At 36.3% G+C, this 132,500-nt stretch overlaps 3 protein-coding genes and 1 long non-coding RNA gene across 18 annotated transcripts; 1 reads left to right on the forward strand and 3 right to left on the reverse strand.

Moving 5' to 3' along the window:
- Positions 1 to 9,092: 9,092 nt before the first annotated feature.
- Positions 9,093 to 10,623, forward strand: LOC128221757 (gastrula zinc finger protein XlCGF26.1-like). The gene is made up of 2 exons (XM_052930359.1): positions 9,093 to 9,326; positions 9,529 to 10,623. The coding sequence occupies exons 1-2, from the start codon at positions 9,093 to 9,095 to the stop codon at positions 10,621 to 10,623; spliced, it is 1,329 nt and encodes a 442-aa protein (XP_052786319.1).
- A 7,343-nt stretch (positions 10,624 to 17,966) lies between these two features.
- On the reverse strand, positions 17,967 to 80,587 carry LOC128221065 (uncharacterized). Of its 14 annotated transcripts, XM_052929491.1 has the most exons (6): positions 80,262 to 80,587; positions 60,430 to 60,533; positions 54,868 to 54,960; positions 38,220 to 38,612; positions 21,327 to 21,966; positions 17,967 to 19,633 (listed from the first exon to the last, which is right to left on the reverse strand). In XM_052929491.1, the coding sequence occupies exons 5-6, from the start codon at positions 21,633 to 21,635 to the stop codon at positions 18,404 to 18,406; spliced, it is 1,539 nt and encodes a 512-aa protein (XP_052785451.1). In that variant the 5' UTR covers positions 21,636 to 21,966; positions 38,220 to 38,612; positions 54,868 to 54,960; positions 60,430 to 60,533; positions 80,262 to 80,587; the 3' UTR covers positions 17,967 to 18,403. The 14 variants fall into 14 exon arrangements, with proteins under 14 accessions (XP_052785451.1, XP_052785448.1, XP_052785453.1 ...); XM_052929488.1 differs by lacking the exon at positions 54,868 to 54,960; XM_052929493.1 differs by lacking the exons at positions 54,868 to 54,960; positions 80,262 to 80,587 and adding an exon at positions 62,756 to 62,770.
- A 5,995-nt stretch (positions 80,588 to 86,582) lies between these two features.
- Positions 86,583 to 114,711, reverse strand: LOC128222436 (mucin-5AC-like). 2 transcript variants are annotated; one of them, XM_052931432.1, is made up of 11 exons: positions 114,645 to 114,711; positions 112,631 to 112,764; positions 111,361 to 111,432; positions 110,267 to 110,411; positions 107,296 to 107,384; positions 106,278 to 106,355; positions 93,144 to 93,234; positions 91,033 to 91,361; positions 88,220 to 88,367; positions 87,597 to 87,712; positions 86,583 to 86,795 (listed from the first exon to the last, which is right to left on the reverse strand). In XM_052931432.1, exons 1-11 carry the CDS (start codon positions 114,664 to 114,666, stop codon positions 86,631 to 86,633), a joined length of 1,389 nt encoding a protein of 462 aa, XP_052787392.1. In that variant the 5' UTR covers positions 114,667 to 114,711; the 3' UTR covers positions 86,583 to 86,630. The 2 variants fall into 2 exon arrangements, with proteins under 2 accessions (XP_052787392.1, XP_052787393.1); XM_052931433.1 differs by lacking the exon at positions 114,645 to 114,711 and adding an exon at positions 113,534 to 113,624.
- Positions 114,712 to 121,211: 6,500 nt separating this feature from the next.
- LOC128222602 (uncharacterized) lies at positions 121,212 to 123,314 on the reverse strand. The gene is made up of 4 exons (XR_008259172.1): positions 123,178 to 123,314; positions 122,422 to 122,534; positions 122,140 to 122,198; positions 121,212 to 121,777 (listed from the first exon to the last, which is right to left on the reverse strand). It is a non-coding gene; the product is annotated as an uncharacterized LOC128222602 (long non-coding RNA).
- Between the last annotated feature and the right edge of the window lie 9,186 nt (positions 123,315 to 132,500).

A 132,500-nucleotide genomic window follows, 5' to 3' on the forward strand; every position in this document is an offset into this window, starting at 1 on the left:
TCCTCGCACCCCTATTGCCATTTTTTATAGCCTATTTTGGGGTAGTCCTGGGGAATGATTCTCGCACCCCTTGTGCCATTTTAAAGCCAATTTTGGGGGAATTCTGGGGGATGATCCCCGAACCCCTTTTGCCATTTCTATAGCCTATTTTGGGGTAATCCTAAGGAATGATCCTCGCACCCCTATTGCCATTTTTATAGCCTATTTTGGGGAAGTCCTGGGGAATGCTTCTCGCACCCCAAGTGCCATTTTTATAGCCTATTTTGGTGAAATTCTGGGGAATATTCCTCACACCCCTATCGCCATGTTTGTAGCCTATTTTAGGGGATTCCTTCGAAAGGATTCCCGAACCCCTATTGCAACAGCCTATGTGGGTGGATATTTAAGGAATGATACCCAAACCACTACTGTTTTGTTTATGGCATATTGGGGGGGGGGGGGGTCCTGAGGACTATTTTGGTGATTCCGGGAGAAGGTTCCCAAGCCCCCATTGCCATGTTGAGGTAAAATCCCCGAACAATTTTTGCTATGTTTAAAGCCTATTTAGGGGGACTCCTGGGGAAAAATCCCATGTTTATAGCCTATTTTGGGGGACTCCTGGGGAAAAATCCCATGTTTAAAGCCTATTTAGGGGGACTCCTGGGGAAAAATCCCATGTTTATAGCCTATTTTGGGGGATCCTGGAGAAGAATCCTTAACCATTATTGCCATGTGTATAGCCTAATTTGGGGGCTTTCTTGGGAAGGATCCCATGTTTATAAGCTATTTTTTGAGAATGCTGGGTTAGGATCTCCGTGCCACTATTGCCCGGCTTGTAGCCTATGTTGCCAGCTGAATGATCAAATTTAAATAAGTCGTCTGTAAGATTAATAAACCTTACAATTTCTAAAAATACGAACTTAGTTCACCCAAAATAATCCAAAGAAAATAACATTTTAAAACAAATAAACCTTGAGGCACACTTGCTCGGCATGACACAATGACATCTACTAGTATAAAAAGATTAATACCATGAACAATTCTTTAAAAAAGTTATTCTTCATTTATCTTTAATGCGGAAATCAATAAAATTGCCTTCTGAAACAATGTTGTTTCAAAAAAGACGATTATTTATTTCTGAATATGGGACTATTTGGTGCAGAGCAATGAAATATAAGGACGGTTTGGGCATCAAGGGCGATAACAGCTATTTCTGAAAGCGGACGCACTGAAAGTATAACTTCCCTTTCGCTTGACGATTCTATTAGAAAATGTGAATACAATTCATAAGGTTTAAGTAAATAAACGAGTTGATGAAAAAAAACGGCATGTTTTAAAAAATATTGAGATTATATTTGAGAGGTATGTGATGCTTGTATTTAAGCGAGGAAATTACCATGAAACGCTAGTGCGATTAATGGAATTTCCTGCCCTACTGCGTTCATAGACAGTGGCGGATCCAGGTTTCTCAGTTAGGGGGGGGCGTAACTTCTAAAATTGACTTCTGTTGGCCGCTAAGGCCCCCATGTGTTTTCATGGTAATTCAGGGGGTCGGAGGCCTTCGCGACGGCCTCAAGCTCTTAAACTATTGCACGTGTTTACTATGGAACGCCTGGGGCTCAATGCTTCTTGTGAAATGCGTTATGCAAATGCTATATATAGAACAATAGTTTCATTTTCGGCCAATCGAATGGCCTGGTACGGAATTACGAAAGCTCGTGCTATGTGAAATCTAAATATAGCAACACTATATTAATCGATTTTAATTTAATCGATAAGAGCGTTTTGGCCGTATTTTATTACAATACATTATTTTAATTTTAAGACATTTTTTTGGGGGAGGGGGGAGGTGGCACGCGCCAGGGCCCCTTGTGTGGATAAGAAGAATCCTGTTTTGAACATACTTACGAGCTTTCCTACTTCTGAACTGTATTTAATTTGACCATGGGTGTGTGAGATATTCATTTTCCAAAGCAATCATTCATCGTTATTCGGTTTCGGAGATTTTGTCAATCTTCGATGAAACACAAAATCATTCGTCTGACACATTACAACTGAGAGCAAGAAAGCAGCCAATAAGTACATCAGCATCAGTTAACAAGTACTGCAGCCAATAAGAAACTTAGCAGCCAATAAGTACATATACCACGAAACAAGAAATATAGAATTATTTAACTATTATCAAGCACCCAATAAGAAAACCTGCTACACACAAAAAAGTAATAATGAAACATTTTATTAATGCCAATGGTTAAAATAAATAAAAAAAACCTCCAACATAAATGACGCAACGCCATTTGTCCAGGACAGGTCACGTGGTGACCCCATATTTTTCCACACCAAATTTATATCGTACTTAAATGGCGTCTATTTTCCGATTCCGATGAATAAATGAAACAGTTAATCATGTACACAGGTTGTCAGGTTGTCGACGTGATATATACGTTACGGGGTAAGAGGTAACCCGATAAGGAATATACGGGGTGCAGAAAATCATATTCGGGTTCGAGCTTCGCTCTCATTCGATATGGTTTCTTTTGCCTCGTATATCCCATATCGGGTCACCTACTAACCCCGTAACTTATAATATTTGGTCTCTGTTTGTTAATCCAAAATACTCGATACGAAGTAAAATTATGTATACTATGTACAGCGTTCTCGTAAGAATTAATACCAACAGCACCAGTGATCAAAGTAGCACATGTTGTAGGCATTGGGACCAAGTTCAACATTACCAATATTGTCAGGATCTCTATAGTCGAACATTCGGGTGCCGAAAGGTGGCTTTACAGCAGCTTATATCAATTTTCGAGCTCTATTTTCGGCTAATCATGACCTAAGCTCTAGCGATCGAAATAGCTCATATTATTGGTCTCGTGGCCAAGTTCAAACCTGTAGCCCTTCCTAGTATTAAGGCGTAGTATCGCCATCTTCTGCTTCTTTTACATAATAGGGGGTTCTAGATGTTGGGATCCATTTATTTTCAAGCTGACCCCAAGATGGAAGTTATTGAGCAGTGCGAGATGATAGCCATGGATGTCCCTTACATGTCAGTACCCGGTCTTGGGCGTCCTTCTGGTCGTAACAGCCACCCAAAGTAGGTCAATGTGCTTGATTTACCCAAATAGGAGGTCTCTGACATTGGGGTGAATTTTGGTTAAGCTAACCGCAAGATGGAAGTTATTAGGCGATTCTTGGTGAAGACTATGGATGTCCCATGCATGTCAGTACGCGGGCTTTGGGCGTCATGTCGCCTTCTTCTGTTCTTAAAAGCCACCCAAAGTAGTTTAATGTGTTTGTTTTACCCAAATAGGAGGTCCTAGACATTGGGATCAATTTCGGTTAAGCTGACCGCAAGATGGAAGTAATTGGGCAGTGCTTGGTGATAGTAATGGCGATCAACTTAATGTCAATACCCGGTTAATGGGCGTCACATCGCCTCCTTCTGGTCGTAACAGCCATCCAAAGTAATTCAATTTGCTTGTTTTACCAAAATAGGGTGTCTTAGACGTTGGCGGTCCATTTTGGTCAATCTGACCCCAATATGGAAGTTATTGGGCGGTGCTATGTGATTTCCCCGGATGTCCCCTATATGCCAGTAGCCGGTTTTGGGGTGTAACATCGCCTCTTTTTGATCGTAACAGCCACCCAAAGTAGGTCAATGTGCTTGTTTTACACCTAGACGTTGGAAGCAATTTTGGTCAAGCTGACCCCAAGATGAAAGTTGGGTGGTGTTAGATGATAGCCCCGGATGTCCTCTTCATGCTAGTACCCTGTCCTAGACGTTGGGAGCAAGTTCGGTCAAGCTGACACCAAGATGGGAGTTGGGTGGTGTTAGATGATAGCCCTGGTCGTCCCCTACATGCGAGTACCCTGTCCTAGACGTTGGAGGGCAATTTCGGTCAAGCTGATCCCGTATGTTTTGTTTCGCTTGCTTGATCTGGAGACCAGAATCTGGTCAATGTCAAGCCGTTTCATTACAAAATGTATTACGACTCAATCGGAACTCCTCGGCTAGTATCAAGATATGGCCTCGGATATAATACGGGTCGTAAGAAAATAGTCCATCATGGCCGACCGAGAAGATGTTCAAACAACCAAGAGATATGTTAGACCAAAGACGGAATGAGGAGCGTAACTTTTACCACTTTAATATTTGTGTGTAAGTGTTATTTTTATACTAATTGTATTTTATTAAAATATAAAAATGGTTTTAAAAGAGCCCTAATGAGAAACTAAATGGAAATGTCATTAATTCTTAGTGGGTGGGGTAAAGTCTTCTTCCATTTGGCAGATTCTAACATATACATTTCATTTCATTAACTTGCTTTTTTTATAATTAAAATTTACATTCTTTTAACCAAGGATGTATGGCTTAAATGTCCGTTAGTGTTGGTATCGAACAGCTTAATATAATGGCACAATTGATGCCTGTTCACTAATATAGCTCCCTAAATAAATTAGATCTTCATTCAAGTGGTTTAGCAAAATGTGTTTGAACGCATAAACCAGCACACATTTCTTTCAATCAGTAAGATTACTATTAATGGTCCCAGTTTCAACTTCATGGTTAAATTCTGTGATATCCACCGGTGGTGGTGATGCAGAAACATTGAAAAATGCTTACATTTTTACTGTGCCAATGAAATGCAGACATTTAAATTTTAATCTTATTGTCATTTTCAGAGAGCAGTATGGTACCAGTGGTGCGGCCGACTCTGAATTCCTGGCTTGTTCTAATTTAATTTGTTGAATGTTGAAAGATAAATATTAAGTTCACCCTCCATTTTTTACACATAGTAAATGATAGTATGTTGCTTTGTTACACATAGTATGTTGTGTTATATAAAACAAAAACGTATTTACCATTACATGTTGTATATACACGTTGACATGTTTTATGAAAATATATATGTTTATGTAGATGATGTACATTGTACACGTCTAAATAAAAATGTCTGTCTGTCTGTCTGTCTGTCTAAGGAAAAAAGGCGGATGAGGTAATGGTTGTGCTATTTTCGAAATTGGAACAATAATTTACCAATCAAGTATCCTATACGTTCAAGCCCAAATATACTTGCATGTTTGTACAATTAATCAACAAGGATTGATAGTATTATTATTAAAATATCAACATTGTAGTGGAATTTAAACATGATAACAATTTCATTTCATATTCTTAAATTTACCAGTAGTCCAGAGCTAAAAGCTGCTCTCTCACAGATTGACAGTTCTTCTTGGTCATTCTTCAAAAGCCCTCAATTGATATCAAAGGAGTAATAAAATTAAATGTACACAAATATATGGCTTAAAGCAATAGCAACATATTATTTTCCAAACAATTGAAATCTGTTCTATTATGTGTGACCTTATATGACTAAGTAGAAAGCATTTATACCAAATTTTCAATCTTGAATATGAAAGACTGTGATCTGATATTATGTCACCAGTCTAATATAACTGGTTTCCATACACTTGCACAATAATTGCCAATTGGCTCGTTAAAAGTCAAAAATAAAAAGGTGTCAGAACAGTAAAACTGTGAGGATGCAGCTTTAAATTGGTGTTGCACTTAATATTTTGTGAATACTTTTCTGTTGTTGTACAGGCTTTTAAAATAATTGATCTGAACAATATAATTCCTATTATTTCTGTTGTAATTTATGTTTTCTATTTCAGGCACTGGAATCCGAATGAAATCAAAAAAGCCATTGTATGAGGATTGACCTGCAATGCATGGAAATCATCTTAGACAACTTGGGGGAATGAGTGCAAGAGGGAAACAAAGCGTTCAGTGAAACATCTTGTCATCTCAAATATTTGATGACTCAATACTGATGTGAAGTTGCAGATAAAAGTCATCTGTTGGCCCGTGATTATTAGATACACCCAGACACATATTTTAAAAGGGTAATATGGTAAAGGATTTATCTACGCTTAAAGTGGTTTTCCTATATTAAGGAGGGAAGATAACTACAAAAACAGAAACAGATGGCATTGGCAGACCAAATAAAGGAACAAACTATTTTGTTCAGTTAAATTTTTAAGACTTTAGAAAAGCCTTTAATAGGGCACATCCTTGCAAATGCCATATTGAAAACTGGCCTCTTTAAAATGTGAAAAGGTGAAAGTGGTCTAGAGGATAAGCATCAAATCCAAGGTTGTGGGTTCAAGCCCCTCCAAGATACTTCCTCATGACCTCAGAAAAAGGATGTCCGTACTTGTTTCTACTTTGGCAACAGACTTAAGAGTGATTCTGTAAGCTTCCAGCTTGCATAGCAATCTGATTAGGCATAAGATAAGATACTAGCTGACTTGCAAACAGTTTTTCCATTTGTGTTGATTTGTTTTTCAGACTGTTGGAATGTTTATTAGAAGTGATGAGCATTGCTTACTGCAACCAATATTTATTTCCTTTATTAAGTTGAATTTAACGAACACATAACATGACTTGTGATTTTACAGATGCATGTTTATTTTGTTGATTGTATGAGTTTATTTTCTCAAAGGATGTAATGCAAGTTATTCTGAATGTCCTTTTTTAGTTTGAAGAAAATGTATTGAGGCTTTCGCATGGCATAGTGTCATCATCATCATCATCATCATCATTGTTGTGTGCAAATAAAACATTCAAAACAATGTACTAAAAACCAAACCATCAAGCCAACTCCGGCGAAAAAGGTTCATGAAGTTCATGAATTATTCATAAACTTTTTAATGAAAAGTTCATGAAGGAAAAATGGCCGATTTATTCATGAAGTCCATGAACTAAAGGTTCATGAAGTTCATGAACTTTTAAATGAAAAGTTCATGAAGGAAAAATGGCCAATTTATTCATGAAGTTCATGAACTAAAGGTTCAGAAAAATCTTTCAAAGTTCATGAACTTATTCAAAAGTTCATCAACTTATAATGTGGTTCATGAACTTTCAGTTAACTGGTCAAAATTTCATGAACTAATAAATTATCACAATAATAGTTCATGAACTTCAATACTTGGTTCATGAACTTCGCAAAAAATATTTCAAAGTTCATGAACTTATTTGGAAGTTCATGAACTTTTGGAATAGTTCATGAACCTTTGGAATAGTTCATGAACCTTTTTCGCAGGGGAAGTACTCAAAGAGGCACAAGTATATTGCTAATAAGACCGGTAATATATTTAAACAAATAAAATGCATAGAAAGATCTATACCTCTGACACATGGTAATGCTTTAGTCCTCTCATTGGTTAAGACTGAGACTTACAGTATCTTTTATAATGGCGACTTAAATTTGTATGGCAACTATATATATGGGGATTAAATGCCAGAAAGATTGTGAAGTCTCCCAAAATACTCAATGCACTTAAAAGGGCTTGGCACAGAAATGAAAGTAAAAATGGGAGCAAAAACTATATTATCATTAATTTTACATTGGATTGCATACATATGGCTTATTGCTTGACTAATATTAAAAATAAAATTAAGGGACTTGTTGATCAAAATTGTAATTATTCTTGTTTGCATTTTATGGAGTTGGACATTTAAAAGTCATTGTGTGAAGAGTGATCTAAAGGCTAATTATTCGAAATAGATTAAGTATAATTAATGAAAAAAGGTCTGGTATACATTGCTGAAAAGCTTAGTAACAAGGCAAATATGTGTTCAAAAAATCAATTGAGTATCTTATCAGTTACTGTTTTGGTGTTGTTGTTTTAATAAAAAATGACAATTTACTCAAAGATATTGTGACTTATAATTATTGATTAAGACAAATAGAATGTGTAAAGAAACTTTTAATGAGTGGGTTTCTCCAAAGCCTAGGAGTGAAGTGAAGTGAAGCATGACCTGCCGTGAACAAATACTATTTGAAGACTAGTTCTGTCAACTTAGTGCACCAGTCAATTGTAACCCCACCCCCCCCCCCCCGACCCCGGGTCCGGGGGTATACTGGGGTTTAACGAGGAAATGGGTCGTGTTTTTACCTATCAGGTGGCCCTGCAGTGCAGGGTGAATGCGGTGGTTTTGCCTTCGCTTAAAATATAGAGGGGAATGGGCCTTTACTAGAGTCCCTGGGTTGTGGGGGCATTTTGCAGGGATTTTACCATTTTATCATCCGCGCATGGCCGGGGTTGGCTGTACTGAAAGTCAAACACCCCGCCATTCCCCGGACCGGGGGGGGGGGGCGTGGTTACAATTGACTGGTGCATAGTCACATGACCGTTGTATGGTACTACCAATTGAGCTTACTGGGTGGCTAGTCACCGCCCCACCCCAACTCCACACTGACCACAGAACTGTTTAGACAAAAACATTCATTTAGCAGCCCAAACCCAAAAATGCTGAAGTAAAGGCATGCATGGTTATCAGCTGGTAAAGCTGACTGGGTGCCAAGCTCACACCCACCCACAATCCACAAAACTCTGCACAATGCAATCAATGATTTTACAGAATAGTAATGTTGTTAGAATGGCAAAGCATGGTGTGAAAGTTTAATTCGTTTTGAAATATTTAGTTTCCCCACTGAAAAAAATTCTTAATGTTTTCCCACTAAAATTGTTTGTTAGAATATCCAATTGGAATAAGCCTATTGCCAACGTTTCCAATTGGAGGATCCGAATTAAATAATTTTCCAACTGAAGTTTTCCAATTTCCTGATATTCCCCATATTGAATACTGGAAAAAAGTCCAATTGGAAAAATTAGTCAACGAGATTTTTTTTCTTCAGAGAATGATAAAAAATACTTTGAACGCCATTTCCCCATTGGATTTCCATTTGAAAAGTTGACTGTAAATACACAACTGTCATGTTTCTAAATAAAATATGAGGAATCCAAAGTATGCTGTTGTTTTTTGTATTAAATAACCGATTTTAATGATACAAAAAATGTAAAACATTGGTTGGAAAACAAGGAAAAATTCCGGATCTGAAAACTTAATCCGGATGCTGTTTTTAACTCTTATGTAGTACAGATCAAAACCAAATCACAACAACATGTGATTAGTGTACGGATAAAAATTATTAGCAATATTTTGACTCTTTTTGATTTAGAGAATATGTGGCAAAACTTTTATTAATTAAACGGCTTATATTTTTTATCAGTCACAATATTATTGCTTTATCCAAAAAAGGATGGACAGGGCTTACACAGGCTCCCAGTTTAGAGACTCTCATGAGAAAACATTCAGGAGAGAAGCCATACAAGTGTGCGCCATATGGGGCAGCGCTTACACAGGCTACCAGTTTAGAGAATCTCAGAAACATTCAGGAGAGAAGCCATACATGGGTGCGCCATATGGGGCAGCGCTTACACAGGCTACCAGTTTAGAGAAACTCAGAAACATTCAGGAGAGAAGCCATACATGGGTGCGCCATATGGGGCAGCGCTTACACAGGCTACCAGTTTAGAGAAACTCAGAAACATTCAGGAGAGAAGCCATACATGGGTGCGCCATATGGGGCAGCGCTTACACAGGCTACCAGTTTAGAGAAACTCAGAAACATTCAGGAGAGAAGCCATACAAGTGTTCGGCATATGGGGCAGCGCTTACACAGGCTACCAGTTTAGAGAAACTCAGAAACATTCAGGAGAGAAGCCATACATGGGTGCGCCATATGGGGCAGCGCTTACACAGGCTACCAGTTTAGAGAAACTCAGAAACATTCAGGAGAGAAGCCATACAAGTGTTCGGCATATGGGGCAGCGCTTACACAGGCTCCCACTTTACAGACACTCATGAGAAAACATTCAGGAGAGAAGCCATACACGTGTGCGCCATGTGGGGCAGCGCTTACACAGGCTCCCACTTTACAGACTCTCATGAGAAAACATTCAGGAGAGAAGCCATACACGTGTGCGCCATGTGGGGCAGCGCTTACACAGGCTCCCACTTTACAGACTCTCATGAGAAAACATTCAGGAGAGAAGCCATACACGTGTGCGGCATGTGGGGCAGCGCTTACACAGGCTCCCACTTTACAGACACTCATGAGAAAACATTCAGGAGAGAAGCCATACACGTGTGCGCCATGTGGGGCAGCGCTTACACAGGCTCCCACTTTACAGACACTCATGAGAAAACATTCAGGAGAGAAGCCATACACGTGTGCGCCATGTGGGGCAGCGCTTACACAGGCTACCACTTTACAGACTCTCATGAGAAAACATTCAGGAGAGAAGCCATACACGTGTGCGCCATATGGGGCAGCGCTTACACAGGCTCCCACTTTACAGACACTCATGAGAAAACATTCAGGAGAGAAGCCATACACGTGTGCGCCATGTGGGGCAGCGCTTACACAGGCTCCCACTTTACAGACACTCATGAGAAAACATTCAGGAGAGAAGCCATACACGTGTGCGCCATGTGGGGCAGCGCTTACACAGGCTCCCACTTTACAGACACTCATGAGAAAACATTCAGGAGAGAAGCCATACACGTGTGCGGCATGTGGGGCAGCGCTTACACAGGCTCCCACTTTACAGACTCTCATGAGAAAACATTCAGGAGAGAAGCCATACACGTGTGCGCCATGTGGGGCAGCGCTTACACAGGCTCCCACTTTACAGACTCTCATGAGAAAACATTCAGGAGAGAAGCCATACACGTGTGCGCCATGTGGGGCAGCGCTTACACAGGCTACTAATTTACAAAAAACATGAACATGACACATACCGGATGGAAGGCATACAGGTGAGAATCTTGTAGTGCAGCCTTTATACAGGTTCAACACTTACAGAGCTACATTATAATTTACACAGGAGAGAAACCATACCAGGGTAAGTCATGTGGAGCAGAATCCACTCATACACGTCTTTTGCAGAGATACATGATGATACACACAGAAGAAATGTCATAAAAGTGTGATACATGTGGAGCAGAATTCAAACAAAAAGTCGTTTGCAGAGACTCATGATAATTCACACAGGAGAAAAAGTCATACAAGTGTGAGACATGTGTGGCAACATTCACAAGAACAGGTGTTTAAAGATAAAGATTTAAACAAAACATGAGAAAAGCCAAGCATGCGACAATGTGTCAGCATTTCCACTGGCTCACAATTTCAGACGCACATGAGAATACACAGAATAGAAGCCATACAAGTGTTAAACATATGGTACAATATTTACACTGACTCAATATTTCAGAGACAGAATAGAAGCCATACAAGTGTTAAACATATGGTACAATATTTACACTGACTCAATATTTCAGAGACAGAAGAGAAACCATACAAGTATAAACCATATGGTACACTATTTACACTAAACTGTGTTTAAGAGACTAACAGGAGAATACACACAAGAGAAAAGCAAAACACGTGCCGAATACGTGCAGCAGCACACGAACAGGTTTCTTACAAAGACACATTGTAATTTCCGGTTTTTTCGGACATAACGGACGCTGCAAAATTGTTGTCAGACCCGTTTACTTTTTTTGGCAAAAGTCCTTCCTGTTTGTAGATTTCAATAAACTTTGTTACTTTTAACTATTATATAATAATTATACTTCAGCATGTTAATCTACGAATCAATATTTTCATACCACGTTACGCAAATGTTATTGTAATAAAGTAAATATTATCGTAAAAAAACTAATGCGTCAGGTTAGACAAGATGATCCTATAATGCTCACCTGATTGGACATTAGTGAAACTATTTTGAAATCGGGCCAATGGCTTCTCAAGAGCAGTTTTTCAAAGTTGTCCAAAACGACGTATCGTGAAAATTAGCCCCGCCCATTGGCGGTCATGTTTTCTATAAATCACAATGGTGTAATCGAATTTGATACATGGCCACCTGAAAAACTAATCGGGCCTATAGTTTTTGAAGATGATATTTTCTGTTATTTTTTTTAGACATATTATGAAAAGTAGGTGGAGGAGGATATTCAAGATATTCATTCCTCCTCAGATAAGTAAATCACAAACAAATTGGTCATTCTGTAAATTCTTATCTTGCTCCCGGGCAAAGATAAAACAAGTATCCATGCGTATGAAACTCCTTTTTTATTGTCTTCACAAAATACCCTGTCTTGTGGCAATATTTATAATCCAAATGAATTATTTCTGGCTTCAAATGGCACCATAAAAATGTTTCCACGCTGCAGCCAAGAAATAATGCTGCACTCTCCTCAGAACTATTCAAAGACGGTTTTAACAATAACATTTCGGAATCACTGCGCGCATATTCATAACAACCACAAATATCACATATCTATACGCAAATTATCTATACTACGTACAATAGAGTTCCAGCGAAAAAAATCATTTTAACTTTAGTCTGTTTAACTAAGATGGGAGAAAAAGCATCTACCAAAGCCGTTACATATCGTGTATAATAGATTCATCCCAAATCGAGCGTAGAGTGTTTAGCGGAAACGAGGTCACGGCCATTGAAGAGACTTATATAAGAGGACCCTCAAGGAAACCTTTTCTTCCAATTCCATATGGCTCTTGATGTAAAGGATGTACAGGTCTTTGGATGTGTCGGTTGTGTGTCTGGCGTTCTTATTCGAGTCTTTGGATAATAAATCTTTCTTCTTGGATTCAAATTGATGTTTCTGACAGATAACTCCAAGTCCTGCATCCAATGATCGGTAAATGACTTGAGAAGGTACAATATATTTCTTATGTGTAGGTTATCTCGTTTGATTTTTATCCATTTAAGGCCATATGTGGTTTACACTTGCAGTGGTATAGGAAGGCAACACTTTTTTTTTGGTTAAACACTAAAAGCCTTTTGGCAGAGAAATAAATTCATATTGTCGCTTATGAACTCATAATAAATATGTATCCGCATCTTTCCGAAACCGATACTGATTTGCCATAGTATTTTAAAAGTGTTTAAATTTAACAAGCCGCCAGAAAAGCATTGTTATATAAACAAAAGTTATTAATGTGCAGTAACGGACGATTGTTTCAGATAACTTTAACTTTTGAGTTGTGACCCTTAGGTTCTAAAATGCATTCAATAATTGTTTCGCGCCAAAAATAGCGCTGAATGGGCCATACATAGGATGTCCCCGAGTGCCGGGGCATTTTATCAGCAGTTTGTCACCGCAGGGCGAGGATTAACCGAAAGTAAAAGTCCCCGGCATTCCCCGGACCTGGGGACCGTGGTTACAATTGAATGGTGCCTTGGAACCCTTGTCTAAATTTATCTCAGAGACCTTTCAGTTGGCAACGAGGTACACTGGGAGCACCGTTTGTAAGCAGACTCTGACCATAAACACTAAATTCCAAGACAGCAACCATTTAATAGAGGTTTGTTTAAAGAAGAAGTTTAACGGAAAACTGATAACGGTTTAATAAAGGACCACTGAACTTCACCACCTATTTGGTTGGTCACCCCGCTCTTTCTGGGGTCAAAATCATAAGTCCAAGGTTTCGAGAAGTCTTTCGAAAACTGTTTGGTTGCTCTTGACCAGTAGCAGCGTGTGTATACCACGTGATAAATTGCGTCATAAATGCTTCGTCGGGAGGCAATATTTTGCTAGGAATAAAGACTTTAAACAAAGATAACTTCACTATTTCTTCACCATTCTAAATGAAACATATCGCAGTCTACGCCGCTTACATAGCCCCCCCCCCCATTCGGTATTTTACTAAAGTTCGATTAAGAGTTTAGTTTCTTAAAACACTTTGACAAACTTTTCACAATATGGCCGTCTGACGGAGCCCTGTCTCAATATTATTTTGCAAACAGGTTCGTGAAGTGTTTGATGAAACTAATCACATTATCAAACTTCGGTTATAAAACAAAGGCGGCGCTCTTTAAGTGGCATGGGCTGCCCATTGTTTATTTTAAATGGTGTAGTAAAAGAAAGGTTATCTTTGATTTAAGTCTTAATTTTAGCTAAATGTTGCCTTTCGACGTAGCATATATGACGTAATTTATCACGTGGTATACACACACTAATGACATAACAGAGTCAACAGATCAAGAAAACAATCGCCGCTTTTGGCCGAGAATTGTTCGACGGGGAATTATGAAACTCTGCGGGTTGTCCATGACCAGTAGGTGACGCTTATGATTTCAGCATGATAAACCAATTTTAATACAGCATAATTGTAAACAATATAAAAAAATGCTGTTTCAACAAAACCGCTTATTTCTAGACAATCATTTTCGATAGAAAGTGCTAATTGGATTTCTGTTTTTCAGACAATAGTTTTCTAAAAAAAATCGATAAGTGTTCCGCATGATTTCTTCTTGCCTTTGCGTTTTTGAAAGTAACTTTTCTCAACATTAAAGTAAGTTCCGGCCTTCCTTGCTATCTAAGGATAAAATCGTCGCATTTAAGGAAAACATTCAGATAAAAATATTTCTAAAAATGATAAGAAGTTTTGCATAGATTAAGGATACCCTTTTAAGATATTATCCTTATGGAATACGGAGGGAAAGCCCTTAATATGATCTATGCACAGTGGTCAACCTTCGTGGATTTGTTGCCGTTGATGTGACTTTGCATAGTGGTCAACCTACGTGGAGCTATGTCCCTTAATATGAACTATGCACAGTGGTCAGCCTACGTAGCGTTATGTCCCTTAGTGTGAACCATGCAAAGTGGTCAGTCTACGTAGAGTTGTGTCCCTTAGTGTGAACCATACACAGTGGTCAGCCTCCGTAGAGTTATGTCCCTTTGTGTGAACCATGCAAAGTGGTCAGCCTACGTAGAGTTGTGTCCCTTAGTGTGAACCATGCAAAGTGGTCAGCCTACGTAGAGCTGTGTCCCTTAGTGTGAATCATGCAAAGTGGTCAGCCTACGTAGAGTTGTGTCCCTTAGTGTGAACCATGCAAAGTGGTCAGCCTACGTAGAGTTGTGTCCCTTAGTGTGAACCATGCAAAGTGGTCAGCCTACGTAGAGCTGTGTCCCTTAGTGTGAATCATGCAAAGTGGGCAGCCTACGTAGAGTTGTGTCCCTTAGTGTGAACCATGCAAAGTGGTCAGCCTATGTAGAGTTATGTCCCTTAGTGTAAACCATGCAAAGTGGTCAGCCTATGTAGAGTTATGTCCCTTAATGTGAACCATGCACAGTGTCAACCTACGTAGAGTTGTGTCCCTTTATGTGAACTATAGACAGTGTCAACCTACGTAAAGTTATGTCCCTTAATGTGAACTATGCACAGGGTCAACCTACGTAGAGTTATGTCCCCTAATATGGACTGTTTACAGCGGTCAACCTACGTAGAGTTATGTGCCTTAATGTGAACTATACACAGTAATCAACATATGTAGGGTTATATCCCTTAATGTGAACAATGCACAGTGGTCAACACACGTAGAGTTGTGTCCCTTAATGTGGACTATGAACAGCGGTCAATCTACGTAAATTTATGCCCCTTAATGTGGACTATGCACAATGGTCAACCTACGTGGAGTGATGTCCCTTAATGTGGACTATGCACAATGGTCAACCTACGTAGAGCTATGTCCCTTAATATTAACTATGCACAGTGGCCAACATACGTGGATTTATGTCCCTAAATGTGGACTATGCAAAGTGGCCAACATACGTAGAGTTATGTCCCTTAATATGAACTATGCACAGTGGTCAACACAAGCAGAGTTATGTCCCTTAATGTGAACCATGCACAGTGGCAACCAACGTGGAGTTGTGTCCCTTAATGTGAACCATACACAGTGGTCATTTTACGTAGAGTTGTGTCCCTTAATGTGAACAATGCACGGTGTTCAACCTACGTAGAGTTATGTCCCTTAATGTGAACTATGCACAGTGGTCAACCTCCGTAGAGTTATGTCCCTTAGTATGAACTATGCACAGTGGCAACCTACGTAGAGTTATGTCCCTTTATGTGAACAATGCACGGTGTTCAACCTCGGTAGAGTTGTGTCCCTTAATGTGAACTATGCACGGTGGTCAACCTACGTAGAGTTATGTCCCTTAATTTGAACCATGCACAGTGGCAACCTACGTAGAGTTATGTCCCTTTATGTGAACAATGCACGGTGTTCAACCTCGGTAGAGATAGGTCCCTTAATGTGAACTATGCACGGTGGTCAACCTACGTAGAGTTATGTCCCTTTATTCAAACCATGCACAGTGGCAACCTACGTAGAGTTATGTCCCTTAATTCGAACCATGCACAGTGGCAACCTACGTAGAGTTATGTCCCTTAATTCGAACCATGCACAGTGGCAACCTACGTAGAGTTATGTCCCTTAATTCGAACCATGCACAGTGGCAACCTACGTAGAGTTATGTCCCTTAATTCGAACCATGCACAGTGGCAACCTACGTAGAGTTGTGTCCCTTAATGTGAACCTTTCACAGTTGTCAACCTCCGTAGAATTATGTCCATTAGTATGAACCATGTCCAGTGGCAACCTACATAGAGTTGTGTCCCTTAATGTGAACCATACACAGTGGTCAACCTACGTAGAGTTGTGTCCCTTAATGTGAACAATGCACGGTGGTCAAGCTACGATGAGTTATGTCCCTTAATGTGAACCATGCACAGCGGTTAACCTACGTAGAGTTATGTCCCTTAATGTGAACCATGCACAGTGGCAACCTACGTAGAGTTATGTCCCTTAATGTGAACCATGCACGGTGGTCAACCTACGTAGAGATATGTCCCTTAATTCGAACCATGCACAGTTGCAACCTACGTAGAGTTGTGTCCCTTAATGTGAACCATGCACAGTGGTCAACCTCCGTAGAGTTATGTCCCTTAGTATGAACTATGCACAGTGGCAACCTACGTAGAGTTTTGTCCCTTAATGTGAACCATGCACGGTGGTCAACCTACGTAGAGATATGTCCCTTAATTCGAACCATGCACAGTGGCAACCTACGTAGAGTTGTGTCCCTTAATGTGAACCTTTCGCAGTTGTCAACCTCCGTAGAATTATGTCCCTTAATGTGAACCATGCACAGTGGCAACCTACATAGAGTTGTGTCCCTTAATGTGAACCATACACAGTGGTCAACCTACGTAGATTTATGTCCCTTAATGTGAACCATGCAAAGTGGTCAACATATGTAGAGATATGTCCCTTAATTCGAACCATGCACAGTTGCAACCTACGTAGAGTTATGTCCCTTAATGTGAACCTTACACAGTGGTCAACCTACGTAGAGTTGTGTCCCTTAATGTGAACAATGCACGGTGGTCAACCTACGATGAGTTATGTCCCTTAATGTGAACCATGCACAGCGGTTAACCTACGTAGAGTTATGTCCCTTAATGTGAACCATGCACAGTGGCAACCTACGTAGAGTTATGTCCCTTAATGTGAACCATGCACGGTGGTCAACCTACGTAGAGATAGGTCCCTTAATTCGAACCATGCACAGTTGCAACCTACGTAGAGTTGTGTCCCTTAATGTGAACCTTTCGCAGCTGTCAACCTCCGTAGAGTTATGTCCCTTAGTATGAACCATGCACAGTGGCAACCTACGTAGAGTTGTGTCCCTTAATGTGAACCTTACACAGTGGTCAACCTACGTAGAGTTGTGTCCCTTAATGTGAACCATGCACAGTGGTCAACCTCCGTAGAGTTATGTCCCTTAGTATGAACTATGCACAGTGGCAACCTACGTAGAGTTGTGTCCCTTAATGTGAACCATGCACGGTGGTCAGCCTACGTAGAGATATGTCCCTTAATTCGAACCATGCACAGTGGCAACCTACGTAGAGTTGTGTCCCTTAATGTGAACCTTTCGCAGTTGTCAACCTAAGTAGAGTTATGTCCCTTAGTATGAACCATGCACAGTGGCAAACTACGTAGAGTTGTGTCCCTTAATGTGAACCATGCACAGTGGCCACCTACGTCGAATTATGTCCCTTAATGTGAACAATGCACGGTGGTCAACCTCGGTAGAGTTATGTCCCTTAATGTGGACTATTCACAGTGGGCAACATACGTTGATTTATGGCCCTTTATGTGAAGTTTGCACAGTGGTCAACTTATCAACCCAAGTGTCGTATGATCGCTTTTTGTACGATCGCCTATCGAAACAGAATAAAACTACAAAATAAATTGCACATTTATTTGACATTATTTAATAATGACAGACATATTTGAACTAGTCCGACTCACATATAAATGAAAGTAAGTAAAAAACATCGACAATTTCTTATCAAATACATAAGAACACTATTAACAACACAACACAATAACAATACATTACTATAACAAATTCGAAATTTCATTTTCACGAAATGCTTTTCACGTAAACTTGATAGTTTGTGTCGCCTTAAAATTACGGAATTGTAGAATGCTTTATTTGTAAAGACCGTACACGTATTGCGGCACATCTTCTGTACATGATAATTGTAGAATGAAATATCATTTATAATGCCATAATGGCGATATATAAACAGCGCACATTTTGAATGTGTCTCTATTACAACACTTGAACACTTTTTAAGTCATTACGGTGAAACTTCTATACGTAATGCTTCCGCCCCCGTCACGCTGTCGTCTCGAACTGCTGTATTCTGTAATTGTGATTTAACAGTTTGGCGTGTTGGCCGCCGTATCTTCCTAGTGTACCGTTCTGGGCCGGGCCGCCACTTTGTAATTGAATTGAGCCGTTGACTTCACTAATTTGCGCTCTCGAAGACGGTAGAGTTTCTCGAGACGTGAGTCCGCCCGCGAGAGAATTAATTCCGCCATTTTGATTTCCCGCTTCTGTTGCGCTTGTACCGGTAGCTGACGAGTGGAAGATTCCAGCGGAAGTGTGATTTGCCGCCTGCGGGCCTCCGCTGCTGTTGCTGATCGCTGATGAAAGCGGCCCATTGCTGTGGATTGGCATCCTAGTGGTGGTGGTCGCCATGGTTACTGGGCCGGTTGGTAAGCCCTGGGCGCTACTGATGGGGACGAAGCGCGTCTGAAGGGAGACGTGTTGCAGCCCGCCGACCGAGTACGGGCTCTGGGTGGCCAGTAGAGGATGACCTGACCCCGAGCCCTGTGATGAGTGATGGCCAGAGGAGGAACCAGAGCCCTGGTGTTGATGCCCCGAACCCTGCATGTTGGGTGGCTGGTAGGGTGGAGGCGGAACGTCCTCAAAGATGTATGAGGGTATACGGGGCGTGCGGTGCTCCCGTGGGATGTTGATTGCCCGGCCGCCGTGCAGAGCCAACTGTGTATTGATGCTCTCGTAGCTGCGTCGGTCGGGAATCACCTCATAGTAGTTCTCGGAGCTGGAGCGGCTGTATTGTGAGTCTGAGTGTTCCCCGCCGACCCCGCGATCCGACAGAGAAGGGTTAACGTAGAATATGTCCTGTGTCATCGTGGCCTGTGATGATGTTACCGAACCGCTCGTTTTGGGCTTCTTTCGCATCTGGCGCCGGTTCACGATAAACAGCACGATGAATAATACGGCCACGATAATGGCGATACCTGCCAGTACGCCGAGGCCGATGGATAAGTGTGCGCTAGTGTCACCCGCAACCTCCTGGGGCGGAAACAGCGTCCGCGCGAGCGGATCCTCCTCGCACGCGCCGTAATATCCAGTCAGGTTAAACTCGTAGCGGACGGTTATGGGGCCGGTGGCACCACAGCGACTCAATGCCACATACCACATCCGAGGACTGGTGGACTTGAGTGTCCGATCCCCGACACAGAACACGTGGTCTGTGCCATCTATCACCCGCCGGATGCAGCCATCAACGCCGGTATCTAGGTTTAGTGGGATGATCTGGAATGACAAAGAAAGACTGGTTTAAAATAAAGTCATGTACGGACATAATACTTATTAAATTTGTATTCTAACTGGTTCAGTTTAAAATCTTTTTTAAAATCAATCCATTCCCACATTTGGAACTCCTCGGCAATTTTCAATCGAAAACAACCTTGGATGTATGATGGTACATCCGTAAAAGTAGTTCGTAAAATTTAGATTATCGTATTAATTAATTGTAGTTTTTAACGTGTATTTTTTATATTTCATTTTAAACTGATTGCCAGTGAAGTGAATTATTGCATAAATAATTAAGATTCCCGAGAGTAAAGTCATTAAGTTTAACTGCTAAATTGATATTACAACGCGATCTACTTGCAGCGTAGTTAAATTATAAAGATTTCTGACATTGTAAACCGTCCATATATATCCGAGGTTGTTTTTTATGGTAAATGACCGAGGTGTTCCAAATGCCCATTCCGAAATATCAAACAAATTTATTTATTTTGTTATACCATAATTTATTAAGCATTTGAAGTTAAAGGGAAGTAATCATGCTTAATATATATATAATATGCTTGTGTTGGTGCCCTCCCTTGGTACAACTTGTAAGTGGTTGATGTATATCGATGACTTGTATTCTTAAGACTTCTTGCGCACAGTGGTCAGAAAATGGCCCAGGGAGAGTATTATTTGATAAGAATATAAAAAGATGAATGTACTTCCGTGCTAAAACAAATGTCCCTTCCTGACTCTGTAAACAATTATATTCTAACAGCATAATATATATGCCATGTTTAATGCAAAATACTGAAACAGTTCAATATATTTGAATATGCTTAAAATTACTGTTATTATGAATTCGTAATCTTTGTATTGCACAAACAAAACAATAAACACTTCATCATATTATGAATAAAATTCCACTTTCTAACCTAACAACTTAATCTGTCGATAATGTTGAATATGTTTGTGAAAAAATAAACAATTTAAATGGACTATTCGTAATGCCATTATATTTTCTAAAATATTGGCAACTTATAAATGAAAAATAAAAAATTCTCAAATGTTATGACGTCTCAAATTATGTTGAAAAAAAATCAATCCAGTAATGTGTATGTTTTATTTTATCCCTGAACTCAAATGAATTATTCATGCATACAAAAAGGACATATTTCATTCGGTGATCTATGTAAGCTATTAAGAGTAACACAACCATATGTATGGCGGAAATAAAACTTCGACTGAACGGTTTGTCTTTTATCAGCAGTGACCAACAATTTACAAGATGTGCTTACAACTTAATTTTGCCAAATATGAACATCAAACGTGAAAATATCCATGAAGCCAAATGTGCATGGACGTAGAAAATCCCCCCCCCCCCATGCATTAAAACTATCTCTTATATCGTTGTTTTTAGTAAAAAAGTTGTAAATTAAGGAGATGTTAAATAACCTTCGTAAATGACAAAACAAGATGAGTTGATAGGGTAGACCATGCACAGTGGCAACCTACGTAGAGTTGTGTCCCTTAATGTGAACCTTTCGCAGTTGTCAACCTCCGTAGAATTATGTCCCTTAATGTGAACCATGCACAGTGGCAACCTACATAGAGTTGTGTCCCTTAATGTGAAACATATATTGTTGTTGTTTTGTTTATATTCTCATGGCAATACGTCGATTTCTATTTTTGTTTTGTTTTCTATACTAACCTGGTTATTTGGGTTGAGGACTTTGTCTCGCTGTTCACAGGTCATGTCTTGAGTTAGGTTTCTGATCTGGCCATCGTAATATATGAGCATATTAGCACAACACTCCGATGCAGGGAACGAAACTGCGTACTGGATTCGGCTGGCGTTCCCCTGGAATGTCTTTTGAAGTAGGTACCCGTACCAGTTTAGACTGGTGTAGATTTGACCACGTAACTTGCAATTTCCTTGCTGCGAATTTGCAGGACCAGTCAAGAAAAGTATAAATAGTACCAAAGTTGCGAGTTCGTTTCGCGGGCTTTTAAACTCCATTTTGATTGCCAATTCGCACCGATAAAAATAATTAAAAAAACACTTGCACAAAAAAGAACTGCTAGAGAGAGAACGAAATCCTGTCCCCCTAGACTAGACGCCAGCTGTTTTGGTGTATGTAAATGTAATCCGTATACGTGTGCACACTAAGATGTCCACGAAAACACTGTTTCACGCTATACACCAGACTAAAAAGTGTTAAATTGTTTTATGATGTATGGTCGTCTATTCCTTGTTACCCAGTGGAATGGCTTGCTCGTAGATTCATAAATATTTAAAGGCCGCGATGTCTGGAATTCTGCATGCTATCCTAAAGCGCACGGGATGTGATCTGGAAAGAGAAAAACGGTAGATGGTTAATGCGTGGCAGGATTTTATTATCAGGGAAATCCATTAAAGTTATTGATATGAAAATATAAAACATACAGTTTTATATTCCGATCAATACATCTGAACATAGGCTTTGTTTATACATGACCCGATGAGGCCAATTAGGCACTAAGATGAATGCATGGGCATATATTTTCAAATAAAGATCCATTAGTAGCGCCATTAACGCTAAAGTGCGTGCCGCAGTGCAACTTGAGAGAACTTAATTAATAGTAGTTTAACGCTTGTACTTATCGTGTTATATTTGAATTTTAAGTCTATGACAAATTTGCAATTTTAAGTAGTACTCCCACGAATATATAGTAATGAAGGAATATTTAAAACTTGATGATGGCAGTGGTGGTTGTAGTGATGATGATGATGAATAATGATGATGATGGTGATGATGGTGGTGTGATGATGATGATGATGCTGATGATGATGGTGGTGGTGGTGGTGGTGGTGGTGGTGGTGGTATTGGAGGTATTACTCTGTGTGAGACTTCAATCAAAAGTAAATTCCACTGTCTCTTTATAAAACACTAAAGCATGTATAAGTTCACGTTATCTCCCGCCGACGTGTAAATACCGACGACTCCATGTTAAGCTAACTGTCTAGTTTGCGGCATTTAAACTGGATCAAGGGTTACCGACCCTGTCGAAAGGAATTTGAGTTTTGTCGGTGGAAAACTGACTTTAATAAAGAAACAAATAGAGGTGTGTTTAGCTTTCTGTCATCTGTAAATTGGTATTGTTTTAAAGCGCGTTCATCCTTTCGTTTCTAACCTACTGTTCGACTTGACCTTAAATTCACTGTACATACGAAAGAACCATAAAATTGAAGGTTTTGGAGGCATGTTCAAGAAGAATAAGAAGATGGTTGATTTGATAAATAGTTTGATATATATCACAGAATGACTTTTCAACATTAAGTGACCTTTACATTAACTAAAATAACGATTAATAAAATTCTTATCACGTCAATCATAAATGATAAAATAAATGAAACATTAACAGATGTAAAGTATTAAATAATAAATATCTTTCAGCTATTAATGTCCATTAAAAATTACAAATGAATAATTCATTAGGCAGTTAATGGTGAATAAATTTAATTTTGATAAATGATGACCTTTGACTATTCAGCGAGTTGATTATTACTTTGGCAAAATATTTATGTATACACAATAAAACTTTATGATATACAAATACAGATAAGTAGTCTTCCTAAATTTTGAATTAAAATTTAAAAAACTCATAAATTATAAACAAACATGAACATAGCATGCATTAATTCGGTTGTTTATTCTTGAAAATATTCCGCTGTATTTTTTTTTTATTTTGTTATGGTTTAATATTCAATAGCATTAATGCATTATTTATTTACCTGATTTTAATATAAAAGATAGTTCGCTTGTAATTATTTACCTGATTTTGATATAAAAGATAGTTCGCTTGTAAAAATGTAAACAATCCACACAGAGCTTTTCCAACATCCAAAGAACATCTGATATTTTCACACAGAATCCATTTTTATAATTTATGAAAAAATAACACAAACCATTAATAAAGTGAAAAACTTAAAATTAATAAAACTGCGAGGTATCATCCAAATAGATAACTGGGATCATGCCGTCACTGCGAACGGGGTTTATATCCATATAAATGTTACCTTCACCAGACTTAGTCTTTGATATGGCCCGTGGTCTGTTTTCATTTTAGTTTACTGGCTTTGCGCGGGATAAACCACTCCGCTAATGGGTTTTAATGGTCATAAATTATCACTAATTCTGGATACAGAACTATGACACTAAATCTTTAATAACTTTCGACCATCTTTAATGGCACGCCTGTATTAAAAGTAGTGCACACTTTTAGCGGAACATGTCTAGCATATGAGAAGTTTATGCCTGTTTGACACTAAATCGTCAATAATCTTCGATAAAAAATATTTTATATACAAACGTCTGCAGAAATAAAGCAGAAAAATTCTGTCAAAATTATGAAATGTATATTAACCCACGTCTTTAATAACTTTCGACAAATCAATTAAAGAAAACTTCTGACAAAATTATGAAATGTTTGTAGCACTTCCTATTGAAGAACTTTCGGCAAAACCATATAAAAGTACGCCTTTACGTAAACAGAAATATGGCAAAAACTGTCTAGCATAAGAAATGTTAATTATGGCACGGTTTTTTTTTGTTTTGTTTTTTAAATCGTTAATAACTTTTGACGAACGCATCTAAATGATACTCAGTCAGCAATTTCTGTGGCTAAATGTTCATATAATATGTTGTAATTCTTTGTTTTGGGGGTTTAAGTAATAATTTGAGGGGGGGGGGGGGGGGGGACAACGGTTTGTTTTGTGAACCAATTTTTGAACTTCAATTCCATAAAACAGAATAACAGGATAAAGTGTATGAATTTTGTCCAATGATATTAAATACAGGTTATCCGGCGATGCCTTATAAAATGACAAAAATGTTATATAACTTGTCAAAGATATAAGCGACATAGAAATATTGATATTAATAGATAGCATTCGACGATCATAATATCTGACAATAATATTATATAATTTGTCAACGATGTAAGCGACATAGAATATTGATATTAATAGATAGCGGAGTATTAATACCATAATATCTGACAATAATATTATATAACTTGTCAATGATGTAAGCGACATAGAAATATTGATATTAATAGATAACAGAGTATTAAAACCATAATATTGCAATATCTAATGCACTACTTGCAGATGACACTAATACCATATTAAACAAGTGTACTCGTGACCACCTTCTTAAATTTAACATTTTATATTCTTAATAATATGCATGTAATCATTCTTATTCAAAATAAAAATAATCTTCAAAAAGTTGTAAAATACGAAGTAAAAACAAATGTAAACTTACAATGAACAAATGCTTAAGCGAAATTCATGTATTGATTTGACATTACATTTACAGAGAATTATCACAGTTAAAGACGTTTTATAAAGATATTAGATGAATCGTTCATTTATTGTTTGAAATAATACAATGTAAAATAACAAAGTTGGTCAATAAAAGTAATTATAATAATACCTTCTTTTTAAGTATATCCAAAACGCTAAATGAAAACAAGTCTGTTCAATTCAATATACAGCACGTTTTAATCGTATTAAGATTAGGCTAACTGGATTAGTTTTAAAACTGCTATTTGGAATATTTCCGATTAATGAATGCAAAACTTAAAGTTTCAAATCTTTATATATTGCCGTCAAGACTTTTGACAGAATTTTAGCACGTCGGGAAACTGCTAGACAGCAATACAAGTTTGATTATGACCCCTATATTTTTCACACCTCTCCCGCCATTTTGGTAATTAAAGATGAATAAGTTAATCAGCGTACGCCATCTGTGTACATGAAGGCGTTATAATGTATGGTAATGTACGATTATCATTCAGACGTCAAATTCTACATGTCAGCTTGATTAACAATAATATCCTACTTGTTCTATGATTGGAAATATTTGAAATGAAATTTCCTTATTAATGTTACACAAAGTGTCATTATTTTTTTTTAATTTTGTTGGACTCTTCTGGGGTAAACATTTCCGTGTGATTAACATACTTGTACCATGATTGGAAATATTGATGATGAAGTCTCCTTATTTATGTTACACAAAGTGTCTTTATTGTCTTAATACGGTTGGGCTCCTCCGGGTTAAACTTTCCATGTAAATAATATTTTAGTATAGCATTCAATTTAATGCATTAAAGCTGCACTCTCACAGATTGAACATTTTGACAACTTATATAAGAGTGGTGACAAAAAAAATAGATCGCAGATTTTTATATTTAAGTTCAAAAATTGATGTTTTATGCATTTTTCTTAAACCGTTACTAACGTAACGGTTTAAGCCATAAATCATTAATTTTCGAACGGAAATATGACAATGTACGATCTGATTTTTTGTCAGCAAACTTATATTACTGGTTTGCAGATATATATGCAACAATTTTCTCTTGAAAAGACAAAAAATAAAAAATAAAGTTGTGAAAAAGATATATCTGTGAGAGTGCAGCTTTAAACGATCATCATTGTGGCTTATACGGTAAAAACGTATATACTTATAATGTTAAATTTGTTCTTGTCTACCCAAATGTATAGTGATATCCGACACACTTATATTCCTAGATACTGTGTTAGAAATCTCAGTGATTAAATTTATATCATTACTAAATTCTGATAAAAAAACTCTGTTAATAAAATTAGCTATTTTCTGTATTAAGGCTTTTAAGATAAGAGACATTAATATATATGATATCTTTTAAGCCATTCTCACATTATATTGCTGTTAAATGTGTTAGTTTTGTGTATACCATATGTATTGTTGGTATAGTTACCAAAATATCCAAATGCATTACTTATTTGTTACATGCATTACTTAAATAAACATTCTGTTCTGTGCTGTTCTGTTCTGTATAATTTTAAATAAAAAACACACAAAAGAAATGACTTTGTTAACTGATAAACTTTAAGATTTGTTTTGTGTTTTTGGTGTTTTAATAAAAAAATACTGTAATATGGTCAGGAAAGTATTTATTATAGTGATTTGTGTATATAACATTATGATATATATTTTTAAACACGAACATACTTAACATTTCACACCCTGCCCATCGGGTCATAAAGTACATACATTTCAACGCTATATAAAGAATAAATACATGATTAAACATATTTAAAGTTAAATGTCGAAATACATTCATTATTATGCGATAATCAAGTATATCTAATTTCGTGTTGTTGTTGTTGGTGGTGGTGGTTGTCTGTGTCACCATAAGAGTTATTCTTACACGTAACACTTTCGTAAAAATATATTGAACTGTAATGTTAAAGCATTTATCGCTAGCGGACCAAGGAGGGGGGGCACCCGGCCCGCGCCCCACCCAAAATCGGGCAAGTTTACTTTTAATTTTAATAAAAGGGAAAAAAATAAGCCCAACATGCACCATTTTGGCCTACCCCCTACCCCCTCCCCCTGCAAACAATTAACACCAAAAATGTTCTGAGGGAGGGGGCAAGTTAAAAAGGTACCGCCTTTAAATTAGCCCCCCCCCCCTCCCTTATGTCAAATCCTGGAGCCGCCCCTCTTTACAAACCCCGACTTGACTCATTCGAGAATAAATTGATTCATACATTCATCTTTTAGTTCTTACATTACTTTTAACAACCTAGTATACTAAATATAAACATGATCTCAGCTTTATAACATTCCAAACAGACACTTACATGGTTACATCCTTTGACCGTAACTGAATTTAATTCCTCAAACAAAGACACAACCAGAAAATGTTGATATACTAGCATTCAGCTATGTTATAAGTACACAAAGAACAGTCAATTTTCTATAATACATCTAATCCAACACGATGGCACACAAGAGCTTCAATTGAAACACCTTTTTTATCTTTGTTTAATCTTGTAAGTCGGCTAAAACACATTTTCTTTTCTATCCTCGGCCATTCAGCGCTAAACTGCTTCAAAAACAAAAGACACATTCCGTTTAACAATCACATCTTTAAACTGTTTTAAACAGTACACTATCTCCAGTTTATCTTAAAATTCCAAAGTCTTATTCTTAAAGGAACTCACAAAATCACAGAAAAAAATCACAAAGTATCGTTTTTGGACGTGTATTCAATGCGATTTGATAGAAACTTGGAACAGAAAAAGGTAACGTTTTTGAATGTAATCAATGTATTGTATCAGCAGATGTGAGTATTGGGTGTCTGACTGAAGTATTGAAGCCGCTCACAACCCATTCAAGATGTCCATGAATATAGTAAAGAGAACTTCATTTAAGATTGAGCCCTGATGGAGGAAAATGGTACGGGTGACGAACAAAATGCAGTACGGGTGACGAACAAAATGCGACTCGCTCCATTTTTGTAAGACGCACTTTGCTGTTATGACTTTATCTGCTGGAAAATTCGTCCATTTTAATAATAATTATAATAATATGCTGGAAAATTCGTCCATTTTAATAATCTTAATAATATGCTGGAAAATTCATCCATGTTAATAATCATAATAATATGCTATCAAGTAGTCAAGGAGTACTGGAAAATGCTCCATTTCATCCAAAAAAGTCGAAATTTTCTTCAAACAGAATGGGACACCTCTCACCTCCACACCCCTAGTCAGCCCCCCAACACTGACTTGTCTGTAACCGACACTGAAAGCCCTCTTTCCGTACACAACTCCCATAATGATTTACGTAGACAGACAGACAGCATTACACATTACACCCCCCCCCCCCAATATGACAGTCAATATGCCATTTCACAGATTATTTCGCTAATAGATAGTGTTAGTCGTACAGTCGAACCCCGTTGGCTCGAACTACCAGAGACCGGCGAAAATACCTCGAGCCTCGGTATGTTCGAGACAAGCGCGAATGCTTACCTTCAGTGTAAAGAAATCGGTCCTTTACATCCAGTTCGAGCCAATGAGAAATTCGATGCAAGCGAGTTCGAGCTAACGGGGTTCGACTGGATTTATATTACCAAAATTTACATAATTTCTAATCACATTAAGTAAACACAAATATAGTTTAAACGCAGGGGGGGGGGGGTTGTATGTATCGTGCATGTATCTTCCATAAACTAAAATTCGGCTCGGGGACTTTTTCAAGGGGGACTTGGGGCGTCATTTAAAAGGTGCATGTACATTAATTAACACGTGTTGGTGGAAAAGGTTCTCGCAAAACTGTGCAAGGCAGAACAGAGAAATGAGCTTGAATTAAAGAAAATAACAAATTCACCCTAGTAAGTATTATTTTCAATATATTTCAAAGTTTTGATTGTGCTTATTGCGTCAAACATCAGCTGGAGTTTTGAAAGGTACACACATGTGTTAGAAAGGAAAGAAAAGGCTACAGAAAAGGGTCAGGGTTGTGTGGCCCATGTACGGCCATATAATGACTAAGAAGGTATTTGTTGCAGTTCGGTATCAGATTGTATTTTATATGTGAAATACATTTTGATATTATTTCAATATTTAACCCATTTTCTGTTTCCTTTGTATTTAAATGAAATAAAAAAAACTTTAATAAAAACTGATATTTTCATTAAAGTGTTACGCGATACCATTATTATTATTATTATTATTATTATTATTATTATTATTATTATTATTATTAAAATTATTATTATTATTATTATTATTATTATTATTATTATTATTTTTATTTATTTATTTATTTATTTATTTATTTATTTATTTATTTATTTATTTATTTATTTATTTATTTATTTATTTATTTATTATTTCGTAGTTTTTTTCCACATATCCCCCCCCACCCCCACCCCTATTCTCTCCGCACAACTGAATTATTATTTTAATATTTTAGATTTATATTCCGCAGTGGATAGTTTCGCCAAGCGAGTATCGTGTCTTCATTATAACTCACGAACCGTGGCCCATGTATGTGACCTTTCGACTGATGAAGTTTGTGTCAGCCGCGGGTTCATGTTTAAAAACGCTCTTCATTTGTAATTAAATATTGTATCTATCTAATGAAGTAGTTGATTAACATAAATTTTAACAACAGCCTAAATATTCTTAATATGCGTGCATTCACTATTTATCCGAATAAAATGAATGCCCTTTTATATAAGATGTAACACGGATAGAATTCAATTAATAAAACATGGTATAAACAAACGTCTAAGCAAACTTAGTGTATACATTTGGTAGTACATGTACAAATAGTAATTTCACATAAAGACGTCTTATATTGCATGAATCATTCATTTATAGTCTGGAATAATAACATGTAACATATTCGGTAAGCACAAATAATGACCTTACGAAATGCTATTAAATGAAAACAAGTCCGCTCATTTCAATACTGCACGTTTTAATCCTATTAAGATTAAGCTAATTGGATTAGGGTTAAAACTGTTATTTGGAGCATAATTTATTTCCGATAAATGAATCCCAAACAACAAGTTTCAATTCTTTACACATCCAGGTTCAGTGTTTGATCATTGTTTCGTCCTTTTGCATTATGGACTTAGTTCCAAAAGTCCTTAAAAGAGACTCGTACAACTGTTTACCCAATTGCCTGTATATGTTATTACATGTCTATTGTAACGATATGTTACCGTGACAAAATAAAAAAGTGAATGTGTGTGTGTGTGTGTGACAAACAAACAAACAAGTTTTATAGGGTCATATTTTGAAGAATAAAATATATTCGTGTGAAATTTGAGATTATTTTCCGACTTTAATATATCATGTGTATTAAACAAGAAGCCCCTTTTTTCGTATAAATTTCGCTGTAGTCAAATGTTATTGTTAAAGAAATTGTTGAATGCTTTCTGTATTTATATTTTATTTATGCAGCTTTCGCGTGCAAATAAACACACGCCGGCTGCTAGACTCTTACAGCATCCCTTTCTACATTAACACAAGCAATAATAACCTTCCAGTACACAATCATAGACTCGAATAATATACCTGTACTTAATTCAGTCGAAGCTCGCTATGTCGAACTCTGTTATCTCGATGTTCTGTTTATTTCGAACTTTTTCGAATATGTTGGGTTTTTTAGTAAGACATGTTTTGTATTTCGGTTAAATCGAATTTTCGTTATCTCGAAGTACTTCCAGAGGTCCTAATTACTTTGACGTAGCGAGTTTTGACTGTATAGGTCAAACAAAACTAAATCGAACAACTTGACATCTAACAAAACTTAAATTCATGTCGCAAATAGTCCTATTAAGTATTCATGTCAATCCATCAACCAAAAATCACTGCCTCGCATATTTTCTTCTTCTTTTTTCTCTCGCTGATTGATTTTAAACGGCTCGTGAACAATGTAACTGTATTACATACGTTCAAATATGTTCTTTACATTAACTAAAAGAGCCATGCGCACTCATTCGTGCGGTGCGGATGATTTAATGGTATATAATGAGCAGTTACAGATCAAATGCTTTCAGAAATAAGTCCGACCTTAAATACTGGGAGGTTTTTAAATATGTCATCATGAACGTTAAACAAATGATAATTAGTATCGTTTAAAATATAATGGATGAATACACATATCGAATATCTGTTTGGCTATAAAATAAAGAACATGTTATGTAATTTGATGTTATGTTTTTATCCTTGTTTTCAATGAAAGAGACAAAGTGTAAATGAACAAAATTAACACGGTTAAAAGTTTGAATAAATGAAATTAAAGATGTACTCATACTCCCAAATAAGATTTACCACAATTGTTTTTAATTTACCAAAAAGGATGAATAAATGTCAAAAACAATGGTTCTTATGAAGGATACCGCGTTTAATTTGAAAGAAAGGAGCAGAAAACACGATAGCTCTACCTTATGACACGATAGTAGATCACAGTAAATCTTTTAGCATTCACCAATCATCTAAAAAAAAATTGCGTTTTCAGCTATGAAATACATGGTTACAACCTTGATATCAGTAATTAATATTTTCCATAAATGCATTATTTAGTAAGAAGTTAAAGGTTTATCAGTCAAAAATGTATGTTTGTTATACAAGTGTATGTATTGATTTTGAATAAGAGTGTCACTTTCAATACAAGTACTGAAAAGAAGGTGTTTAAGTACTTTGTTAAGTTAACAAAATCATTAACAAAATCGTTGTTAGCTTTTTTCGTTGTTAACTTTTTAACATGAACTATCTGGCAATGTGACAATTCATTTAAATGTAAACAAGTACGGCTAAACATTAAATATTCAGAGCAGTTAATATTTGATAGTTAACAATAATGACGTTAACAACACTGAGGTTAACAAGATTAACTGTATCACATTTTTTTAACAATCAGCCCAATTCTTATAGGAGACATTTTACAATATACGGCATTCATTAATAGTTCTTAAAACTTTCACATGAACATCAAACTAACATGTGTGTTGATTACTCACAGAAACTTAACACAAAAGGACTACTCTATTTCTAAATGAAACTACCTTAAAATAAAGTAACGTATAAAGTTTGTTTTCCTGACATAGGCCTACAGCTAAACTTTTACAAACGTACATAATTATAAAGATGGTAATATTTAACGTTCACAACACTTATGATCGCATAATGTCAAAGATTACTGTACCCGATTTTCAATTATCAACATGCGATTTATATATATTCTATGCATGTTAATTTTTATATCATGTTACCTGAATTAGTAGTAAAACGAGTTTTGAGTTGAGTTGAGTATAACTTAATTGAGTTGAGTTGAGTTGAATATAATTTAATAGTTTAGTTGAGTTGAGTTGAGTTTAATATAATTTAATAGTTTAGTTGAGTTGAGTTGAGTTGAATATAATTTAATAGTTTAGTTTAGTTGAGTTGAGTTGAGTTGAATATAATTTAATAGTTTAGTTGAGTTGAGTTGAATATATTTTAATAGTTAAGTTGAGTTGAGTTGAGTTGAATATAATTTAATAATTGAGTTAAATATAATTTAATAAATGAGTTGAGTTGAGTTGATATAATTTAATAATTGAGTTGAGTTGAGTTTTTATATGATTTAATAATTGAGTTGAGTTGAGTTGAGTTGACAACCTCTAAAACGCTGGGATTGATTCGATGTCTTTTTCTGATGGTTTTCAAACGATGAAAACATTCCAAAAAATATAATTAAAGAAAAACAAACAAGTAAATAATTAAATATGCATCATCTCTACTTAAAAGTTTCTTACCGAAAATTATGTTCCCTTCTTTTCAAATATCCATCCTTATACCTTGTAACACACTGATATATCTGCCGTTGATCAAATAGTTTCACATTCCTTTAGCGAAATGAACATTTAAATTAATATCTGAGGACCTCTATTCGAAAATACTTTGGATCATTTCAAACTCTCATCTATTGAATAGACAGTTTTAAATATCGCTCTCCAGAAAGATAATACAGCAGTCTGTACTACGCACAGACGTTATATCTAAATTATTATCATTAATTTCCCACGTGCATTAAAATATGACAGCCGATAATAAAATCTCAATTTCCGAGTGTAATAACTAAACTGTTACTCAATACTGACACTAAACTCTGCTGGAATTTAATGCCTGGGGTTTGGTGTTTTTATGATTGTAATAAAACTTTTAACTTCAAGTATGTGCATTTTCAAACAAAAGTATCGTATGTAATGCATATAAAATTTCTCTACTTGTGTATTATAACATTAACCGTTCGTATATAATGTTCAGCGAGTGTTCGGTGCATATTTTAACAAAACATACAATAAGCTAAGGAATGTCTTACCCTTAATTAGAATTGAAGATGTTTTTTTCAAAAACTTCCAGATCACAATGAAGATACCCTCACATAAATAACAGTTCTCTACGGTAAAATCCCACTGAATTACTAAACAAATAAACTCAAGTTTTACATTCATCGAATATTCACATAAATACTTTAAAAATTTGGTTGTTATTTGCTGTGGTATAAAATACGTCTTTCGTATAAGTTATATTCTGAATATAATTTGACTGTACACGAACATCTGCAAAGCCTTATCAAGCTTAAAATCGAAATGTCAATACCTGGATATATTATTGATAGAAACGAAGGAATATATAATATTTATGATAAACTTTGCAACTAACTTGAATGAATAACGCAAATTTAAGCTCCAAGTTTGTGACTTAAACTAAGCCGACTTAAGCCTCTTAGCGGAACAGTGGGTAGGGTAATGTAATGTGCTAACTTATTCTCTTGATGATATACTTAAAAGCGTCTAATCCGATTTGGGGTTTTACTTAAAGAACTTTAACATATTAGTCAACAAGATTTTTTCAGTGAATCAGCTTTCAACCGACTCTCCGCAATATAACTTTTAGTTTATCATTTTTAGTCTTTGTGTAGATAAGTGACCTCATTGTTAAACGATTTAAAGACATGTGCATGGGAAGTTAAATGCGAAAAGTAAATAGATACTCATAAAGAAAACATACCTTAAATATTCATCAGTGAGTACAAGTTTCACACAATGTGATTATAGATATTCCAAAATTCTGAATTTTGCGAAGAACAGATATTTAATTTAATCAACTCATGGCCGCGATTTTTACCGCAACTTGATTCCAATTACCACAATATCTCGTGCACAAATGGCAACTGCAATGAAGCCACATATAAACACACTTCACACAATGTGGTATTCAATAATTTCAAGTTTTGCGCAAAAAAGAAGAAATAAACTCATAGCCACTATTTCTATCCACAATCTATTCCGACTTCTGGCTCACAATTTCTCGTGCATAATTAGCAACTACACTGAAGCCACATACATCACTGTGGCACGAAAATAGCACGGTGCAGACTCCGTCTTTACAGCAACCACTTATTTAAAGACGTGCAAAATGAGACATGAGTCCTGCGTAATTATTCAGACCAACACTTGAAGCAAATAACAACCTTTGGTGAAATTATCCCAACATGAGCCCCATGCATTTCCGCTGCATGTGTAATTTGTTTTTTCATTGCATTACAATTAATTGAAAAACAGCGTCTCTGCAACATTGGAAATTAAATCCTTTAGGTGAACGCAAATCCGGCCTTCGTATCCAAAAACCCTGGTTAAATACGGTGTCAAATCCACGTACTAATTTCACATCTAAACTAAAGACACAAAACCGACTCAGAATACAAAATTCAATCAATACCGAGGACAATACAAATGAATAGAGTTTTGACGCTGGTTAAGCATGTTAACCGAAGCGTTCCGCAGGAAACAGACAGATGCTGCGGATGACCTCGAAGTTCATCGCAGGACAAAGTTCGGACCAACAAAAGAACAGTCAATTAGATGACCCCCTTAAACCAATTTGCGACGCAGGGTCCCCATTTAGTGTTTCTGGTCTGTTTACGAATGCAAATTAAAGAGTTGTCCATTGAAATAGACCGGTCACTTGAGACGGGGAGAATACTTTTTGAGAAAGGAAAGATTTCATTTCAAGTTCGGTTTCTTCTATAATACTGTCTGAAATAATCCTATCGTCAGTGTCTCAAATTGTTACTTGTTCACACTCAATGGACCGATTGTTCAGAACTTTGTTAATGTTAACAAAATTGTTAATCGTCACTGATCTGGAGATTTAAAGCTGCACTCTCACAGATTAAAGGTTTTGACAACTGTTTTATTTTCTATCTTGGGACGAGCCATTTTTTGCCAAATCCATGGAAACCAGTTATATAAGACTGATGACAATAAAAATAGATCGCAGATTTTTATATTTAAGTTCAAAAATTGATGTTTTATGCAATTTCCTTAAACCGTTAGTAACGGTTTAAGCCATAAAACATTAATTTTGGAACGGAAATACAAAAGTCTGCGATCTGATTTTTTGTCAGCAATCTTATATCATTGCTTTGTAGATATTAAAAATTTGCCCTTTCCAAGACAAAAAATATATAAGTTGTAAAAACGGTATATCTGTGAGAGTGCAGCTTTAATAATTATGATCTGCAGTATTTCTGACACAATTGTTACTTGTTAACTTTTAAATATTTGAGTACATCATCAGCTTTTGTGCGTTTAAAAGTTAACAAAGGTGTTGTTAACAAAGTTGTTAACTTTAATGACACATTTCTGGGTACAAGGAAGGACAATGAAGTTTTCTGTTCGATGCTTAGCGAAACAAAAGAAGCTCATGGTAAAATCACTCGCCTAAACAATGCTTAAGAAAATATCGAATGCTTAAGGCATACGAGGGACACACATTTAAGTGAAAAGTCCAAGAGTAGAACCAACTAGTTCATAGTTCTCTGATGGGACGAAGGAATAAACACAGTGGCAGCACTCAAATAACTATTCAAACATTAAAAGAGTGCATATAAAAGACTTAGTACAGCATTTGTGAATTAAGGAACCCAAGTTCCCATTTAAGCCAACATGTATAGGGTCGCCTTGGTCGGTGTTCAACTATTGTGAATTTAAAGACATAGAGCCCAAATATGTCGGTTCTCCAGACTAGACGCTCAACTTGTATACGGTCGGTTTTCTACTTTTGTCAATTTAAGGACGTAAGAGTCCACATATGTCGATTCTCCAGACTAGACGCTCAACTTGTATAAGGTCTGTTTTCTACTTTTGTCAATTTAATGACATTGAGTCCACATCAGTCGCTTCTCCAGACTACAGGCATTCAGTGGGCGTGTCTTCCTTCAAATAACTATACTGCCCCATCATTCTCCTCCATTATTTACACCCTGGCCGTGTGATCTTTATCTACGTTCACACATAAAGCCCACTATTGCCATCTTATCCCGTAAAGGGTTACAATTTAGATATGATCGGAGATATTATTCTGGGACCAATTCAACGCTTGTTAATGTATTCGTTTTTATTGAATCAGTTTAATGTTAGTTGGTACGGGCTGTTGAGTCCGTATCACGCTGTGCTATCTTAGGACATTCGAGTTTTAAATTGATACAATCTCCACAAACAATTCAACGACCCGAAGACTTTTAAGTTTAAACTAAGACTTCATAGGTTTTGTGAAAACACAAGGGGTAGAACGATAAACAAAACCAATGTTTCGATGTCTTTATGCAAGGGGAGAAACCATAGCAGGCTCGAAGGTGTTCTTTATTCACTGCGATATACATTTAGGCAAAATATACCTACACTTCTGTGCCCCGTTTCAATATCATTTCTTAGTTGTAATGCACTAGTCAATTGTAACCACGCCCCCAGGTTCGGGGCTATACCGGGGATAGCCTGGGAAATGGGCCGTGTTTTACCTTTCAGTTGGCCCCGCAATGCCGGGTGAATGCGGTGGTTTTGTCTTCGCTTAAATATAGCGGAGAATGGGCCTTACCTAGGGTCTCTGGGGTGCTGGGGCATTACCACCTGTTCGTCCCCGAAGGGCGGGGATTTTTCGCCGGGGTTGGCTGGACCGAAAGTCAAAGTCCCCGCTATTTCCCGGACCTGGGGGCCGTGGTTACAATTGACCGGTGCATAACCGCTACACTGCTTGCGAGTACTCGGGTTCAACCGTAATATTACTGGCAGAATCTATGCGATAAATGTCCTTACAATATTTTTTATTGAAACGCAGCTTACGCCAAAACCGGAGTTCCGGCTAGAAAGTAGCCATATTAAGCCTTAAGTAGTTTATGAAAACGGGGCCCTGTATCCTACAATGTGTACGACGGTCATTCGTGAAAAACAACAACAAGAGAGTACCCTAGGAACATGAAAGCAGCCTTAAACACAAGAATATCCTAAAACACGAGAGCACCCTAAAGTAAGAGAGTTCAATACATTGCGAGAGTACCCTTTACATGAGAGTACCCTAAATATGAGGGTACCCTAAAGTACGGGAATATCCCAAAGTACGAGAGTACCCTAAAATACGAGAGTACCCTAAACATTAGAGTCCCCTTAAGTACCAGAATACCATTAAAACACGAGAATATCCTAAAAATGAGAGTACTCTAAAACATGAGAGTACCCGAAAATACGAAAGTACCCTAAACACGAGAGTACCATATAACACGGGAGTACCCGAATAACATGAGATTACCCTAAAAAGACTACCCAAAGGCATGTTATGGTTTAACACAACCATGTAAATTTAAAACACAACCTGCAGCAGTGTGAGGAACAAGGAAATTGTAGGGCGGACAGAAATAGGTGATAAGTGATATTCTATCAAGAAGCAGATATATAACCATTAACAAAACAATCAAATTGATTAATGGCCAATCTTAAAACTGTAATGTGTACACATACTTGCATTTCAGCCCTAAATCACTCATCTATCCTCAAATAATGGAGGAAAAAGGTACAATATGGATGCATTATCTTGTCGCATCATAGGGAAATATATGACGTGACGGTTCAACATTATGGTGTCAAATCAAAGTATATGTACATAAAAAGACTGAATACCATCATGCCTTTAACAATCATAAATTTAAATACATTCTTTTGTCTTTTCGAGAAAGAGAGAACAACATCAAACAATAACTGCGTGACTTGAGGCCTTTAAAATCAGTTCCAGTGATTATATGACACCATCTCTGAGACAGTGAAGGTTTTCACACCGTCGTTACCATGGCAATTCGATCTTAAACTCTTTCATGATGTTGAACATGGTAATACTAATCAAGCATTCACAAGAAAATGCAAGGAGATACATGATTAACCGCTTGCTTACCTTAATCGATACGCTGAAGCAGGTGTATCTTTCCCTCTTGGAATTTCTCTGCTAATATTCCTTCTCAGACATGTTATTGCTTCGCTTGTTTTCCAGATGGAATTATGTACTTCTGTTTTTTGACACACCAAGTATGGTACTTTTTGATAGATGTACGTATATCATGGTTTAATAACACGATATTTTTGGCAAGTCCATATGAAATTTTCAGAATCGAAATAAAAGTATTTTCAGAGCGCTAGTCCCTTTTCACCGAAGTATTCCGAAGGTGTTGCCAGCTACATCGGTAATGTTCGGCTCCGTCCGTGAATGCCGGGAATGGCCGAGGCGATTCGACAGTGAACCGACTCACCCCGACGATATATGGCGAACAAAGGTTTCCCGTGCGGGTTTCTGAAAGGATACAATTTATTGAAATAAGATATGATAACAACCAGTTTACAGTGTATTCAATCTATCTGCAGCCCGGGATGGCTATAAATTAAAATCAACTAGCTTAACAGCCACGTTTCAAATGTCAAACTGTAAAACCCTATTTACTAAGATGTTTTTTCTTAGCTACATTAAAGCTGCACTCTCACAGATTTACCGTTTTGACAACTTATTTTTTTTGTCTTGGATTGAGCTAATTTTTGCGTAAATATCTGCAAACCATTGATATTAGACTGTTGACAAAAGATCAGATCGCAGATCTTTATATTTCCGTTTGAAAATTAATGTTTATGGCAAGAAAAATGCATAAAACTTCAATTTTTGAACTTAAATATGAAAACCTGCAATCTGATTTTTGTCAGCAGTCTTATATAACTGGTTTCCATGCATTTTCGCAAACATTGGCTCGTTCCAAGACAACTTTTTTGTCAAAACGTTCAATCTGTGAGAGTGCAGCTTTAAGAAATGCCTTTCTTTTTTAAACTTTTGTTTTTCGGTTCTTTCTTTTTGTTTCATCAAATTTATGTTGTACTATCGATTAAAATAACTGCATTTTGCAATTAACTAAATGCGATTTACCATGATGGCACAGAAGTGATATGTGTGACTTTTTTCACGCGGCCAAATTGTACTATCTCGTTCCCACGACTAATTTATCTTAAAGCATGGCCACGATAATCTACGTCGTGGCAACGAAATCGAGATACAAACAAATTGTGCACATGTCACGTGTTATCCACCCTACGAATACGATTGGCAGTGAAAGTGTTCCCCGTACTCTTATTAGGGTATGTAAAACAGTCGAACCCCGTTTGCTCGAGCTCGATTGGCTCGAATCCTCGTTTGCTCGAACATGATGTAATGGCCCGATTTATTTACACTGAATGTAAGCATTCCCGTTTGGCTCTAATTTTCCGAGGCTCGATGTATTTTCGACGGCCCCTGGGAGTTCGAGCCAGCGGGGTTCGCCTGTATGTTGTTTTTACTGAGCACTGAGCACTATTGTAAGATTGCTCTTTATATACAGTCGAAACTCGTTATGTTGAACTCTGCCATCTCGAAGTTTCGCTTTTGTCGAACTTATTTCGAATATTTCGGGTGTAGCTAGATATGTTTTGTATTATGGTTATATCGAATGTTCGTTATCCCGAGGTCCTTACGACTACATCCTTGGGAGTTTTGACTGAAATACTGCAATACACCACTCTACAAGGAATGTTTCAAAATCAGAAAGATACTATTAGAAGCAATTTTATCTCCGATGCATACACTACTTAAGACACCTTGCATTTACACAAAGAAGGAATGGCGCCATGTTGGGTTATAGACGACATTATTGCTGAAAAACATCATTGTTAGACGACAAAACTGGTGTGTGCGTCTTTCGGTGAATATCATGCATACATTGTGCCACTACTGAAAATACAATTGGTGCTGCGTGCCATCGTATAGCAGGAATGGATATAATAATCTCTATAAACACAGCGTCCTGAGAAATATTTCGGTCATACGAGCCATTGTTTGATGTATCCCGTCGAGAGTTAAAGCACCCTCATTTGCATAAATGTAATAAGTATCATGTTTAAGCGTATTCGAGTTTGTAAATGGACCTCACAAACAGTTAAGTATTTTGTGAAATTCAATTTAGTTTTTTTCACAATGAATAAATGGCTTCTGTCAATTTTGAGATAATATAAATCATTGAGATGATCACTCTCTTTGGCCTTTAGTGTTCTAACTTACCATAATATGTACTGTCATACTAATCATACGAACTATACGTTCGTGCTTCGACTTTGCTGCCCCATTATAAGGTATTATTAAAAATATGACTCGGATTATAAAAGCTTATACTGACAACATATTTGTCATAGGCATGCGTAGTATCCTCATTTGTCGCAGTGGTCGTACATGTCGTAAAGTATATCAGATGTCGTAAAAACGGGTTGTTTATGTCACACCTATACAAAATGTCGCACAGTTTACATCAAATGTCGTAAACAAGTATTTTGTTTTAAAACATTTATATGACATTTGACATGGGTTAAGAGACTTTTGGTGTAAATTTCTCTTGTATGATACGTTTTACGGATATTAATATTCGCTGCAACACATACGACCACTGCGACATGTCGGTATGCTTCAGAATGATTGTTAAAATTGAAAACCTGCAGACATAAATATCCCTAGCGGATTCGAGGGGGGGGGGGGCAGGCCCCTTAAAATAGTTTCCTTTAGATTTTAATAACGGAGAACAAAGTAAAAATGCTCAAAATGCACTATTTCGGACTTAAAATATCCTCATCCCCCCCCCCCCCCCCCCGATACGTCTTAACCATATACATTTCGATTCTTGTGGAAGTGCGCATGTCAAAAGGTTGCACATAACCTCAAATCCTTGATTTGCCCATGAATATGTCCACAGAAGCGAACCACTAGAACGCAGAGTTAATAACTGATTTTCGTTCTTGGTATCCAAATTCACCACCACTGAAGCAGAGAACCAACAAACCTTCGCAATAAATATCACCCAGCAGTTAAAACAATTTTGTAGATAAACATGCACTCAATTTACTAACCACTCCACCTGCAAGTAAGGCCAATATAACCATGGTAGTTAGGTTCACTTACTTGTAAAGAAAATTACTCATTATTTACAAATTGTATATCAAGGCGAGGAATGACGTGACTTCAAAGAGGTTCTCACATGGGTCACCGATGTAAACAAACATGTAAGTGACGGTTAGCGCAGTGGTTAGCGCACTCGCTTCTCACCACGGCGACCCGGGTTCGATTCCTGGCCTGGGCGCATGTGAGTTTGGTAAGTGGTCGCCAAGCCGGACAAGTGGGTTTTCTCCGGGTTCTCCGGTTTCCCCCACAACACAAGACCACACACTCGCGTAACATCGTGCCAACGAGAGTGACTTAGTATAAGCTATCATAGCTTCCTTCACAATCGTTGTAAAATGTATAATGGTTAAAGTAAGTAAGTGACGTTAGTTTCTTTTTTTGACAGAAAAAAAATATGTAAATTTGTCATAGCCTACAGAAGAATAAATAAACTCACACAAATTTCTTCTTCAGTCGCTTCTCTGAGAAATATAAACATAACCCTCGATCGCTCGTAATCGGAACACCTCGGCCATCTCCGCCAGACGAGTTGTTTCCGAAGGGAGAAGGCCGAGGTGCTTGACATTTGGAACATGCAAAAATGCCATGAACAAAACAATAATTTAATTCCTATGCCCTATAATATACGATGATGAAGGGTAATACATGAAACCTGCACTCGGGGTAATAAACTTCGTCCAAACTGACAATATATCACCGTGCCAACCCGAGTTTAACAAAATATACCTGGTGATCAGATTTCAATAACATGCATTTAGATTCATTGTCGGATAATTTAACCTGTAAAACACGGGGCATTAAGTTTCAATATAATATAAACGCATGTGTGATTTATGCAGGAATTTGAATTAAATTTTTCTACATCAAAGTTGAATTATTCTATGCAGACTGCACAGTATAGAATTAATGCAAAACTGGCGTATCTCATAACATATGTTTGGCTAGTTACGATGGTATTGCATTGAACCCCAAGAAACGTTAGATGTAACCAGTTTTTCGCGACCTTAGGATCTTTGAATTTATGGCGTTTAATTGTAATAAAATAATGCGACAAGTTCTTTAGTGCACATTTGCATTTTAATGAAAGGCAAACAAACTTAGCTAATAGGAATTTGATCCTTGCGTTACAAATATACACTTTTTCTACTGACAGGCACTTTACGGCCGTGATATATTGCGGTTTGATCTGAATTTAATTGCGATAAAAAACGAGCATTCACCGTTGATATGTAAATTTCGTTCATTCATTCATTTGAACGCATATTTTAAAACACATGAAAAAAGATTAAACAAATGACAATTTACTACTTTTTTTAAAGGTTTACTATGTAAAGCGTCTTTCATACATTCGGAACACCTCGGCCATTTTTCATTGAAAACAACCTCGAATGTTTGCCGGTACATCAGTAGAAGTAGTTCGTAGAAATTAAATGATAGTATTTTTTAAATTTTAGTGTGTTAACGTGTATTTTGTAATACTAAGTTTAAATTGGTTACCAGTGAAGTATTACATAAATGCATAAATAAATGGATTTGCAAGAGTAAAGTCCTTAGGTTTGACAGTTATATTAAAATCACAACGCGATCTCTTTTCAGCGTAGTTAAATGTAAATAATTATGAAATGGTAAACCGTCCATATGCAATCGAGGAAAATGGCCGATTGTCTTCCATCGTTATAATTGCAAAATGCTCTTAAAGCTACTGGAAACCAGATGGGCCCAAAAGCGGCAAATACAGTATTTCCTCAAAGGAAGACTAGAATTGTCAAATCAAGCGACCGATTTTAGACCGATAATTCGTCATTTACATGATTTAAAGAATATTTCGTCGCTATCTGAGCTATGTTTATCCGTATTAAAATAGCGCATCATGGTTTCCCTGTTAATAGTGTGTATATTTAGCACGTGAATATCACGTAATTAGTACTGATAAATATACTGACGCAATTTTTAAATTGACTGGGATTTTACATGATAAAACCCAGTAAATTTCGAATTGGAAAAATGCACAAAATCTGCAAAATATATATGTAAACGATATAATATAACAGTAATACAAAATGAATACGTTGTTTACAACGATATCAATTGTATGTGCGTTTTTGACCATTTCTTTTCTTTCAGTTTTATCATCTGGTGCCTAGTCCCTTTAAATCCCCTCTCCACTCTCCCAACATAACTTCCTAACATCACAAATTTCAAAAAAAATGTTGCAATAAATTCCGTTTGAAAAGCATTTTAATAACAGCACTTTAATTCGAAGCGGATATAATGAAGAGTTCCAGAAATTATATTTTAATACTAGGGGGATTATCTTAAAAGAAAGAGAATTCACATTTATTCCCATGTATCCCAGATGAATAAACTCACCAGCCATTAACTCACAAATAATTATACGAAAATGACGTTACCATGGGAACGGTTTTGATAAGCAGAGAGAAAATACTAGCGAAGATGCATGACTGCGCTATAAGGGAAAATATTAAGCTCTAAGTAAATTAGTCGATCAATAGCCGTGAAATTACCCCTTAATGGCCTCTTATTGAAGAAACGAGTTCTAGTTAGGGTTATTATATTAAAGACAGTTTTAATTTAATGATGTTCATGCCTCATTAGAAGCAGTTCAGATCGTTTCCAAAATTATTATAAAATATAATAGATTACTTTTTTGGGGAGATAAAAACCAATTAAATGAACTAAAAACTTCAGGCGGCGCCGCCCTCAACAATGCGACAGACAAACGTGTATGAGTTTTAAAACGATCTGTCATTAAACAGACATTTTCTCGGTACAAACCACTAATCAATTTGTGGGTTGATGCATCTTCAGGCTTATTACGCGTTTGAAAAATCTAAAATGGTCACATAAATGACATTAAAATAAACATTGACTTTACCATGTTACCACAATAATTATATTGATATAACTCTCACTATTCATTTCTGAAGTCATATTGATTTGAACTTACTGAAGAGTGAAAGCATGAAAGTTCTATTTGCTTGTTAAAGGGCCTATACACCTGAAACTAGTCTGGATAATACAGTTTAAAGTTACTAGCCACTAGATGGTCCAAAAATCGACAAAACAAGCCTAGCATTATCAAAACGAGCTTGTAGGACCCCGATAATATATCAGTTTACATGATTAAAATAAAATATTGTCTCTGTCTTTGCTGAGTTTACCCGTTTAAAAATAGCGCATAATGGTTTCCAAGTTAAAATTTATTTGGATTTACGCGGAAGACAAACCCAGTCAATTTCGATTGGAAAAAAATACGCAAAAAATGAGAAAGATTCATGTGTCGTAAGCAATGTGATACACCGGTAAGTAAAAATCAATGCGTTGTACACAATTTTATCAATAAGGTGTAAGTGTTTGACAATTTCTTTTTTTTTCTTGCAATGATATAATCTAGTGTCTAGTCCATTTAATGGAATTACACTTAGAACCTTTTCGCTTTTAAACCCCGTTACAGAACAACAATGATATAATCTAGTGTCTAGTCCCTTTAATGGAATTACACTTAGAACCTTTTCGCTTTTAAACCCCGTTATAGAACAACAATGATATAATCTAGTGTCCAGTCCCTTTAATTTAATTTCACTTAGAACCTTTTCGCTTTTAAACCCCGTTATAGAAAAACAATGATATAATCTAGTGTCCAGTCCCTTTAATGGAATTACACTTAGAACCTTTTCGCTTTTACTCCTCGTTTAATATGGTCAAACAAAGACTGTCGCTTCTCATAAAACATATTCCCCGAATTACTAATACCTCACCACTATGATAAAGTATTTACCTTGATAAAACGGTTGTAATTATACCACTCGCGTATTTTCCAGAACAACATAAGATTAACTTGTGTTTCTTAGGTCACAGAGTACGCGGCAAACTCACTTTAAAAGTTGATTGGGTACAGCTTTCTAAAATCTCAGAATACAATTTACATCTTTTCCAGAAAAAAATCATTTCTCAGCGCCAGTTAAAGTAAAAATGCCTTGATTTTCTGGATGGCAATTATTCAAATTCAGCCTCTTTATCTCCATAAAAACAATGACCTCGTGTGCATGTGTATACGTAAAAACAAGGCTTAGAATACAGCCTAAATGTTTCAGCCAATTTAAGATGCACTATTACTCCCAAATACACATTTAATACAATTGTTTTCATACACCAAAAAGGATGAACAAATGTCGTAAACAATGATGCTTATGAAGGATAGAGTTAAATTTAAAAGAAATGAGTAGATAACCCGGCATTTCTTCCTTATGAGACCTTAGTAAATCGCAGTAAAAATAGTTTAGCATTCACCAATCATTTAATCTTTTTGCGTTTTCAGCTATTAAATACACGGTTATAATATTGTTATTAGTAATAAATATTTTCCATGAATGCATTATTAAGTAAGTAGTTGAGGGTGTATCATTCAAAATGTATGTTTTTCACATATGTACGTATTGCTTTTGAATAAGAGTGTTACTTTAAATAGCAGACACGCAAACATAAGGTACTAGGAATAATAATTAAGATTTCAACTTTTGAGAGTGTCTGAATGCCCGCCAACTGCCTCTCATCCGAGACACACACCCTGTGTTTTAGTTTTGACAATGCTTCATCCAATCAGGTTGTATTCTAAGTCAGTTAGATGACCTGAAGTAAGATCTTAATGACTAAGAAAAGCTCGTTCGCTACGCTCTCTCCGCCAATTCTTAATCATTAAGATTTTACTTTATGTCATCCAACTATTATCAAAATAACTCAAATTCAAATTAGCTAGAACACGTTTAAATGTTTTCTTAAAGTGACACTCTTATTTAAAATCAGTACATACACATGTATAACACACATTCATTTTGAGTGATAAACCTTTAACTACTTACTAGATAATGCATTTATGGAAAAGTACTTACTGATAACAAGATTGTAACAGTGTATTTAATAGCTGAAACATATAATGATTGGTGAGTGCTAAACTATTTAAAGGGATCAACTATAGTTTCACAAGGTAGTTTTTCTGCACCTTTCTTACAAGTTAAATAAACACAGTACCCTCATCAGAACCACTGTTTTCGATATTTATTTAACATTTTGGGTAAATTAAAACAATTGTATTAATTGTGGTACGTCCTATTTGGGAGTAAGAGTGCATCTTTAAGACGCCAACAACTGTATGATGTTTGGTTAGCGCTCTCGACTTGCTTTAAAGGGCACAAGACCACCCTCCTTGTCATAACTTATTTCAAAATCGTTGTAAAGTAAATAAATTATAAACTTAACAACGGTCGAATTCAGCAAAACGAAGATAAATATAGAATCCATAACATTCATTTTCCTGCAAAATTAATGAAAATGATATGTGGCTTCAAGCGCAGAAATTCCAAACCCTCCAACTGTATCAGAGAAAACAACGACATTGAAATTGATAATTCAATATTTCATCGAACTGAAATCTGCTCAATATCACAGAAAAAGAAAACAACAACACAAGATACTTACCATGTCCAAGGTATGTGGCTTCAATCACAGAAATTCCAAACCCACCAACTGTATCAGAGAGAACAGTGACATTGATTATACACAACTAACATTCGAACCGCCAGCCTCGAACAATGCACACCAAACCGTACACAAGTTAACATGAAACATCATTAATCCTGGTAGGCCGGTTTCCAATTATTAGTAAAACTGACAAGAGTTATTGATCAAATATAGACAAACTCTGCTGCCGTGAATCATGCGACTGTCAGGGAAAGCCATATTCCAGAATTTCTGAGAGAAAAATGACGTCCATGGCACTGCTAGCTCAGGGATATTGGCATTTTCTGCAGACAGCAACATACGGCGTTGTATTTTTTTTGAAGAAAAAACTGCTTCCATATATCTGAAAGTTTCTGTCATATTCAATAGTTTCTGAGAAAAAGATGACGTCCCTGGAACTGCTTGTTTCGATACATTGGCGTTTTTTGGTGCAAAATAGGAAAGGTCTAACCAGGGACGTCAAAACATTATGTATGATTTCACCGGCTTATTGTGATCGGCGATGCAATGGACAGCGATTTTTCACACTGATTTAGGGAGAGGGGTCACTTATAGAAGGCTTAAACTAGGCATTTAAGATCACTTAATGAATTGAAAGTATTTCAATCTGTGTCATACCTGACCACAAACTCCACGTAGTGTTACTTCGCTAACAGTACAGCATTCACTGCAACCGTGCACATCGCATGACCATAAAAACTTAAAATATATATCAAAAGATAATAATATAATATATATACTCGTATAATATATAAAGATTGCAATTTCTCTTTGCTGATTTTAAATATTGTTTTGTTTTTTAACCTCAATGCACATTGAATAATTGAAATTTGAAAAGAAGAAAACCATTAACAAAAATGATTAATATAGCTGAAATCCAGCTACGGCAGAGATACATTTCGCTTGTAAGGGGAGATCACTGCATAGGAGATTGACGTGACCAGTAAAACCATTCGGAGCTCCTCTGCCATTTTTATCGAAAACAACCTCGGATGTATGCCGGTAGATCAGTAGAAGTAGTTCGTAACTTTTTGAATTGTATCATTAATTAAATGTATAGTGTTTTAGAATTATTCATCTAAGTTTTAATTGATTGCCAGTGAAGTGTATAATTGCAAACATAATTATATTTCCCAAGAGTTAAGTCATAAAGTTTAACTGCAAAATAAAATAACTACGCGATCTAATTGCAGCGGATTTGAACGTACCACGTTTTGGGTGTTTAAACCGTCCAAATACATCCGAGGTTGTTTTCGATAAAAATGGCCGAGGAGTTCCGAATGCAGTGAAACGATACCATTGATGATAAGAAGGTTTCTAAACATTTCCAGATGCGAAGGCAGATACAGTCTGCACATACTGAAACAGTATTCGCCCATGAAATCCCCTAGGACTGTGCCTGATGAGAACTGATTCGTTTGGACATAGTTTTAATCAAATAATCCCGCATTCCGTGACACCTTCTGATGATTTCGATTTGAGTCTGATTCACATCTGGTTCACGGAAGTAATGAGGATGCTTTGACGAATTAAGCACTCACTATAGTTATGAGAGTGCTACAGCTATTCCCCGTCGCATGGAAAATCAGTAATACACATGAGAAGTTTCGAGTTTTATGGTTTTATGGTTTAAACGGGTCTTTTTCAAATGGCAAATTTTACATCAATTTATTACACCAAAGCTAGTTTTTTTTTCATCCAATAGTTGCAATAAAAACTATAAAATTATTTCATCTTTTTCAAAACAAAATGCATTTTCTGATACAGGCACTGTACATTATGCTTGTACGGGAGCTTCCAAGCGACCCCAAAATACAGACAGTTTCGGTTCCTTTTGACAAATGAAGGCCAAAGCATCTCCTTGAAACAAAACCTCCCGTGTCAGTTTTGGCTTGGTGGAAAATAACCCCCAACATCATCCTCCCACATCAATATGACAGGGTTCATAAAACATCCAAGATCATTTTAACATGGTTTTGTCAGTTGGATGTTTCTTTCCGGCTCCCCTTTTCGCATAAACCCCATGCTATTTTACCTTTTTAACAGAGCTACTTCAATTTCCAAACATTATCCCGTCATTGTCCCTATTATCCATAAATGGCTGACAGATATCCCCGGAAATGAGCAGTGACACCGAAGAACCCGGAAAATTTAGGGGTCACTAACAGAATACCAAAGAGATACTCGCAGCCAGCCGTTGTTAGACTGGTTACCGGTCGATCGTGAACATTACGAAAATGAATGACACAAAGCGGTTAACTGGATTTCGACAACGTTTGCCACAAAGCAGTTGAATGTAAACATTACGACAACGAATGTCACAACGAGGTCTACTATTCACATTACGACAACGAATGATACAAAGCGGTAAACGGTCTACCGTTTATTTTACAACTTTGAGTTACACAAAGTGGTCTGCTGTAAACGATAACATACGAACTGACACCAAGCATATAACTTTCAACACAACGCCAACGAATGATGAAAAGTGGTCTACTGTTAACTTTACGACAGCGAATAACACAAAACCGTCTACTTTTAACATAACGACAACGAATTATACAACGTTGTCTTCCGTTAACACCACGACATCAAATGACACCACTCAACAGTTTAAATATAACAAAAAATACTTCAGACATTTCCAAGAATTCTGACAAAAACGATTTATGCAAGTTGAGCGTCCATTTTACTAAAATTACATAAATCCGTTTGTTGTGAAATTATCCGTGGTAAAATTTCACTTAAGAATAATACACAATGTAGGTTCGTTCTTGAAAGCAAACTATGCTGTCAAATTCTTTTTACGTTTCTAAGCTTTCCGCGGCAAATAATTCAATCAAACACGATTGAAAACGCTCGATTTATTTTCCAAATCCCCAGACTAAACAAACTCATAGGGTCGAATGCACATGATCTAATCGAAGGATAACTTGATCGGCGGGAAAACAAGACTTGGAATGTTTAACGTTTTTAAGAAATATTATTGCAAATGGCTCTTGCGACTTTTTTCATAGTGGGTGGATATTTCTAACGTCATGACAGTGTATTTCTACCATCGTGACTGGGTATTTCTACCAACTGGGTATTTCTACCATCGTGACTGGGTATTTCTACCAACTGGGTATTTCTACCATCGTGAATGGGTATTTTTACCATCGTGACTGGGTGTTTCTACCATCGTGACTGGGTATTTCTACCATCGTGACTGGGTATTTCTACCAACTGGGTATTTTTACCATCGTGACTGGGTATTTTTTTCCATCGTGACTGAGTGTTTCTACCATCGTGACTGGGTAGTTCTACCATTGTGACTGGGTATTCCTACCGTCGTGACTGGGTATTCCTACCAACGTGACTGGGTATATCTACCGTCGTGACTGGGTATTCCTACCAACGTGACTGGGTATATCTACCGTCGTGACAGGGTATTTCTACCGTCGTGACAGGGTATTCCTACCAACGTGACTGGGTATTTCTACCATCGTGACTTGGTATTCCTACCATCGTGACTGGGTATTGCTACTATCGTGACTGGGTATTTCTACCGTCGTGACTGGTTATTTCTTCCATCGTGACTGGATATTTCTACCGTCGTGACTGGCCAGTCCTACCAACGTGACTGGGTATTTCCACCATCGTGACTGGGTATTTCTACCATCTGACTGGGTATTTCTACCATCGTGACTGGATATTTCTACCATCTGACTGGATATTTCTAATATCGTGACTGGTTATTTCTATAATCGCGGATTTTTCGGTAATTTTAATTGAAAAACTATTTGGGTACCGGTCTAAAATGATTTCATTAAAGCCGTGTAACATTAGGGATTCCTTCTAGGGATATAATGGCCGTGAAATGCCATTGCAGCGGGTTTTAGGGAGACGGGGATAAATGGCTTAAGAGGTGACAGGATCGAGGATATCAGGTTTGGTGAACGTTAATTGAGCTATCAGAAACAGAGCTGGAGGGTCTGAAAGAAAGGGGAACAAATTCACTTCATATTTTTTTTAACTTAAGGATGCTTTCTCAAGTAATGATGGATTTGATATTAAAGAGTGCTCAATATATACGAATACAGTCGAAACTCGCTATGTCGAACTCTGTAATATCGATGTTCTGGTTATGTCGAATTGTTTATCGAACGTGTTGGGTTAAAGAAGGCATGTTTTGTATTCCCTTTCTATCGAGTTTTAGTTATCTCGAAGCATTTCCCGAGGTCCAAACGACTTCGCCACAGCGAGTCTTGACTGTATATATACGGACATAGAATATTATTAAAATGTTCAACGATTAAGTAACTCAAACATAGAGGAAATAGTTGTGTCTTGGTGACTTAATGAATGTCATTCCAGTCCACCTATCTTCACCTCCGCATCCAACACACTGGCAGTAGTTATACGTAGTAAGTCCCCACCCATTCCACTCCTCTCGAAATTATTTTGCTTATATAATCGTTCATTATATAAACATAGAATACTGTAGAATGAGTGTAGTTATACCAGGTAGCCAACATATCATTGCTATACAGCCTGGACTATTATATAAACCTGTCTTTTATTATGTTAGCAATTGATGTTGTTGCATTTATATCCAGTAATCTATCGGGATCAATGTTCATGCACTTTCTGGTTCGGATATTATCAAAGCATCCATCTCCCGGCCAGGAAATGGACGTCTCGGGCGGCTGATGCCAGAAATGGAAAATCAGGCTGACATGTAATCGATGGATTTGGCCAAGGTTCGTTGGAGCTTACGAATTATCCATTAAGTCATAAAGAGTCCAAGTCAATGTTCATTACCGCAGTCTATGCACTCGGTGCTCCTCGGCTATTTTCCTTCGAAATTAGGTGGACGGTTTCCAATGTCAGAAATCTTTCACATTTAATTACGCTGCAAGTTGATCGCGTAGTAATTTCAATTCAGCAGTTAGGATTTAAGGACTGAACTCTATGGATTCTTAATGATTTATGTAATAATACAGTTCACTGGGGAAAATCAATTTAAACAGAGTAATCAAAACTGCACTACAATTAATTAATATTATTATTATTAATTTTACGAACTACTTTAACTAAGTGCATCGGCATACATTTTAGGCTCATCGGATGGCGGAAATGACCGATGTGTTCCGAATGAACTCTTTGTTCTCGAGTCTATGGACGGGGATTTATTAATTCCCAAATGCACCAGCGCACTCGAGTAATTCCGGCAACACAATAGTTATAAGACATTCATAATCTGAATTACATCAGATACGATTCAATGATACAGTTTATTTGAGCTAATAATTTCCCATTTGCTGCCAATATATCATAAGTAAGGTTGTGGTACCTTCATGCATACAGCCCACCATAATTATCTATTAAATAGTTGTCAGTTTAAAACTTTTTATATATAATGTTAAAGAAGTTCTGAACTTGCAACAATGGAATAAGTAACTTAACACGATCAATGCGCCCAGCGTCTTAAAACGTTAGTTGCAACGAGGACATATGTAAAAACAGATGTATGATTCATCAGCCAAATATTGTTCTGAGGCGACATATACACCAGATCTGACCAACTGTTACACCATTACCAACTATTGCAAAACTCCGCCTTGTTCACATTCCAAGATAACAACTATTTAAAACAGCTAATAACCACTAACCAGGGGCGGTTCCAGTTTTTGACGTTAGAGGGGTCGTAACTTTTTGTAATGCGCCCGTACATAAGAATCGAAAGTTAATCGGTTAAAGTGTTTACGGGGGCTGGGGTTGGGGTTGGTCCCTCCTGAAATTTTTAACAACTTTTAGTCCGAACTCAACTGGTTCATTTTGAGCGTATTTGATTGTTTTATTTCTCCTATATTGAAATTAAAAAGTAAACTTGTACGAATTTAGGGGTGGAGGGGGGCAAGCGCCGTGCGCGCCTCTCTGGATACGCTTGTGTTAACCAACTGTTACATTGATTACAAAACTTCTCCTTTCACCTTCAACACATGCCTTCGAATAAAAAAGAGGCCATGTGTCTATGCAATAATGATAATTATACCAAAGAAAAGAGAAATAAAAACACAGAAGAAAGGCAAGCACTTGAACCACAAATATTTTCAATCGGTATGATATCTTCATGAGCATTTCTAGAACTTCCTTGAACAAATTACGTAGTAACAAAACACAGAACCGGAACAAATGTACAGTTACTTAAGCAAAAATAAACAAAAACTTCATGTATTCCTTAAATTCATACGAAAAAGGGTATGATAAGAATACTTCTCAACCTTTACATCTAGTGCGAGCAAACTAGGAATTCGAGCCAAGCGAGTTCGAGCCAATGGGGTTCGACTGTTAGTTAATCTTACGGTCATCACTCTATTGGTCAGTTATTACTTACAAGTAATCCGATTAGCTACATCGTTCTTAGATCCATTTTAGACTTATATTGAATACAAGCCAAAACATAAATAGTGCCTGTAAGAACAGTTTCATATTTCAAATATCTGTGGTTAGAGTTCCACAATAAAACACTAATTAAGTGGCCAGGTGAGAGAGTGGTTCACCTGTTGAGTTCATTTACGCGTTAATTACCCACAGACAGGTAATAGATACATCCCTTAACAACCTTACACCACTCGAAGTACTCGTCTGAAGATGTGATTTAAATGATTTACACACGTTTTCAATGTCTGAGACTCATTCCTGTTTAATGTTCATGTACCCTCAAATTATGTTTTTTTAAATCAATTTCTCCCCACACAGCGATACATGCAATAATGTGTTCATCAGGAAAATGGATTTAAATGATTTACACACGTTTTCCGTGTCTGAGACTTATTCCTGTTTAATGTTCATATACATTCAAATGATTTGTTTGTTTTTACATAATTTCTCACCACACAGCGATACATGCATTAACACTCCTACACACAGGGTACAGAAGGTAGAACATTCAGCTCTCTATATGCTTATCAAATATTGTTCATCATGAGCCAATTTCTGACCACTGCGCGCAAGAGTGTTAATGTGTTCATCTGGAAAATGGATTTAAATTATTTACACACGTTTTCAATGTCTGAGACTTATTCCTGTTTAATGTTCATGTACATTCAAATGTTTTTTTTTTGTTTTTAAATAATTTCTCCCCACACAGCGATACATTTATCTATGTGTTCATCAGGTGAAGGGATTTTAATATTTTACACACGTTTTCCGTGTCTGAGACGTATTCTCATGTAAAGTTCATGATTATTGAAATGATTCTTTAGTTTGACATTATTTCTCCATAAACAGCGGTAAACCACTACGGCGATGTACTCAACATAAAACATTTAATAGTTGTTTTTAAATGCATGTATCTGCATCAGTGTTCCGTTCTCAGACTTATTTCGTCCTTTAAAACCCAGACAGGCTTATACACATGTAGAATTAGAAGTCCGATAAGCCCTTTTGGCTTTCAATGGACGATTTCCATGTACAGTATATCATCATATTCTTCACATAAACTCGTATAACTAATACAACGAATATATGTTTCTGCTGCTGATAACTTCTGGCAGTATGTTGAAGGTGGCTTACTCTTTGTTTCACAAAACGATATATCGTCCATTTTAAGCCAGACGGGCTTATCTGCCTTTTTATTTTATTATGTTAATTATCCCGTCTGGCTGTCAAAGAACGATTAATAAGTTGTAAGTCATGTGTTATATATATATATATTTAAATATATACCATGTGAGCATTAATACTAGGAAACATTCAACTCTAAGAACATAGAATCAATGAAGGAGAAAACAGGAATACATTTTATACCCTTAACCGTGTTATGTTACAATACATCCTTAAGAGTCATATTAATTTCTTCTGCAGATTCAATTCAACAAATATAATAAATGTGTTTAAAAACGAATAAATACAATTATTTTTCCAGGTCGTAACAGAAAACGAAATCCTAAACACTAACTGACCTAATATTCATTTTCCTCCGACCCAAGTGGTCATTTTCCTTACAGAACAATTCGACGAAATATAATATCAATATGCTAATATACAACTAAATACTTACAATAATCTATGTCCTATTGTTCCAAGTCGTAACCGAACACGAAATCCAAAACACAGATATGCATTAACATATGACCCGAGCTGTCACTTTTTCCTATAGAAGAATTCAACGAAATATAATAATTATCAATATGCTTAAATACGAATAAAACTCGCAAGATCTTAGTATTTTTCAGAATACGTTCAGAATCTTAAACACTGTAAACTAACATACACACTCCCTAACATCTGACCTGAACTGACATGCATTCATTGCTAGCCCAGTGAGTATACAAGTCGGCCTCTTCCCCCATCAAATAGACTGTACTAATGAATATTGATGGCAAACATATCAGCCCAGCCGACCGTGAGCGCCTCTGTCGGGTTACACGTAGGAGGCGGATCCAGGATAAGACGTTAATGGGGCGCAGATATTTTGGCGCAACTTTGGACGTTAGACCCCAATGGCATGATAATTAGGACCCTCAAGATTTTAAAAACAGGAGGGGGGGGGGGCAGGGCCCGTCGCTTGGGGAAGCGCAATGTAGCGCATGCCGTCTACGAAAAAATAGGAAAGAAAGGCACTGGCTATCACGATAGCCAACAATAAAAGTTTACAACACTATCTAAAAGATGCAATCTCTATTCGAATATTCGATAAAAAAACACAACAACATTGACATGGGAAGGTGACTTGGACAAACAAATTAGGCAAAACAATACGGGGAGGGGAGCACCGACTAACCGCCCCCGCCCCGTACTTGCTCCGCTAGTACGTACTGATACAATGGAATAATGTTATAACGTCCTATTCAGTGATAAAGGCGCACAAAATAGGTTGATGCAAAAACGAAATATTTTATTTTGAATGTACGTTCATGTTTTAACTCACTTGACATGAATATTCGAAACAATAAAAAAACATGTGTGTTTAGGCCCCTTTGTCTATGAAGTCTCCAGTTTTGAAATGCATAACAAACGCGATACAGCAGCGTGATTGGTGGATTGACATTATCACTTGGTTTTACATATGTTTTAATTAAGGTTTAATTATCCATCATCTTGTGGGCGATTGCCGTTATCAACTCTGATATAGGGACATGCATTGCACGCCAAGGACTAAAATATCTCCTTAATGTAATAGAATGCATCTGTTGCATGCTGTATCTTGATGCTGGGAATTTCATTTCAGATTAATTATCGCACATTGCACACTGCAGGAGGGCAATAGGAGACATTATGCATTTGGCAAGCTTAAAATACCGTCTTGTTGCAGAACACTGGGGCCTATTTCATTAAAGGATAGTATACGTAACTTTACAAATCTTAAAGATGCACACTTACACATTAACCGTTTTGACAACTTTTTGTCTTGGAATGAGCCTATTTTTGATATATTTGAAAACCAGTGATGTCAGATTGCTGACAAAAGATGAGATCGCAGTTTTACATATTTACTTCCGAAAATTAATGATTTATGGTTAAAAGCGTTACTATCGCTTTAAGAAAAATACATTAAACATCATGTTTTAAAACTGCTGGGCCCGTACTTTTTTCCAACTTAAGTCTTACTAACCCAGGCCAGAGATTCTAGTGAATACGGACCTGGGGTTGTATTCGACAATCAGCTTAGATTGAACTTAAATTTAAGATTAGAAACTAAGTGTTTTGATTGGCCTGTATATTTAGCTATCCAATAGGCTCAGCATGGAATCACTGAGGCATGTCTAAGGATAAGGATAAAATCAATATTGAATACTGGTCTGTTCGCCTCTCTGGGTGCATCCCTGGTTCGAATTGGCATATATGCATTTTGGCTAGTCGTCGACAAGATGCATATTTGGGTATCTTTTCACATTTCAATTACCCCCCCCCCCCCCCTCCCCACCAACCTCCATCAATTTAATGTTCAACATACTTTTTCACAAGAATTTTAAATTCCATCGAAACTATGGCAGAATTCATTAGATGCAATTGTCTAAAACGAAATTAGACGTTTGCACGATGTGCAGGCGTCAATAAAAGCAAGCCATAAATCACCAATTTACCCTGAAAGATTTTCCAGAACAATTCACACTGTGTGATACGGAGCATTATGGCTCATAAAATAATCATTGTGGCATTTATAGCGATGTGGTTTGGGGAGATTGGAGTGCTAATGGAGTTGCTCGAATTCCTTTGTGAATGTTTTGTTTTGTTCTAGGTATATTGAATTTACACAAATTAAGCGGGTAGATTCAGCGGAAATTTAAAGGCAAATATAAAAGTGATAATGATTATTATGCATAGTGTTTAGTCAGATTTTAAAAAGGACAGGGTGTCGCAGAAAAGCGACAGGGGGCTTATGGTAAACATATATGACGAAAAGATATCGCCAGATATGTAAAGTGTGTATGTATTTACAATATAATTTAATCTATGTTTTAGACAATACAAAATAAATATTTGACTGTCTTGAGCATTTAATTTCTATGAAGGCAGATTGGTACCCATGCTGGTTTTCAAAGGGGCAGAAGGGTGCTACCAAAAACGGACAGGGTTCAGCATCATTCCATATAAAACTCTTTAGCTAAAACCGTATATACATGCAGCTACATGCATATAACTGAGAATAATCCAATTGCATTCATATAACCATTCCTCAGTTTCCTTCAGTGTATGATAAATTAAGGAATGCATAATTTTTAATTTAAACAGTATCTGCATAAGAAGCCAACGCAAGAATATATGTAATTAAATACTTACAAAAATATTCGCTTGGGAATCGATAATGTCTGCCACAATTAAAGCCTTTAATAAATTAAATATTTACTTAAATTGAAGTTCATGACAAATTACGGCACACAATCCGTTCACTTGCAGAATCTGACATTATAGCGTCTACATTGGAGTCAGGCACGCGATATTTCCCCCGGAATATTTTTGTGTACGAACCAGAAAATACACTGGTTCCCAGATTTCCCCTAAACATTCGAAACCAATACTGAAATTGCCGGAAAGCTGCGATTGGTCCGTTATGTATAAATTTCCCATTGGACACAGAGAATCTATTTCACCAGAGTGTTATAATTGAAAGAATAAACAAAACTATAATCACTGAAAATATTGTATGCCAATTTGTTTTCTTAATATGCACTACATTCTTTGTTTCAAAAACTGTAAAGATGGTTTAAATATTTTATTGAAGAAATGCTACAAAGAAAATATACTGGGCTTGACGGTTTGGTTTATATAGTTTAAACAGTTGAGGCGTGTTCGATCCCAGGCCACGGGACGTTTGTTATGAAAGAGAGGTATTCCGGCAATCGGAACTCCTCGGTCATTTTCCACCGAAAACAACCTCGGATGTACGGTTTACAATATCAGAATTCTTTACATTTAACTACGCTGCAAATAGATCGCGTAGTAATTTTAATTGAGCAGATAATAATCAGGGCTTTAATCTTAGCAATATCAATTATTTATGCATTAATACACCACACTGGGAATTAATTTGAATTTTAATATAATTATACTACAAATTGCACGCTAAAACTGTACATTTTTTTATTATATATTAATTTAACGAACTACTTCTACTGATTTTCCGGCATACATCCGGAATTGTTTTCGATGGAAAGTGCCCGACGAGATCCGAATGGTCTTCAGAAGGCACGAAATACATCGAAATAATGAACCAACAGCCTCGGTTTAATTGAAACTGTTCATTCACAATTTCAGCAAATACATGTAACAGAAAACAAGCATCCAACTGTATATGCAAAGAGATGAGATGTGCAGAATAAAGCGCCATTTCATCAATCAATCAATCAATCAATCAATCAATCAATCAATCAATCAATCAATCAATCAATCAATCAATCAAATCAAATCAAATCAAATCAAATCAAATCAATCAATCAATCAATCAATCAACCAACCAACTAATCAATCAATCAACCAATCGAATAAACAATCGAACAAACAATCAATCGATCGATCAACTAGTTTACATGCAGTACTTCGTCTCAATTAAACGATCCCGACATACAAAACAAACAAAAAAGAAACAACAATTTGGATGAAGAATATTGCACATGTCCGCCCACCAGTCCATTACAACTTCTTATGATATCCATCTTAATTTATATTTTTCCTCACGGCAGGAGATTTCCAATCTTCTCAGATTTCAGCGTTCCATCTTTATCGTGTTCTTTATAGCACCAAATCTGACAGATACTAATAGTTTATTTTCTCTCCTTGATTTTTTCTTTCTCTTTCAATATAAAAAAGAAGAAAATTACCATTCTATTATTTTCTAGATGGGGTTCAATAGCAGATACAGGCTTGGCTTGTTTGGTGACTGTTGTGCATTTCTAGCTATGCGTTTTGTATAAAGAGTTGATTACACAGGTGATCGTCACATAACTTGGTCACTTAAATATATATGCTGATATTTTTTCAAGTTATACTCTTAGGAATTTAATGGAAAGTCATTTTATTAATTTTAATTATATTTTGTTATTTTTTCAACAATAACTATGAACTGAAGGGCACATTTAAAATAAAAAAAAATCATTTTTTAAACAATATCAAAGGACTGAATGGCCATATTTTAGTGACCAAGCTATGTGACGAACACCTGTGGTTGATTATAGATCAATGAACCTAAATTCTAATCAATGGGCCGAGTTTTCACCTTTACTTTATTAACAACCTTCTGGACATCATTATTATTAATTAAGTACACGTTTGTCTCATTGATAGCTATGTTTCCTTTGTAGCCAATGTTTCCCTCCCGTCCCCGCCTTTCGCAAGTGAACAAGTCATGTCAATAATGCGGAAAATATATGTATGAATTACTACAAAATGCTCCATTTCAGACTTAGTTTCCAAAAGTGTTAGCTGGGAAAGATTTCCTAGTCGCCTTACCGTGTGAAGAGCCTGATTGTTTATGTTATTTTTTTACAGGGGAGGGGGGGGGGGCTCATGGGGAAACGGGTGCTCGCCCAAACATGCGGCACTATAAGCGGGCCCTCTCGTTTCAAATCGCGGGTTCGTCCTAACCCATGATACTGAAGTTGTTAGGAATTTGTTTAAAACTCACTTCCCCTTTATCTTGTTCATAACATAACATAACATAACATAACATAACATAACATAACGTAACGTAACGTAACGTAACGTAACGTAACGTAACGTAACGTAACGTAACGTAACGTAACGTAACATAACATAACATAACATAACATAACATAACATAACATAACATAACATAACATTTTATGCCGATTTAATTCAGCGTGGCCTTGTGTTGTGGGGAAAACCAGAGTACCCGGAGAAACCTCCCTTGACCGACTTGGTAACCACATACCAAAATTACATAAGCCCAGGCCGGGATTCGAATCCGGGATGCATCGGTAAGAAGCGAGCGCACTAACTACTGAGCGAACACGACAATCCAGCTTAAAGCCACCTATGCGCAAATGCATTTATTAACCTAATAAAAAAACAAAAACTAATAAGCATCGCATTCGACCCCCGTTGGCTCGAAGACGAATAGAACTCGAGCCTCGAGGAATTCACGCCAAACTGGAATGCTTACCTTCAGTTTTAAGAAATTGGTCCTCTACATCCAGTTCGAGCGAACGCGGAAATCGAGCCAAGCGAGTTCGAGCCAACGGGGATCGACTGTTGTGTCAACTGTATCTAAAAAAGATAATTCGAGCTTTTTAAATATGTGCCTTTCATACCAACATCAGTCAGAACACCCCAGTGCGCCCCGCGTTCCCCGAAACCAGGCCTGGGGTTATATTACCTGATAAGCCTCGCTTAATCACTCCATGGCGAGTTTCATAGCTGTGTGGTGAATAAATGTCGGATTTAATCTAGTTAAATGTCGGCGGTGACAGATGAATATTTTAAGAAGCCTCGATATTAGACAGATACAGATCTAAATACATTCATAGGAAAATTGAAAGCGTCAAGAAACTCACAATAACTTGAGTTTTACAGATTAAACCACCAACGAAACAATCATCAAGAAAATCAACAACTTTCTTTAAATATTAATTTCTAGTATTATTAGGTCTGAGTAGACTGAGTCGAGTTGAGTTGAGTTGAGTGGGGGGCTGCAGATCAAACTAATTCAAATGAACGGTGAACCACACACATTATTTCAGAAAGTCAGTCATTGTTACCAAACTTTTACTTTTAGTGTGTCCATTTAGAAGTTAATTACCTTAAGCCAGACAGGTGACCGTTTCAAATAAAACCTAGCATCAAACAAAGTGCCCTGGGTCACGTGGTTTACGACCTAACTAACACGTATTTGACAAAGACTTGTGGTCATTCCGTTAACAATGGACCAAGCAGACAATTTGGATAAGTGTCGTCTGAAACAGGGCAATTTAGGACCACGAATTTCACAAATGACATAGTCACAAACGATTCGGTTTTGTGTTGTCCTTTTTTATAAACAATTAATTAATTACATTAAATCACGCATTCTTCACCATTTGTGATACCATTCTGACAAAGAACTGTTAATTTCAAACTTTGTTGTCTTGCGTATATTATCAAGTTTGTTCATTCAACCGCCACAATAACCCGGGAGCTGGTTGAAACATCCCATGGACCAAACATCTCATGGACCAAACATCCCATGGACCAAACATCCCATGCCACTATTGACCACGTCGACTAAACATCAAATACTGCTCTACCACCGTGGACATTAGATCCCATAAGCGTTTGTCAATCTGGACAAACAAATATCACCAAAACAAGTTACACCTTAAATGTTTGTTGTTTAGAAAACATTAATATGATCTTGAAGAAATTTGCAAAATCAGTGTAAAGGAGATCAAAATAGCGATTGCGAAATATTTAACTTACTATATATCCAGTATGAAATAATTTGTCCACCTTTAAAACATGGCATGGGATGTTTTGTTAATGGGATTTTTTGTCCAAAATATTCCGATAAACCGTGTTATCACACCTTGTTAAAACAAAATAAAAACAGCCTGTTTATTGTCAGGAATCCCCTTGACGACCTGAACGTTAATGGCACAACAGTTTAACCAGTGTGTATAGGCAATTTTCACATTTTTATCACTTTGAGCTGACAAATCTTTTCAAACATGCCTACCCGAGAAAAAACACATGTTTCCAAATATAACAGGACTGGGAATTGGATAGACGAAATGATGAAAATGTAGGAAGAAAATGTATGTATACGAAGAAATTTTTTGTTTCCCTGCATCTGGATTATTGCAAAAGTTCTGTAATTTGTTTATATTATGCAAACAGTAATAGATACGCGAACTCGCTTTGTTAAAGCCCCTCAATATATGCAACCTGTGAACAGAAGCATTTTTGTCTTCCTTTTTACCATTGTCAAAAGCCGTCAGAGTAGTCTGCCCTTGTTATATTTAAGGCACCGTCATATCTATCTGTAAAGGTCGACCGCTCCCGTGGCCTAGTGGTTAAGGCGTCCTATGGCATTTAAACACAATTTAAATCGTGATGGCGTCACGGCGGGGTCAAGCCATAATGCAGCCGATTGGCGCGGGCAGGCCTTGATAAATTCAAATAAACAAACATTTTTAAAGGTCATTTCAAGTATCTCTGCCCGTAAGCACTATTATGAGATTATGGAAATAGGAACAACTATCTGAAATCTAATTCAAGTGACAATCATTTTAATAGATTCAAATAAGCGTAAATGATTCTCAATAAATTCAAATAATTATTTCTGTGACAATATTTTTTGGAATACCCTCGTTCATACAATGTTGACGCTCTGGAAATTGGTTACAAATAAAACTATTTTACGATATAATACATACATACATATCTCCATAATCCCCGATTAACTGTTAAAGACAAATCATTCATAAAACCCCTAAAATCCTTAAATTCACTACCCTGCTACAAGACACAGAGCCGGAACAACGGCAACACCAAACATCGAACAAAAAATCTGCACATTGATTCCATTCTTCAAAGAAGACGTCGCCGGTAAGACGTTATATGCAGATATGTTGCATGTTATATATTTGCAGACAATCAGGATTTATTCCTTTAATATCCTGTTTGTCAGGGAAGAAGCCAAGCAGACTTGCGGTATTCGTATAGTATGGAAGCGCATAGCGTATATATTAGTGATGTGATCATTCATTATGGAAGCGTATAGCGTATATACTGGTGATGTGATAATACAGTATAGAAGCGTATAGCGTATATACTGGTGATGTGATCATTCAGTATGGAAGCGTATAATGTACACACTGGTGACGTGATAACATAGTATGGAAGCGTCTATCGTACATACTGATAAAGAGATAATGTAGTATGGAATACTATAACGTATATACTGATTATGTGATCAGGCAGTATGGAAGCGTATGTCGTATATACTGATTATGTAGCCACATATAATTGCAGCGTTATATATATAACGTTTTTACTGGTGATGTGATCATGTCGTATGAAACGTTTATCGACTTTACTGGTGATTTGTACCATCAGTATATACAATATACGCTTCCATAGCCAATAAATATCTGTAAAACTTGACAGAATTGTGACGACCTAATGCCAATCCTTTTTGGAATCAGACCAACTGACGAAAGAAATTTTGCATATTTGGCAGAAGTATTTGATGTTCTTAAAGATTTCCATGTACATAGACTCAAATACGTCAATTATAATGCTGACCAATTACATCCATGGTACGTATATTCCTTAGACAATAGTGCATATTGTTATTTCGTTCATACACCCCCCCCCCCCTTCGAATTATCAATACCATAGGAACATGAGCAAGCAATGAAATCAGAATTTATTATAATTTAAAAAGGAAATTCAATGGGTCGTGTTTTTTGGGATATAAAATAAATATTGTCTTTGTTTTTTTTCTGTAATTTGTATTTGTTGAGAGACTTTCTGGAGTATTTCATATGACAAAGAGTCGAGTATCCTATCAAAGTTAGAATGTTATTTTTACATACTCCTAATGTTCAAAGCATTTTGTCTACATCTAGCTTTAACCAATACCGCCATGGAGTCAATATTTCTGGAATTTGCATTCCAAAAGCCTGCATGCTCAGACAACATAGACATCAAAGACGCCGGAATGAAGTTAACAAAGACGTGAACACCGGGCTAGAGCTCACATTGTCGTCTTGAGTTAGGAACGAACGTTGGTGAACGTCAGAATGTATTTCTTCTAACACATTGCAAGTGAATCGGCCTCAAAACGAGTTACTGGCAAAGGATTTGTCTGTGTTTTTCAACCACCACATGTACTTTTCTGGGGAATTGGTAAATCAGTGCATCTAAAACATGTACCTTGAAAGCTTGCTTACAAGGAAACTACAAAAATACACCTTTCTATACACGGAGGCCTGAGCATATTCTTCATTTTAAAGTTCCCTTTCAATCAAAACATTGTTATAACGACCTTTCAAGTACACCATGTTTGTATTACAAACCCCGTTGGCTCGAACTCGCTTCACTCGAATTCCTCGATGGCTCAAACTTGATGTAAATTAGGAGCGATTTATTTAGACTAAATGTAAGCATTACCGCTTGGCTCGAATTTAACAAGCTCGAGGTATTTTTGCCTGTCCCTGAGAGTTCGAGCCAACGGGGTTCGTCTGTATTTACAAAATAACACAAACACGTTAAATTCAAACACGCCTTCATCAGTAGATACATTAACAATCACGCACCATGTTTTGTTCAAATCTTGATGACATTTGCATCAATAGCGATAGTCTTAAAAAGATGTTTGTTTCCACCGACCGGACTGTCCTATTTGTTCTCTCGACCCTACACTTTTTGTGTGAGAATTTCTACTTAATTTCCTAAATAAATCAGCAACTTTTTAGTGGACATGTTAAAATTCGACCATTCTTTTTTTTCTTCAATTATATACAGTCGAACCCTGTTGGCTCGAAGTCCCAGGGACCGGATAAAATACCTCGAGCCTCGGCAAAATCGAGCCAAGCGGGAATGCTTACCTTCAATATCACTATATCGGTCCTTTACATACAGTTCGAGCAAACTAGGAATTCGAGCCAAGCGAGTTCGAGCCAACGGGTTTCGACTTAAGTGATATCCCCTGATATAGGTCGGATTCGTACAGGATCCAGGATATCAAAAAAGTGAAAAAGTTATTCCTACCTACATATTCTTTTGTTTATTTTGAGATATAAGTGTAGACAAAGAACCTTTTCTTTTGCCTGGCAGATCCTTTATCTTTTAAAATTCGTCTTTGTAGAAAGTAAACGTATTAACTTTCAAAATAGCATACGATCATCGGCAATCCCAGACCATATATCAATATACCGGCGTTCGCCGTATATTTAATTCCTATCAATGCCAGACACCTTATGTCTGCGACTAGAGGAAGAATCGATATTTAATTACCATATTATTGTAAATGTCCTTCACTTGATTTCATCACTTATATTATGTGAAGGACAAAGAGTACACTTTTTAATTGGATTTGGTACATTATTATAGCTTACGCTGAATTACAGAAAAAACTAATGTTCTAGACTGCCAATTTAAATTCCACTGATATCAGATATATAAATGACGGCTATTAATTTTGTTCCATTGTTATAATATGATCAATTGATTTCCTTGGAAACGACATCTCATACTGTATGTGAAGCTATATTCTCTAAGCGTTTTTCGATCAAGAAACACGAAATAGCTATTAAAGGGACGCGATATAAAATTATATTAAAGGGGTAAAGAATAGGTTAAAGGGGCACCATAAAGGTGATAGGGGCTCCATATAGGCGATAGGGGCTCCATATAGGTGATAGGGGCTCCGAAAAGGTAATAGGGGTTTCATATAGGTGAAAGGGGCTCTATATAGGTGATAGGGGCTCCATATAGGTGATAGGGGCTCCGTAAAGGTGATAGGGGTTTCATAAAGGTGAAAGGGGCTCTATATAGGTGATAGAGGGTCCTTAAAGGTGATAGGGGCTCCGTAAAGGTGATAGAGGCTCTATATAGGTGATAGGGGCTCCATATAGGTGAAAGGGGCTCCATATAGGTGATAGAGGCTCCTTAAAGGTGATAGGGGTTTCATAAAGGTGAAAGGGGCTCTATATAGGTGATAGGGGCTCCATATATGTGATAGGGGCTCTGTAAAGGTGATAGGGGTTTCATAAAGGTGAAAGTGGCTCTATAGAGGTGATAGGGGCTCCGTAATGGTGATAGGGGCTCCCTAAAGGTGATAGGAGTTCTATAAAGGTGAAAGGGGTTCCATATAGGTTAAACGGGCATCATAGGAGTTGATAAAATTCTGTTTAGTTTTAATTCATTTATTGTGTTCAACTCGTTTGACCATAATCAAAGCAATAAAGGACAGTATTTGTATACAGATTAAAAAACTGAGGATTTTGTCGCCAAGTAGCTAGTTATTGAAAAAAAAATGGCCAGAATACCTCAAGCCTCGAAAATTCGAGCCAAGCGGAAATGCTTACATTGAGGTTAAAGATACCGGACCTTTACATCTAGTTCGAGCCAACAAGGAATTCGAGCCAAGCGAGTTCGAGCCAACGGGGTTCGACTGTATATATAGTACATGTAATATATAAAAAGGTGGTACGTTCACTTTTCTGTGAAGGTTTTCAATTGTTCAACCACCATTATTTTGCCAAAAATAAATAATCAAATAGAACAATCCCTGGTCCCGGTGTGTGGGTTTCGGATAGGAGGATAATAAAAAAAGTAATATTTGGCCTAATTGAACAGTACAGCCGTCATAAACGACAGTGAGAGGCCGTCAATCAACCGATAATTTATTCATTAATTCTGACTAAATACTGCACATCGTTCAGTTGATGTCTTAATTTGTCCCCAGGCGCAAGATAGCATAATTGAAAAAGAAAAACACATTGACATCTCATTTTTGTTGTAAGTTTTTGTAATTTAATGCTGCACTCTCACAGATTGACAGTTTTTACATTTTTTTTATATAAAAACTGTCTCAGAAACAGATGAGTTTGGTATTAATGCCTATAATTAGTCATATAAGATAACTCAATTTAGAACATATATCAATTGTATGGAAAACTGCTGAAAATTTTATTTTGCTTAAATTGGTAGTACACATCAATTTTCGAGCGTAAATATGAAAAACTGAAACTGATCTTTTGTTAGCAGTTTTATATGACTGGTTTCCAGACTTTTTCACATTCTAAGACAAAAAATAAAATAAAAAAAGTTGTCAAAACGGTCAAATATGAGAATGCAGCTTTAAACCACGTTGAAATGTTTTCCCCGCAAATTACATACCTTGTCGAATGTTGTTTTTGTGATATTTCCTTCAAAACACTTGTCAAATTTGATTAAATACAAGCATGCATTTAGAAGTAAAACAAAGCCTGTATGTTACTTTTCCAAGCATAAACATAAGAATAAAAAGTCAATTTTAATTGCCCTGTTTTATAAGCTCAAATTCATAAAAACCTTGACGAGTTGTTTCGTTTAAGATTAAATCCAAAAAAATAAACGTTCTTTCCAGTTAAAGTAAGAATTACTGACTAGAATTGAAGGACATTTAGAATAATTGCCTTTAAGGTAACCGATGTAAAATCAGCTTGTCTTTCATCGACCAATTTCAGTGTGTGTATATTACGTGATAAATTACGTCATATATGCTACGTCGGAAGGCAACTTTTTGCTTAAAATGAAGACTTAAATTAAAGATAACTTTTCTTTTACTACACAATTTTGAATAAAATAAAGGGCAGTCTATGCCGCTTAAAGAGCACCGTCTTCGGTATTGCCTTCTGACGTAGCATATATGACGTAATTTATCACGTGGTATACACACAATGAGTTTATAACGAAGTTAACTTTTTGTAACCTTTGTGATCCCATGTAATTTTGATATGATTTAAAAAGGTATTGCTTATTCTGATTTAAAGGAATGACCAACAATGCTTTAAATATATCTTTGTTTCGTTATCTTAACAGAAGTATTGTACCTCACGTTATATATGGCGAAGTCGGAACTCACGGTACATAATCCCGTTATATTTCATAAATACACTGAAGCATATCATGTCAGTGTATCAGGGGTATCCAACGATGTATATATGGAGGAACTTAATAGTTTCTTCCAATTGTGCAATCTTTCAAAGCAAAAACAATTGTCCGTAGTTTTTATTTTTCTGTATTTTTTACATAGTTTGCCTTCCCATAAAAACCCTTTCATTTCATACCCCCCAAAAGGTAGTTTCACTAGTTATGCCAAAATCACAAACAGTCGAAACTCGTTATGTCGAACTCTTTAATCTCGATGTGCTGGATATGCCAAACTTTTTTCGATTTTTTTACGGTTAAGTTATACACTTTCTTATTTCGGTTATATCGACTGCTCGTTATCTCGAAGTATTTTTCGATGTCCCAACAACTTCGACATATGCGTGGATTGGCTGTAATTGTTCCTTTGATACCTTAATAAAAGTACATGTGTAACGAAACGTGATTCTAAATAAGGAACATTTTAAAATCAACGTCAGTGAAATTGAAGACTGCATTTGTCTTTGAAGGGTTTATCACAAATCTCCGTCAAAAATCAGATTTAAAGGACTTTAAATGATTGGGAATTATCGGTTTCGGGAGAGATTGTGTGAAAATCAATTTAATGCTTTGCATAACAGTCATAAAAACTAATAGAAATCTCTCTTATTTGGAAGAGGCGTGAAAGTTCATCTTTGGAAAATTGAGAGAGCTTCGGTCAACCAAGTTCAACTATTGGTCGCTCCAACGAAAGTGACAATTTTCTCCTTTTTTCGCAAATTGAAATAAGTTCAATTTAAAAACAGAATGAACTAAATAACAAAGTACAATGAAAGATCGTCTGACAATCGGAACTCCTTGACAATTATCAAGGAAACAACTTGTTTCCGATGGAAACTGGCCAAACGCCAACATGTTATTTTTCTGTTCAACGGCATTTTACTCAGAAATTACAGATACATGTTATTACATTAACTACAGAACACCGTTTTACAATTATTTTAACACGACCACAGGAGCAAACGCAAGCCATCGCCTGTTGATTTCGGTCGAAAAAAGAGAATACCTCAATAACTAAAGCAGACTAAACAAGAGCACAGGAACAATCATAAAGGCCCGTCTGTTGAGTTATTGGCCGTGCTCTATATATTGTCTGTGTTTTGCATCTGCCAACATGTGTACCGAGTTTCACTTGAATATCTTGAAAGTGTCTTGGGTCTTAAGAATTTGCACAACGGCAACGCCATCGAGTTATCAAGGTTACGGTAAGCGCACTTACATAGACAACTCGAATCCTGACCTGGGCGCATGACAGTTGGGTTTGTGCTTACCAAGCCTGACAAGTGGGTTTTCTCAGGGTACTGTGCCCCTCCCCTGACACACGACCACACGCTGGTGCAACATCGTGCCGACAAGAGTGATTAATATTATGTTATAATAACTTGTTTAAATATCGTTGTAAAATATATAAGTTTAAATTAATACCTTTGGTTTTTTGTTTCGACAAACAGACAAGCTAAGAACATGGAGGTAAATTTCTATCACTATGTCAAAGTATAGTTTAAAAACATATGTTTGAAATTCGGTATAAACGAAACTCGCAATGGAAAGCCTTGTCGCTAAAGAGAGCCCTTTATTAGTATATTCTTGTTTCAATTAGCTCCATTGTGACAAAACAGAAAGCTTATATAATTACACTCGAGTCTGTTTCCTGGATAAAAAACCAGTACTGGTGTCATAGGGCTAGAATCGACAATCTCTTGGATAAGTGGCGGACACTTATACCATTAGACCACTACCCTGGTAGGGATCGAACCCTCATTCTCATGAATGAGAGACGGCCACCTGTACCAAAAGACCACTACTGCCCTGGTAGGAATCGAGCCCACATCATCTCGGATGAGAAGCGGACACCTATACCAGAAGACCACTATCATCCTGGTAAGGATCGAACACACAACCTCTCGAATGAGAAGCGGACACCTATACAACAAGACCACGACCACGCTGTTAGGGATCGAACCCACAACATCTCGGATGAGAGGCGGACACCTATAATATTATAGCACTATAACCCTAGTAGGGATCGAACCCACAATCTCTTGGGTGAGAGGCGGACACCTACACCATAAGACCACTATCACCCTGGTAAGGATCGAACCCACAACATCTCTGATGAGAAGCGGACACCTATACCATTAGACCATTAATACCCTAGTAGGAATCAAACCCACAGAATCTCGGATGAGAGGCGGTCACCTATACCATTATACCATTACCACCCATGTAGAGATCGAACCCACAACCTCCTCGGTGACAGGCGGTCACCTATACCACTAGACCACTACCACTCTGGTATGGATCGAGCCCACATTCTCTCGGATGAGAGGCGGACACCTATACCATAATACCACTATCTCCCTGGTAAGGATCGAACGTACAACCTCCTCGGTGACAGGCGGTCACCTATACCACTAGACCACTACCACCATTGTAGGAATCGAACCCACAACCTCTCGGATGAGAAGCGGACACCTATACCATAACACCACTATCACACTGGTAAGGATCGAACCCACAACCTCTTTGGTGACAGGCGGACACCTTCACCATTAGACTACTATCACCCTGGTAAGGATCGAACAGACAACCTCTTCGGTGAGAGACGGACAACAATACCATAAGACCACAATCACCCTGGTAAAGATCGAACCCACAACATCTTCGGTGACAGGCGATCACCGATAACGTAAACCCTCTTTATTTCATTCTTAACTAAACCACGGAAATGTGAACATTCATGAATAAATCAGAGGGAAAAAATCTACTTGTCTAAATAAATGAACGTCTACGCCACTTGAAAGAATCGTTTTCAAGTATAATTTACCGATGCTCACTCCATTGAATGCAAATAAGAAACGACGAGACTCATTTGCCGAGCTTAAAAAGCGCAAACATGCTCAAGAGACCACGACAATATAAATAATATGATGGTATAGAAAGAATCAATTTCTGCTCTGAAATGGAATGTGCTTTAAATCAGTCCTCCGCAAATACTGACGATTAAGTTGATTTATATTTTAAATGTACACACGAATGTCAATAGGAACAGTTAAATAGGATAATAACGAAGATAGAAAGAATGGATGCCTGAATTTGAAAGGGTTTACAAAACGTGGCTGTGTGAAAAGAATTGTTAGGTTATATTCAAACTCCAATTCCATGGCAAACCACGCCTCCGCATGTATGAAATGAACAAAACTTAAGTAACTATTTACTTTAGCTCAGGGTTCATTCATCGCCTAACATTAAGCAATGGTTACATACCAAAAAACTTTAAGATGCACTCTTACTCCCAAATTAGATTTACCACAATTAATACAAATGATTTGATATACCAAAAAGGATTAATAAATGTCGAAATCAATGGTTCTTATGAAAAATACCGAGTTTAATTTGAAAGAAAAGTGAAGAAAATATGGTATTTCTACCTAATGAGACTATAGTAGATCACAGTAAATCTTTTAGCACTCACCAATCATTTAATATGATTGCGTGTTCAGCTATTAAATACACGATTACAATCTTGATATCAGTAATTAATATTTTCCATAAAAGGCATTATTTAGTCAGTAGTTAAAGGTTTATCAGTCAAAATTTATGTGTGGTATACATGTGTATGTGTTGATTTTAAATACGAGTGTCACTTTAAATATTGTTAGTATGTACTTACGTAAAATAAATGGTTATTTATTTCGTGTAAATACATACTAACATTCTTTAGATTGTTTGGTGGCCTTCATTATATTGTGTAAATCCACTAACAGGGCCAGCCACTTTTTATGTTTATCGCTTCACCTGATTTAAATCAACAACGGTTAACTGCTGATTCACTGAAACAAATGTATTGGAAAACTTTAGAAATATGGCCTTCTTAGTGGACAAAACATAATGTTGAGCACTAAATACAGAAAAATACGTTTATACAAGGGAGAAATTGTAAATGTTATGCATATATTTATGTTTTAAAACAAATAAAAGACTCAGTAGTTACGCATAGATCTCATACAGTATGACATAGCTTCACGATCGTTTTGATTAAGATTCTGAAATCAAATCTGTCATAAATCGAACGTGTAATACTCTATGGTTTGTCATCGGGCATGACGCCACATAAATTATAATCATTTTCTATACATGTATGTAGTTTTTACTTCATCTCTGTGGGCAGTATCACAAAACACTCAAGACAAACCTCAGTTCCATTCTTAACACATTTTACCACATAAAAGCACAGTATGTTTCAAAATATTGTATGTTTAATTCTTTATAATTTAAGCGTATTTACTCAGAGAACGTGTTGATAAAAAAAAATGTTGTCAATATGAAAAACAAACAAACTCGAAAGCAAAAATTTACTTGAGTAATTGTTAAAAAAAACGAGCTGTACCCAATTGCATTTTTCGCTGAGAAATATATTTTCTTTGAAATTTTTGCCCAAAGTTTTCAAGCACTATAATAACTTTGAATATCACTTACCAAACAATTAAGCGTTAAGTGAATCGCCTATCTGGATAATGCCATTTAATTCTTTGACCACGCATTCCAAAATAACACATCAAAAGGCAGATATTTCCAAGGATCAAGTTCATACAGTCACATTGGTAATGGTGGTCAATCTTCATGAGTCGATGACTTTCACGAATGCAACCATCGGCATTAATTACCTCAAGTCAGATTTCCAAACAGGAACACACAACAACAATATGATCACGTTGACGGACACGAGCACTAAATGACACATATAGCATTCCACAAGTATCCAGCATCTACAAAGCTTCTCCTCAAGTTTGCAAAGTCACACGAAACTTACTCACACATGTACCATATTTCTCTTACTATTACAACTAAGTAATTCAACATCAGGTTATCAACATCAAATAGACTTCTAATTCCTAACAAGCCGCGACAGTTGACACTTTAACACCGAACTGTCAACACCAAAGTCCTCATAACATTGACCGATACAGCCCGTTTAGTAAGCGTTACTAAAACAATTAACCTCTGCCGTTGTCAAAACCCGTCAATGTTTTATTACCCACGGTCATAAATCCACAACTTGCCTTTAGTCTCGAGTACGTTAGTATTTGCGGAACAGTTTTATTAACACAACATCGTCATTCTGTTAGTTTCGCTTTTGAGAACTTGAGTATTTGCTAAACTATTTCTATGAGCAACGCAAACAAAAACGTGTTCTAGTGGTTTATCCTATTCTTATTTATCTAAGCTTAATTGTGGTGATACGAATCCCTGATACGAATCCCACTTGAGTCGGTTTTTAGGGCAACCCTTATATCGGGGACCATTTTGGGAGGGATCAGTAGAATGTGCTCTTTGTAGGGTTCGAGCCCCAAAGGCCGACACATACTTAAAGGGCTGGCACCAGTTATTTAAGACCAAATCATTCGCGTGTCATTGGGATAATCGAATACAAATCATATTATTTATCTTCTTCTCTTCTTCTTCTTCTTCTTCTTCTTCTTCTTCTTCTTCTTCTTCTTCTTCTCCTTCTTCTTTTTCTTCTTCTTCTTCTTCTTCTTCTTCTTCTCTTCTTCTTCTTCTTCTTCTTCTTCTTCTTCTTCTTCTTCTTCTTCTTATTATTATTATTATTATTGTAAAAAGGCCATTTTGGCATTGCAAAGACCAGGATATAAAAAACATCCATGTTTTCTAACATAATCATAAGTATCTTTTAAACTAAATCAAAAAGTGTTTTTTCATAAAGGACATGCAAGAATTACGCCGAAAACAACCCTTTTGATAATTATGTATTTTAAATGTTACGGTAATATGCTTCTACCAAATATTTGTTCTAATCGTCCAATCATTCGCAAGACTAACTTGCATACACTTAATTGAATCTTGTATAACCGATTTCACATGTTTTCCAGATTGCGTCGTTTATTGTTCTGCAACCCAGGCGTAAATAAATTAAGTTATTTACGGCACGTCTGTTCCACACGACTTTTCAATAGCCGGATCATCAACTTGTTAAACAAGTAAACATGGTTCTTCGTCAGACAGTTCAATTCGGATGTCTATTCGCTAGACGGTTCAGTTTGGATATTGTTGTTTAATGACATAAGCAAGGCAGACAAACCATGCTATCAATTAGCCATTAAAGCTGCACGCTCACAGATATACCATTTTTACAACTTCTTTTATTTGTTGTCTTGGAAAGAGCAAATTTTTGCGTAAATATCTGCAAACCAATGATATAAGATAGCTGAAAAAAAAAATCAGATCGTAGATTTTCATATTTCCATTCGGAAATTAATGTTTTATGGCTTAAACCGTTACTAACGGTAACTAACAGCAGTCTTATATAACTGGTTTCCATGGATGTTCACAAAAATTGGCTCGTTCGAAGACAATTTTTTTTGCCTTAATGTCTTGAAACCAGTGATATAAGACTGCTTGCAAAATATCAGGTCGCAGATTGCCATATTTACTGTGTTTTCGGCCAAAAAAACCTTCAATTTCCCGTAAAGCGTTAGTAACGCTTTTTAACCAAACAACATTAATTTTTGAGCGTAAATATGAAATTTGCGATCCGTTCTTTAGTCAGCAGTCGTATATCAATAGCTGTCAGAGATTTACGCAAAAAATGCTCATTCCAAGATAAAAAAGTAATTTTCAATCAATCTTTGAATACGCAGCTATAAGTCAAATTAGTGAAACATAATATTGTTTTAAAATCAAAAGAAAAAAATCTATCATGTGTAAGTTCTCTTTTGTCAGTTGTATTCACTATCTATTCGCTTTAAAACAAGGCAGCGATGTTTACCAAAGAAAGTACAGTCGAAACTCGTTATGTCGAATTAGTTAAGACCTCGGGAAATACTTCGAAATAACTAACATTCGATATAACCAAGATACAAAATGTGTTAAACTAAACCGAAAAATCGTTAACAGTTCGAAAGTTCCGAAACATCGAGATTAAATTGTTCGACATAACGAGTTTCGACTGTTACATATTTTCAAAAGAAACGGTCATTGGTCAAATTGCTTTAATAGCTAATAAAACCAAACGCAAACATTTGAATGGTTAATTTGTGTTGAAAATCTCTTGGTCAAACATAACCACAAAGGAATTAAGGGCACAAAAGTAAAACATCTAACCGAAAGTAAATGAATTTGGTATTTATACAATGGATTTAGATAGTTCCGCAGGGTGGTAAAACCTTATGTAAATACAGCCCGTAAATTGGTATTTGCCACGTGATGTTTAGAATCAAAGGACAGCTACGACTCTTGTTAAGATTCTTTCTAGAAAATTCTTTTGTCATAAACATCTGTTTATAAAGTTATATATTATCAAAAAAAAGTTCTTTCGTCGAAAAATAATTTTGAGAAAATTGGAACATTAATTTATTTTATTTCTAATATTATGCACCTGTCAATTGTAACCACGCCCCCCCCCCCCAGGTCCGGGGAATAGCGGGGACTTTGACTTTCGGTTAAGCCAACCCTGGTAACGAACTGATGGTAAAATCCCAGCCAAATGCCCCGCACCCCAGGGACCCAAGGTAAGGCCCATTCCCCGCTATATTTTGCGCGGTGACAAAACCACGACATTCACACGGCACGCGGGGCCACCTGAAAGGTAAAAACACGGCCCAATTTCCCCGGTATACCCCCGGACCTGGGGGGGGGGGGGGCGTGGTTACAATTGACTGGTGCATTAGCTTACATGTTTGGGCAGTTTTAAAACGATTGTTAGACAAAGCGTCGTTAGATCAAACATCTTTTTTAGAATGTAAAGCTAATATCTCTATAGTAATGAAAAGGTGGTACTAATGCAATATCAAAATAAAACTGCCTAAACTTAGGGTGTTGGCTAAAGAGTTATGGAACGTCTGCTCTCAGTGTGTATATACCACGTGATAAATTACGTCATAAATGCTACGTCGGAAGGCAATATTTTGATTTGAAAAAATACTTTAAACAAATATAACTTCACAATTTCTTCATTATTTTAAATTAAACATAGCTCAGTCTACGCCGCTTACGGAGCCCCACCTTCGGTATTTAACCAGAATTTGATTGCGAGTTTAGCTTCTTAAATGACTTCGACAAACCTTTTCACAATACGGCCATCTGACGGATCACTGTCAAAACATTATTTTGGAAACAGGTTTGTCGAAGTGTTTGATGAAACTAATGACCTAATCATATTTCGGAAATAAAACAAATGCGGGGCTCTTTAAGTGGCATAGACTGCCATTTGTTTTATTTAAAATAATGTTGTAAATGAAAAGTCATCTTTGATTTAAGTCTTCATTTTAAGCAAATCTTTGCCTTCCGACGTAGCATATATGACGTAATTTATCACGTGGTATACACACACTGACTTTTCTACCCTCATGGAGACTAGCATGTGTACCCTCCTGCCTTAATAAAATGTATTGTCTAAAATAATAAAAACATACCTTTTTATTAAAACTTTACATATTATTATAAGTTCATACAATCTTGACATATTTGGCAGTTGAAACCTATTATTTACATCAAGGTCAAATTCTTGATCGCCAGACACAGCGTGCCCTTTTCTCCCTTAACACACTTTCCCTATTCTACAACACCCTATCCTTTTAAAAACCTAGCTGAAACCTTACTCAACAAAAAATAAAGTGTTAGATTCAAAAAAGGCATTTTTACTACTCCAAATTATATGTTCGAAATAACTATTGTAGAATACATTGTTGTCCCTTTTATATTGAAGACCTAGTTTAAGCCTTCTATTAGTGACCCCCCCCCCCCATCTGTGTACAGTACACAACCTCTGTGTATTGATTTTAACCTAGCTGCCTTGATCCTTCTTATCAGATCTCCGATCTGAATATCCTGCTGTGTTTTGGAGCTTTTATTATAGAAATAGACCCTAAATGGTCCTGAGCCAAACGAATATACAGGAAATTGGCCCCTACTGTGACACCAGTGCAATTCACCGGAGATGCTCAGCAGGGGATTATCATGCCAAACATTCCTTAAAATAGGCTTAAACTATTATAACGTGCGAGGCCAAAGACGCACCAGATCCCTACAGAGAAAAGCATACTCCACCCTGAAGGAAGCGACTGGTCTAATTTACATTAAATTCTCCGTCCACGCGGAGAACTGGTTATGCCAATATGCATATTATCATGTACACCAGCGTACTATGAACGCACTTCCGCCTACAGCAGAAACTTACACTGCATCTGAATAACTTGTAGTCTCTTCAGTTACTTAGTATATGATTATTTATAAATGTGGTGTAACCTTCATGCAAGTCTTTCCATGGTGTATGACATAAAATAAACAGCAATCTATTCGACAACCGTAACTGACAAACATAAGATCCTAAAATTTTGATTGACAATAAGTTATTCATTAAATTAGCATAAAAACCGTCTTTCAAATGAACTTCAAAGGTTGAATATGCAAACTTGCAACTGAGATTTAACTCTTGAGATCACATTGATAAGAGAAAACATTAATAATATCAATTTTATCTATCGAAAAAATCGGCGAAATAAGATGGCGCCTTGTTGTTTTTACGACAGCCGTAAAACAGTACGGATGTCGTAAAGAACGCGGGGTACAACGACAGTTTTGTTTACCTTGGTAGTAAGTCTTACTTCAAAGTCAACCAGGAATATCATAAATGTGATTTATGTTACTATATATTAAATAGAATTACAACAGGGCTCGCTGATTTATGAGATTGAGTGCTTGAGTAAATTGAAAATAAATTAGATAAGGGTTTTATAGATGTCTAAGGCTATATTAATGGCGAATGTCGACGTTATATCTAATATGGGGGAAAGCTTATGTAGCGTAGTCTGTGGTTTCAAATACAATTTAATCAATTTCTGATATCGCCGCTTTAAATCGTTGGCTTAAGTTCAAATAAAATCAATAATTGAAGGTCAAAATTGCATGTATGGAATTTTTGGTCTGAATTTAAAGGAACTCGCTCATATTTTTGTAAAATGCATACTTTTATTGTATGACGGAATAAAGTGTGGCAACTCATCAGGAGTATTAAAACTAAGATGCTGACGGCTTGAACACTGCAATAATGGTTGAAATACCCTCAAATATTGTCTTTGAAGACCTCGATTTTGAGACACGCTATTAACGCGATTCAACAAAAGGCTTAAAGGTTAAGTTTTCCTTGTTTGTGTATGAGTCCTTGTGGGCGAGAAGTTTTGTTGTCAGTTTTCTATTTTTCCTTGAATATATCGGCGTTGGTTCGCAACTCACTCAAAGCAGATATGTTTTATAATTTAAATGTATATTTTTCTGCAATTTTGGTATCAAAGAGCAAATAGTTATAACATAACAGGGAAAACAAATGTGTCTCGCCAAAACATGAGCGAGTCTCTTTAAAACGAATGCTCTCATTTTTAATTAACCTTATATTCAAAACTGTCCTAAAGTTGTCAGGATAGTGCTGGAGAAATGGCCGTCAAGGTATGCATGTAGAGATATCTAAACATATGGAATACCAAATTGACTTGTTGAAGCTTGAAAGTGCAATTTGTTATTTTCATATATAATTTCATGAGGGAATAATAAATACAGCATAACAAAAACACACGAACTAGTGAAATGTATGTAAGACTGCAGCTGTACCGTGCATATTTCAATATAACGAAGAACACAATCCAAACAAATCACTTCTTAATTTCAAAGCCTTTAAAGAAACAAACAGCTCGAGCATCTCACTAAACTACTTAACAGGCTGAAGTGAAACTTTTGTCAAAACTGAGACTGATAATCTGATATTGAACACTTTAGATATCTCAACGAGTTTTCACGAGGGGATAAAGGAGCTCTTCAGCGAGGAGATAAAGAAACTCTTCAACGAGGAGATAAAGAAACTCTTCAGTGTGGAGATAAAGAAACTCTTCAGTGTGGAGGTAGAGAAACTCTTCAATTTTGAAATAAGAAACTGTCAACAAATGCTTGAAATGCAGTTAAAACTTCTGATACTTGAGGAACTGTACTTTTGAATACATTTTACATTTTACAATTTGAAGGTTATCTGTGTATAGATACCCCATGCTAGAGAATAGACATTTATCGTCCTTTGTCTGATTTGTTTCTGAATATACCCGAAATACAACAACAACGCATTGTGCACTACTGCACATTTTGCAAAAACATATCCTGAATATGTTTTTGCATGTCAAATTTGAGCAATGGACAACTTTTTCCTGGGCAAAGTGCTGGGAAGAAAAAAAATCAGTGACGTCATTCCCGTTTAGATGGCATTTTGGGTAAATTTTGGTGCGACTGTCAGATTAAATATCAAATTAATGTTGTTTATAATTCATTAGAAGTATGAAATAAAAAAGAAAATCGACTATTTCACTGTAAGATTGTAATACATTTTCCTCTCGTGAAAAGTATATATAGCCTCTTGCGAAATATAACCTGCAGTGGTCAACAAGAGATTTCGCCCAATGGGAAGGCAGTATTTCTCAACTTTTCCTAATTTATTTATTTTAGTAAATCAGCAGCCAGTCGTTAATGAGTTCAATAAGTTGAAGCGGTAGGTATAAACAGTGGCTGGCCATGTAAATGCGTTGTTTACACAATATAGTGTAGACCACTAAAATCAGGATTGAAATTTTGTACTGACACAAAAAAATGGTTATGCGAATACATAAAACTTGGTGCTCACTAGATGGAACATATTTCAATCTTACGCTGAAGCAGACACTTATCCTCTATTTAATTAATAGTAAAAGGTTGTTAGTAGGAACTACCCAACGTTAAATAGTTGAATGAGACACATGACGCATAGCCATTTTATTTTGTTATAAAAACTTATAACTTTTTAGATTACCTTAAAGGTCGATTGTGTTTGTGTTTGATTATACAGTCAAACTCCGTTGGCTCGAACACTCAGAGGCCGGCGAAAATAGTTCGAATCCCAGAAAATTTGAACCAGGAATGTTACTTGCAGTACATAGAAATCGGTCCTTTACATTCAGTTCGAGCCAACGAGGAATTCGAGCCATGCGAGTTCGAGACAACGAGGTTCGACTGTATTGTCTGTCCTGCCCCCTGTACGTCTTCGCAATACTATTTCACTTTGCATTATATATGGCAAAAGGCAAGTTTGCCATATACCAATAGCTCTGAACTGATATTATATTTTGTCTACAGCCCCAGCCACTGTTTAAGTCTACCGATTCACATTATTAATTGAAATAACAGCTCACCGCTGATTAACCAAAATACATGTACGGCAAATTTCTGAAGACTGCCATCGAACTGGTTTGACCTCTTATATATAAATATAAGTATTATAACTCTTACCTTTCGGAAATACAGAAAATGTCCTCGTGTAGATGTTTTAATCCTTAACAAATGACACATAAACTTTCATCTCGCAAAACACATGAAATCCCGACCACTGAACATAAACTTCCGCCACAGATAACAAGATTTTTTCATTAAGCTGGCGACATTTACATTCCAAACGCTTTAAAATGCAAGATCTATTGTACAGTCAAGATTTTCTTTACAAGTAAACCAGAAAAAAATACACATAAAAATCCTCCAAATTTTCTTCACAACTAAATAATGTCATTTCTGTTTATTTGGATATCGTCTTAAAGTCTTAGGCGGCGAACACTTAACATCAGAATGCATTTAAATTTTACCTTAAGGGTGAACTAAGGTATATTTTCATAATGTCTATTATTGAAACACTCGTTTGACATTTTTGTTAAGCTAATTTTAAGCCAGCGGAGACGTTATCTTTGGTCCATCATTTTTTTGTACGCGCAGTTGTTTGATCATTTGATATAACAAAGAAAATGTCGAGAGTAAGAACGAAACTGTTTTAAGTGTCATTAAACAATGAAGTAGATAAAACAGTTCCGGGTTCACCAGTCAAAATGAATTGATTACTTAATAGATCAGATAAAACATTGTTTTATGATACAATTTCAAAATCGTATGGGCCACACGTCATATTTACTGTGTAAAGCAAAGCTTTGGACCCCATATCACAACAATATTTAATTTTTAAGATACAATCAGATAATATAAAACGTTTTTTTTTAAAGCTGCACTCTCACAGATTGAACGTTTTGACAACTTTTTTCATTTTTTGTCTTGAAATAAGACTGCTGGCAAAAAAAGATCGCAGATTTTTAAATTTATGTTCCAAAAATGATATTTTATGCATTTTTCTTAAAGCGTTAGTAACGGTTTAAACCATTAAACATCAAATTTCGAACGGAAATATTAACATCGACTATCTGATTGTTAAAACTTTAAAGCTGCACTCAGATTACAGATTGTCCGTTTTGAAAACTTTTTTTGGTCTTGGAACGAGGCAATTTCGCGTAGATGTCTGGAAACCAGTGATACTAAACTGCTGACAAAAGATCAGATCGCAATTTTTCTAGTTATGTTCGAAAAATGATGTTTTATTTTTGCATGCAGTATGAGCACTCGGCCGGGAAATAGCTCGTCCAATTTTCAGACATTTTTTACTTTTCAACTTCGAAATTTTATTTAATACAAATACCTGCATGCAATACAGGAAACATAAGCAGATCATATAAACAACAAATGCACAATAGAACCAAAATGATTGTCTTCCTTAATTACTCAACTCAACTTATCTCAATTCAGTTTTTTGCATAACACATATTAACTTGATAATAGCATATACAACATATGCAAAGGCATGAATTTAAGGAGTACGAAGCAGTTTTTACTAAAGAGCAAAAAAGGGTATTACAAAAGAACCCCGTTGGCTCGAACTCGCTTTACTCATATTTCCCGATGGCTCGAACTCGCTTTACTCATATTTCCCGATGGCTCGAACTCACTTTACTCATATTTCCCGATGGCTCGAACTCACTTTACTCATATTTCCCGATGGCTCGAACTCGCTTTACTCATATTTCCCGATGGCTCGAACTAGATGTCAAGAACCTATTGCTTTCTATTGAGTTTAAACATTCCCGATTGGCTCAAATTTTCCGAGGTTAGAGCTATTTACGCCGGTCCCTGGGAGTTCGATACAACGGGGTTCGACATTTTGGAAAAAAGGAAAAATAACTACGTTTGCATAGTTGGTACACATTGACATGCTATTCAGACTTTTTATTAGTTTTTAGATAATTAATTGACAATGTTTTGCTTTGTCGGCCCGGCTCGTGTAATTATATTATGTTTATAAATGTGGCTCTTAAGACTGAATATTTTCGGCACATCACTTAACAGTATATAGTTTTTTCCATTCTTAAGTCACACTCCCATTCCGTAAATAGTTCTTAATACTCGTGTGACATGAAACAATTTAAATGTATTCGTAATTACCCATCAAGCTTGAAAATAGATAATAATTACACGAATATAACCGACGTTATCAGCGCTTGACATCTAAATTTCGGGTGGCTTTAATGTTCGTGTTTTGTACACTTAAACGAGTCATTCCATTCGCATTTATGTTAATGATGTATAATTACCCATTTATGTCTGAAAATTACGTTTGCCTTATAATATAAATTTCGTTTTGAACGTACCACTATATCATTGAATGGAAATTGGAAAATGATGAATGGCAGTGAATATCTACCACTAAAAGTCAGTCTTATAAAGGGAAATTCCATTTGGTAATTCAAAACCAATGCCATTTACATTTGTGAGGGAAACAAATTGAAGAACGTTATGTCATGGTTAAACCTTACACCAATAAATGGTTTGATGCGACGCATACTCATTAAGTTTTAGTGGTCTACATTATAGTGTATTATAGTGTACTTACTGAGTCAGCCATTGTTTATATTTACCGCTTCACCTTATTCAAATCAATAATGACTGACTGCTGATTTACTGAAATAAATGTTTAGGGAAACAAGTGAAATATTGCCTTCTCGTTGGACAAAATATAATGTTGACCCCTGAATTATAACAGGAGTCATTGTTTATTCAAATTGATTTTTTTTTCAGTACGATTTGTACTTATTATTTAAATTATTGAAATTAAACGTTAAATATGTTGAATCAGTGATTTCTATTCTGTCTGAGATCAAGTTATGGGTATATATGTAAATGTAAATATATGGCACCACACGACATGGGCTGAACAGATCCAGGATTTGACGACTCAGGAGGCGCGACTTTGAGGCGCAACTTTTCGACAGGCACCCGTCCCTCAGAATAACCAAACTTTATATGCTTTATATGTGATTAATTTGTTTGTTTGTTTGTTTGTTTTATTTATTATTATTTTTTTATTATTATTATTTTTTTTTTTTTTTTTTTTTTTTTTTTTTTTTGGGGGGGGGGGGAGGGGCTTTTTAGTCTGAAATGGTTCAAAGGTAGTATTTTGTAAAAACATATATGATTATAAACTACAACTAATGCCACAAAATTGTATTTTGGCGTATTTTTACTTCGGCCATTTTTCATCGAAAACACATTCATGTGTATGCCAAATTTAAATAATAGTATTTATTTATAGTTGGGTTTTCACGTGTATAATGTTCATCTAAGTTTAAAGTGATTGGCAGTGAAGTGATTTATTGCATAAATAATAAAGATTCCCATGAGTTAAGTCATTAAGTTTCAATGTTAAATTGAAATTACTACGCGATCTTCACGGTAAACATGGCTGACACTGTTAGCCGTCCATATGCATCCAATGTTGTTTACGATGGAATATGGCCGAGGTGTTCCGAATGATATTGTCAGTATCCAAGGGTATTTCAAAAGTATTGACTTTCCAAGGAACACTTAATATCTCTGACGCGAAGGAAATCCCTGGACGACTTTAAAATTTTATAGAACTTGACGTCCGTTAATTTAGTTGGCGTTAACCGCTTAACACGAGACAATCGGAATGTCTTGGACATTCCCAATGGACATTACGAATCTCCGACTGACCAGAAACATGACACGTTTTACAGAAATAACTAAGAAAATTATCCTAAAGCATTTGAAATAAGCTGGCTTGGATTTGTTCCAAGAAATAAAGACGTGAACCGAATACATACAGAATGGTAAATAATTGAATATTCCTTAAATGATTTTTCTCCGAATCCTTGTTTTTTTGCATACAATTTTAAAGGAGAATTTGGTTCTCACAAAATTGTAAATGGTATAAAACCGTCTAAAACTCATTCCACATAAACAGTCGAAACCCGTTGGCTCGAACGCGAAAAGCTAGTGAAAATACCTCGAGCCAAGCGAGTTCGAGGCAACCGTTGTTAACGTGTTGGCTATGGGTTGGATGCTTTCAAAGTATAGCTGTCGGGGGACTGTCATGTACCCGCATATAGCTTGATTGGCGTTAATATTTTTTACTTAAACGAATAAAGCTTGATTTTTGCGAACAAGTAAACAGCAATGAATGTTAAATTTGAAAAGAAGTCAATTTGGCTTGTTCGTGCTCGTCATCAATATCATCATCATCATCATCATCATCGTCATCATCGTCATCATCGTCATCGTCATCGTCGTCATCATCATCATCATCATCATCATCATCATCATCATCATCATCATCATCATCATCATCATCATCATCATCATCATCATCATCATCATCATCATCATCATATTCATCGTCATCATCATTATCACCATCATTATCATCATCATCATCATCATCAGCAGCAGCAGCAGCAGCATTATCATCATCATCACCATTATTAATAAAATTGTCTTAAATATATATCATAATATCAGCGTCATTATGGTGTAATTAAAAATGAAATCCATGTAAAGGTAATATAACAGTTAATCAACATAAATGAAAAAAATAAAATAAAAGAAATATCGATGTTATTATCTAAAATGCACTAACATATCTTTGCATCCTTATGATGGTGAGCTTTCAAGATCTGAATGCGGTCTTTACAGCGCGGTAACATTAACGTTAGCAAAATTCAGACCGCAGACTTTGAAGAATGTTTAATACTAATGGCAGGGGCGTAGCTAGGCCTTAAAAACGTGTAGGCCCGAGGGTTCTATGTGATTTGGGGGACTTTTATATGCATACTACACCCACTTAATTATATTTGCAATGATTACAATCAAATAAAGCAATACACCCTGTACGTAGTTTAAATAAACACACACACTTTTGAGTTGTTCAAAGTGTTTGAGTGGCTATTAGTTTTAATTGCATTTTTGGAATATTAAAACTTCGCCATCTTTCAAAAAAGCTGTAGGCCTGGGCCTACATGACCTATATGTAGGTACGACCCTGACTGGGTATGCAGGATTCGTGTACAAGTTTATGGACTATTCGGTTCGCAAGACCCCATATTGTCTGTGCGTCGATGTTTAATAGTCGGCCTACTTTGTGACGTGTTCCTTACTTTGTAATTTATCTTGACAGCTCGTTATAATTATCAAACAAAGGGCGATTTCTAATAAATAATTTGCTTATATATAATATGAAAGCTCTAAATAAGAACCATAATGACTATTTATGAACATCGTAGATGCTTTTCAACAATATTTTGTTTTCTTCTTTGTTTTTGAATACCAAGGGAAATAACTTCTTAATATGATGGAATTTGGTAAAAGGAGTTACTCCCTTGTAAGTTGAAGATTGAAGCATTCTGTTCAGTTTTAACCCCAATGTAAAACATATCAAGCTTGTTATGAAATCACTAAAACAGAGCACATGAAAAAAGTAACACTTTGATAAATAAAAAAGAGTAATACAGAGTGACAGGTATTTATGAACTCGTTCTACTCCCACCCCAAACAAAAAAATATTTTCTTGCACACGGGCAACGTATGAAAAAAACATATATCAGTTTCTTTACTGTATTTTGTTTAGCAAAGCGTCTACCATGGCCGCTCGTGTAAGATATGTTCATCCCAGGTGTTCTGTGGTAAAACATAAGTACGTTTGGGTTGGGATTGTAAGTATCTTCCATGGCCGAGAGAGTAATATAGGCTCATTCCGACCCGAGCGTATGGTGTTTTGCGGAAACGAGGTTTACCCAGTTTCCGCAAAACACCCTGCGCGAGGGTCGGGATAAACCTATCTTATACGAGCGGCTATGGTAGATGCTTTTTCTCCCACCTCAGTTGAACAAAATTAAGTTAACATGCATATTTTTGCTGGAACTCTTTTGTGCTTAGTGAAAATAACTGCGTACGGATATGCAATAATTCGTGGTTGTCATGGATATTCGCGCAGTGATTCAGAGTATGTAAATGGTCTGATCGGTCTTTAAATAGTTCTAAGAAGAGTGAAGCATTATTTCTTGAAAGATGCGTGAAAACTGTTTTCTGGTGACATTTGAAGCGAGATATAATTAACTCGCGTTTTAAATATTGCCACCAGACAAGGTTTCCATGATGCGCTACAGACGACAGTCTTCAGCAAGGGAGGTAATTACAATGTGGTGACCATTAAAAGAAGTTCCATACGGGCATTTTATCTTCGCCCGTGGGCAAGATAAGAATTTCTAGCATGGTTAAATTAATGGATCTACTTCTCTGAGGTGGGAGAAATGTTCATCCCAGGTGTTCTGTGGTAAAACATAATTACGTTTGGGTTGGGATGAACATTTCTTACACTCTCGGACATGTTACTAACAAAGTACATGCTAACTATACTTATAAAGAATGGCCAAAGACAACAAAACAATACATACTTCTGTTTTTAATACAAAATGAAACTGGAATCGAGTAAATCCATTAAGGCAAGTCTGTGGTTCCAACGCTTGGTGTCAGGAAGTTCAGGACGTTGGACACAATACACAAATACGTCCCGTCATGGTGGATGTGGTTATAGTGGGCGATAACCCCAGTCACGTGGTCTTTGCTTATGTTTAGGTCTCTAGGCAAGTCAGTACCTGCCGGCTGAAAGTGTGGTTAAAGGGTTACTTTGGTAAGATTAAAGCTATTTTGTTACAAGTACTAAAATACTTTAAAAGCAAATTTGAAAATAGGTAGAGCACACTTATAACCATCATTAAGCAACCTTTAATCAAAGCTTTACCAAAACATGTTCAATGCTATCATAGACGGAATTCTTTTCTCTTAAAACAAGTGTAATAATTGTTACATAATTGTGTCGGTTACGTTTGGTTTTAGTGAAAGCTGTCGCATATAAATATAAGCTAAGTAACACTTATTTGTTAGCGTTTCATAATTGTGTCGGTTAAGTGTAAGCTACGTCGCTTACGTGTAAGATCAGTTTACCGGTAACTGTTAAACACGACACAAATATGTTTTGTGCATCCGATTGGGGCTCTAACCCACTAACCCTCGCTCCGCAGGACGGATTTATTATAGAAGAATATGGCAGCAATGAGGTGGTGGTGTGTAAGCTTATTTATACTTGCACTCGGGCAAGGACCATTAGACGAGCGCTCTGATAAGTCATTTAAGGTTTTTGGAGCATAGTGAACATACAGCATGTATCCCTTGTTAGAGCTACCCAGGTTCTTTAAAATGCACCAGTGTATAGCACTGTCACACAGGACCACCAGTTAACGTCCGTCCCGGAAGACAATTAGTGTTTTTCTTATTGGTGCGGCGAGGAATCGAACCCCTGGATGACAGTCAAGTGTGTTACCACTAGACCATGGATCCGCAACTGCAGTAATGCGGTAGTACAAGTGTCTTGATATATACGCGATACCCAGTAACATAACGTACCCCGGAGTACGCCCATGTCACCGAAGGTGGCGGATATCCCTCGTACTGGCAAACAAACGTCACAATACCGGAACCGGTGTCCAGGTGATGGCTGAACTTCACCACTCGGCCCTCCTCTGTAATATATCAACTACGGTACAAGTGAATTTTTACGATGCAATGCGTACGTAGGAAGTATTGTTCTAATTTTGAGCTGATTAGAAGCTATTTGTATGTTATATTATATATATATGTCTTTAAAATGCATTTTGCATCTTGAATGTTATGTCCATGCACACATAAAGAGTTTAACTTCATCATTTGTATCGTATGGTCCATACCGAAAAACTAAAATACTCATCCCTTAAGAAAGATTCCATTAAGGAGCTAAAATGCATAATGTGGAATTGTATATCAAAAACGGTATCTATAGATTTCAGTTCACGATTTCTTAAACTTGTATGAAGCGAACGTGCACGTGACAAGATAGACAATTTTCGATATATATTAATACACGGTGATTGGCGATCCGCACATATCCGAAAGTTGGTTCATAAGAAAATATTCGCAATTGTCAAAAGGCTGTTTATTTAAGGAATGGAAAATACGGTGTAAATACTAGGGTATATAAACTAAACACTTACTTGGCGGAATGATGACTTGCTTCGTTGCGATCTTCAGTTGCCCATTCCACACTACAAGACAGGAATAGTTCCCAGCCGTATGTAGATCTAGGCTGTCTATGGAGAGAGTGTAGTCCATTACATGTACGCCAGGGGGCAGGCCGGACTCCTGGAGTTAAAGTATAGATGTTATAGAGCAGTAATTCCAAGCTGTGTGTAGATCATTGCTGATTATAGAGTACAAATAGTCCACTCATTGTAAAACCGTAAAAAGGTACATAGTGGTATACAGCAGTAGTTCACGGCTGTTTGTAGATACAGGGTGATTATCGAGAAGCAATAGTCCACTCATTGTAAACCCCCGCAGGTATATAGTTGTGTTATTCAGAAGTAGTGCCCAGCTGTATGTAGATCCAAGTTGATTTTGGAGAAATGATAGTCCACTTATTGTTTACCCACTTAAACAAGGTATACTGTGCTAAACAGCAGTAGTTCACAGCTGTGTGTAGTTCGATGCTCATTATAGAAAAATATTAGTCCACCCATTGGTTATCTGCGTATGTATATTATGTTATTCAGCAGTATTGCATAGCTGTGTGTAGAAGAAGGCTGATTATAGCTGAAAGAGTGCTCCACCTATTGTAAACTGCGTAGGTATACTGTATTATAAAGCAATAGTACCCAGATGTGTATGGAACAAGGCTTATTATAGATAAAGAGTAGTTCACTCCTCGTACTCGCGGCTAGTTATTTAATGATATACTAGTACACAATATGTGGCTGAATTAATATAGATGCAATACGTCTTGAGAGAGTGTCGTCCAGACCTTGTAAGCCAGCGTACGTATATATATTGTTTTCGACAGCAGTAGGTCCCAGCTGTATGCAGATCCAGACTAATTGTAGATACAATGTAGATTGAAATGCGTTCATAATTCGCCTGCTTGGGTATACTGCGTGTATAGCAGTAACCCCCGTCGGGTTGTTGATCCAGGCTTGTTAAAATTGTGTAGTACACTCCTTGTGTGCCCGCGTAGGTTATGTGTGATTACCAGCAACGGAGCCCTGGTTTAAGTTGATATTTGCTGATTATAGACACAGTGTAGTCCATCCATTAAACGTCCGATTAGATAAAACGCAGTAGGCACGTCTTTGTGTAGATCCAGGCTGGTAATAGTGACAGTGTAAAGCACTGTAACGCCGCAAAACAGCACCTCCGCATAAACGTGTTTCTTTCTTTTATGCGGTGATTTTCAACGCATAAACAGGGCGACCACGTTAATGCGGCGACGCTCAACGCATAAAGCAGAACTTGCTTATATGGGGCGTAACTGTGCCTTTGTGCCACATAAAGAGGATAAACTTAACCATATATTATAAAGCTAAAAAATAGAGTTCTAATATTTCAACCAAAACGATGGTGGTTACGTTGATGATGATGATGATGATGATGATGATGATGATGATGATGATCCGTCCTTCCGTCCGTCCCGAAATCTTGTGACATGGGAGTCTCCATAGTCACTTACATTTATTCTTTGGTGTTTGAAGCTGTGTACATGCTTTATAATTATTTTATTTCTATTGTTCCAGTAACGAAATAATTATGGTCCTTGATTCAGTCAAAATTAAGTTATTTTTTTCAGAATAATATTCAAAAGGGATTGGTTCAATATTCCTCGGGGTGGGTGCAGTTGTTACAAATCACATGTGCATAACTTATGACTTATTGTAATGGACATTGGAACAAGTAAAGTTTGAAAATTATTTTTATCAGTCGAGCCAAACGTCATTTCAAACTTTTTCGCAGAAAGATCAATTGGTTTGGTTCACATTTAAACCGATCTTACTAAATCTTTGTTAGAATTTACGCCTCTAAAAGTCTAGTCCAAAGTCCGATCTTGATGAAACTTTATCAACCACTATTGTACTAGTATGTGTTTTAATTGTTTATATGCGGCGAAAGTGTACCTTTTTGCCACATAAGAAAGTCCTGTTTATGCGTCTAAAATCACCGCATAAACGTGGTCAATTTCGTTTATGCGGCGATGCCGTTATGCGGCGTTACAAAGCACACATTGTGCGCTAATGTAGGTATATTGTGTTATGCAGCAAATATACCCAGGCGTGTGTATATCTAGACTATTTAAAGGGAAAAAGAAGTCCACTCCGTGTACGCCCGCGTATGTTTATTGCTGTATTTTACAAAAGTAGTCCTCAGGCTGATTATAGTGAGAGTGTAGTCCAGACCGTGTAAACTGTGTTATACAGTGTATATCCAATTTGTCGATGAGTGATTGTAGTCTAGACAGAATAGGGTCGCGCAATATTGAATTATGTTATCTGGCAATGGGTCAGTTTTTGTCGATAACAATGGAACGTTATAATGAGTTTTATGGACTCCACTTACAGTTCCGACTTAGTATGACATAATAAAATTCATTTTTAAACTAAATATGCTATTTTTTAAACTTCATTATGAAGTGTGTTATAATAAATATTATACAAAACGATAATGTCCGATTAATATAATCAGTTTCAGTCGAACATCTTAACGTTTTAAATTGAGTTTATCTTATAACTTAATAACATATATTAATTTAGCTGATTGTATCTACAGTCGAACCCCGTTGATTCGAACTTCCAGGGACCGGTGAAAATACCTCGAGCCTTGGAAATTTCGAGCCAAGCGGAAATGCCTTCCAGTAGTGTAAAGAAATCGATACTTTACATCGAGTTCCAGCCAACGATTTATTCGAGCCAAGCGTGTTCGAGCTATTTGGGTCGACTGTATTTTATTTTATTTAACACTGATTTTATCTTATTTTTCCTACCCCATTGAGACTCCAGATTATTTTTTGAGCGGGCTTGTTGGTCACACACGTCAAAGTTACTGGGTGTTTGTAGTTACTGTTGTAAGGCCCCTCAATATAGACGGTGAACGTCGACTGTGTTGGAAGGATTGACGTTGACGTCGCTTTTGTTGTTGTTGTTGTTGATGTTGTTGTAGTTGGTGTTGTGGTTGGTGCTGTTGCAGTTGATGTTGTCGTTGTTTTTGTTGTCGTTGTCATTGTCATTGTTGTTGGTAGTGCTGTTGTGTAGGTCATTTGCTGGCTTGGTGTTTGTGTTGATGTTGAAGGTGTAGAAGGCATTATTGTAGAAGCTAAAAAAATCATAGTCGGAATTAGTACCTATTATTCATATAATAGCCAGTGTGTGTATACCACGTGATAAATTACGTCATATCTGCTACATCGTAAAACATTTTGCTTAAAATGAAGACTTAAATCAAAGATAACTGATTAGTTTCATCAAACACTTCGACACATCTATTTCCGAAGTAATGTTTTAACAGTGCTCCGTCAGACGGCCGCTTTGTAAAAAGGTTGGTCGAAGTGTTTTAAAAACTAAACTCTAAATCAAACTCTGGTAAAAAAACCGAATTCGGCGCCCCGTAAGCGGCGTAGACTTCGATATGTTTCGTTTAAAATGGTGAAGAAAGTTATCTTTGTTTAAAGTCTTCATTCAAAGCAAAATGTTGCCTTACGACGTAGCATTTATGACGCATGTTATCACGTGTTATATACACGCACTGATAGCGATACTGTTCCAGTCTTAATACTTTTGTTTTCTATTTATAGTGATAGTACATTAGTACATTGCGTATTTATTTGTTGTATGTATATTTATTTCACAGTGTCTATACTTACGAAGGTGTTTAATCTTGTTCTAATAATACGGATACTTAAAGACCATCATGCTACAAATCAATAGTGTTCCAATGATTCAAGACTTAAGTATTCTACTGTTAGCGATACTCAAGCGGTCTCATGATAGCGAGACAACAATGCTCACGTAGTCTTATGATAGCGATGCTACACTACATTCTCACGCGTTTTAATGATTTCGATCTTGTTTTGTTAATGATAACGATACTACAATACTCTCTTGTTCTTAGCGATATTACAATACTGTCTTTTTCTAACGAAAGCGATGCTTCAATACTCTCTTTTTCCAAAAATAGCGATGCTTCAATACTCTCTTTTTATAAAAATAGCGATGCTTCAATACTCCCTCTTTCTAAAAATAGCGATGTTTTAAAACTCTTTCTTTCTAAAAATAGCGATGCTTCATTTCTCTTTTTTTTCTAAAAATAGCGATGCTTCAATACTCTCTCTTTCTTAAAATAGCAATGCTTTAATACTCTCTCTTTTTAAAAATAGCGATGCTTCAATACTCTCTTTTCTAAAAATAGCGATGCTTCTCTTCTCTTTTTTTTTCTAAAAATAGCGATGCTTCTCTTCTCTTTTTTTCTAAAAATAGCGATGCTTCAATACTCTCTTTTTCTAAAAATAGCGATGCTTCAATACTCTCTTTTCTAAAAATAGCGATGCTTCAATACTCTCTTTTTCTTAAAATAGCAATGCTTTAATACTCTCTCTTTCTAAAAATAGCGATGTTTCAATACTCTCTTTTCTAAAAATAGCGATGCTTCAATACTCTTTTTTCCCCAAAAAATAGCGATGCTTCAATACTCAATTTTTCTAAAAACGCGATGCTTCAATACTCTTTTTTTCTAAAAATAGCGATGCTTCAATACTCCCTCTTTCTAAAAATAGCGATTCTTCAAAACTCTGTTTTTCTAAAAATAGCGGTGCCTCACTTCTCTTTTTTTCTAAAAATAGCAATGCTCCAATACTCTCTCTTTCTAAAAATAGCAATGCTTCAATACCCTATTTTTCTAAAAAAAGCGATGCTTCAATACCCTTTTTTTTCTAAAAATAGCGATGCTTCAATACTCTTTTTTCTAAAAATAGCGATGCTTCAATACTCTCTTTTTTATAAAAATAGCGATGCTTCAATACTCTCTTTTTTTATAAAAATAGCGATGCCACAATACTCACACTTTCTAAAAATAGAGACATTCCATATCTTCCATACGTACATGTGCTATCTATAGCTAGGTTACAGAGACTGCTGTTGCAACATCGGCTTGGGAGAACGTTACTGGATACCGAGTTTAATACGCTGCAAATCTGTAAACAGACGTGGAACATGCATTTATAATTTTATTAAAGTGACACTCTTATTCCAAATCTATTCATACGCATGTATAACAAACATCTTTTTAGACTGAGAAACCTTACTTACTAAATAATGCATTGATGGACAATATTAATTACTGATCACAAGATTTTAACCGTGTATTTGATAGCAGAAAGCGCAAACATATAATATGATTGATGAATGCTAAAAGATTAACTGTGATCTACTATAGTCTCATAAGGTAGACGTTACGCTCGTTTATTACAACTTAAACTCGGTATCCTTCATAAGAAACATTGTTTTCGACATGTATTCGTGTTTTTGGAATATTTAAACATTATAATTAATTGTGGTAAATCTTGTTTGAAAGTAAGAGTGCATCATTAACGTATATGTTAATGTTTTCGCATGTCGTCCGTTTTGGAACGTGTTAAAAACTTAATACGTACAGCTGAACCCCGTTGGTTCGAACTTCCAGGGACCGGTGAAAGAAACTCGAGCCTCGGTAAATTCGAGCAAGTGGGAATGCTTACATTTAGTATAAAGAAATTAGGCTTTAACATCCAGTTCGACCCAACGAGGAAATCGAGCCAAGTGAGTTCGAGCCAACGGGGTTCGACTGTATTTTCAGAAATCGTTTTATATTTCAAACGTTCAGTTTGATTCTGAACTATAGGTCAAACGCCACTAAATATATCTCCTTTTAAAATATTTTATAGTCAATTGACCAATTTGCAAGCGATATAACAGTGATTTCTAGCGCTTTACGATCCCGAACACCACACTTTCTTGTGAGAAAGTTCAACTTGATCGGACTTGGATTGATCGTATGTTTTCTTGCGTTTATGTTGTATGAACGCAGCAGGGCACGCAGCGCGCTAGCGATTCTTGGTCATTTGGTCGCTTGCACAACTGCGTTTATACAGCATCAACGCAAGAAAACATGCAATCAATACTTTACCAAAAAAAATCATTGCTATTCAAAATTAGAAGTATTTTCTACAAATAACTATTTGTTCTCAAAGACGTGTAATCGACAACATACGTTTGTATAAAGGAATAGCTGATTTTGTAACGTCGTATATCATTTGTTAAAGGACGTCGCGCTTATCCAATCGTAGAACAATATAGAAGTTAACAATGACGTCATAAATCCTTGCGTGTTATACAATATGAATGCCAGTTTTATCTAAACAAAGTACTAATAGAATGTAAATATTTAATATTAAACAGCGGACGGAGAAAAGGTTACGTTCCTTAATAAGAATAGAAAATAGAAATGGTTGAACGTTACCACTGTGTATTCGATAAAGTGACCATACCCGGTGTACGAATACAAACATTTGGTGAAAATGTTAACAAAAAAGTAGATCCAACATGTTCAGCCTATTTTTGCAATTATCTGCAATTTCATTGGCTGAAAAACGTTGGTTTTATTCCAAATGGGTATAAGGGCCATTCAATTGAAATTGTTTAAGGGTAAATATCTAAACATATTGTTAATACATTTGTAAATATATGTACCGTTTTTCTACGCAATTCTTGTAATTCAATTAATCTAAATCTGGACCCATGGTTACGAGCAGTATCAAGTCCGAGTCTAGACTCAGAAAATGATTTTCATTAGATTTAAAAGAATCACCTATATTCCATTTTTTTTCAAAATAATGTAAATAATAGTATATGTATACTGTAAAATGGTAGTCAAATTCACACACCAACAAGATTCAACGAGAAGGTAAATGAAAATCTGCATTTTGGCTATTTGAGTCTGAATTCGAACTTGAGACTATTCGTTATCATGGCCTAGGCTTTCTTCATCACGGATGCGACACCATGGCTCCAGCACTTAAAATGCTGTATATGAACAAATTAGATGGAGCCACTGTTTCGCATTCATGTTCATGGGAGAAACGGTTTTAATTGAAAGAAAAACGTTATGCCAACTGCCGCGGGTAAGAAAATAACAAAAGGCCTTTCTCTTACATGTAGTAACTGTTAGTAATTATTGCCACGACCAAACAATGGTGAGCGATTTTTTTCCGATGTGCGAATCCATTAACTTTTCTTTATACTTTATTGTAACATATTGTAAGAATTTGGCTTTAGGGGTAAAACCTGAGGGTAAACCATCAGTTACAGATCAGTCAGTCTTTACCATGTATTCATATATATTTCACACATCTTTAAAATGCTTGAAATATCAGTAGTTAGCGCAGATTATTTGGGTGACGCAGAAATGGAGGAAACAAGCTAAGTTTGATCATTTAAATTGCTTATTGTTGTTTAAAAATATGAACTATGATAATGTTGTCTAGATTTTCTGTAAGTCCTGTGTGTGTTTGTGCTTCCATCCATCGGATAATGTGTTTATAAGTAAATACGGTTGTCTACGTTGTCAATTTCTAATGCGGACATTCCATAAAGCATTTGTTGGTTCTTGCGATTTAGCACCACTTAAAAACAGGCTTTTGCGATGATATATGATGTATCGATAAAGTTTTTACGTAAATGAAATTGTTAGAAGTAATTGCAAAAATAATAAAACTTTAATGAGTTAAAATGTGAATTATTATGCTAACTATTACGATGGTAGGGTTATCTAGATTTGATAGCGCTAGTTCGGGTTTCTTGTAAGTGGAATGACTCTTTGCTCAACCTTGGTGGACACGCGCTCGACGCCTTCTAGAAATCTGTGGCGAATATTCTCAGAACTCTATGTGCAGGTAGCGACAGGGACCTAGGCGGCTTAGAGGGCATTTCATGAGCGGGGCTGCCTCCGCAAGCGCTTATCAGATCTAGATCACTATGTTGTCGTTGTAAGATATATTAGATCAATTGAAAAGGCAGTTAATCCAACTTTGGTTAATACAGCATTAGTTGGCAACTGCATTTTCGTAGATCGCCATTGTTTTAGTGTCGTTCTCGCATTTATTTTAAGGAAGTTTTATATATTAAGCGATCATTTTGGAGCGATTATGTACTCTTTAAACATGGCTTAAACGACGAATCAGTTATTCAAACTTTGGCTAAAACTGCATTAGTTTATAGCTGTTTTTGTCGTCCACTGTCATGTCATTCTAAACGCGTTTCCATTGACGTTATGTTTCAACAAAATGTCCACCATATCATAACTTATATCAACATAAAATGCAGGATCTGTGTAAAAGCACCGTTACAGTAACTGATAGAAGCGGAAACAGTTCACCAAGAACCAACATGAGCAATGTACATTCATATAGACAGGAGATTGAACATTTTACTGTATGCTATGATTTTCTACAGATTGTGAAAAGTAAAAGATAACTACGGTTTCTAACTTGCCCTTCGTTATTTCGGCCCTATTTTACCCCTATTGACTTGTGTGAAACGCTGGCCAGCCGGGAATCGAACCCAAGGCGGTTGTACTTGAAACAAGTACTGTTTAAACTGATCTACCAAGAAAACATTGAGTATAAAGTATTAATTATCCAAATAAAATACACGGTGTATGGGTACTCGATGTTTCGTATTCTTTTATTTCAGAAGCCTGTATCCAGGAACAGAGGTGGTTGCTGGTTTATTGAGAATATGCTGGAGGGGCGGACTATTTGTTCATGGCGGAGAAGCCTGGAACGGACTACTTTCAGACAGGGAAATATGCCAACCTATCTGCGGAATTCAGAGTTTTTAACAGAACAATGTAAGTGCTTTGCACATTTAGTAGGGAACAGTTTAATATAATTTAAGAAATTGTAGTAAACTATCGTTAGGTGAGTGAATGTTCTTAACGGATATTTGTTAAATATCTGCCGAAATATGAAGTGGCTGTAATAGCTTGGCTCATCAGTTATTGCAGTTGAACATAAATTGTTCTTAGTATGTTCATGTCCGTCTGTTATCGTCTATTGTCAACATTTTGTCGTCTTGTTTCCATGTCGTTTATCATGTTCTGAGAAAATCATATTTATTGTCAGAACATTTTCATTCCAATACATTTAATTATTAACTGTGCTTAGAATTACAAGATAAACAGTTTATTAACCCTTGAAAACAAAAATAATTGCATCATTGGACAATTCATGTTGAGGTTAATTCAACAATATAAGTATCATTATATCGTATGAAAAAAAATATGGACAGACGGGATTATAGAAATAAGTCGATCATTTTTAATAAGACCTTAATAACCATTCAACATATTCGTGCGTTATTCTGAGTCAAGTTTGATGATGAGTCATGTCAATTAAGAGTTTTCCACTCATTTTTTTCATAAAGAAAGTACAGTCAAAACCCGTTTGCTCGAACACGCTCGCTCGATTCCATCTTTAGCTCGAACTGGATACAAAGGACCGATATCTTACAACTGAATGAATGCAATCTCGCTTGGTTCGAATTTTACTTGGCTCCAGGTGGCGCCGGTCTATGTGAGATCGGAGTTAGATTAAACTCTAAACACTTTTTGCCAAAAATAATTAGGAAGACGTTTTACGTTAAAAAAGTAAGGAAGGTGACAACACTGTCAACTTTAGGGGCGCATCCAGGATTCGACGTTAAAGGCGGCGTATCTTAGGGGGCGTATCTTAGGAGGCGTTACTACTGCCATGCGCCCCTCCCTGAGAATCGAAATGTATTTAGTTTAAAGTGTTGGCTTGGAGGGGGGGGGGGGCTCCCGCTATAAATTTGTAACAATTATTAGTCTGAAACGGTGCATTTGGGGCGTATTTACAACGTATTTATCTCCTAAATTGAAATTAAAGGTAACTCGGACGGGATCCACTTGTGGTCAAATTATAAGAAAAGTGTATGTAATTTGCTTTTACCCTTGTCTGTTTCTTAAGAAATATACATTGAAGGTATTGTTATAGCCTTGCATCTGCCAACATTGTTGGGGGAGGAAGGAGGGTCAACTTAAATATTTCGGACATTAAATTCTTTCAAGACATTCATTAGACATTCATAAGAAACTTCATACGCATGCTACCAATGACAGTAGACATCCCTATAGGAAGGTACATAATTCTGACTTAAATATAAGTTAACATGGTCGTCTGTTGTGGGCATGATCCAATTAAAATGTAGGTCATACTCGCAATTAACAACGTTGCAAACGTACCTATGGAAACATCTTATACTAAATATTTACGATACGTAGACAGAATATCAGTTTTAATAATGTTTAAGTTCCGTTAGGTAGTTTTACATGTCCAGTTTTAACAGAAAATCCTAGGCGCTTTGCTAATGTCAATTATGTCGCGAGATCTACAAAAAGAAAACATTTAAATACGGATAAAGCTATGTTTGGAACTGGTCACGTTCCGTAAAGAAAACAAGGTTTTGTGACTTAATACTTAATACAACTTTTGTTTACAATCCGGGTGTAAAAAGTGATGGCTATACTGTGTTACTTTATCACAAATATATATATAGTGAAGGTTGACTTTGTGCTATGTCAGGGTAAATCAAAGTTATATATATGTTTGAAATAACAGTAATAATATTGTTGACATTCTAGAGGCCATTTTTTCACCCAGTATACACGAAGCTTTTTCATAATACGCGTTTCCATGAAAAAACAACGACAAAGCATTCACATCAATCGTGTGAGTAGGCAATTTAAACGTCGGTAAATTTGAATGTGACCACACTGCAATTTGAAGATTAATTACTAACTGTTCAATGTTGTAAAAATAACTGAAATACAGTTTGAGAAAGGTGTGAAATGTATCCTCATCATTGCAATACATAAGAACTACTTTTGAATGATGATAACTTAATTATTCTTAAGCAAAACTATTGATTCTATTTAAGGCAATGATGTATTGGAAGCATCGGCACCCGCGACATCAGACCGGAAGTTGCGTGCAGTGATTCACGAAAATTTCGCGACACCAGTCCGGCCGATACACACTGTAAATTATCAGAGTACACGAGACAAAACCGTTCGTTGCCTGTTGTGATCCAGCAGAACCTGTGACACCAGACCGAAAGTTGCGCGTCAGGATCCAGCGTACGCAGAATTTATAAAACAAAAGAAAGTTTTTGGCATCCGCGTCACCACACCATACCTCAAATTCTGTGCAATCTTCAAACAGAGACATGTTGCAAGATCGTATCATTATTAATAACCGTGATACCAGAGTCGCAGCTTCGTATATTTATCAAACAATCATCGCCATCCGGACCGTAACCTCCATATTGAGATGTAGCAGCATCCGTGATCCAAGCCGGAAGTTCCGTACAGGGATCAAGCAAGCATTATGATGTCAGACCGGGAACACCATATTGAACACCAAGCCGGAAGTTCCCTCAAACCGGAAGCACTATATTGAAATAGAGCAGTATCCGTGAAACCAAGCCCGGAAGTTCCCTACTGGGATCAAGCAGAACTCATAATATCAAACCGGAAGCACCATATTGAGATGGAGCAGCATCCGTGATACCAAGCAGGAAGTTCCCTACAGGGATCAAGCAAAATTCATGATATCAGACCGGAAGCTCCATATAGAGATGGAGCAGCATCCGTGATACCTAGCAGGAAGTTCCCTATAGGGATCAAGCAAAATTCATGATATCAGACCGAAAGCTCCATATAGAGATGCAGCATCAGCTACAATACCAAACCAAAAGTTTTTTAAGGAATGAAGCAGGAGCCCCGTCACAAGAGCGGAAGTGCAGCGATAGATTATGAATTATGATTGTAATTACAACAATGTTATCGCACGATTGCACTATATTTAGTATTTGCCAGTCACAGTATTTATAGTATATATAATGTGTATATGTGTTTTATATTCGTCATTTATTATATGTTTGTATCGTATTCGTAACATTTGGGTCACAAGCGGGTCATACTCTCTGGCGTGGACGTCCGCGTCAGCGAACTCTCTTTATCCGGTTTCAAAATATAAACAAATGCGTTGGAACGTTAAACACTAGAGCTAGTATGATCGAACATAGGTATAACATTTTAGTTCGAAAATTCGAATCATAAGCATCATCGTAATCAAGTTATGTAACTTAAAGTACGACATTGACACACTTTCTACACACAAAAAATAATGAACCATTATGCTGATAATGCGTGTTTGCATTTATACTTTGCCAGCAGTTTAATACATCATTGCCTTTTACAATAAACAAATTATGCCTAGTATAAGAATGAATAGGCAGTTGATCAAGGACCGTGTGATTAACTTTGGGTATACGGGTCTTGCATTTGAAATACCAATCAAGCAGAAGTTTCCTTTTAAAAAAAAACTAAATTTTACCACATCAAGTTCTGGTCTTTTATGTTAAAATGAACCTGAACATTTCTTTCATACCTTAATTCTTGAAGCCCGGTTAATGTTTCTTATTAAAACACTAGAACATTGCAAACGATAATAATGCATTGCATTAAATTGAGACAAAGCTCAACGTTAAGCAAGATACCTTTCATAGCGCTAGAGATACGGTCCCTTAGTTGGCCAAACTGAACTGATGAAATAACGTTGTAAAACACTCATAAAACAACATCATTTAGCTAAAACATACACTGGAAACGTCTACATTTGTTATGGTCGAAATTGTGAAGAACATAATTTACGTAAAGGCCAATTGTTCTTAGGTCAATTGTTCTTTGAATTCTTCGCTTCAATGACCTGACTTCTCATTTATCAGAAATGGTTATGCTTTGGCGAACAAAGAATCAATTACCTTATGTGTAGAAGTGGGGAACTAGAGTTCAACTGGAACCAGATTGGGAATAAATAAGGCCTGTTAAATAAAAATGGTCAGATGGAACATTTGGGTCATTTTAAGGTACGATTGATTTTTTGATTCCATGATTTTGGATATTTATGCTTTTTGAAATATTAATTAAGGCTTATTTGTTTTTAAATTCCATTTCTAGATCTTTCGGTATGTTCCGGTATATTCCGGATTCTTCCGGTATGTTCCGGTATATTCCGATATCTTACGGTGTCTTATTGTCATTTGCTCGTTAGGAATATGCCAACGGTTGACTTAACGTTCACAAAATACTTTAAATGCCATCAATCGTAGTACCAAGACACGACAAATATACACGCACGGTTTTATTTGATATGTCGGAAATGCGTTTTTCTAAGAATATGCAATCACGTACATATAGGCCTAGGGTAAACAAAACAAGGCCCAATCGTAACAACTCGGTAATCGCCGGAAAGGTTCGGAATAGACCTCGTAAATAGGCGTCAATAAATAGAAGAAATTAAACCAATTCGGAAGTGCTTACTCATTGTTACCCTACTTATTTTAATTGACACACTGCAGTAAATCAAGACATGGCTATACCATCTCAGACCACTGCGTACTTAAATAATTATTTATATGGCTTGAAGCTGAATGGTTTGTGATTTCAAAAACAATCTGAACTTGTTGGATCTACCTGATCTTCTTTTTTTTGGTCACATTTTCCTCGCATCGTTTGTTCACCTACACCGGATTTGGTCACACTATAGAATACAAAACGGTTACGTTCAACTAATTTTATTTTCTTATAAGAAACGTAACTTTTTTCTAACGCTGCTTAATTTTAAGAACATACAGTGCTGTTATTAAGACCAGACTTTACACCCTTGTGCACTAGGAGTGAACTACTAGAGAACAATTGTGGCAATATTGATAAACTAATGTAGTCTGTAGTTTATTAGATAAGCCAGTATTGATTTTTCTGGTCCACTGAGATTGGCCTTACTATATTGATTTAATATCACTGATAAGATCTTTTCCTCTACCAGTTCATTTCAAAACTTGTGATAAAATATTTGAGTATTTACTGATGACTTTATGATGTAAAGCCATTGTACTAGGCTAATACGACAAGGGGTTTCTATATTTTATTTTATAGTTGATAACAAAAAAGAATATTACATTTCTTAAAATAAATACAATAAGTTTATTTGTAAGCCAATATTTTGAAACAGGAGTGTTATATTATATATTTGTGTTACTATTGTAACATCTGAACAATTATGACATGGGGTTTCTATATTTTTCAATTTTATTTTATTGTTGATAAAAAAGAATAACATAACATAAGGTAAGAACAATAGGTGTGTTATATAATATAATTGTGTTACTATTGTAACATCTAAACAATTATGATTTTTTTGTAATTCAGATAATTAATTAAAGTCATGAAGTGATAACAAAATATTAATTCTGAATTAACTAATTAAATAATGCATTTATGACAAATATTAATTACTGATAACAAGATTGTAACCCCGTGTATTTATAAATAGCAGAAAACGCAAAAAATATTAAATGATGGGTGAATGCTAAAAGTTTTACTGTAGACTATAGACAGTAGAAATACTGTGTTTTATGTTCACTTCTTTCAATTTTAACTCTATATTCTTCACAAGAGCCATCGTTTTTTACAATTAGTCAACTCTTTTGGAATATTTAGGCAATAATATGAATTGTGGCAAAACTTGTTTGGGAGTAAGAGTGCATCTTTAAAATAAATTGAATTTGATAAAAAAATAATCAGCTTATTCATGCTTTTGTAATGAGATTACCAATTGTAACAGTGTCAATAGGTCAAAGCCAATAAACATTACACAGGAAGTGTCAGGAACCCTGCTATGATAACATTTAAAAGGGCACGAAAGGGAATTATCCTATTGTTACTTTATTTGATGTAAAAAATGCATGGTAAATACTTAAAAAAACAGCATATTATCCCCAATTTTAATTTAATGTTTGTTAAAAAATCTGTACTAAGTCTTTTTGCTTAATAAGATTAATGATCTGTGATAGACAGCAGGAGGCAATAAAGATAAAGATCAAGATAAAGATCAATACACAGAATTGTGTACTATGGGGAGGGGTAGTGGACACTTAAAGGCTAAAATTACATTGGATAGTATTTCATTTTATAATGAAGCTCCAACACTCAATATACTAAACCTTTGAAATATTTGTTTATCTATATAATTAAGAAGTTACAAATTAAAATGCAATTATTAAATCTGGGTACATTGGAGAAAACACACTATAATATAGTATGGTGTACTTACTTGATAATAATTGCTGACTAGTTTATAAATACTACTCTAAATGATATTGCAATTGTCTGTAACTTTCCTGTATAGATGTTATGTAACTATATTCACGATTAATTTCATTACTTTTCATAAATAAACATCTTAAAAGCCTAGTTTGAGCATTTGATACTGAATGTATCGATTTATCTTTATCTATAAAAAGAGCACAAAAGGGAATTATCCTACCAAATGGCCCACTAACCAGGCATTAAATTTGAATTTCAGAAAATGATAAAATGCTTATTCATACTTTCGTAATGATATTACCCATTGTAACAATGTTAGCCCCAATAGGTCGAGGCAATAAACAATACACAGGAAGTATCAGGAACCCTGCTGTGATAACATTAAAAATGGCAAAAAAGGAATTATTCCTATTCATCCAACCATTAATCAGGCATTACAATGAATATGAGTTCTATTAAACTTAAACTTAAACTTAAAATACATGATATGCATGGTAAATATTAAATATCTCTACTCTTAACATTTTGATTAATTTGATTAACAAATGATGAAAAGTGTCCTAAAAAACAGTATTTTATTTTATATTGCAGTTGCAACACGAAATATAATAAATATAAACTATTTTTCATCTTAAATAAAAACATGTTTGTTAACATCGCTTCTCTAAAACCAAATTCGTAAAAAATATATTGAGTGTCCTTCAAAGGCCTAGTTTTAAGAAGATTGTCATGTTAATTATCTGCTGTGTATCCCTTGTTTATTGCACAAGTGTCATTGCAGGGCCAATTTCCTGTGTATTTGTTTATTGGCTCGGGGTCATTTGGAGGTGACACCATTTAGAGTAGAAAATAGCATTGTCTTATTAATACACAACCAATTCTTGCATAAATAATATATGCATAGCCACTGTATTAATTTGACTGACGAGAAGTAAATAATAAACAAATAAAGTAACATTTAATACATTTATGTTGTATGATATAAATGGGATATTATTAATAATATCTAACATTACTCTTATTCTTACTCTAAAGCATTGTTATAATGCTTTTAATATGATTTAAAAAATTATCAAGATGAAACGATAAGTCAAACACTGCCTGATCTGAGATTTGATGGACAGCAGGAGGCAATAAAGATAAAGATTAATATATGGAATTGTGTACTATGGGGGGGGGGGGGGCACTTAAAGAAGGCTTATGGTAGCCTTCAAAGGAAAGTATTTCATTTAATAATGAAGCAGCGGAACCAATTATACAAAACCTCTAAAATATATGTTTATCTATTATGTGTTTCAAATTAGAAATGCAATTAATAAATCTGGGTACAATTTAGAAACTATACTATAATAATTAATGGTGTACTTATTTGATAGTGATTGCTGTTAGGCTGTCACCTTAAATCATAATACATTTGTTAAACAAAAATAAACATAAAATTGAAAGTTTTAGAATAGATGGAAGAAAATCTTGGTTTATATAACCTTTGAATGAATCAATAATGGCACAACAATTTCACATTTGAGCTTGGAACAATAAGGTGTGAACCTTGATGATTAACTATTTCAAATAACGAACAACTTGTAACTATCACCTTGTGAAACTTATTGTTATTGTTTAAATAAAGGCTCATGAATTCATTTCATCGTTATGTTCAATAAGTGTTTGAAGATGAAACCCTTTAACCCAGAACCAAAGTTATATCGTTATACATATCAATTAATATCAAAATAATACAATGCATATTTATGAAGAAAACAAAAAAAAAAAACATTTAAATATCTTTGTTTGACAATTTTTTTTTATGAAACAACATCAGTTATATAATTAAATAAATCTATATTATTTATATGAAAGGTCCAAATGGATTATAATTATTCTCTTTATATTAATTAACATTTAAACATCTGTTTAAACTACACACATCATTCTAAGTTTCATTGTAAAGATAGCTTTTATAATAGACTGAAGAAGCCTTATCTGGTCAGCCCCTTGTCTCCATTTAGTCTTTCCCTTGTCCTAACCTTGTCTTACCCTAGTGCACTACGAAGTGCACTACGAAGTGAACTGATAGTGAACATGAAGTGCACTTACTGTCAAGTTTGGTCTTAACAGTACTGTAATTCGTACTTTCTCTCCATATATAGTTTTGGGGATCGTGCAGCACTTGAAATCAGTGTTATTTCGCGTGCAATTGGCATCTACTACTCTGTGACCTACATGTATAAGTAGTGATAAGGCCGCCGCCAATTAAATCAATAATATTATCCGCTTTGTATGAGGCCCATGCGATGACGTGAAACATTTTATAAAATGGATTAGTACGCTTTGGAAAAAAGAACTTGAATTAAGATTCAAATTAAAAGAAAGAGCTTGATGCACTCTTTCCTTAAACATTAGATATATCCCTTGATTGTTAATAACACATACAACATGTTTGCAGTATGGGCGCCGCCATAATGAACTATTTGTATGACCCAATTTTCCCGAAGGAGGTATTCCGATCGGTCAAAATACATGCCAAATTGACTCGATTGAGGTTTAGCGAATAGACTTAAACTCTGCAGAAACTATGTATAACACATATGTGAAGCCTTTTTATGGAAATATGCTGATATTCTCGGGGACAACCTAACTCATTTTGAACAAGTATCCGAATCAAAGCTGCCACAATAATATCCGGACCATCGAAGTGGTGTCCTTACAAGCTATTTACTGTATAAACCTCTACGGATCCGGGTCAAAGTTTTAGAGCAATGAATTTGGGTTCGATTCCATCCGCACCCCTCCGCCGACCCCATTTAACCTCTCCTCTATATCTCCAGAAAACATGCATACTTTTGTCACATGTCACGTAATGTAGCAGGTCACATGCCACTAAATGTAACAGGTCACATACCACTAAATGTAACAGGCCACATGTTACTAATTGAAGTAGAAGGAGCGCATTTTCCTCCTGAGAAAGAGATCGGTCAGCTTCGTACCATAAATAACTGATATATAATAACTTACAGGTTTGGATTTACACCCCAGCTGATATCTGTACTCCCCGGTCCCTGACGCCACTGGCTGTATTCCGATAAAGCAGTCCTTTAAGATAGAAAAAAACATGTTGGAGGGGGAAAGCGGATGACGCAATGTAATTTTTTAAACTTGCTTTTAGAGTTTTGCTTTGTAGATGCCCCAATTTCTGTAAGAGCGAGTTTGGGCCAATATGTTAAACTCACTTTCATATATATATTACAAGGTGTGTCAATATTCATATAATTGCAATTCGACACAAATCAGATGTATGCCGGTGTAATAATCATAATTAAAATATCCGTCAGATTTCTAGGTCCTGATGGCCTAATGGTTAAGGCGTCTGTTTTGTTTTCTTGCCTTGACCGGCTTGGGGATTCAGTCCACTAAAGTCAAAACACTTTGTTATACTATAATTACATTTCTTCCAGCAATTTCGATATCATAGAGAAACAATTATGATAAAAAATTCATATGCTTTTTTGGCAAAACTAACTATTGGTCCAAAACATGAAGGAGTCCCTTAGGTTCATTCCTGATCTACTTGTGGCCTAGTTATATTTTTTTTTGACATGATAAACCGTCCATATACATCCAAAATTGTTTTAGTTGGAAAAGAACTGAGGTGCTCCAATTAATTTTGTTTAGCATTGGGACCTCCTCGGTCATTTTCATCGAAAACAACCTTGGATGTTTGCCGGTACATCAGTAGAAGTAGTTCGTAAATTTTTAAATTATATCATTAATTTAAATGTAGTGTTTTTCGCTTGAATTTATTGATCTTAGTTGAAATTGATTGCCATTGAAGTGACAAACATAATTAAGATATCCACGTTAAGTTTAACTGCTAAATAGAATCACTACGCGATCTACTTGCAGCGGACTGACACATACCAATTTCTGAGTATGTAAACCGTCCATATACATCCGAGGTTGTTTTCGTTAAAAAATGCTGAGGAGTTCCGAATGTTTGTTTAATTTTGTTTCATAATTAGTTAAAACGCCCTACCTCATCCGTTGAACATTCCCTGACCGTATCGCACTGGGACGGGTTTACTAAGTCATTGCAATTGAAGCAATGGAGTTCCGTTGAGGTAGCTGAATAGAACAGTTCGAGAGAAATAATAAACAACGTTTGTTACACTGGCTTATTAAGCATTAGGCCAAAGTTTAAACCCAAAAGTTCACTGGCCATATTAAATATCAGGCCGAAGAAAACAGTTCTTTGTTTCAGTTAACATATCCAATGCATACGGTAGGTAAGTAGGCCTAACCTTTTGGCCATGAAAACCGGGATTCTTTCCAAGCCAACCATTATAAGGGTGTATCACTATTGTAGAAAATTTTAGATATAAAATGATATAATTTTAACATGAGCACTTAGATATTCATGTTTGTTAGAAAAATACGAGTATTAATCTACACTACGGCAAAACAGGTGTATGATTGGAAGTAAAATCAAAGCGCGAATGCGCTGAAAGACTATCTGCAGGCAAATATGTGAGAGTTACAAATTTTATTTGAACAATGGGAATGGGTGAAGGGCACATAGATAAAATCGAAAACTGTGCCATTTTTTTACAAACAACTTCAGCAATAATTCCCTTCAAAATGCACAGCTTATCACTTCAGTCGACGTATCCCCTATCCCCATGTATTTGAAGTTATAATGCATGCCCCTTTCAATCGTTTCCAAAGGGTTTTCGGTGCTTTGATTAGATATCATACGGTAGGCAAGTTTAATGAACATACACGTTTTAATTGTTTAAGGAAAATGATTAATATTTTACGAACAACTGTAGCAATAATTCCTTTCAATATGCAGAGCTTATCAAATGGTCGTTTTCCCGCGGTGAGGACAAACATGTGGTCAGTTAATGTATGTAGAAACTCTGTTTAAAATATTGGTCAGTTACTGTATTTGAAACTTTTTTTATATTATCAGAACTTGTCTGTTCTAAGAATGAGAATATGATCGTGCTTTTTAAAGTTTATTGATAAATTTAATGTTATTTATGCTTTATGTAAGTATCTGTGTAGAAATAGTACTAGTGTTGTTATAAATGCTTCGTACTCTTTGGATGTTTTACAGGTTTAATCCGAACTACTTTGCTTCACCAAACGTGTGCATGACTCACTGTCGTATCAGGGCATGTCTGCTTATATAAATTGAAAGCCTAATGTCTAAAACTATGCCAAGAATACACCGGAACAAAGCTTTTATGCTAAAAAACTGAACACATCTCATTAGAAACATAAACGCCTAAAATCAAAGAATGAATAGTATCTTGTTATTGTGTAGCAAGTAAATAATAGTATTTGAAGCATTAGTAACGCGAAACCTGAGATATTTTGACACTCAGACAACCATTTTTGTTTTTTATCTCATAAAAGTAAAATAAAAATACACCATTACAAATAAGCGTGCTTCAGGGTCACGTCAATAACAAACCCTGCAGGCGAAGGGACACTTGCGGTCGGTAATAATTTCTGGAACATCATGGGCTAAACTCAGATTAAATATCATTATGTAACCTTCCTATCAGAACCTTCGTTATTTTGATCGACATTAATCTGATAAATATAGCGATCGAAAAATAGTTATATTCTGCTAAAAATAAAAAGCCGGGATACAGAATTACAGCGCGGAAATAGCCGAACAAGCAAAAACTCATACTCGGACTGCAATACAACCAATCTATTTTTATCGTTTCGACGTCATTCTGCTAAACATAGAGCGCATTAAGACAAAAAATGGGTTAAAACGACATGAGTAGAAGTAGTTCTTTGGAGTTTGCGGTCTTAAGACTACCTGCGCGCATGCGCAGATAGTCTAAAAACGGTCGGTTGGTTAAGTGGAAACAAACATTTTCTTTTGTGTGCTGTATATATTTCGTTTTGGCTATTTATGCGTACAGTGTTTAATCCATGAGGTCTTCTTCGAAATATCAAAAAGACTAAAACATTAACATTAAAAAATGATAAGGACCGTGCCGATGTATATGATATCACTTGATGCAAGCTCTTTTCAGATCGCAACTATTAATTCCACTATGGATTGCACGTGTTTTTCAAGAGTGAAAAAGAAGGACATGTCATACCACTCTACCAATTGTAACATGATAACATAGTTAAGAGATCCTTATCAAAGCGTACTTTAAGAAAATAAATAACCAAAAGTACAATAGTGCATTCAAAGTTAAAGTTCACATTCTATAAAGAGAGTCAAGTTGAAAGTTCATATGTTCTTTTTTTTAAAAAAAACATGTCTGAAATGTTTCTTGAAGCATCTCGGCGAAAGCATTAAGTTTTATTGTATGTACAATGCGGATATAAATGATTTTTAAATATTTTGGGGTTAAAGCGTACAGTGTTGGTTGATGCATTTTGTTTAAATTTTTGAATGCATTGGGGAGAAAAGCTTTTCCAGCATTGCCAAATATTTGGATCTAGTAATCTGTGATGGGAGAAAAGGTTTTCCAGCATGGTCAAATATTTGGATCTAGATACCTGGGATGGTGAGAAAAGGTTTTCAACCATGACCAAATATTTGGATCTAGTAATCTGGGATGGGAGAAAAGGTTTTCCAGCATGGTCAAATGTTTGGATCTAGATACCTGGGATGGGGAGAAAAGGTTTTCAACCATGACCAAATATTTGGATCTAGTTATCTGGGATGGGAGAAAAGGTTTTCCAGCATGGTCAAATATTTGGATCTAGATACCTGGAATGGGAAGAAAAGGTTTTCCAGCATGGCCAAATATTTGGATCTAGATATCTGGGATGGGGAGAAAATGTTTTCCTGCATGGCTTAATTTTTGGATCTAGTTTTCTGGGATGGGAGAAAAGGTTTTCCACCATGACCAAATATTTGGTGAGAGAAAGCGTTTTCCTTGTTTTCGTGTATGCCTTAACTCCGTAAAGGAAGATAATTTTATTCTTTTTCGTAACTCAGATAGTGATTGCAATAAATGAATTACCTGCTCCGCACAAGGTTAATTGTGATTCGAGGTCAGAAGAGCATTCCAGGCACAACCCTTTGTCACCAGCGGCACGTGATTGTCCATGGATGTTTTGCGTCCTCGAGGATCTTCGTCCATTCGTATGCTGCTGCTTGGTGCATTCCTACATTAAAAGTCTGGCGTTTTATAACTATTTTAACCAAGTTCAACACTAAAGCTACAAAGAAATACGTCGGGAACACTGGGTACGCTTTAACTAAGTATTGAGTCTGGGCTGGTATTCAATATTGGTCTTAATTGGATCTAAGAACGATGTAGCTAATCGGATTACTTGTTATTTATAACTGACCAATAGAATGAATGAAGTCAATGATATATGACCATAAGGTTGACACAAGTTAAATATTGAATATCACCCATGAGGTCCACACGCAGTCCCAGAGAACTCATTTTAACAGGTTTCAAATTATCAATTTTATTACTAAAATTGACAAAATATGTACACCTACTTTTAGATTAGATTATTTGTAACCGATACAGCAATGCATTCAATATAATTTCTCAAACTCAGACTCAAGATGTTAGTTAATACAGACCCTGGCTGAGATGTTGCAATGACGGACATTTAGTATGCAACAATATGCATTATCAATGTATTGTACCAATCTAGGGTGACTCATAAAATATCTGGGGTCCATGATTACTAAAAGTTGTAAGTCTGAGTTCAGACTCATAAAAGCATATTATGAAGAAACAAAAAAATCACCATTTTTCAACTTCCTTTACCAAAAATATGTACATATTAGTAAAAAGTAATTTAAGTCAGCAAAGTTACCATCAGTGCTTTGCTTTAAGGAAAGTTGTAATGAAATGAAGATTTGGAATTTTGAATTTGAGTCTGAACTCAGACATGAGACTGATCGTAATCACTGCCCAAGGGGTCTTCTGTTTACTTGTAATCGTATTTCTAAAAGAAAGATAGAAGGATTGGTCAGTGATGGTGAAAAACTGTTTGTATATGATGTTTATATTAGGAACATATAAGATTTCATCATCCCTGATCAATGCTGCCACATATGTAACAAAAATGTCACACAGTGACTCGTTCTTACTTGTGTGTTGTAGCAGCCCATTTTGTAGAATGTTCGGTTTGTGGATGTTTGAAGAAGTTCTACGGAGCATGCCTGGAATATATAACACCATGATACAGGTCAAAAACGCCTATTAAATTTAAATGAGAGAACAAGATAAAACACTCAAAAACACTTCCTTTAAAGGGGCTAGACACCAGATTGTCCCCAAATAGGAAAATACAGTATTTCCTCAATACAATCCTAGAATTGCGAGAGTATGATGCAGATACTACATATTTTTTCATGATTGAAGAAATAAACGCAAAAATAATGTCACTGTCTCAGCTGAGTTTCCCTGTTTAAAAATGGCGCTGAATTATTTCGAACACCTTGCAAGTCATGTGATCATTTCACTCACTAAACTGTCAATTGGCGTTTTAGCATCTCGCTGTCATTTGGGCAGAGAATTTCATTACCGATGTTGATCTGTCGGATTCTGTGTCTCCGTTGTTGTGCAGTAGTATTCCGCTTACTTGCAATGTCCGTTCAAACGGAAATCAATGAGGTGTGTATATTTATCATGTGCAAGTCACGAGTTAAGTACTGATAAATATATCGACGCTATTTAAAAACTTACTTGTTTTACATGGTAGACACTCCCAGTAAATTTTCGAATTCGAAAAATGTGCGAGAACTGTGAAAGGTGCATGTGTCGTAAGATATGTGATACATCAGTAAAACCCAATGCGTTATACAAGACGATATCAATGTTATGTAAGTTTTTGACAATAACCGTCTTATTTTTGCATTTTTTTCATGCTGTGTCTAGACCCTTTAAGATCATATTAATATATTATGACAAAACTACTCTATCCAGTGCAATTCTTCTATGACTTATTATAACCAATTATAACATTCAACTCTTTGTTTAAATTCGTTCATTTGTTAAATCGTACAATCTACATGTCGCCTTGTTTTAGTAGTTCTGTATTGATTTAGATGTTTAAATTCGTTCATTTGTTAAATCGTACAATCTACATGTCGCCTTGTTTTAGTAGTTCTGTATTGATTTAGATGTTTAAATTCGTTCATTTGTTAAATCGTACAATCTACATGTGGCCTTGTTTTAGTAGTTCTGTGTTGATTTAGATGTATGTTTTTTTTTCAAAAGTTTATATTGAGATTGTATTTGGTTACATTGCATTTTTGTGCTTATGTTATATCATTTTCTCCGAAGTCCTTATCGTATATAATACAAGGAAAAATAATACCAGCAAATACAATACGCGAGCTTTTAAATAAAACCTACCTGATCGTGTTGGCAATACTCCACGCGCGTACAGTCACGTGGACTAGCGACGTCATCGCAGTTGAAACACAATAGACCGTTTGTAGCGGCGTAGGTGATGTGCGCAAGTAGAAACGAGATACAGACAATTCTGACTGCAAACAAAATGACGACAATAGTAGGTAGTTAGATAGAAATTCAAATTGGATTTGCAAGAAAATGATAAATGTAAACACATAAACTAGTTTTCATTTGAGCAACGGACAGTGCAAATAAGTGGGAACTGCTGTAAAACAGCGTAGACACAGAGCCCGACAGAATTACATCGGCGATTTTTGAACTCGTGATTTTGCTGAACGTTTGCTGACTCAAGAAATGTTGATACAAGATGCTGGGATGCATGTCTGTGTTGTTTGCACATTTTTTTTGGCTATCGTTTAGTGTCTGATTGGTCTAAGCATTGTACCTTTGAACATAACCGTTATTTAAATCAGTGAATGTTATAATTCATGAAATCTTATGTCATATAAAGAACATTTAAGCAATCATTTTTATGATTCACAGGTAAACCTTAAGGGCCTATTGGAATAGGTAGTTTATAAACGTTTTCATTTCTTTCGTACTAGTTAATACATTTTTCTTTGAGCTTAACTGTGTGGCGAGAACTGTTTGTTTTTTATCGCCAATATACAGTCCATTTCCTGCATAAAACAAGTACCAGTCTCCATTTCAAGAGCCATGAAAAGGTACCAATTTTTGCAATCGAACCCACCACCTGTGATTGAGAGGCGGACACCTATACCACTTGCCCACACTTACCGTCATCCTCTATTTTTGTTTTTAATATTGTTTTGTTCTAAAATTGTTTGTGCAATAAGAAGTTAATATTTTATTTTCATTTTTATTCATCAGATTTTGGCTCACCAGGCATCCTCATTTTAAGAATTATAATAAGGTCTTCAGCTGCCACGTTTGGACTGTGAAATATAAATAGTTGTCTTTAGACAGGAGGAATATCGTTAAGTGTTGCCCTTTTAGATTGCATCGCATTTAGTTACCGCGCTATCAAATAACGGAGGTCGGTCGGTGCTTTTGATTTATTTCAGAGTACATTTGTAAATTTAGGTTTAAGTAATTTTCTAAAGTTTAAATAGGTATCTCGCTAGTTATATGGTATAATAAGTGAATAGTTTAACAAATGATTTATTAGCATTAATATTATTTCATATATGATTCAGGTAAACGCTTGTACTTTTCTTAAAAAATACTATGAAAATTTATGGAATTTGACTTAGGATAAAAATGACTGAATATGTTTTATGAAACCGGCCATGGTGACCCCGTATTTTTGGTATGAATTGAAAGGTTTTTTGATGATGACACAAAACAACAACAACAAAAATATACATACATAAAACAATACATATCTTTATTTGTAATTAATTATTGGTCATTTTGTCCACATTTCAACTGATACCAAATTTATATGGGTCACAAGGCACCAAGAGTTTATATTACTTGAATGGAGCTTATCAGAAACCTAGCTTATTTATGGGTCATTTAAGTGACAATATAATGGATTCATTTTGTTAGTATAAATTATATGCAGATATACCATTATTATATACACAACATACGCTTACAAACAAAAAATGATTTGTAGATTGAGAGTGAAAGTGGTCTAGTGATATAGGTGTCCACCTCTCACTCAAGAGGTTGTGGGTTCGATCCACACCAGTGGTACTTTCTCATAGCCTTTCAAAATGGACCCCAGTACTGGTTTCTACCCAGGAAACGGACTTTAGAGTGATTTATTAGCTATCAGCTATAAAAACGAAATTAGTACAATCTAAAATGAACCGTATTCAAAGCAACTATACAGTTGTAAAATATTAATATTCTTCACCTAACACTAAATACGTCCTCAATAAAATTGAAGAAGCACAAACAAAAACACGTTCTTAAACCAGTAAATATGTGTTATGTCATTACATAACGCATAGAGTAAAACCATATAAAACTCTCAAAATCTTACTCCTTTTTTCGAAAAATCCCATTGTGTTATGTTTGTCTTATAGAAAGTAGCCTTATCTTCGAAGAGGATTGTTGTGTGAGGTCATAGATGGTGTCAATTAGTGTAATGGTTTTCTATAATTATGGCAAGTCCAGAGGCGGTTCCATGGTTTAACAACAAAGGGGTGCAAGTTTAGTGAGCCTCCTTCACCTGTAACTGAACAAATATATAGTTTAAATGTGGAATGAAGGATTTTACCCTCCCCTGAAAAGTTGGTCTTATATTAGTCGTAATTGGTGCAATCTGCTTTTTTATGCATTATGCGTCTCTTAAATTGGCATTAAAAGTTCGTTTAAATAATGTTAAAAGAGGCACACGCCGGGTGCACCCCGCACACGAGAACAGTTATCTATATAATTTCTGCTCTCATTAAGAAGTTGATGAATTTGATTTATTTTTATGTATTTAGATGCAATTGCCAGTCGTCCTAATCCAATGTGACCTTTAGTTAGTTGCAACCTACATAATGTACATGCTGTATAACTTAAAATATGCGCACTACAATGGACTGAACATAGTGTGTATAACACGTATTTAAAACAAAGTTGTTTTACGTATGAATCGACTTAACTTTTAAGGTGTACTGATTAATAATTAATTCGAAATAAAATAAATATATTTGATCAACTGACATCAAATTGAATATATTTGGTCCATAGTCCTTCACCGTTTTAAAACAGTTACATAATTCAGCATTCACACTTTGCAGTAATTTCAATTCATTAATCATCAGCTCATGATTTCTTCAATGTTGACAAGTAGTTTTTTTTACTGTAGAGCCTTCATATTCATTGAATCAATTCATTTCACTTTGTTTTTATCTGAAGCACAAACAGCAAAAAAAATCAGGCAAGTCGGGTTTTGAGTCTTTCTTGGCCACCCTGCATAAATTTACTAAACCAGTTATGTTTTTCTTGCATCGTGTGAATATCAAACATTGACTTCATAGTGAAAATTGAAGATAAAACTCAAACCCCTATAACTAACTATACAATGGAAAGAAAAAGTTCAACTTATATCAACAGCTTCTGTGTGCAATGCAACAGCTATGCTCATTTCAAGAAATACGAACTGGTCTCATGTATAATTCAACATTATAATGCGGCCCCTGCGACCAAATCAATTTACATTGAAATTATCCGTCATAATTTGTGAGTGACGACAAATTAACTAAACAATAGTGAAACGTATTATTGTATTTACTGGCTGACACAATGATTTTGGGCACCCCATAACTCCAGGATCGCATGATAATCACGAGATCGCGACACTCCCCCCTTTTGTTTTTAGACCCCCAAGACCTGAAAGTTATTGTGACCAAGTCCCATAACCCTAATAGCCCCTGCTGACCCGATCTGCTCTCACAACCAAAAAGAGAAGATTAACCAATATAACTATGGGCAAGTTCATTGACTTCCCCCATAAATGCAAGATAAAAAGGCAAGTAAAATATGACGAAACTTAAAATGACCGTGGCCTAAAGAGGGAGTAAAACCATAACCCTTTTTTAAAAGGAAGACCATAACCTAAACAAAAAAGAGAAGAGTAAAACGTGCGGGTGTTGTCATTTAATACCCATTCTAGCTACTGCACAGCCCCTCCCCCCTGATATGTGCCATCTCCCGTAAATCTGGCCGCAAATCCAGAGGATGACCAAATCTCATCCTGACCCAAAGGACTGAACATAGCCCCTAATAACCCACCCAACTGAACCGTTCGGAGCCATAACCTCCCGACGAACTCTGCCCCCTAGAAGGATCTGTAATTTGTTCACTCGCCCCCCCCCCCTCCTCCTCCAGGAGGTTTTTGTCTTGGTTTAGTCGCTCGCGGAGGGTACATAGATCACCACTGGACCAGGACGCGAGCTTCTTTCCCGAGAAACATACCGACATATATGAAGAACATCCTCTGTTGGAGAACTATTGGGAAAAACAAACCCATTTATGTAAATTGGGGTGCTGGGGTGCGTTTCAGATAGATTTTACGATCTGCCATTATCGTAAATTTACGATCATAATAACGACCAACTTAACGATAATCATAAAGGCGTTTCAGAAACGTCTCGTAAACTCTCCGGTCGTACGTAAAAAATAACGATAAAGCACAGCGTTAAAGCGAGTGACCCAGTCTGAAGTGAAATGACGTTACGTCATATTAACCTGATGAGCACCTGTCTTTTTTAATAATAATAATAATAATAATAATAATGATAATCTCTTGAAGGGAATCAATTAATGTAACTCTCCTTTTTATAATGATTGACACAAATGATACAAACTCGTGGTCTCTATTCTGATTAACCATCTGCTATTTATGTTACAATTGTATCTTAAGTACATCATCATCCGTGATTTTTTGTGATGGAGGCAGTTCAGATCGACGTTCCCTTTAAAATTTGTATAATTATAATGAAAATTGGACAACAACAAAATACGTTTTTTTTTCAGGCTGGTGATTTTACTTTGATAAGTAAAATATTATAGTATGCGTATTATGAATGTTCTGTAAAGTAAATGCAAACGTGCAGCATGGTGCTGATGATGATAGTCACGAAGATGCGACGACAACGACAATGATGATTTAATAATAATAATGCGACAACGACACTATAATCATAATAATGGTGATGCGATGACGACGATAGTGATAATGCGGCGACGACGATTAAGATGATGATGATAATAATAATGATGATGCGACGACGGCAATGATACTAATTATGATGTGACGATGACGACAATGACCATGACGAGATGATGATGCGTAGATGTTGCTGATGATTGATTTGGATGATGATGAAGGTGGTTAAGTTGGTGGTGGTGGTGGTTGTGTATGTGTGGTGGATGATGATGATGATGATGATGATGATGATGATGATGATGATGATGATGATGATGATTACTGATTCCAATCATCAACAACCGGCCTTAGTTCAGATAACGAGTAATGAAAACTATATCTCTCTATTAAAGGCTTTAAATTCACAGCGAGGCGGTCTGTTCATGTGCATTATTAATGTTTCAATGGTCTTTTAATTAAAATTATTTTTTCTATGGTCTTTTTTCTATGGTCTATTATTAATGTTTCTATGGTCGACAAAAATACGCCAGCTCGTTAACGTTTTCTGACAATGATCTTCAGAATTGGGTGCCTAAATGTCTTACGATATAGTATCGGCAATGTGATGCGTAAGTATGATAAACGTTTGAAAAGCTATTTTTTGTTATAAATGTATTCAGTGCTAACATTGTTCTATGTTACAAATATTCGTTCTGCATGTTCTGTTGCAATAAGGAAAATAACACAAACCATACAACGAACTGAACATAATGGAACATAAGACAGAGTTCGCATAACACAACTAACCTCTCGATTCTTTTATCCCTAATTTTTTGTAAGACAGTTTTTTTTCTTTTTTAAAGGCACTCACTCATATATTGTTTTACTGTTGAAATTTAGTCGTATTAATAACTTTTATGTACAACCACCAAACAGCAACTCGCAGATACCCGTTTGAGCAAAATATTCTAAATTCAAACATAAGACAATTCAATTTTAATAGGTTTAATAAGTTTAAAACAAATATATTTTCAGAGGTTATTAACATATTTCGGTCCAACATAACTTTTTTCTGTAACGTGATTCAATTAGTATTTACAGCAGAGCACTGTTTATCACGTTTGATGCATTCGGAGCACCTCGGCCAATTTTCATCGAAAACAACCTCGGATGTATTTGGACGGTTTACGATGTCAAAAACCTTTACATTTTACTACGCTGCAAGTAGATCGCGTAGTAATTTTAATTTAGCAATTCAACTTTGTGACTTTACTCTTAGGAATCTCAATTATGTATGCAACAATACACATCACTGGCAAGCATTTCAAACTAGGATTTAAACTACTATAAATGATTAATACTATTATCTAAAAAAATACTAACTACTTCTACTGATGTACCGGCATGTAACCTAGGTTGTTTTCGATGGAAAATGACCGGGGTGTTCCGAATAATGTGTTATCATTGTAACAAACGTTTTATTTACATTTTAACAAAATGATTTGTTTCGATGCCTGACTCGACGAACATAAACGAGTTCCTTTAAACCAAAAGCTTGTCTGTCAGAACAAGCAAGAAATAATGCTATTAAATGAATCATCCGATGACTTGGCTTATATTATATTACACAAAGCCAAACTAATGTGCATTTTATCAAACGAAATCTTTTTCGTCCATTGTTTTCACGTTATCACTCCTAGTCTTTTCAAGTGCTCACAAGGACAAGCAATACTGCCCTGAATTGGGATAGATTGAGGAAAAATGGAAAACCAGCACAGTGTAAGTGTTAAGTAAACGAACAAATTTTAAGTAAACAAACAAATTAGGTAAAAAAATAAGGAAAGTTGGAACGGGCGAGGCGAGCTAGTCGTACTAAGTTTCAAGATTTTACCCAACATGTTTAAAATATCTTATAGCTAAAAGGCGCGTAGCTGCCTATACGCGAGTACGCGGCGGAATACACATGATTCTGACAAAAAAACAGCCAAAATTGCAGTATGCGTACTTGACTACATGATTCTAAAACCGTCCATTTTCTAGTCCTAAGTAAAGCAACTCAGAACGCCCAGAATGCACAAGACTGCACCATGGTTTTCAAAATAATCCGAGGGGGCATGTCCCTGGACCCCCCCTTGCATAATTATATGAATCCACATGAATAAAGGGCTAGCTACGCCCCTGGTGTATAACCTGTTTCGCTTTCTCCGCCCAGCTTGATCTTTGAGATTGTATCTTATATGTTGTAAATGTCTTAGACCCAATTTGAGAAGGCGGGGAACCAAATTAAATGTCATTTCTGTAAAATTGTTAAACTACAAATCTTAATAACGACTAGTCTTGGTACTAATCAAAGACTGAAAATGTAGGTTATAATTCAACAATAATCTCTGCTGCCTACCAAATGTTCGCATTTTAAATGATTGAAAATGTTCATGTTCATTGTACATGTATAGATTATGTTTGTATATTTTCTATATGTTCGAGAGGACCTAAATGCATTGTTAGAATAATCGGTAGTTGAGGAATGGCCACTTTAAATAATTTATAATTAAAAACAATATGCAACCACAGATATGGCACTTGAGTTGCTTTTGCCAACCGAGGGAGACAAGAACTAGTCTCACCCCGCCCCCCAATTTGAATTATTACCCGCCCCCCAATTTGAATTATTACCCGTCTTCGGGAAACTTCCCCCAGGCAAATCTACCACCAATAATGACCCTCATTGCCCTCCCTCTAAGAGTGCGGACTCTGCAGACCCCACCGGCGGTGTGACTACATCATCCTCTGAATTAGGCACCTAAACCTTCATATTTGCCCCATTTTCAGTTAGAGATACCATGACAACGAATGGTTGAACCTGTACCAGGCGTGGATCAGACACAGAAGCAGCCTGTTTGGCCAAACGTTACCTGGGAGAATTCTCTGAACTTTATTTTGGGCCCGGAGACTGTTCAGCCTCGGCAAAAATGAAATCTCTACTCTTGTACGACAGATAAAGCACCCATCCCTTTTCCAAAAGGACGGACCCCCGAACGTGCCCCACCCCTCTCGAAGTTACTACCAGAGGAAGCATTTCTACCTCTCTGAGCTAACCATTTGACCGACAAATTGGCATTATTTGCACAAACAAACCTAGCTACCCGCCTCTCAGACTTCAAATACTTTCCAATTAGAGGACCATCAAACTTTACCCCCACGGTTTATCTTGGGCCTTCCTAACTTTCGCCCCCGGGGCTGCATGATTCAGGTTCAACCATCTTGTCATTATGAACCACGTCAAATCTCCCCCTTCGCGCGTACTCTTACGAATTCCTATTAGGGTTTAGCCACCTCCAATTCCCTTGGTCGGCCTCCTGGTGTTACCAGAAAATCCGATAAGTTCAAGTTCAACCCAGCCGGTAGAGTCGTAGGAATATAAGTAATCCCCTAACATGTGTCTTAACCACTACCTACAGGTGTGAAACTCAGATATCTCACCTCAGATTATATAAACCCATAGAACCATGCAATCACCCACAGGGGTCATATTCCCCCGCGTATTCCGCCCCATAGCTCGCGGTCCATTGTCGGAGTCAAGGTAAAAACCCTAAGTTAACACCCGATCCTGGACATGGCGAACCAATAGCAACATTTTAATGCCCAATTCTCTGCACTGCTGACCCGATTCCCCTGATGCGGTACATGACACATTGCCCTAACCGGTACTTGGGATCTGTATGACTGAGATAGATCCCGAGGATAATTCAGGTATTCACAAAATGACTAAAAGAAATACAGCTATTTTACAAGCTGGTCTCATCAAAACACATTATTCAACAAAAAGTATCTTAACTGGTGCCGATTGCCATAGCGGTTAAGTGTTCAGAGGTTCATGCAAATATTATCTATTATCTATTTCAATCATGTTATGATATACAAGTGAGTATACACTTTATATAGCATTCTGTGTTTAAACATGAGCCAGTAAAAGTAAAAATAAATGTATTTAGAAATATCAAAAGATTCACATAATTTCTATAAAAGATAGTATGAAGGTTTACATGATCAACAATGGTAGTGTGTGTTTTATATTTTATCATAAGTTTGAATAAATGTATCATTTCAATTTTCCTATATAATTCAAAAGTGTTTTAATCCTTAGAGGAAACATGTACAACTCGATATACATCACAGTTGAAACTGTATAAAAATACATATATTTTTGAAAAATCTAATGCTAATGGCTTTTAAATGCAAAATCAAAAAAAAAGGAAAAAGAAATTTCAAATATTAAATGAAGATTACACACAAATGCCTCACTGCCTTTTTAACCGTTTAAAGTATTATGCTGTATTGGGATATGCAATTAATTTCAGGTTCTGTTTAAATATATCTGTAGTTATCTGTTGGGTCTGGTATCTCCAGTGTATGTAGGTATAATGTACTGTTCTGACAAAGTCTCCTAAATCACACTGGAACTTTTAAGGTGAGTATCTTGAAGACTGACTCTGGGCATATTCTAGATGTTTGAAACATTGTGATTTCTCAGTGTCCTGAAAAAGACAAAAAGTTATAAAATATTGTTTAATACAGCACAATATAATACATTTATGAAAACGCCTTTTAATGGTTAAACTACAAGTAACACATAATTTACATTCCCATTTTTCAACTGAAATAGTATGCATATTTTATGATAATTATTGTCTTTTGAAAAAAGAAATAAGTGGGGTATTTAAGAAAACATGTAAACACCATTCTGGTCACTTTTTATTTCTTGTTTAATGTTCATATAAGTTAAATAACAATTATGTTATACCAGTTAACTGCTCAAAGTAAGATGCCCAACATCATCTTATTGTATTATTCATAAAATTTGTTTATATCCTATTGCATTTTATCATTTCCTACCTACTTTTACACTGCCCTCCATTGCCATCTTGAAGCATTCCTGGTAGTTTTTTTATCATGAGCCTGAAATAATTAACTAAAACAAATATTTAACAAGCAAAAAAACTAAATAAATGAAAACATATTATATCAATAAGCATTTGTACATAGCTTGTACATTAACTGCAGATATATAATATGGTTTTGCAGTTCAGTTTCTACATTAGTCCTTATGTGTTCATATGTTGAATATACCTCTTATATTATTCATAAAACCAACATTAGAATTTAATTCCCTTTTCCATACCATTATTAAACAGAGGTCAATGAAGAGCACAGCATTTTCCACCAAGACCATGACACTTCTGCTGTCAATTTTCATTTCAGTTTTTATTGTACACTTGGCATCAAATGGTATGACTGAAAAGACAAGATTTAACCTTTGTCAGTTGAAAACTCACATATGTACTATACTACAGAGTTCTACATAAACCATAGGATACCTTACTAAAACAAGTTTCAATTACAAGTAAAGGTGAACTAAAATGATTACGTTGTCACCCGATAGTGTTCATGGTATTAAAGTAGCCAATAATCAACTTATTTGTTGTGACAGTGTTGTTTACATTACTGTACAGTATATTTATATATATTTAGCATCAGTTTTAGATTAGTTCTGGCTTCCATAACTTTAATGTTGATATTTATTTTTTTGATGTTTACAACCAAAAAGGTAATATATAACGTGTTCGTTGAAGTTCTTTAGCAAGTTTAAGATGTGCAAAAATAAGAAAAATAATAATGTTATATCCTGACATGATAAAATGGTAACACTGTTTAATAATTCACTGACTACATGCCACAAAGACCGGTAATATTACAACAAAATATGTACAGACATTTATTTATCCGAATTAAAAACTATCCGAAATAGAAAAATTTCAAGAAAATGTTTTACATAACATATAAAACAGCAATGGAACCAAATCAAATTCTACATCATATTCAATGTTTTAGATGTACACAATATCAGCACATTTACTAAATATAACAAAAAGCTTACATCTTCTACAGTTAAAATCCTTTTTTTGACAGAACGGCGAAAATAGAACATTGTCGTACTGTTTTCAGCTATTTTTAGACATAGTTTATAAATTCCACACCAGCGAACATGCTACACGCAATATTAAACTCTCAAATGTTGGTAAAAAGTAAAAGTATACTTTGATATGGCGAAAATCTTCATCCGCCATCTTGATCGTTAAGTTAACGAGTGCCTCTTACTGGTCGTAGGTTTACGAGCAAAATTAACGATAAAGCAGGTGCACGTTGCGTCTCTGAAACGGTGCCGATCGGTAATTTTGGTCGTACTACCAAAATCAGCTAACGATCGCCTTAACGATCGTCTCTGAAACGCGCCCCTGGTTCGGTAAGTAGCGGCCTAATAGACAGATTGCGGCAAATGAAAGGTCAATAATCCACTGAACCCGGCATCGAAAAGAGATAAATGCGAGGGTCCAACCCTCTCGATTGTACAAACTCCACTTACTCGGTGCGACACACAGCCCTCCCTTAAACCTTATCTCGGACCCCCTCGATAATTCTACACCTCCAGCTCAGGTCGGAGCCCTACTCTCGGACGAAGCGCGCCGGAAAGTATCGTTCTAAACAGTGGACTTTATGGATGGAATGGTCGTTTCCAAATGTTTTGAAAGGGCTCAGTGTATAGTGACTTGACCCTGATTGGGGGATTCCCATGTTCACGCTTCTGAATATGGCACCTAATTCTACGAACCACCCAACCCCGCACTGGACTGATTCCTTAAGTCCCCCATAACTGCTTAAGGTTGGTTTATTACTGGACCTCCTTTCCTCCATTGGGACGATCCTTACCGAACCCCATATTACTCTCAATCTCCCTCCATATCCTTCCCCAAGAGATCTGCCAAGATTGGTTCAGAGAATCCCTCCCAACATCCGAGAGAAGGGTGTGCTCTCATTGGTCCCCTCATCGCTCGAAAGTAGGGATTGCGCCCGGCACCGCTCTCGCCTTCCTTACTGTCAGCAAAATGCGTGACTGAAAGAACAAACTCACAATAACATCCTGTGATTACTATCCGTGATGAAAACATTCAGTTTCCTAAGTCAGCCCCGCCCCGCCTCTTCTGGGGATAGCACACGGAGTACATAAAGTGAGCTATATTTACGGCCTCCAATTCGGGCGACATTCACACAAGCCCCATTATTTCAAGTTCCACGTCATCACACATGATCATGAATCTCCTCCATGGTAAAAGTATGGTGTAAGTGAACAACCTCTCCCTAGCCTACACACATGCCCTTTGAGTGGCCTTGGTTATATCAAATGCACAATTGTCCAACTCTTTCTCCTCTTGGTGTGGCAATGGGCATATAAGATCACTCAGGAGAGATGGTTCGCGACCTAACATTAACATGTAAAGCATGTACCCGGTAGCCTTGTTTACTGAGGCGCGCAAAGCCAAACCGATCTGAGAAATAAATTCATCCCACCTATTCTGGTACTCCCGATAAAGTACCTCACCGCATCCATAAGTGTGCGTTTGAAGATCACCTTGCACATTTGCTGAGGGACGACAGGAAGTAGTGCGGGCCTTATGGATCTGATGGATTTCAAAAAGGCGGGCCTTATGGAGCTGAAGGATTACATAAAGGGAAGTGAACAGTCTACTCTCAAAGCTCATTCCCTGCTCGGGGAAATCTCCAATGGACACTCAATCCTTGCAGCGATTTCGGATGTTTGGCAGATGAGGATAATCAATTCAAACTGGTCAACCATAACCAGTACATTCTCCTAGCGTGCTTTTTGGAAGTTGCCCTTGAATATCAACATGAAGTCTTGCATATGGACCCCCGCATGAATGATTATCATTGGAATTTGGTCCTATTTCTCCCCCTTTTTGCACACATTACATTCATGACATGTAGCAATGTCACCCGAAATAGCCCGTGATAGCCGGTATTGAAAAAACAGTTCAACTATTCTAGCTTTGGTTCTAGTATTACTCTGGTGCCCCCGGAAGGTATACTGTGATTGACCCCTATTACTTCAGTCACCAGCCTCTCTGGAAGGATAAGGCGCAATACCACATCATCTTTCCATGGCAGGTACAATACCATATAAAACATCTCTGTACTACACCTGTTGATCGAGCAAAACTTGGTATCCTCTGAGACTGCAGCCAATGTTCCCACATCCGGTGACATCTGTTCATCAAGGAAATCCACAACCATCCTAGGATCCGGATCCCTGCCTTGTTCTTCAATTATCTTACCAAGCGCAAAACCTCAGCAGGTGGCGGCCGTCACCTGGATATGGCTAACAGAGATCAAGCCCCCTTCCTGACACCTCATCAACAATACCCCATCGATCAGAGTGTCAGTGAATTGGTGCAAAGACTCGATTTCATGTAAGACTGAAAGAATTTGGCCCCCACCCCCATCATGGGGAATAACATCATCTACTTTTTGTATATAATGTAGATCATTGCACATGTGCCCGATTACAGTACTTGCGTGGACAACACGGAATGTCCTCAACCTTAACCCCCTACTTAAAAAAGGGAACACGGGCTCCAAGGGTCTAACCTAGAGAGAGCATCAGCATTTGAATGCTGTTTTCCCGGCCGGTATTTAAGAATTATTGTGTACTGACGTCACTCTTCCATCCAACGAGCCCTTGTGGCCCCTTAAACCGTATCAGCCAAGACAGACAACCTACTGTGATCAGTGCAGCGCGTACTGTTCTAAGCCGCTGAAGTACAGTATATTTATTTTAACCGCTATACGTTAACACCCAACATAAGCTTTTTGGTTGTATGTTTTTCAATTGAAAAGACCGATTGACCTTCATAGGACAGAGATACTAATTTACGGAACCGATCTAGCCAATCATCAACTGATTCACCTTTATCTTGAACCGCATGTTGGAATTCCACAGTTGTCTTTGGGTTTTTGGAGCCTATACCGTTACCGTAGGCAAGCAAGAGTCTCAATGAAGGACGTGTTAGGGCTAGTTTATCTGACAATGGCATTGCATTCTGCCGCCTCCCTCCCGATGGCCCGGTACAGCTGATCCAAAGCATGACTATCAGACCACTTATTCGCTAATTGAATCTCTTAAAATAACATGCAAATACCACCCAGCTAGAAGTACCATCAAACTTTACCCCCGCATGCATTGGCGCCATATTGGAAGACTTATCTAACTTTGGCCCATTATCCCCTTCCCTCTCAAGACTACATGCTCCCTGCTCAATCACCTCAACATCCTGTACCAGATTAAATATGATCCCTTCCTGTGTACACTTGCGAATTTTTAGGCTTGAACTCCCACCCATTCGTAACCTGCGCAAGCTGTACTACCAGAGAATCTCCAAAATTCAAGTTCAACCCAGCCGATGGAGCCCCTTGCCTATTAAGTCCTTTACCCCACAGGTTGATCAGCCATACACCTCCCTTCATCTCTATAAAAACAACACCATAACAGTACCTCTTTCTTAAGGTGGGGGTTCATATCTCTGACCATGTCCCCGTCCCGTACCATAGCCTGGGGAATATTGTGGGTGTTAGGTTAGGAACCCCACAATCTAACTCCCGTTTCTGGACGTGACAAACAATTAATGGCATTATAATGCCCCATCTCCTGCCCTGCTGATCTAGATTACCCATGCACATGATATGATACATCATTCCTCTACGATGCATACGGACTGTACGATTGAGAAAAAATAACGGACACATACGAATTTTCGTAAGTTTGTTAGAGCGCATAAACCTGATCAGGCGGGTACGGTGGATAACCTTGGTCATATGGCAGAGGTGGATACCCGTGTCCCGCTTGCTCCATAAACTGATAGTTGGATGGAGGAGAGCAAACCAAGAAATAATGCGCAGGTGGCCCGAGATACTCTTGCCCGAGATAATCAGATAGATAACAAGAGTCCTGTGGATGTTGATGATAAGTGTCACCATACACCCGCCCTGGGTAATGGGATGGAAGTCGGGCCCCGAAACTCCCTGTGGTCCCAAAATTGCATCTATGAAGAGTGTTCATTACGGTCACTGTGATAATAAGGGTAAGCTGTGGTTGGGGGACGTTGCGATCTGGGAAGGCAACGCCCAGCGCTCATGTTACCCTCATGATAACCCTATAACATGGGAATCATAACGAGACTCCGAATTTGTCGCTCGTTTACCTCCCTGAATATGTTTAGGGACTTTGGACCCCAACCCCTTCTTTTGGAGGATTTTCCTTGACCCTCAAGATGCCTGTTGACCCTCTAGAACACTGGAAGCCTCGCGCCTGTTATCAAAATATTCATCCCCAGTATATTCACTATATGCCTTTTGTTTAACCTTAGGATTATGTGGGTACCCTGCGGCCTGTGGTTAACAGGTCTGTGTGCCCTTATATCCTACACTAGGAGTAATTTCTCTAACCCCAAAAGGTGCCCGCGGACCCTCTGAAAGTATACGTTCATCTGAATAAAAAAGTCGTTGGTGGCCATTACTCAAATCCCCTATGGTTCTTCAGTCATAAACCTTTCCGTGGAGCTATTTTGACTTGTGGCCCTGCTTTTGTAGATTGTATCCCCCCAAAATCTCAACACAGTACTCCGGCCCTCTGATCAACACTACATTTATTTGATGGGAATGTACTCCTTCAGGAGTTAGGTCCATTTTAAATGTACATAGTATTGGGTTGCATTCAGAAACTTGAACAAATTTCGTCAATTAGACGCATTTTCAGGTAAGAATTCTGGTTGCTATTGAAATATTGTGGGATAATCTGCATGTTTTTGTTGCAACCTTTCGTTTCGGTACTTTTCTTGGCATGCTTTTCGTACTTTTCGATGAACTCGAAGTTGATTATCTTTAAACGCCTATCCAGATTTTCTGACATTTTTAAACTGCAGTAATGCATAGATAGTTTATGCTAGATCGTTGGTAGGAGTGACTCTGATAAATCTAAAGATAAAATAAATGATTTCAAGTTCATTCCTATCAAATGACTTTGATTTCAACTTACTAATTAAGGAAACACAGCGTATCTTCATGAAGCTGTTTGAATAACAAATTCATAATAAATAACTTTATTTCCAAATATAGGTTATGTAATAATACTAATTATAATAATAATTATAATAATAGATAGATTTATTCAACATAAAATGTACAATTTACATGGCAATTTTAAAATTAAGACATACAGGTGTTAAACAAACTGTATGAGTTAATACAGCCATGTCAATCAACATTACATGTTAAGGATATCACAAAAAAGAGTTTAAATAAAACTCTTATTTCCATTGTGGTCCTTAAAATATAGTATTGTGTGACATAGGAAGACTTAAAACAAAATATACTTAATTATCACAGTGTGGTTATCAAGGAAAGACATTGAATTGCATAAATAAATAAATTAAATTGCTAAAATGATGGAACAATATGTGGCTTTGACAAAACATTGTAAATAGAGTGACTAAGTAACAATATTAACTAAAGCTTTATCAGATAAAAATATATGGATATCACAGATGAATATTGCCATGAAAAAACTGACCTGTAAAACTAACTATGTAATTGAAATATCTATCTTTATGCATGACAGTTTAAAAAAATATAAGAAATAAATGAACTTATAGTAAAATTGCATTAAAAAGAGAGCAAATACAGTAATTAAACCGAACTTAAAAGGTGTTCCTTGACTTTGCTTTTAAAGGAAGAAGGTTACAACCATTAAAAGCAAAAGATTTGCCACCAAAGACCTTAGGAATTGCAAACCTCTTGCATTCCGACATTAAATTATTTGTACAATCGACCGTAACTCTGAACCTGGTAGGATATTTATAAACTTCATTGATGGGGGTAAACTGTTCCCTTAAATAGAAAGGGGAAAGTTTGGAGTTGATTTTATATACATGACATAATGTTATTTGATTCATTCTACCTACAACTGGCAACCACTGTAAACGTGAAAAATGCTCTTTACCAATATGTGACCTAGGTTGTAAGTTCAACACAAATCTCATTAACTTATTTTGTGTGACTTGCAATTTATTCTTTAAATCTTGTGTCAAACTGTTATACCAAGCAGATGATGCGTAGTCAAAGTGACATTGTATAAGAGAGGTAACCAGAAGTTTCTTTGTATGTAGGGTGAGGAATTTACTTTTACGGTACAGAAATTTTAGCCTTGCATTTGATTTTCTAATAGATAGACTCAAAGGACAAGTGTTGATCAATGGTAACTCCAAGATATTTAACTGAAGTCGTTGATTCAATAGGTTGGCCATTACATTGAATATCAAGTTTGAACTGGGATTTCAACCGTTGTCGGGACCCAAATAGAATAGACTCTGTCTTTCCAAGATGCAGGGAAAGTTTATTGCAGATGAGCCACTGACTAACAATATTCAGGTCATTACTTAACAGGTTTTCTATTTCCATTTTACTTTTACCTGACACAAGAATTGCTGAGTCATCTGCATAAAGGAGTAACTTATTTTCGACAACAGCAGACATGTCATTTACATAGATAAGAAAAAGAAATGGCCCTAAAATTGACCCTTGGGGCACACCACAGGAAATAGTTGTTGAGGAGGAGTATTTACCAGAAATTTCAACTAACTGACTTCTATCAGACAAGTAGGAGGTAAACCAGTTAATGGACATTTCTTTGAGACCCATCGCTTTTAGTTTATTCAATAAAATAGAGTGATTTACTGTATCGAAAGCCTTCTGCAGATCTATGAGGACCATGCCAACATAGTGTCCCTTGTCCATCTGAAAGCGAATATAATCTGTGAGATGAATCAGACAGGTATCAGTTGAAAATCCTTGTCTAAATCCAGACTGATACTCGTATACTAAACTATTTTGGACTAGGTATTCTTCTAATTGATCATAGATAACCCGCTCGAAAACTTTAGAGACAATGCTCAAGATTGAGACAGGGCGATAATTTCCAACATCAGTCTTATCATTATTTTTGTACAACGGGACTACACGAGCAAACTTAAGATCATCAGGGACCACACCCTGTATTACGGAAAGGTTAACTATGTGAGATATGGGGCCAGCAATAAGAAGAACAATAATAGCTTTTTTATTTTTTTTTGTCATCGAACGAGCCAATTTTTGATCGCAGGTTTTCATATGTATGTTAAAAATGATGTTTAATGCATTTTTCGGAAAGCGTTAATAACGCTTTAGCCATAAAACGTTATTATTCGAAAGTAAATATGAACAAATTTGATCTGATCTGTTGTCAGCAGTCTTTTGATACTGGTTTTTAGATATTAACGCAAAAATTGGCTTATTCCAACACAAAAATAAAAATGTTATCAAAACGGTAAATCTGTGCAGCTTTAAATAACTTTTACAGTAAGTGACGAATGTCCCCGAAGTTCCATCCAGTTAGATGGATTTTGAACTCACTTATATTCCTATATTAAGGGAACTATAGGCATTTGCCCCCACTGTGGTTAATGTCAAGTGGGGAGGAATGATGCAGGAAGAGATAGGGACATGGTTCTTGCACCAACCACGCCGTCTCTGTGTACCATTCACATGTGCAAAGTAATCTTAAAAGACAAAGTCGCAGCCCGGACACAACAAACTATGGTCTATGTGCATATAGACACAGAGACGGACGAGGCGATTTTGAAGTGTTAACACAAATGTTACAAGAAATAGCCTGATGCATAGCATCAAGTCGGTGCTATCAAAAATTAACTATTCTTTTGAATGACGTTTGCAATAATAACAATTAAGCTCAATGTTAATGACATAAAACGTTTCGAGAAATTGGGGCCTAGTCCCTTAGTTAAAGCTACATTTTGGACAATATCAAATAATTATGACATGCACGGAATCATAATGTTCACATACATATATTAACACACACTATCATAGGATGTAATGTACACAATTCTGTTTTTCACACTTTACAAAATTTCACAGGATCACTATCATTGTTCAGACCCAATCTTTGTACGATACTTAAATCTATGTATCAGTCGTTTACATTTATTATCAAGAGTGGCTATAATTGTTTAACATGCCATAAACTGTAGGTATTTAAGGGAGTTAGACACCAGATGATACAATTGCAAGAAAAAAGAAATCTGACATCGTTGTATACAACGCATTTAATGTGTTTTACATCGCTTACGACACATGCATCTTTCGCAGTTTTTGCGCAATTCTAGAATTCGGAATTGACTAGGTTTGTCTACCACATAAAATCGTCGGTATATTTATATGTCATCATACACAGAAATTATTTAAACTGGGAAACCGTTATGCGCTTGCTTTTTAAACGGGGAAACACAGATGAGATAGCAACATGATCGGCCTCTTACTAGCTCACATTGACAAATCAAGGCTCCTTTAAAGGGTATTAGTAAATATTAAAACATAGTTTAACATTAAACCTAATAGTGATGTAATTCTAACAAACAATAATAACATTAATAAAAGCAACAATAAAATATAAAGATTCAACTAATTGTTATCATTTAACCATTATTAAATAGCATTATTTCATTCAGATGATATTCTGATATGAAAAACGAAACACAAACTCTGTTATAAATGATATAACATAAAACATACTAATAAAGTAAATATTTTTTTGTCTTCTAAACAATTACTTCTCGCTGGTTATATATGATAAAGTAAACTTAAACTTCAACGTTTCGTGCCAATTCTCAAGAACCTTAGGCCTTGTTAACGTTTTAAGCTGAACTTGTTTATGACGTGTTCATGTATTTAGATCAAGCACTTAAAGCTCAAACAGTTGTCTCGAATCCAATGTTGAGATTGGTAAAACTACTAAAGTTACAAATGATGATGTTAACAATGGTGCAAATCATTTATATCATTTCTACGAACACAATCATGCAATAATGTATAATGCAACCAAAAGACACACACACACACACACACACACACACACACACACACACACATATATATATATATGACGAATCAAAACAATAAAAGTTACCATCATGATATAATGGTATTAATACTATCTCGTACATATCTCACCGCTTTAAAATGCAAATGATATGCGATAAAAAATATCGACTTCATTGGTAAATATTCGGCCATTTTCCATCGAAAACAACCTCGCATGTATGCCGATACATAAGTAGAAGTAGTTCGTAAAATTAATAATAGTTTTAACGCGTATTGTGAATTAAAAATTCTAAATTGATTGCCATTGAAATGTATTATTGCATGAATTATTATGATTCCCAAGAGTAAAGTAAATACGTTTAACTGCTAAATTGAAACTACTACGCGATCTTCTTGCAACGTAGATAAATGCCAATT

Source organism: Mya arenaria, chromosome 16 (assembly GCF_026914265.1).
Source record: "Mya arenaria isolate MELC-2E11 chromosome 16, ASM2691426v1".
In the NCBI taxonomy this organism is placed as follows: Eukaryota; Metazoa; Mollusca; class Bivalvia; order Myida; family Myidae; genus Mya; species Mya arenaria.

Coding starts and splice junctions, on each gene's coding strand:
- LOC128221757 (XM_052930359.1), top strand. CDS start 9,093: ATGGACAGGGCTTACACAGGCTCCCAGTTTAGAGACTCTCATGAGAAA. Junction 9,327..9,528: donor AGGAGAGAAGCCATACATGG/GTGCGCCATATG, acceptor CTACCAGTTTAG/AGAAACTCAGAAACATTCAG.
- LOC128221065 (XM_052929496.1), bottom strand. CDS start 21,635: ATGGAGTTTAAAAGCCCGCGAAACGAACTCGCAACTTTGGTACTATTT. Junction 19,634..21,326: donor TCCTCAACCCAAATAACCAG/GTTAGTATAGAA, acceptor TTGTCATTCCAG/ATCATCCCACTAAACCTAGA.
- LOC128222436 (XM_052931432.1), bottom strand. CDS start 114,666: ATGGGATTTTTCGAAAAAAGGA. Junction 93,235..106,277: donor TGGGGTGTAAATCCAAACCT/GTAAGTTATTAT, acceptor GTCTGTTTACAG/ATTTGCAGCGTATTAAACTC. Junction 86,796..87,596: donor TGACATGGGCGTACTCCGGG/GTACGTTATGTT, acceptor CCACACTTTCAG/CCGGCAGGTACTGACTTGCC.